Source organism: Polistes dominula, unplaced genomic scaffold, assembly GCF_049000335.1.
Source record: "Polistes dominula isolate Pdom_NZ unplaced genomic scaffold, Pdom_raw_medaka contig_20, whole genome shotgun sequence".
In the NCBI taxonomy this organism is placed as follows: domain Eukaryota; kingdom Metazoa; phylum Arthropoda; class Insecta; order Hymenoptera; family Vespidae; genus Polistes; species Polistes dominula.
Genome location: NW_028301147.1, coordinates 198,818 through 333,489, shown reverse-complemented (window position 1 = coordinate 333,489; position 134,672 = coordinate 198,818). Strand labels below are relative to the sequence as shown.

The 134,672-nt window shown below is 36.1% G+C and overlaps 24 protein-coding genes and 1 long non-coding RNA gene across 52 annotated transcripts in view; 11 read left to right on the top strand and 14 right to left on the bottom strand.

Annotated features, from left to right (window-relative positions):
- Positions 1-314: 314 nt before the first annotated feature.
- Gp150 (leucine-rich repeat domain-containing glycoprotein 150) lies at positions 315-9,799 on the bottom strand. 2 transcript variants are annotated; one of them, XM_089177216.1, is made up of 7 exons: positions 9,534-9,799; positions 3,696-4,244; positions 3,027-3,610; positions 2,227-2,935; positions 1,975-2,148; positions 1,673-1,886; positions 315-1,601 (listed from the first exon to the last, which is right to left on the bottom strand). In XM_089177216.1, the coding sequence occupies exons 2-7, from the start codon at positions 4,229-4,231 to the stop codon at positions 1,191-1,193; spliced, it is 2,628 nt and encodes an 875-aa protein (XP_089033342.1). In that variant the 5' UTR covers positions 4,232-4,244; positions 9,534-9,799; the 3' UTR covers positions 315-1,190. The 2 variants fall into 2 exon arrangements, with proteins under 2 accessions (XP_089033342.1, XP_089033341.1); XM_089177215.1 differs by lacking the exon at positions 9,534-9,799 and adding an exon at positions 9,208-9,515.
- A 415-nt stretch (positions 9,800-10,214) lies between these two features.
- Oli (basic helix-loop-helix family member olig) lies at positions 10,215-12,792 on the bottom strand. The gene is made up of 5 exons (XM_015323089.2): positions 12,275-12,792; positions 12,015-12,198; positions 11,653-11,933; positions 11,358-11,581; positions 10,215-11,274 (listed from the first exon to the last, which is right to left on the bottom strand). The coding sequence occupies exons 2-5, from the start codon at positions 12,153-12,155 to the stop codon at positions 11,045-11,047; spliced, it is 876 nt and encodes a 291-aa protein (XP_015178575.1). The 5' UTR covers positions 12,156-12,198; positions 12,275-12,792; the 3' UTR covers positions 10,215-11,044.
- A 6,686-nt stretch (positions 12,793-19,478) lies between these two features.
- On the top strand, positions 19,479-27,860 carry LOC149030874 (uncharacterized). 2 transcript variants are annotated; one of them, XR_016178189.1, is made up of 3 exons: positions 19,479-22,159; positions 23,620-26,591; positions 26,992-27,860. It is a non-coding gene; the product is annotated as an uncharacterized LOC149030874 (long non-coding RNA). The 2 variants fall into 2 exon arrangements; XR_016178188.1 differs by having other exon boundaries at positions 23,620-27,860.
- A 3,810-nt stretch (positions 27,861-31,670) lies between these two features.
- Positions 31,671-42,565, bottom strand: Dhc36C (Dynein heavy chain at 36C). The gene is made up of 25 exons (XM_089177224.1): positions 42,129-42,565; positions 41,925-42,040; positions 40,460-41,845; positions 40,196-40,393; positions 39,991-40,122; positions 38,861-39,916; positions 38,611-38,784; positions 38,374-38,543; positions 37,300-38,305; positions 37,034-37,222; positions 35,869-36,947; positions 35,537-35,728; positions 35,234-35,460; positions 34,787-35,157; positions 34,474-34,654; positions 34,113-34,411; positions 33,874-34,038; positions 33,548-33,788; positions 33,194-33,483; positions 33,082-33,099; positions 32,987-33,007; positions 32,676-32,913; positions 32,461-32,612; positions 32,103-32,384; positions 31,671-32,044 (listed from the first exon to the last, which is right to left on the bottom strand). Exons 1-25 carry the CDS (start codon positions 42,487-42,489, stop codon positions 31,838-31,840), a joined length of 8,751 nt encoding a protein of 2,916 aa, XP_089033350.1. The 5' UTR covers positions 42,490-42,565; the 3' UTR covers positions 31,671-31,837.
- On the top strand, positions 31,852-48,565 carry mEFTs (elongation factor Ts, mitochondrial). 3 transcript variants are annotated; one of them, XM_015323033.2, is made up of 5 exons: positions 31,852-31,993; positions 46,666-46,738; positions 47,171-47,326; positions 47,439-47,967; positions 48,057-48,565. In XM_015323033.2, exons 3-5 carry the CDS (start codon positions 47,171-47,173, stop codon positions 48,278-48,280), a joined length of 909 nt encoding a protein of 302 aa, XP_015178519.1. In that variant the 5' UTR covers positions 31,852-31,993; positions 46,666-46,738; the 3' UTR covers positions 48,281-48,565. The 3 variants fall into 3 exon arrangements, with proteins under 3 accessions (XP_015178519.1, XP_015178521.1, XP_015178520.1); XM_015323035.2 differs by lacking the exon at positions 46,666-46,738 and having other exon boundaries at positions 31,853-31,993; XM_015323034.2 differs by lacking the exons at positions 31,852-31,993; positions 46,666-46,738 and adding an exon at positions 46,877-47,016.
- Positions 42,896-44,360, bottom strand: LOC149030873 (dynein axonemal heavy chain 7). Its single transcript, XM_089177221.1, has one exon. It carries the CDS (start codon positions 44,350-44,352, stop codon positions 43,039-43,041), a length of 1,314 nt encoding a protein of 437 aa, XP_089033347.1. The 5' UTR covers positions 44,353-44,360; the 3' UTR covers positions 42,896-43,038.
- Positions 44,542-46,556, bottom strand: LOC149030872 (dynein axonemal heavy chain 7). The gene is given in 6 exon segments (XM_089177225.1): positions 44,542-45,102; positions 45,196-45,345; positions 45,446-45,802; positions 45,886-46,198; positions 46,305-46,462; positions 46,464-46,556. Coding segments are annotated over 6 exon segments (1,284 nt in total). The 5' UTR covers positions 46,548-46,556; the 3' UTR covers positions 44,542-44,880.
- On the bottom strand, positions 48,382-50,172 carry LOC107067383 (uncharacterized). 2 transcript variants are annotated; one of them, XM_089177223.1, is made up of 4 exons: positions 49,890-50,172; positions 49,238-49,807; positions 48,924-49,151; positions 48,382-48,846 (listed from the first exon to the last, which is right to left on the bottom strand). In XM_089177223.1, exons 2-4 carry the CDS (start codon positions 49,454-49,456, stop codon positions 48,691-48,693), a joined length of 603 nt encoding a protein of 200 aa, XP_089033349.1. In that variant the 5' UTR covers positions 49,457-49,807; positions 49,890-50,172; the 3' UTR covers positions 48,382-48,690. The 2 variants fall into 2 exon arrangements, with proteins under 2 accessions (XP_089033349.1, XP_089033348.1); XM_089177222.1 differs by having other exon boundaries at positions 49,238-50,172.
- Positions 50,173-50,748: 576 nt separating this feature from the next.
- qua (villin like protein quail) lies at positions 50,749-56,432 on the top strand. Of its 3 annotated transcripts, none has more exons than XM_089177226.1 (9): positions 50,749-51,045; positions 53,120-53,385; positions 53,477-53,596; positions 53,701-54,041; positions 54,128-54,893; positions 54,975-55,161; positions 55,232-55,480; positions 55,550-55,846; positions 55,921-56,432. In XM_089177226.1, the coding sequence occupies exons 2-9, from the start codon at positions 53,242-53,244 to the stop codon at positions 56,268-56,270; spliced, it is 2,454 nt and encodes an 817-aa protein (XP_089033352.1). In that variant the 5' UTR covers positions 50,749-51,045; positions 53,120-53,241; the 3' UTR covers positions 56,271-56,432. The 3 variants fall into 3 exon arrangements, with proteins under 3 accessions (XP_089033352.1, XP_015178542.2, XP_015178541.2); XM_015323056.2 differs by having other exon boundaries at positions 50,750-51,045; positions 53,293-53,385; XM_015323055.2 differs by lacking the exon at positions 50,749-51,045 and having other exon boundaries at positions 51,136-53,385.
- Positions 56,433-57,810, bottom strand: Prosbeta2 (Proteasome beta2 subunit). Its single transcript, XM_015323058.2, has 4 exons — positions 57,670-57,810; positions 57,270-57,449; positions 56,867-57,182; positions 56,433-56,782 (listed from the first exon to the last, which is right to left on the bottom strand). Exons 1-4 carry the CDS (start codon positions 57,729-57,731, stop codon positions 56,507-56,509), a joined length of 834 nt encoding a protein of 277 aa, XP_015178544.1. The 5' UTR covers positions 57,732-57,810; the 3' UTR covers positions 56,433-56,506.
- On the bottom strand, positions 57,670-61,174 carry LOC107067435 (Ubiquitin-fold modifier 1). Of its 3 annotated transcripts, none has more exons than XM_015322959.2 (5): positions 60,826-61,174; positions 60,531-60,678; positions 60,268-60,324; positions 58,868-58,998; positions 57,670-58,792 (listed from the first exon to the last, which is right to left on the bottom strand). In XM_015322959.2, the coding sequence occupies exons 2-5, from the start codon at positions 60,533-60,535 to the stop codon at positions 58,722-58,724; spliced, it is 264 nt and encodes an 87-aa protein (XP_015178445.1). In that variant the 5' UTR covers positions 60,536-60,678; positions 60,826-61,174; the 3' UTR covers positions 57,670-58,721. The 3 variants fall into 3 exon arrangements, with proteins under 3 accessions (XP_015178445.1, XP_015178444.1, XP_015178443.1); XM_015322958.2 differs by having other exon boundaries at positions 60,830-61,173; XM_015322957.2 differs by lacking the exons at positions 60,531-60,678; positions 60,826-61,174 and having other exon boundaries at positions 60,268-60,356.
- Positions 59,171-60,261, bottom strand: LOC149030871 (uncharacterized). The gene has a single exon (XM_089177234.1). It carries the CDS (start codon positions 60,187-60,189, stop codon positions 59,233-59,235), a length of 957 nt encoding a protein of 318 aa, XP_089033360.1. The 5' UTR covers positions 60,190-60,261; the 3' UTR covers positions 59,171-59,232.
- On the top strand, positions 60,746-63,309 carry Sergef (secretion regulating guanine nucleotide exchange factor). 4 transcript variants are annotated; one of them, XM_089177229.1, is made up of 6 exons: positions 60,746-60,886; positions 61,284-61,863; positions 61,948-62,172; positions 62,258-62,401; positions 62,461-62,651; positions 63,148-63,309. In XM_089177229.1, the coding sequence occupies exons 1-5, from the start codon at positions 60,860-60,862 to the stop codon at positions 62,628-62,630; spliced, it is 1,146 nt and encodes a 381-aa protein (XP_089033355.1). In that variant the 5' UTR covers positions 60,746-60,859; the 3' UTR covers positions 62,631-62,651; positions 63,148-63,309. The 4 variants fall into 4 exon arrangements, with proteins under 4 accessions (XP_089033355.1, XP_089033354.1, XP_089033353.1 ...); XM_089177228.1 differs by having other exon boundaries at positions 62,834-63,309; XM_089177227.1 differs by having other exon boundaries at positions 62,759-63,309.
- Fam92 (CBY1 interacting BAR domain containing protein Fam92) lies at positions 62,898-64,748 on the top strand. Its single transcript, XM_089177233.1, has 8 exons — positions 62,898-63,039; positions 63,148-63,249; positions 63,377-63,505; positions 63,586-63,766; positions 63,851-64,075; positions 64,155-64,187; positions 64,308-64,472; positions 64,540-64,748. The coding sequence occupies exons 1-8, from the start codon at positions 63,008-63,010 to the stop codon at positions 64,672-64,674; spliced, it is 1,002 nt and encodes a 333-aa protein (XP_089033359.1). The 5' UTR covers positions 62,898-63,007; the 3' UTR covers positions 64,675-64,748.
- A 308-nt stretch (positions 64,749-65,056) lies between these two features.
- On the bottom strand, positions 65,057-66,731 carry LOC107067436 (uncharacterized). 4 transcript variants are annotated; one of them, XM_089177237.1, is made up of 4 exons: positions 66,617-66,731; positions 65,641-65,931; positions 65,495-65,561; positions 65,057-65,246 (listed from the first exon to the last, which is right to left on the bottom strand). In XM_089177237.1, exons 2-4 carry the CDS (start codon positions 65,740-65,742, stop codon positions 65,158-65,160), a joined length of 258 nt encoding a protein of 85 aa, XP_089033363.1. In that variant the 5' UTR covers positions 65,743-65,931; positions 66,617-66,731; the 3' UTR covers positions 65,057-65,157. The 4 variants fall into 4 exon arrangements, with proteins under 4 accessions (XP_089033363.1, XP_089033362.1, XP_089033361.1 ...); XM_089177236.1 differs by lacking the exon at positions 66,617-66,731 and adding an exon at positions 66,368-66,507; XM_089177235.1 differs by lacking the exon at positions 66,617-66,731 and adding an exon at positions 66,061-66,201.
- Positions 66,710-69,150, top strand: LOC107067434 (lysosomal phospholipase A and acyltransferase). The gene is made up of 7 exons (XM_015322954.2): positions 66,710-66,851; positions 67,006-67,148; positions 67,218-67,452; positions 67,539-67,766; positions 67,840-68,011; positions 68,100-68,222; positions 68,313-69,150. Exons 1-7 carry the CDS (start codon positions 66,749-66,751, stop codon positions 68,530-68,532), a joined length of 1,224 nt encoding a protein of 407 aa, XP_015178440.1. The 5' UTR covers positions 66,710-66,748; the 3' UTR covers positions 68,533-69,150.
- On the bottom strand, positions 69,139-72,175 carry LOC107067433 (TBC1 domain family member 20). The gene is made up of 5 exons (XM_015322953.2): positions 71,566-72,175; positions 71,025-71,268; positions 70,702-70,905; positions 70,385-70,604; positions 69,139-70,276 (listed from the first exon to the last, which is right to left on the bottom strand). The coding sequence occupies exons 1-5, from the start codon at positions 71,942-71,944 to the stop codon at positions 69,971-69,973; spliced, it is 1,353 nt and encodes a 450-aa protein (XP_015178439.1). The 5' UTR covers positions 71,945-72,175; the 3' UTR covers positions 69,139-69,970.
- A 388-nt stretch (positions 72,176-72,563) lies between these two features.
- On the top strand, positions 72,564-81,079 carry Madm (MLF1-adaptor molecule). Its single transcript, XM_015322952.2, has 11 exons — positions 72,564-73,326; positions 74,365-74,451; positions 75,000-75,224; positions 75,316-75,446; positions 75,529-75,623; positions 77,732-77,815; positions 77,906-78,193; positions 78,343-78,502; positions 78,583-78,769; positions 78,849-78,968; positions 79,042-81,079. Exons 1-11 carry the CDS (start codon positions 73,198-73,200, stop codon positions 79,345-79,347), a joined length of 1,812 nt encoding a protein of 603 aa, XP_015178438.1. The 5' UTR covers positions 72,564-73,197; the 3' UTR covers positions 79,348-81,079.
- A 147-nt stretch (positions 81,080-81,226) lies between these two features.
- Positions 81,227-92,689, bottom strand: LOC107067443 (uncharacterized). Of its 2 annotated transcripts, none has more exons than XM_015322968.2 (21): positions 91,516-92,689; positions 91,333-91,443; positions 91,156-91,247; positions 90,998-91,090; positions 90,797-90,900; positions 86,433-86,497; positions 86,132-86,291; positions 85,917-86,059; positions 85,636-85,840; positions 85,372-85,533; positions 85,007-85,288; positions 84,688-84,936; positions 84,436-84,611; positions 84,218-84,367; positions 83,857-84,139; positions 83,563-83,772; positions 83,317-83,473; positions 82,993-83,215; positions 82,771-82,900; positions 82,565-82,685; positions 81,227-82,456 (listed from the first exon to the last, which is right to left on the bottom strand). In XM_015322968.2, the coding sequence occupies exons 1-21, from the start codon at positions 92,076-92,078 to the stop codon at positions 81,795-81,797; spliced, it is 4,341 nt and encodes a 1,446-aa protein (XP_015178454.1). In that variant the 5' UTR covers positions 92,079-92,689; the 3' UTR covers positions 81,227-81,794. The 2 variants fall into 2 exon arrangements, with proteins under 2 accessions (XP_015178454.1, XP_015178455.1); XM_015322969.2 differs by having other exon boundaries at positions 83,863-84,139.
- LOC107067446 (uncharacterized) lies at positions 86,597-87,741 on the bottom strand. Its single transcript, XM_015322976.2, has 2 exons — positions 87,435-87,741; positions 86,597-87,281 (listed from the first exon to the last, which is right to left on the bottom strand). The coding sequence occupies exons 1-2, from the start codon at positions 87,512-87,514 to the stop codon at positions 86,957-86,959; spliced, it is 405 nt and encodes a 134-aa protein (XP_015178462.1). The 5' UTR covers positions 87,515-87,741; the 3' UTR covers positions 86,597-86,956.
- LOC107067445 (electron transfer flavoprotein beta subunit lysine methyltransferase) lies at positions 87,777-90,928 on the top strand. Of its 4 annotated transcripts, none has more exons than XM_089177232.1 (3): positions 87,777-87,986; positions 89,317-89,419; positions 90,416-90,928. In XM_089177232.1, exons 2-3 carry the CDS (start codon positions 89,323-89,325, stop codon positions 90,751-90,753), a joined length of 435 nt encoding a protein of 144 aa, XP_089033358.1. In that variant the 5' UTR covers positions 87,777-87,986; positions 89,317-89,322; the 3' UTR covers positions 90,754-90,928. The 4 variants fall into 4 exon arrangements, with proteins under 4 accessions (XP_089033358.1, XP_089033357.1, XP_015178459.1 ...); XM_089177231.1 differs by having other exon boundaries at positions 89,154-89,419; XM_015322973.2 differs by having other exon boundaries at positions 88,917-89,419.
- A 130-nt stretch (positions 92,690-92,819) lies between the features above and the next one.
- On the bottom strand, positions 92,820-97,048 carry LOC107067444 (uncharacterized). Of its 2 annotated transcripts, none has more exons than XM_015322970.2 (5): positions 96,481-97,048; positions 95,425-95,755; positions 95,222-95,356; positions 94,891-95,142; positions 92,820-94,808 (listed from the first exon to the last, which is right to left on the bottom strand). In XM_015322970.2, exons 2-5 carry the CDS (start codon positions 95,729-95,731, stop codon positions 93,820-93,822), a joined length of 1,683 nt encoding a protein of 560 aa, XP_015178456.1. In that variant the 5' UTR covers positions 95,732-95,755; positions 96,481-97,048; the 3' UTR covers positions 92,820-93,819. The 2 variants fall into 2 exon arrangements, with proteins under 2 accessions (XP_015178456.1, XP_015178457.1); XM_015322971.2 differs by lacking the exon at positions 96,481-97,048 and adding an exon at positions 96,103-96,474.
- Positions 97,049-97,931: 883 nt separating this feature from the next.
- Positions 97,932-107,932, top strand: l(3)mbt (lethal (3) malignant brain tumor). 4 transcript variants are annotated; one of them, XM_015322994.2, is made up of 17 exons: positions 97,932-97,998; positions 101,101-101,308; positions 101,693-101,987; positions 102,130-102,369; positions 102,452-103,068; positions 103,179-103,341; positions 103,405-103,576; positions 103,699-103,870; positions 103,973-104,171; positions 104,254-104,471; positions 104,571-104,799; positions 104,885-105,074; positions 105,161-105,282; positions 105,371-105,866; positions 105,954-106,028; positions 106,128-106,440; positions 106,555-107,932. In XM_015322994.2, exons 1-17 carry the CDS (start codon positions 97,976-97,978, stop codon positions 106,678-106,680), a joined length of 3,858 nt encoding a protein of 1,285 aa, XP_015178480.2. In that variant the 5' UTR covers positions 97,932-97,975; the 3' UTR covers positions 106,681-107,932. The 4 variants fall into 4 exon arrangements, with proteins under 4 accessions (XP_015178480.2, XP_015178484.2, XP_015178486.2 ...); XM_015322998.2 differs by having other exon boundaries at positions 97,960-98,182; XM_015323000.2 differs by lacking the exon at positions 97,932-97,998 and adding an exon at positions 99,969-100,049.
- Positions 107,671-132,152, top strand: fng (Fringe glycosyltransferase). 2 transcript variants are annotated; one of them, XM_015323001.2, is made up of 9 exons: positions 107,671-108,541; positions 108,632-108,892; positions 110,759-110,807; positions 111,959-112,061; positions 121,709-121,868; positions 128,061-128,146; positions 130,278-130,443; positions 130,694-130,779; positions 131,120-132,152. In XM_015323001.2, exons 1-9 carry the CDS (start codon positions 108,113-108,115, stop codon positions 131,175-131,177), a joined length of 1,398 nt encoding a protein of 465 aa, XP_015178487.2. In that variant the 5' UTR covers positions 107,671-108,112; the 3' UTR covers positions 131,178-132,152. The 2 variants fall into 2 exon arrangements, 1 of the variants encoding a protein (XP_015178487.2); XR_001475863.2 differs by lacking the exons at positions 130,694-130,779; positions 131,120-132,152 and adding an exon at positions 128,446-128,635 and having other exon boundaries at positions 130,278-130,427.
- Positions 132,153-134,650: 2,498 nt separating this feature from the next.
- LOC107067424 (uncharacterized) overlaps positions 134,651-134,672 on the top strand; it is a 40,696-nt gene continuing 40,674 nt past the window's right edge. For 3 of the 4 annotated variants that reach the window (XM_015322935.2, XM_015322936.2, XM_015322934.2), the window contains exon 1: positions 134,651-134,672. This exon is cut by the window's right edge and continues 638 nt beyond it. The gene's annotated coding sequence lies outside the window, so the exon portion shown is untranslated. The other variant, XM_089177457.1, reaches the window with a different exon arrangement.

Sequence of the window (134,672 nt, the reverse complement as noted above, 5' to 3'; positions counted from 1 at the left end):
ATATGTCTTACGTAAGATTAGACCAGCGTTATTTTATTCATAACAGGGACGTATCAAGAACGAATATCTAGGCATTTTTTCATTAGGAATTTTAAAATGACGATAAAACGATAATACTTACCGATATTTTATTACATGTCAGTTTTTATTGCGTCAAACGTGACACGAAAATTATATAAACATCCTTGTTTGTTTATCTTTCAAGAAAATTCTTATTAAATATTGTTATTTTTCTTTAAGTATATATATCTTATAACAATTGACATTTAAATTAAAGAAAACCGCGAGGAGAAGAAAAATTATTTTTGGGGAAATATATTTTAATTTATTTCAATTTTTATTAAAACGTTATATATTATTTACAGAATATTGGTATAGCGCACGTTAAAGTGTACTACTCATTTGTTCTAATACATGTTAGTTTTAATATCGTTCTACGATAAGTAGCTGTTTTTCATTTGTGATTTGTATCAAATGATTTTTTTGTTAAGGTGAATTAACAAACTGCAAACTTTAAAAAATCTACTGTTACTGCGTTTTGTAATGTCGAGCTTGCATTAACTCGTTCTTTCTCTTTCTCTCTTTCTTTTTTTTCTTTTTATATATGATAAAGTGACTACGTTAAAAATAATTAGTATGCGCTAGTAATTAAATATACATACATATATAATAATTAATTAATCATAGACGACATCAAACGCTTCCTTCCCAAACATTAGTTGTACTTATTTTTTTTTTTCCATCAAACAATTCGATAACTATGATAGTTTATCGAAAGACAAAATATAGTCGATTTCTTTAAAAAAAATACGTCTGTTCGTTCAATAATCCTTCATTATTGGATTGATCGATTTCTCTTAATAATTATTGATTGTACATACTGGATAATAAAAAAATATTTCAAGCACAAATGCGCTTACAAAGGCACTGAGGAATTCGCGATAGTTCTTCGTTATATCACGATAATTATTTTCATCTTTATTTTTTCACCAATGAGACGACGGAATAATTCGATCGGTAGAATACTCTTATGATGCTTAATAAAAAAAAAAACAAACGCTAATAAAATTTATAAAAAAACATATCATCCCTATTTTCATTATTTTCGTTTTTATATTATTCCACCCCTTTTATTTTCAAAGATGAACTTTCAATATTAGTCCTTTTATTTGAATGAAACATTAATCAATTTAAACGCTCTCGGGTACGATCTTGTCGTAATGGAAAGTACTGCTCGAGTAAAAGCTACCCCTTTTAGGCATATGGGGAGTTGCTATTTCTTCTTGAAGAGGCTTGTAAACCAAACCACAATTTTTATTATCGACGAGACTTTGACGAAGAATCATTGGTGGTCTGATAACCGGTCCACGGCCACGACCACGGCGTTTCGCCACGGTGATAGCCACATGAGCGATCAACAATAGAACTATTAACGTCACCACAATGACAGTTAATATAGGCCAAAGTGCAGTACTGTACCATGGTCGATAACTCGATGACTCAACGATGTAATCTCCATATTCTGTGTATTGATTCTGTTCCCATGCTCTTTCAACGTCATTGTTTGATTCCGTAAAATGGTCGAATGGTTTTAAAATTTCCTAAATAACACAAAGAATATTTGTGACAAAAATCTAAATTTATGCACATTTTGTAAATTGTATCAACGTACCTCGATATCTTCGCGATCACCACTTATAAGAGAATTCGTGTTCTCTACATCATCGATTAATTCCTGTGAGTTGATCCTTGGTTTTATGGGATTAGGTATCATCCTAGATGGTGGTCCATCTTCTTCAGAATCGCAAATAATCTTTGCTAGATCTTTCCATTGCGTGATGCCATCATCATCAGAATAATCCATGTTATCGCCATAAGTACTGTACCTTGTTTTTCAAAGAATTAAACAAATGAAAATAGAAAGATAGAAAAAAAAAGAAAACAAATCGCGATAAAAATGAAATGCCATCTTACGTGCGTCTTTCCACGGGGGTAATGCCATGACTCGTCAACCATTGAATAGCTTTGTTAAAATCTTCGTCACATTTCAAAGGATTGTGTGACCAATCCAAGGCTGAAAGTTTCGGCGTTGCGTTGAGTTCTTCAAGAGTGATTCGTTGCAGTAAATTGGAACGAACCGACAGCAATCTAATAATTCATAATCAAAATTGAACATTTATATTTGTTAAATAAAATCTAAGTAAAATTTGTCGTTGGATTTATTACCTGAGGCTTTGCAAAGGAACTCTAGCTTCACTCCAAACTCTTTCCAATTCGCATTGGCTCACGTCGAGTTTCGCAAGCGAAGGTACTGACAAAAATGGAGTAACTTGCAAAGTCTTCAGAGGATTACCAGAAAGGTTGATTCTGTTCAAGGTAACAGCTCCGCGGAACATATTTTCCTCTAACTTATTTATCTTGTTATAAGAGATATCCAACTCCCGAAGAGAAGTGAGGAACTTGAAAAGACCGTTGGGTAAAGAGGAAATACGATTTGATGATAAATTCAATCTGTTTAAAGCTGGCATCTCGTCGAAAGTTTGAGGGTCCAATACTTCCAAACCGCAATTAGAGCATTCGAAACGATAAGTGCTGTATGTTTCATATTTAAGACCAGTAGTCTTGAAAACAGGCAAGATTTTTAGTTCCGGATTGTTGTTCATTAACAAAATCTGTAATTTCGGATTGTTTCTTAGATGATGTTCGGTCCAAGAAGTTAATCTGTTGTGGCTAACATCGAGATGAATCAATTGTTCAAGATGCAAGAACGCATGTTGATGTATTCTCTTCATTCCATTCGAATTAACAATTAATTGTTCCAACATTGGCACGCCCAATAAATCCTCTTTTCCTATGCTCCTAATCGAGTTTTGAGCAGCCTCTAACGTTCTCAATTCCGAACCCTTTATAGAAGCCAAAGTAAATAAATCATTTCCTGAAAAATGTTAGAAAATATATTACTGGAGGAATATATTCCATATCATGCGAAAATAACCTAAGGTAGCTTAGTAGATATAAAAAATTACCAGAGATACGAAGAACTTGCAAACTACTGTATCGGAAAAGTTCCAGCGGGATAATTGACAACGAGTTATAGGACAAATCCAAATCAACTAAAGAGCTCAACGTATCAAATAGAGACATCTCAATTTCCACTAATCTGTTTCCACTTAAATTGATATACTCCAAGTTCTGCATCTTATGAAATGCAGTACGTGGCAATCTCTCTAAACCGTTGTTAGAAAATACAAGCTCACTGACGGAAGGAGCTTCGAATAGATAATATCTATCCCCTTTGAAATATTGATCATATTTCAAGGGATTACCAGAGATGGTCAAGTGACTCAGCTGCGAATTATTTTTGAAGGTTTGTGGATGGATTTCTTCAAGTGCGTTCCTCGTTAAATTGATGGCGAAAAGTATGGGAGTACCGTCGAATGCCGTACGATCGAGATCGACGATACGAGTATCCGCGATCTTTAAATTCTCCAGCTGTTGCAATCCTCGGGATTTTAAGGCGTAAGGACCAAGACGAATTTCTTCGGCATTTTCGATTCGTAAACTGGCTGTACCAGGAGCAAAAACTTGTCCTTCCACGAGTTTTGTGCACCTGCATTAATACAACGAAACAACTTTTAACCTTTCTGATTACTTATCAATAGATAAATAAAAAATAAAAAAATAAAAAAACATACGTAGCGGTTGATGCAGCGACGTATTGTGCGACGCATTTGCAATAATCGGGACATTGAGTCATAACATTTTCATCATCGTCATCGTCGTCGTCGTCGATTTCGCCGAAGTCGTCGTTTTCGTCGTTTTTGTTAGCATCCTCGTCGTTGTCTTCGTCGTCTTCATCGTCATCGTCGTCATCGTCAATATCATCCTCAATATTATATTCGTCATAGTCAAATGCATTGTCAGCTTTATTATTATTCTCTCCCTTATTTTCGTCCTCGTTCAATGAGTGAATCTGCTGAAAAAGTATATCCTGCCAATTGGTATATTTGTTAGCGTATTTCGGTAATATGATTTTCTTGTCGATCACATTTGGAGCGATCGTTGTATTCTTATTCGACGATTCATTCGACGATTCACTCGACGTTGAATGATTCTCACGAAGAAGTTCATTAGGCAAGCTCGAGTTTGATTCCAAAGCTGCACCAGTCCTTGTCGCGAACAAGGATAAGCACAGGACAATGGTCAGCAGCAAAGCTGCTGGGATTTTCATCTTGATTCGTATCCTGCAAAAAAGAAAAAAAAAACAAAATACAATATACATATCAATGATTACGTTTGTACGTGAAACAACAATTGGAACTCGATTGTTCGGAGAAAAAGCCACCCACCGAGTTATCGCAAACCTACGATAAGAAATGTCGATAATAATAACTTCCTGGTAAATAGAAATATACAAAATCATGATTTTACGGTTCATGTTGCATACAATTCTATGAACTCATTCAAATGAAACGTTTTGATTTAAAAGACGATTTAAACAGGATAATCCCCCTCCCTATCTCATGGTTTGACCGAATGCAAGATGTTATGCAGGAAGTGTAGGATCTTGGATTTTTATTTGTTAGTAAGGAGAGAAAGGAGTAGAAAACTATGGGAAGAAGCATCAAGAAGGATAAAGCTTCGAATTACCACAAAGAAAGGCTATCCTTCTCCTCCTCTTCCTCTTTTTTTTCGTCCTTTTTAACGCACGATCGATTTCATATTAAAACTAACAACTCCGATCGGAGGAAGCTAAGTTCAGTAAACTTTTCATATTTCTCCTTTTATACTTTTACTCTTTTTCTCTTCTTTCTTTTTGTTTGTTTGTATTTTTGTCGCAATCTTAAACTGCTTTGAAGAGATAAGATAAAAGTAGATTTTTGTCTTGCGCGAAAAAGAAATTTAGAATTTTTCTTGAAAGAGTATCTCAACAAGGTAATTATTGACGTTCATTTTGAAAATATAAAAGAAAGTAAAAAAATCTAACAAAAAAGAAATTAATAATAATAAGAAGTATAACTGATAATATACGAAAGAAATCTTTGATAAGATGCTATCTTGACTGCATGCAATGATCGTTAAGCAATATGGCGTTCGTTTATTAATTTTGTTAGAATAAAAAAATAATCAGAAAAGAGAAGAAAAAAAATGTCAATTCTACAGCTGGTACGCATCGTACGTATCGTGGTATCGTATGAAATTTCATCCGTTTTTGCGGCAACTCTTTTCCCCTTTTTTTTTTTTTTTTCAACGATTTAAGAAATGTTCAACGAGGCGACATAATATCGAATCGACGAACACGATATCAATGGTCACGTACACACCTTATCAAATTGAATGGTTCGACTTTAGATTCACTCAGATCGAATTTCTTTTAATCGTTTAACTTTGAAATTATCAAAATAACGTAAATCGAGGTAAATAAGTTTAAAGATATTTTTGGAAACATTTCATAAAGTGTCTTCCTTTCAAAAAGCTCAATGGTACAACTAACGGATTTAAAAGTCGGTAAATAATATTAAGAGGTCACAAAAGAGAAGAAAGAAAGAAAAAAAACAGACCGGAAAAAGGAATGTAGAAGAAGAGATGGTATTTTAAAAGTTTAGGGTCTAATACGAAAGGAGAGAAGACCAGCTGGATATCCTTTGTTCGGATCTTTCGAAATCTCTCAAATGAAGTTGAAAATCCCTTCAAGCAGGTAAAGTTACTTCTCTCGTGTCGGCATGGTCCAAAAGTACAGATGGTCGTCTTCTACGAGAGTTCATCCTTTTTCCTTTTTTTGTTTTTTTTTTTACGATGAAAAGATATGTACATAAATCTTGGGTAGAGGAGTGCATACTTTTAAAATCATATTACTTTTGAATCTCTAAATAAAGTCGTCTTACTTGAAACTACATGATGCCGATATATCACCGTGGTTGAGACAAACTTGCGAAATCTAACTAACGTCTCGTATAACAAATCGTATTTGTTTCTTTTATAAGAACCGTCCGTGTCGATGATCCTTGCTATCCGTTTCTCAGTCATTCAAAGTTACCTAAGATCGAATGGAATTGGCAAGAGGTCAACAACTTTTTCAATAGGATTATTTTTAGCACCAAAAATCGATTTGAGGAAAGAAGAAGAAGAAGAAGAAGAAGAAGAAGAAGTCAAAACAACGAATGAAAAATAATCATTCTTATTATAGCCATTAAAAATCGATTATAAGAATTAATTATTCGTTACTACTACATCGTTGTTCTCGTTTCTTCTTATAAACATCATTTTTATCGTCTCCTCTGTTATTCCTTATCTGTGCATACATATTTACATCTCGTGTTCCACCTTCAAAGAAGAATATATTTGCTTTTGTCTCAGACGCCAACGCAACGCAGTTTAAAGAACAATTCGAGGGAAAAGAGAAAAGAGAGAATCATCGATGGACTTTGACACCCGGTAGATCGCTTTGCTAATTCCCTTATTCGTTTAAAGTGCTATCGCGTATAAAATTACGTCTGTTATTCGTTTAAAAACTGAGCGTAGTCAGACTACGCGTTCTTGACTATACGTGCTTATCATTTGCAGCCAGTTCGTAACAATTATTTTCTATTCCGGTAAATACAATTTGATATTTTATTTTTTGTTTTTACATTTCCAACGACATACTTACGATGACGAAGAAAATGCAATGATTGCAAATAAAATAAACGTTACGTAAAAAGTTTTACATGTTCGAGAACAAAGATGTAAAAGATTCTCTTAACGACAATCTACAATAACAATGTTGACGAATACGTGAATAAGATAGAACTAGGTGTATCCTATTGCAATTCTTATAAATAAATATTACGTAGAGCGTAATAAAGATGCGTCCAAGCATAGAATCTTAAGACAGGTCAACGTGTTGCACTCTCACATTAATTTCTAAGATACGTAAGTCTTTTCTAGTCTCGACAATGAACCCAACAATAGAACGATAGTAGCGGAATGCAAGATTCAATGTTCACCTCGAGAAGAAGAACCGGCTCTTCCACTCTGTATTCATTCCTTCGCAAACGTACCAGACTCGAAATGATCATCGGTAAGAAGCTTCAACTATGGCGAGAACAACATTTTCCAACACGAAAAATCTTAAATAGACAAATGAAAAAGTCAGATAACGTAAAACACTCAAAGTAGAAAAAGAATTCTACGATTGGCGCCATTCGTCTGACTGATTACCAATACACCACCACACCTGTGGTTGCACCGCATTATATACAATGACGTTAGAGTGACGTTTGATACGTTAGAAAAATAATAATCACAGGTAGCTCGATAGTTTTGGAATGCGGCCAACATTTGTATTTATCTCTAACAGATATTTTGTTTATTATGAATGCAACAAAGACTAACATATGGATTATCCTCAACTCAAATGAGATGGTTGATGATGATGGCGGATGCAACGGGAATGTTTACGTTGGCACCTTGGCCGTCATTTCTCGCGAGCTCCGAGCCGATTTCGCAATCTCGATAGCCCATCCATCGTCGGTTGCGTAGAGTCACAGGAGGAGCTTTCAATGCGCTTTCCACGCTTAAAAATAGATCACCGCGCTCTGGACACTGACCTTGCTATTGCGTAATCAACACGATACTGTCCATTTAAAGGCAAGGAATTTATCTTAAAACGTCTGTGCAATTAAATGACGTCAATGAAATATGGATTATTTAAGTACCCGATTAATAACTACCCATGAAAAAACATTCAGTTCTAAACCCACGTTGTAAATTGTTTTACCAACGAAGACAATGACGATGCGCATCGTGAACAAGAAGAAGAAAAGATAAATTTACTCCACGAGAGATATTAATATTTATGTTTGATAAATACATATTTATAATATACGAGTTTGTTATCGAAGAATCGGTTACTCCCTGTGCTCCTAAAAGCTAGAAATACATGAATTGTAAAGAACGTTAGATGAAATGGAAGATTCCAGGTAGATATCTCTCGTAATCTTTTACGTCTATCTTGTCTGCATGCGTATACGTTTAGTTTTTTTTTTCAAACGCTCATTTGCAATCATCTGCGATAGTTGTATATACTCTTCAGTATAGCAATGCACGAGTTATCGCGTGATCATTTATTTGTCAGACGTAATTGAAACTATAACAATCGACACTAGCAATTCGAGAAGTGTCCTGTTATTTCAAGGGAGTCAATAATGTGGCCTATATGTTGTATCTTCGGAAAGCTAACTTTTTTTTTCTTTTTTAAAAGAAACATCAAAAAATAACACAATAATCATTAATTTAATCACAACGAGAGAGGAAAATTAGTTCGAGGAAACTATTAAGAAAATATTTAAGGAAAGTTTCATAAAGTATTTCTTAGAATGCGTTAGAAAAACTGTGAAGTATTATTGCAACGCGATATTATTTCCATATTTTATCGCGATTGATTAAATAAATGTAGAAGGCAATTAAATATCATTTAGATAATAAAGATATTTCAAAATTCTTTGGGTCTAAGGAAAAAATAATAATGGCCCGTTGAAAAATCGTATACAAACACAAGAGATAAATTTAATCACGTTAGAAATTCCATCGTCGACGCAAATATATATTAATAGCTTGTTATCCGCGTAACGTTGAACTGGCCGCATTCATCGTCAATACGATTCGCGTTTTTGCCTAAAACCCAAACTCGATTCGATGTTTTTATTTTTTTTTATTTTGAAATAATGATCGATTTCTTCGTGTCGATTATAATCGTCGTAGTTCCAGGGAGGACAATCCAATAAGATGATATTATTCACGTTAAATGTCACGTGATACGACGTGACTTCGATAGGGTCGTTAATCTTGGTGGAAGTAAAAAAAAAAAAAAAAGAACAAAAGCTAAAGAGGACACCTTTGCTTTCAATATGATAAGAAATTGGAAAGACTGTTCGGGAAAGAAGGGCGTATGAGTAAAACCGATAAGATAAAAGATCGCGTCAGCGAATAGGTGCGTTGGTTATTTTAGAACCGAATAAATTATCCTTTCTTGGCGTCGCCAAGGAACGAACAGAGTCCTCGGGGTCGACCGAGGCCATTTCGGACAAACGACCTCTACCGATCTGACCAACCATGAATCGAGTAGCCAGCCAGAAGATTTCTCGATCAGACCTCGAACTCATATTAGCCTCGTCATTTTGTTCATCCATCTTACGTTAGCTACGTTTAACGTTCTATCAGACCCACCTTGTATCACTCGAAAGATTTCACGATGTTTCCTTGTTTTTCCAGGAGATTAACACTTTACCACACGTATTTAGAACGCGAGAGGAAGAATAATAGAAACGTGGGAACAACTCTATAATGGATGATCGTTTCGCGCTTGCGGTGCAGGAATTTCTGAACTACGTAGCTCTATACTCGGGGACTGGTATAGTAGGTCGAGGAGGGGGAAGGCAGCAGGACCCAGGGTCGTACGTCCGATTGGTCGAAGATGCAGGTAGAAATTCAGGTGACAGATAAGAACTGCAGTGTCCTCTAGTGGTAAAACATTTAAAACGTTCGAAACGCACCCGCAACAACAACCACTTGAGAAAATCTTCAGCGTGTGGAATATTTTCTTCTTAAGGAAAACTCAACGTGGGCGTGGATTACCGTTCAACGTATGTAACTTTCTTCTTCATTTATTTTTTTATTAATTCATCAATGTAAATCAACGATCAACTTCTACTCACAGTTCGAACTCAACTGTTTCTACTTGCGATTCGCGCCAATCTATTTAACTGTAACATTGCGAAAAGGTCACGTTTTGTCAGGTGCAACAACGATTACTCATCGCTCGAGAAGGACGCAATCATTTCCTAATTGCCATTACGCTCCTCGCGAGTCCATCATTGAACTACGTTAGGCTACTTTGTAACATGCCCATCGATAAGGTAGATATTTACTTTTCTAATTCTTTTTACCGATAGAGAGATTTTAGGCCCAGTGATATCTCTCTCTCTCTCTCTCTTTCACACACATGCTATATCAAAAAAAAAAAAAAAAAAACTATTTTTATTCGTTTCTTTATTATGTCATTTAATGAAGTTCTCTCTATAACAAATTCGCAGACAAGAATTCTTTTCGTTATTGCTCGGCTAATTTTAGGATATTAATAAAAAGATTCATCCTTTGGCACAATATATAATACATATGTAATAGACTCTTAGTAAATATATATTACGTATATAAATAAGCTGTAAACTGACTGCTCCTTTGAATTATTAAATATATTTACGCATTTTTATATTTTTATATTTATATGTATATAGATATATTTATATATATATATGTATGTATATGAATATTTAATATCTTTATATACTCTAGGACTGGAATACCTCGACATATATCACATCCTATATTGACTATCGTGTTGCAGGCTGGACTTGAAACGTTTTTTTTTTTATCGTCCTGCATGATTTTTCTTTTCTTCCTTGACAAAAAAAAAAACAAAGACAAAATCACGCACTTCATCTTATTGCTCGATTAGATTTTTTTTTTTGTTCATGGACTAGAAAATACTTCTTATTTTTAATTATTTAATATACTTTTTCGCTAACTTTCGTCTTAAGGCTATCAACGATAGTTTAACCCAACCCTCGATGTGCTCTCGATTAATCTTTAACAATTTTTTAACGAACATCGTTGAAAAATTATTCTCTCCCATTACCACGATGAAAATTCAAGAGAAATTGTAGATCTTCTTCTCCCATTCTCTTTCTCTTTCTTCTGTGAAATATTGACGTTAGAATAATTCGTCTAACGAATAAAACTTATCGACTAATACTTTCGTTCGCGTAATCTTATCATTAAATTTATATAATTGCTACTTTTTTTTTCAATGAATATATTCTAAAAGAGATCAACTTGTTCGCGCGAGTCAAAAGATCATTTCGAAATATCAAAATGAAACCTAATTTATAATATATATATATATAGAATTCTGTCTCGATTGATCAATGATCGCATGTATTTTATGTATATATGTAAGTATGTATATGTCCCTATGAAAGAGTCGAGGAAAGAGTTTAAAAAAATATTAATTCGATTCTCCGCTGGCAACGGTAGCGTCGGTGGGTGGGCCTCCTGCAGTTACAACTTGTGGATCACCCGCAGGAAGTCCTTGCATTTCCTGAACGCCTTGAAACAATTTCCCAGGGAATCCTTGAAGAAGATCGTAGGAGACAGGCGTTGGTGGTAAAGCCGTGGTGTGAGCGTGTGGCGATTGTAACACGGCTATAACTCTTCTCAATTCTTCTAGCGCGTTTCCTAAAATTTGCCATGTCGTTTGATGTTGCATCCAGAGATGTTACAATTAATTTTTAAATTCGTATTGATTGGAAAATTATTACCCTGCATTAAAATATAATTTTTCGCCAGGAGAAGGGTGGCAATTTTGGAAAGTTTCCTTACGGACGGACTATGAGCATAAGGAATGACCGAACGAAGCTCGTCCAGAGCGTCATTCAAATCGTGCATTCTTCTGCGTTCCCTAGCATTTATATTCAAACGAACACTTTTCCCTTGACGCGTGGTCTTTGATTTTGGCGGACAATTGAGCCTGGATGCTCCCGGTCTATGGGAGATAAATTAAATGATCATGGAATAAGCTTGTGTAAAAGAATATAGTCGGCTCTGTTAATTTACCTTTCGTGATCGGGTCTATTTTCATCTGAGAGAGCACTCGAGGAAGCATGCGGTTGTGGTTGCTGTTGAAAATAAAATCCACCGAGACCTACGGCTCCCAAAGGTGTTCGACGTCCTGGAACAGCCTGTGCAGCAGCTGCCGCTGCTGCTGCCGCTGCTGCTGATGCTGGGTGTTCGCTAGTTGAGTAACTCGTTGGTGGACCGGAAACACTAGGATGAGATACTCCTGGGTTCGAGTACATAGATTCGAGGGATGCTGCTGACGGTGGGGCCAATGGATGCTGTTCAACCGATCGAATAAAAATAATACCTACGAAAGTACATAAATGTATATATACATATATATATCGTTACGCACTTACAGCAGCACGATGCTCCCAAGCCCACGTAGGGTGAGACGCGGAACGTTGCCAGGATCCTTGCTGTAAATGCGCTTCGGATGGTATACTTTCCCTTCGGTCGTCGTCCTCCGTCGAACTACTCTCCCCGTCGTACGACCTCATCTCTCCAAAGAAAATTCAATCAATTGACAATGAATTATTTTATCTAGAAAATTGACAAGTGTGTATTATTGTCACGGGACATTAAAGTGGTGATCGATAAAATACCATTAAATGCTTACCAACTATTTTTATTGTCGACTCTCCGCGCAGGATCCTTGCACTTTTCTTATCCTAGAATAAAGTCGGCAAGATTTTTTTCCGTACGAGCGTGTAGTATGCCATTTTAGCGAGATATCAATTTTTCTTTTTCTTTCTTTTCTACAAAATAAAAGATAAGAAGAATGGTAGCTCTTATAATATATTTATATACTTTCAGAGTAAATCAACCCTTTTTTTAAGATAATGTCACTCATCTCTACTGTAATCAACGCCGCAAATCACTGCCATTTTATTTTCGTCAAAGGACACGCGTCAATTTCACTTAAATAAATATCCTCCCCCTTTCTATTTTGATTTCTATATTATTATCTAAGAGATCCGATTCGATTCGATTTAAGCATTATAATCATTCCGAAAGTATCCACAGGATACTTTTTAAGATCCTTTTCAACGGAATTATTTAACGAAAAGCATTTCGCTATACCGTTTTCGCGAACACGCACGCGTTTTATTGTTTGGAACGTCCTGCGCAGAGGTTGCGTCCAAAACTACCCCATTTTAGTTCCTCAATCTTCCTGAAGGGAGAATCAAAATCGAGGGATGCTGAGCTGTACCAATACCTGGCGAACTCTATCGTATGTTAGCGTAACTTTCAAGGTCGTCAAACATCTGTCGCCTTTACCCCTCGGATACATGGATGGACAAAAATTCGATCCATTTTTCCCGCCGTTTCAATTGCAAAAGAAACCGTACCCCTATCGATTTATCTTTTTTCCAACGAATTTTCTATCATATCTTACATTCAATGAAAAATATAACAAAACTTTGAGACAGGATGATGATATACGGCTAGCAATAAAATTAGATAAAAGTAAAATTGTTATTATTATTTAAAAAGGAAAACGTTAAACGATTTAATTAATTATATTTGGAAAGACATTTAATATTGGGGAAACAAGAGAAACAGGATATGGAAGTACTTGCAATAACATGACATATCAATCTGCGGGAACGATGTAGGACTAGAAGAGGAGACAGTTGTAACGAGGACGAGGAACAGATCGACAGCTGACGCATTCCGTTGTGCGTTATACTCGATCGCCTCGACGGAATAATAATGCTCGAATCAAAACCGACGACGGGTCTCGCGTTAAACCTAGCCATATTGTTCGTTGCATCTGTCGCGTACGAGACGATCGAGAGGGGTCGTCATCCGCAACGACTACCATTTATTTCCCATTTTCTATTTTTACATCTAATGTCAACCAAAGGATAGAAAATTAGTATTACAATTGGAATAATGAAAGAGAAACTATTCGTTATCGGTCATTTGAATTAGGAAGAAGCCAACCGAAGAAGAAGAAGAAGAAGAAGAAGAAGAAGAAGAGGACATAATTCGACGCAACAACGATCGTTTATAAGACTTTCGTCATTATATTGAAAAAGAAGAGGTTGGATGATAGTCGCGAGGAAGGCAGGAAAAGAAAAAAGGGCTGGATTAAGGGTAGAGAAGAGAGAGGTGCTCGAAGCCAATTGCGAGGTAACACACGGGATACGACGGTGGCGTGGTGGCCCATGTGGGAGGAGAAGAACCACGAGCAACCTCGCGTATCTAAGCGCGAAGGTGGAGACGACCAAGTAGGGGTTGGCTTATCGTGTTTTCTCTCTCTCTCTCTCTCTCTCTCTCTCTCTTCCTCTTTGTTCCTCTTGGAAATGAGATTATTTCCGTAAAAAGCAAAAGAAAGACTGCGTGACGAAGGATCCTGGAAGGAAGGAAGGAATGGGGGAGGAGGCAATTCTGGAAAAAGGATATAACAAGACTGGTCGTGTGTGATTTTTCTTCAACGGTGTGCGGCGTATCTTGTGCGTTCGTTTAACACCTCTGGATCGGTCTCTGCGTAGTAGGAGAGGAGTCGTTGATAAAGCGTTGAGAAAGATGGAAAGAAGAGAGAATAACGAAACGAGAGGTGGAGCGATAGCGAACGGTGGTACGGGGGTGGTTTTAGGAACGAAGGGTTGGTCCGACCGCTGGAAAGTCCTGAGGGATGAGGGACGGAGTTGCCAAGGCAACGCTCCACCAGCCTCGGCTTACTTTAGCTCCGTTCGTGCACTCGGATCAATACAGCATCACCGTGAGTTCCCGGACCAAACACACCCCCTCACCGGCCAACTCTCTCTCTCTCTCTCTCTCTCTCTCACTCTCTCACTCTCTCCCTTATTTCTCCACCAAGCCCAGCCACAGACCCCTCTATTTTTCTCTCTTCCTCACTTTTTCTAACTTTAGTACGAGTCTACGCGTGTATGCCCTTTTCCTTTCTCATTCTAGTTGCTTTCTCTCTCTCTCTCTCTCTTTCTCTCTCATTGGATCTTCTTGTTCTACCCCCTTCTACGTTCTACCCATGGAACGAACTCTGAGTACAGTGATCGCAAAAATTATTGCAAACATCCTCGATGGGTCACCGTTCGAATCATTGTAGATACGATTAATCAATGACCCAACGTTTTTTTAATATCAACTTTATTAATATTTCAAAATGTCTTGAATAAAATTGGAATTGTGATATTGAGAAATAGTTATTCTTAGCTTATATTAGTCGTCTCATTCGATAATCGTTGTGTCAATATTGCTACTTCCCAAATTTCTATATCGACGTTATAAATCGTCGTCGTATCCGATTAGTTATATCGAATTTCTCGATTTCTTCCGTATAATTTTATCCCTTGATTTAGACATTTCCGTTCTCAAAAAGGAAAAGAAGGTTAGAAACTTCATCTTATGTTGAAAGAAAATTGAAATGTGAAGTTTATATATAATAGTAAAACGCAACATAAAAAGTGCATGACAAGTTTAAAGTATGATCGATCTATTACACGGTCTTCTTAATTTAAAACCAGTCTCCTTGGGAGTAGGGCGCATCTTTCTTTAAAATAACTGATATACCGTTCCGATGGAAGACCGATAAGAAAAAAAAAAGGGGGAAACGAACCAAGAGCGATCGTCTAACTTTCCGAGAAAACGAGAGAGAGAGAGAGAGAGAGAGAGAGAAAGAAAGAGAGAGACGGGATCATTACGGATGTTGCAAAACTTTAATCTACGATTCTTACCCGGAAAACTCATCTTCTCTTTGTTCATTTAATTATGTGCTCTATTATTAACGTCATTTATCTTACGCTATTCGTAATCCAAATGATAATCATTTTCATGCCAAAGAATAGAAATAAATGTTCAAATTGGTTCTCCTTTAATCGTGTGTAACAACATCTTTATTTATAATATAATCGACATGGCGTATATCTCGATGGTACGAGTCCATAACTGATTCGACCTATAACATTAGAGAGATCGATCGTAGTTGTATGGAAAGGGAAAACACGACTTGGATATATTCGTGAAAATCGACAAAAAAAAACTGCTACGACGTTGAAAAAGACAAAATTACTAATTAACGTCAAATATATAGGTATATATATATTCTGTATATCTTTAGGTCGTTATAATCGCGCTCGTATTCTTGTTTTCCTTCTTTTGCTCGGTGTAACAGCAGAACGTGCATTCTTCTCGTGCGTAAAAGCGCCATGGAAAGGGACGAGAAACCGGGAGGCGGAGAAGCGAGAATACGAGAGCGAGTGAGCTAGGGCTGCTTATCGTGTAAAGGGAACAACAGAAGGACAGACAAAGATAGAGAGAGAGAGAGAGAGAGAGAGGGGTGGAACGAGAAGCTCAAAAGGACAAAGAGATGTGGGGGAAAGAAAAAGAAGAGTCGGTAGGTAGCACGATCGGGAGAGAGAGAGAGAGAGGAAAAGAAACGAAAGAGATGTAGCGGGCAGAAATGAAATTTAATAAAATTTCAAGCCCGTTGGTCGGTCCATAGAAAGGGGGAGAGAGAGAGAGAGAGAGAGAGAGAGAAAGAATAAGAGTGGGAGAAAGAGAGGGAGAGCGCGAAGGGGGGAGAGAGGAGAGCGGCCGGGTCCGTTGGCGGTCACCATGGAAACGCAGCTTCCCGCACCCTGTGACGTCACTGCTCCATCGATCTGCAAGCCCTGGTGTATGGTTATCGCTACCACCGTAGTCGACAGCCACCGCTATCCCCTCACTTTCCCTCTCCCAAGTCGGTGGTGTCTATGGAGGAAGCTTTTCGCGAGAGTCTCCTCTCGTTGGAACGCGAGGAAACTCTCCCTCCCTCTCATCCAGCATCTCTCTTTCTTACACGCCCTTACGCTTACGTTTAATATCTCTTTCTCTCGCGAGATAGGGGGTTGGAAGGAGAGGCAGGTCCGTAGATACACCTAAGAGGGATCCTCTCTCTCTCTCTCTCTCTTTCTCTCTTTCTCTGTCGAGTACTCACGCAGGAATCAGTAGTAGTACGCACGGGGAAAGTGAGTAACCTTGCTGCTGGTGCCGGCGCTGGATGGCCCGTTGCCGCATATACTCCACCTTCCTAGCTCGTACTATCCGACAGGTGAGGGTGGAGCCGAGAAAAACACAGAGAGAGAAAGAGAGAGAGAATTGCTGCCCCTCTCCCAGACTCCGGTTAGAGAAGCAGCCCTTATTTCTCCGATTCGTTCGGTGCACCCTTGCCGGATCGCATTATCGATCGATGGATGGGTGAGAAACTAACGAAAGGGCTCTACCACCCTCCGAACCATCTCTCTCTCTCTCTCCCTTTTTTCTTCTTCTCTCGCGTTCTCGTTATGAAGAGAGACTCGCATCTTCCATTTCTCGCATCTTCCTTTTCCTATTCTTTTGCCCATCTTCTTATTTTCTGATTTTCGTCGTTTAATTAAATCCTCGCGTTCTAAAACGAGACGACCGCTATTCCATTATAGACTGTACAGCGGTGTTGGTGAATTTCTTTTCGACACCAAGCAAGAGAAAAAGAAAAAGAAAGAGAGATAAAGAGAACGAGTAATGAGAAACTCGCAGAGATCGAGCGAGGATGTTTTTGAGAATCAAATTAAACTACGGAATAGCAGGGATTTTTTTTTTCTATGGAATGAAACCCGATAGCAAAGAACAACCATTCTCCTGTGATCTCGTCCTCTCGGAAGCTCATTATCGAGAATGTTTCTTATCGTTATTCCCTGTGTATATATAACTTGGCAAGGAAAGAAAGTAGATAACTTTTCATTGTTCCAAATAAAGCTCTCTCTCTCTCTCTCTCTCTCCCTTTTTTCTTTCAGTGCGACAATTAGAAAAGATGCAAATAACATCGAACAATGAAAAACGTGCTTTAATCTAAGAAAATTGTTAGTCTATCCCCAGTGTCGAGATAAGGATTGAATTAACTTTAGAGTAGTAATAGATAGCCTTTTATATATTCTTGAAAAAAATATCAGTTATCTAAAGCAGCAAAGAAAGTAACAGATGCGATCGCGAACGATCTAACGTAATCATTTAATCTTTGTGTTTTTCTTGAGCCAGCAGCGTGGCGAAACGATATAAGTAGGGATTCGATAAAGGGAACCTACAGCTGATCCAAAATTTGATCTTTCTTCCCCTCTGTTGCGAACGATCACGAGGTCGCCGTCCCGTGCTAGACGGTGTGACGCCAGAGAAGTCTCGACGGATTTTCACCCTCGTTTTCCCTTTTGCCAATGGTCGGTCCCTCGTCGTGCCAATGTACTTTGACCGAAACAAATCTCATTCCTACGATTAATACATAGATATATATATATATACGAGTATATGTGTTCTTTTTACAAATATTTTGTCCGGATCGGAAGGAGGAATAAAATGTAATTTTTAATCTGACATCCAACGGAAGCAAAAACATCATTGTGTCGATGCTTTGAAAAGTACAATGGACACGCAGGTTAGAATTTTATCGATTCGTCCGAATGTCGAGCTCCAAATGCAGCCTTGACAGTCGGTATCGTTCGCGGAATGGGTGGGGATAGGTGCATGGGAACCACCAAAATTGGAAAGGCAATAAGGGTGTACCTCTCCCGGCTCATGGGGGTTGCCTAGCGACCCCAGCATCCCATTCTCTTTCTCTCTTTCCTTCCTTTACAGCTTCTCTTTCTATTCTCATCCCTCTATTTACTAGCTCGTGCTCTTCGCTACCCCTCTACTCCAGTCTTCTCTTCTTCCTTCACCACCCCCGCGCGTACTCTCATTTTTTCTTTCTCTCCCTCATGATATCTTCCATCCTTTTACCACCTCCAGTTCTGATGCTCTCTTTTTTCCTTCTTAACTCCGTCACACTCACCGTCCTGCTATTCTTCTCTTCCCCCTATTTTATTGTTTCTCTCTTGGTTTTTCCCTCTGATCTCTTTTCTATCGGATGACTCGTATAGTTTTTATCTCCCTCTTGCTCGTAGCTCATAGCTCGTAACTCGTAGCTCGTAGCTCGTAGCTCGTAGCTCGTAGCGCCCACGGTTTCCTTCTACCCCCCGATACCATCTACTACTCTACCGCTACTCGCTATCATCGTCTTTCCTTACAGACTCCTCCTTGTTTCTTCCTCTACATCATTTTCGTAGCACGCAGCTACCTACCTCTCTCTCTACGAAAGACCAGTCCATTTCCGTCGCAGGGATCCAGGGCTTTCAAAGAGGCCATGGCCCGAATTCTATCGACCCGCACGATGTGTACTTTATGTACTTTCTATCAACAGTTTTTCTACTTCATTCGCGTCTTCAAAAAGATTCCTCGATTATCTTTCATACAAATTTACCTGCAATGAACAAGGAAAACATTCGTGGATTATTTCGTTACACTAAAATGTATTAGATAACGATCGGTCATTTGATAATAAAAAAAACACACACACACACACAAAACTCCGAAACAAAAGGAGAGTTTTGCAATTGGAGCCAATTCCCTTTTCGATATGGCAATCGTCACCTCTGCCAAGCCAACCACGACAGCGAGTCCTTGCTTCCGGCAATTTAATTTAAACATACAAAATAATCCCTTTGATGCTAGGCCCAGCTCGCTTGGATCGTTGCCAGCGGTCGCGAATTGGTGAGTCAGTCCATTTTTCGTTAAATCTTTCACGAAAAAAAATGTTATTTTTTCCACGCCATTTTCGATTTCATTATATTAGATGGGGACAACAACAACAACAACAAAATCATTGGAAATTTAAGATCATTTGCGTGAACTATGAAAGAGAATACTCGAGTGGCAGAGTGCAATTAATTTTCCGTTTGATGGCGCACACCAATAGCTTTAACTGTTACTACTAGTTCACATGCGAAGGATACGTTTGTTGTCTTACCATCAAAGTGTTTATCCCCAGGATACACGAATCCCGTTGGCTCTCTCTTTCCCTCTTCTCCACAGGGATTCCGGTCATCTAACAGCAGGTGGCTATTAGATGCTCACTCTGCTTACGTAGTTAATGCTTACTGATCTCCAACTCGCAATTTTATCCTACCCACCTGCTTCTTCTTACATTATTTATAGTATGTTTATTGTTCGATCCAAAGCAAATAATCAAATACATTAGCATGTTGTTTTTATCCTTTACGCAAGAAATTTTGTACGTAATCTTGATACGAATTGCTTTTTATATGAGAGACGAAACGAGACATTCTTCAATCCTCTAATACATATTTATAACATCGAGGAGACTCAACAAGCCAGAAGTTGTCCCATGGATCTCAAGTGCGGTGTTTTTGCTCCATCGTCATTTTTTACACTACCTACTCTACTTCCGTAAAGTTATAATCGAGCTTTACGCTTGGCGAACCGTAAACTAGCGTCAAGTTTACAAGGTATTTTTCAAACAAATCACCGATTGTTTAAGACATCTTTGGACAAAAATTCATTTTCAATGTTTATCGATTCGAACGAAAGTATTGGATATTCGAGAGCAACGTCGAAGAGACAAACTTTAGCGGTACTCCATGCACAACTATGCCAAAATTTGATTTCGCGTGAAAATTTATGTTCCTATATCCGATAAATATCCGCAAGAACACACTACAAAGTGTACCAACGTTGTTACCGGCAAACCACGTACAACAGATAGCCTATAGATATCAAATATGGATAATGGTCTCGTATACCGAAACTTATACGATCCGTTCTATAGATTCCAGTGATTCGATCTGGTATTATAACACCTTCCATCCCCTGTTACCCTAGGTGTTTTCAAAAACCTAAAATGTCAAGAATTCTCATCGTAATTGTATCGCACCGAATCGATAGTTTTCAACGAGCAAGAAGAAGAAGAAGTAGTTTTTTCTTTTCTATTGTTATTTCCATTAGTCGAGGAAGAAACATAAATTTAACGTCTCCGTTCTTCCATCGAAATACTCATCGTTGGAAAGCTTGTATCCAAGGAGCGTCGAGTACGCGGCTAGAATTCAAAGACGAACGAAGGATCGAACAGAATGGCGAGAGGAATCTCGTTTCTGGGCAACCCCGGGGATTGAAGCGAGATAGAAAGAAATAAAGAAGGGAGAAATATCTGCCGAAGCCTGACAACGGTTGAAGACAAATGAAAACAGAGATAGAGCAAAAGCAAATATTTATCCTACTGGACCAAAGTTCTTGAAGCAGAAGAAAAAGTAATCATCGACGATGCCTAGATAGAGATATAGAGAGATAGAGAAAGAGAGAGAGAGAGAGAGAGAGAGAGAGAGAGAGAGCAGTAATATTACTTTCACGATAATCAAAACATTTTGACTACCGTCTTTTTATCCCGGTCCTAGTTTTATAAATAATATAAATAATAGATAAATTTATGGGAGGAATCATTGGAAAGAGAGAGAGAAAGAGAGAGGGAGAGAGAAATTGGACGCCCTTGAACGAAGATAGGGAAATTTGTAGGTTCGCGTTCACCCGACGAAGACGAACGTACTATAAACAGAGGGAGACGAAGCGAAACAAAGAGAAAAGAAGAAGACGAAGAGGAGGAAAAAGAAGGGGAGGCATCCCCCTCGTATTCCGAAGTGGCTCGGGATACGAAGACTATTAGGGAGAGAGAAAACACATAGGTGGGGAGAGGGGGCTCGATTTTCTGGGTGACGCTTGCGCTTGTGGGGAAAGCAATCGCACACACAGCATCGCCATTTCCAAACTATCGCGGAAAATGCGCGCCAGGGGTGGTAGGAAGTTTGAGAGAGAAAGCGAGAGAAAGCGATTCCCCCACCAAGGAAGCGTTTTGGCCAGCATTCAGTTAGAGGGTGAAGCTCTTCGGTGGGGGTTGCGCGCACACTGCTAGGGTGGAGAGAGAGAAAGCGGCGCAGGCAGGCAGGCAGGCAGGCAGGCAAGCACAAGAGGAAGGGAGTCTCGGGGTTTGATATCGAGGGGCAGGGCTAGGTGGGCGAAGACGGAGAGGGCGCAGTGGTCCCGCGACCATCAAACCAACAACACCGTTCGCTACGCAAAACGGCGCATCCTGCTGCGCCCCCTTCTTCATCTTCTTCTTCTTCCACCTCGTCCTCGTTCTCGTCCCATCGTCGTCGTCGTCGTCGTCGTCGTCGCCGTCGTCGTCGTCGTCGCCGTCGTCGTCGTCGTCGTTGTCGTCGTCGTCGTCGAGTCTGGACCATCTTCTGCTTCCGTTGCTTCTCGTGCTCGCACCAAGTTCTTTTCATTCCTCTGCTCACCTTCTATCCCTCTTTCATAAACCGTTTATATTTATTTTATTTATTTATCTATCTATCACTCTATCTCTCTCCTCTCATTGTTTTGCTGCAACCGTGGGACCAAGGGACAAATACAAATTCCAAGAAGATCCATCGAACATTAAGATTCGCGAGACAATCAAATGGAAAAAAAACGTTTTAACTATTTAATTTATCCTCGTTATTTTTCTATCCTTCCTACCTACGAGTCTTTATTTACACCTTACTTGAGAAGAGGTGATCGAGAAAAAGAAGAGAATTCATCGGCCTAGAACAGAGATAAAGAAGATCATCGAAGGAATTCAGCAGAGGGAATCTTTTTTAAGGTAAATCCGTCCACCAAGATCGTTCGGTTTGCGTTGCAGAATCCGTTGAGATTTAGTTTTCCCTCGGGAACATAAGCGACGGTAGATCGGGAAACGAGAAAGCAATGGTATACCCACAAAAATAGTGTTATTTTTTTTGTCTATTAACATTATTAGTGTCTCGTGCGAATTGTTCTGTGTACGAAATGTAAATTTCCTTTCCCCTTAAATTTGAATGAATATTACTCCGAGTAACTAACTCGTAGGCGTTTTAATCGATCTTGCACCACCTTAATTTTATTCCACAAAACGCGTTATTATCATAGAAATTACGAATTCGTCGTTTTCCGTTGGAATCTAGGATAAGGTAACATATGGCCAGATACGAGATGCTAGCAAAACGATTTATGTCACATGAAACGACCATATGTCATCATCGAGTTGTCGGAACTTTAAATAAAAACTTTAATCACAAAATATTTTTTCTATTTATTTATATTTATTTATTGAAGTAATAAATATACCCGGTTGTACTAAAATCGCAACTCTCGTTCGCATCGAAGACACGGTTCGTTTCGTCAAGTAGTAAAGCTCAATGATTCGAAGGAAAGATCTCCGTTTGACGGCTCGCTTTGACCCTGTGTCTGTCCCACGTCACACGACGTGTCCCGATTTTCGTGACACCCGGTAAGCAACGTGTTTTCCCCCTATTCCTCGTAAGCACATTACGGTGTGTACTGTTGTTTTATCAGTAGTGCAGGATCGCCATGGCTACGAAGTATGAATAAGCCGCATAGTCTTCGCGTCGCCGTTACCTTCCTAATTACCATTTTCGTCATTTTCTGTCACGAAGCTACTCACTTCCGACCATAAACTTAACCAAATCTTCAATCTCTATGGTTGTTCTCCTTCGAGAAACAACGAAAAAGATACTTTAACGTTCTCTACTCTTCATTTCTTAATATTTTATTTAACAAATTTCAATACGCTTTAATAACGTCCTTTTACTCGTACGAATAACAGTTTCGACGATTGAACAAACGGTGCATTCGAGGTAACTTATCGAACTGTCAATATGTGATCAGCTGACGAGCTCGAACGAGGGTTTCTCGAGCGTGTCTCTATTTATAACCGGTGTGCTGAACGTTCAAACTTTACGCGGCAATATCCTAACGTTCTTAATTGAAAAAAAAACACCCCAAAAAATAGAATCGAATTAGAATAACTATCAAGGCAAACAATACCGAACGATTCAACAGTAAACACAATTGAACAATAATAATCATTTACTTAAAGTATTATTAATTATAAGATATTAACTTGGTAGAGGAAAAAAAAATGGAAATATCAGCTTTAAGTTAGTTTGAAAGTTCCGATAAAGGAAACAGCAGCAAGCAAACGCGAAGAGTGCTACTGTTGCCTGTTGTTGTTGGTGTTGCTGTTTAGCCTAGCTCTGAAGAAAAATCGTCCGTTTGTTCTAGATACCAGGTAGAACCATGCGGTTCGTCGCCCTGGTACCAGAGTTCTCATGAATGAAGGAGGGTTCAACAGGATCGATGGAGAGGGCGTGTCTTCCTCGAGTAAGGAGAGGAGAGAGGAGACCGAACAACGAGGGAAGGGGGTTCGTATCCGTGACGTTTTCGACCCCACCTGGGAAGGGTACATGACGGAGTACACGTGCTCGATTACGTCACGAGAATCTTCAAGCAGGACGAAGCGAAAGGGCTAATCCATTCAATTCGTTGTCTTGTAAGGATCGGTTACTACGACTTCTTCTACGACACCTTCTTGACTTTAAGTCAAACAACTGAGGTAATTTTTCCTTACTTTTCTCTCTCTCTCTCTCTCTCTCTCTCTTTCTCTCTTTCTCTCACTTTCTCTTAATTTCTTCAACAACACCTAGAATCTATTCTTTGATATCAATCATCTTTTTTTTTCATTTTCTTCAACATAAATTTTTGCTATCTTTGCTTACACGAAGCGTTCAGATTCCTAAATAAGTTTTTTGTAGATTATTCTCGGCGCGTTTCGAAATAATAGTAGATATAAAAATGTAATCTCTTTATTTCTTTGTTATTGTCATGTAAATAATCTAATATTACGTCCAGTTTTTTTTTTTTTTTTTCAACATATTTCTCTAATAAAAATATAAGAATAACGAATTTGCTCACCCTCGGAAATAAAATATACGTTGTAGAGTGTGAAATTTTGTGAAAGTTCGAGAGACGCTATTTTTGAGGGATATTTAAATAACTCAATATTAAAATTTGTCCTGTCTCCCGTTTGTTCGGTCAAAGTGGGGAAGGGGAAAGAGCGTGGAAGAGGAGAGGGAGTAAAAGAGGGGTCGGGGTCGGGGCTGGGGCTGAAGCTGAAGCTAGAGGTAGAGAGTAGTATGGGGTGAAGGGTAGAACAGACGAGAGTTTAAATCGATGGACGTAACGCCTCCTAGAAGTAACCGTGACCCACAGTTCTGGGCAGACGAAGTTCCGGCCCTTAGAGGGAATGTTCCTTTGTGCCGCGATACCCATCCACTCACTCTACTCATCCCTTCCAACATCATGAAGCCACCACCAACAACGTCCTTCTGATTCCCTCCTTCTCCTCCCACTCACTCTCCCTCTCTCTCTCTCTCTTTCTTTCCTCATTTCCACGAGGGATAGACGAATTAGCTTTTCGAATGGAACACTTTGTTTTGGAGCATCTCGTTTGTATAAGGGAAGAGATACTTCTTCGGTCGAAGAATCATTTTTATTTTATCATCTCACTTACGTTCATTAAGATTTTCTTTTTTTATCAACCATCTCTAATATTTGCTTTTGATTAAATTCCATTGAAAAGCTTTGACAAACGTACGTCAAATTGAAAGTCGATCATCCATCGGTCAAACGCATCGGTGATATTAGTTATGGGTATCCCATATGTTCCTTTTTTTAGATGCTCTGAAAACTGTTGGAGAGTGTGGGTTTCTTGATTATGCGAATATCTACAGACAATAGAACCCCAATGTCAGCTGCTCCCACCCTTCTCTCTCTCTCTCTCTCTCTCTCTCTCTCTCTGCTCCCTCCTACCCTTCCTCGAATCACCCCTAACCCCCGGACCAGGATAGCACGGGGTCGAACACCCTCCGCGAAATAAGCAATAAGTTATGGTGGGACCGACGACCCCCATCCCCTCCAATGTCATCGCTACACCCCTGATCATGGGTCCACAAGGGTGAGCGTGTACGATATCGTTGCATAGTATAGATCGACCGTTCATCAAGCTCAGTTCACATTGCGACGCTCATCGTAAAACGTTCCTTTCCCTCTTTCTCTCTCTCTCTCTCTCTCTCTCTCTCTCTTTCTCTCTTTCTTTTTCTCTTTTTTATCCTTTATCTTTCTTTTTTTCTTTTTTCTTTTTTTATCACTTTTCATATTTTTGTCTACTTTTCACCACGTTTCTCCCATCTCTTTTATTTGTATTCTATTATTACTCGGAGATCACACACGCGCGCGCATACACGCACGCACGCACGCACGCACGCATCGAACGTAAATTTGTCAATTCGCTTGTATCCGGAAAGAATCAATGTGTCGTGCGGTACTTTGATATAACGGTTCGGAGTGTCGAGAGTGGAGAGAGAACAAAAAAAAAGTGCGCGTTCGCTGTCACACTCTTTGTGAACATTGACGTGCCACGAGATTAAATTTCATTTAACTTGACGCGAACACATTCGATAAAATATCGTCTGTTGGGTTGATAATCTCGAATCGCGAGTCGTCCCTTTAAAATCGTTACTTTCGGCAATGTGAAAACAAGGAAGGTGTTAACTTTGAAAAATAATCCCATTGATATGAAACAAATATTACGATTAACTGCGCTACGTGATTCGTGTTGTTATTTAAAGATCACAATGATGCAATTGGAAAAGAAATATCTGTAAAATTATCTTCGATACTGTCAGCTATTTTTTAATCGGATTGATTTATTGTTTTTTTTTTTTGTCGAGTGTACTTTTTAGGAATACGTCTCTCTGTGCGATCCTTCGGACAAGTTTAAGACAAGAGTGCATCTTCGACGTCAGCATGATCGAAGGGCCGAGTGAACGAATAAACTTATAGAGAGAGAGGATTTGTGAGTCTGTGCTCCTTGCGTTCACTGCGGGCTTCCATGTGCCAACTTTTCAAAATTCATAAGGCACGCGGTGAATGCCAAGAGCGGACCAAATTCAGCAATGTCTCCGTTCCAGTTGGTGTGTAGCCTCGAGGAAGCCTTCCCGAATTCTCTTAGTGACTTCGAACAAAACTTCCAAGGTTCTCGTCGAAAATACAAGCCCTATTCATTGCCATGTCCTTTTCCTCCTTTTTCCTCGTTAAGCGAGGTCAGTTCTCCTCCCTATCCGTTCTTCGTTCTTCTCATTTCTTACCGATGTACAAATTATACAGGAAAAACATTAAAGACATTCCTTGGAAAGGTGAGTGAACACACTTTTTGTATATCTTCAATCGTTTCTTTTTCCTTCTTTTATGTAGTTCTTTATCTTTATTCTCTCAATTCTATTTTAAATTTACAATTTTACCTTCTGTATATAGCATTTATCGCAGGTAAGAACGTTCTGTCGCGGTTTAGCGTATTTTTAACGATCATATGAAAATGCATTAACTACTCGATTAACGATTGAGTTTACGTATCGCGAAGGAGAGAGAACAAAAAAATTGAAAAGAATATTATGTACTATCTGTTTTTCTTATGAAAGAAAAAATCGAGCTGACGGTGTAAGAGATTCAATCCTGTATCTCTTCTCTCTCTCTCTCTCTCTCTCTCTCCAAGAGAGAAAAAGAAAGTAACAGTCTCCCCTATTATTTTGTTTTAAGGATAATGCGTATCTCCTGGCACTTTGATAGTAACCGCTAGAACTACATCCATCGGTGGCTGAGTCATCGGTGATATTGGAGAACGACGAGAACTACCAGAAGGAAAAAGAAAAAAAAGAGAAACAGAAGATTAGGAAGAGGGGGGAGAGGGAGAGGAAGAAACTCGCAATCGTTTTAAGTGTCCCATCGGACGCGAGTGTAGGATGGAAGAGAGAAAAAGGGGATGGAGGTCGGACTTAAAGTACGAACCCCCGTAATGGAAATTGGGGAATTCCCGGGTGTACGACGAAAACGGCCGGTTGTATCGACCGAGTCGTCGAGCACGAAATGAGAGAAGTGGGGAGAGCTTAGGGTTGGACGGACGTTGCTTGGCAACCCACCCTTACTCGCAGCATCCATCCTGGACCAAGCATATTACTACTACTACTACTACTACTACTACTATTACTACAATGACTACTACAATTGCGATTACTATTACTACCACCACCACCACCACCACTTCCAGCTCTGTTGCTGCTATTACCAGTACCACCACCAGCAACATCACCACTACCAACATCAATTGATGTGTCGCATACATTCTCGGCCAGCCACAGCCCAACTCTACCAACTTTGTACGATCATGGTCGTCGACGTTTCTAGCCTCCACTTCCTCCTCCTCTTCTTCTTCTTCTTCTTCTTCGTCGTCGTCGTCGTCGTCGTCGTTAAATTTATCTCGCGCAGTTCCATCCATTATTCGCTGAAGATGCTCAAACCATTATTTTTTCCTTTATATTCTACTACACATTCGAGCTTTTCCACAATCGTTATCTCTAATGTACTTCCGTTGGTTGTTTTATCTCGTATCTGATTGTTACCATTTTGTTTTTTGTTTTTTTTTTGATACAAAAATCTTTAGAATTCTACTAGAAAAATATTGTTGTCCCTACGAATTAATAATGGATTTTTGTTCGATTAACTAACAATCGTATGTATAAATTGATATTATTGCGGCATATCAAAAAATACTTTTGCTTGAAATAAAATTAATTAATTAATGTATAAACAATCACGAAATTAATGTGATATTGTAAAGAAAAATCAACTTATTTTTAATAAACGATTAATAATATTGATAATTAACAATTACTCGAACGATCAATCATCCCTACCAAAATTAATCCATACAATAACGTTTATTATTAATGGTCCATCTCATTCAAATTTCATTACTATTTTTTTTTTCAATATTTTGAGAAAATAATGTTCATTCGACTAATTTTATTACGACAGTTCGAGTCCTAAATTTAGACTTTTTAATGAAATATTTTGTTTACTTTTACAAAAAGCAAGTACTCGTATAAAATAATAAATTGAATTGCGTAAGAAAGGGCAATACACCTATGTTTTTTGCGGTTATTTTTTTTTCCTTGATGCGAACCACAAAATTGCGGATCGTTTTATAATGAAAAGAAAAACATTGAAAAAATATAATGAACGTATAATATTAATTTCCTTGTTATCGCGAAAAGATCAACGTACATTCTATGGTTAGTTTAAAAAAAGTCATTTATTCATATCTACAATGAACAAAATTTAGTCTGACAAATGAAATCATCATAATAATCATCATCATCATCATCGAGGTAAAATAATTATGGTCCTAACAAGCCGGAAATCGAAAGAAAATGAAGCCTTTGATAAAATATACATCGTAGAAAGAGAAAGAAGTAGCGGAACGTTATCCTCCTGTCAGAAGCAAACAAACAATTTGGTCGAATGTAAGGCAGAAAAAGTAAAATCATACCAAGCTCGTTGTTTCTAATCCCTTCCCACTCATTTTCTCCCTTTTCTCCTCTCGTCCGTTGGCGATGGTTCAAAGGGGGTGAATGTAGGTGCGACAAAGAAATTCAGATGAAGGTCACTTTGCCAATAAGAAGAGCAAAGAAGAGAAAGAGGAACCGAGGTTGGTAGGTGCAGGTTGGAACGAGCTAGCTCGAAGAAGGGTGGAAAGAAGGGTGGAAAGAAGGGTGGAAAGAAGGGTGGAAAGAAGGGTGGAAAGAAGGTCTGGATGTGAGTTTTCGAGGCTCTATCTACCCTTGCTCCTTTAATTTCTTCTTTTCTCTCGTAGTCTCTCTCACCTTTTGCATCAGCAGATAGATCAGAAAGTAACTTTCATTTGAGCTATATATATTCGAGAAACTGACACGCCCCCGTTTACGATCCGTACTGATTGCAAATTATCTGCTCTTCTCGGCTTCCCAATATTGGAGAAACTTGATCGAGATGCGATATAGTCGATCGGTGAACAAGGAACCAACCCATCGTTTACATAAAAGACCGTCTTCCAATGGCAATTTCGCCAAGACACTCGATCTTAAATTTCACTCGCTTGTTTACTAATTATATCAATATGTGTTCTCATGGATGTATATATATATATATATGGACCAATTCTAATAGGGTATTAAAAATAAATGGAGATTGCTAAGAAGAAAATCTTGACGAATAAGGGTCTACAAAAGGTCTTCCTTCCTCTACTTTTTCATCACGTAGATATTTTTAGTTATCAAATTATCCCTCAAAATAAAGTAGACAGTCATTTGTACTCTCACGTTTTGTACTCGTACGCAATAATGAAGGAAAAAAAGGACCATTAATCGGTCAAATTTTGTTGTTTTTTTTTCTTCTACAAACTTATTGGAATGGACCGTTAACGCAACTACTCGTTTATCGTAATATTAATAGATAGCCGGGCACTTGAAAGCCCATGCGAAAATTCATCGAGAAGGAGAAAAGAAGGAAAGGAAAAAATCATGTGGAAGGGGGGGTTGTTGGGACGAAAGGAAAGAATGATGGAATATCGTTTTGTAGAAGGGACGTAGGAGAAAGGACGAAGATTAACGAGACGGGGACGAGAAAGAGGGAGGAAGCTGGAGTATGAGGGATAGGATGGAGAAAGGGGAAAATCCGAGATACGGGGAGAGATCAATACGGGGTCGCTAGGCAACGAGCCTCCGGCGATCTCGGTCCGGGTAGACAGGGTGCCGCCACCGAGGTAACGCACACACGTACACATCGCCACCCACTTTTCCTCCACCTCGATGCTACCACGACGCCCGCGGCTCTTCTATCTCTCTTTCTCTCACAAAAGCCGTACAAACGTATACACGTTGCCTCGCCTTCGAAATCTCTCCCGCACCTGCCTTCACCCTCCCTCTTGATATCCCCTTGCAATATTTACGATAACGATTTGCATAAGAATTCACATTTTACTTGAGAAAAAAAGAACCCAAGATGATCGTCGTTTCGATTAATCGAACGCGAAAGATCCTTACCGGAGGAGAGTCCTACGAATAATTCCTATCGATTCATTTCTCTTTGTTAAATACCATACTCTACTATTGCGTGTATCTATCCCAACGAAACGTGTAATTTGAGTTATTTTAAAGTAGTAGAGAATATCTGGCACAACTATGTTCACAATATAAGTTCATCGCGATCGATATCGAAAGTTCTCTCGAGTAAAGATAAACTCTCTCTTAGCAAAAGCCTTTTCTTCAAATTTTCTATCCTTTCGATGGTTCATGAGAGAAGAGAAGAGAAGACGAACGATCACGATAGAGATTTTTCAAGGTAAAAGTCTCGTGATCGCGTAGATCAATCGTCTTACAAAGATTGACGATAGGGGAGAATGAAAGAAGTATAGTCCTAAAGGTTGAAACTAATCGAATAGGAGGAACTAACGTCTGTGGATGAAATCGAATGGAGATTTTTCTTTTGATCAATCAATCAATCGTACGTCCATCGTTCTTCTTCGTTCAAGAATAAAGTTAGAATTGTGTGAATTGAAATGAGTGAAATATTTAGTCAATATCGATGCTAGGTTTTACCCTGGGTTATAAAAACGCGAATAAGTCGAACGCGCGATGATGTCGACTGATCGAACAAAAGCTCCGTTTTGTTTGAAACGTTAACTGTGTGGAGCGGAATACGATGAGTTCTAGCATATACATCGGGGATAAGTTAAGCTCGTATGCGCGAGTTTATTCGTCGAACGTGTACCGTTGGATTTAGTTGGATGCAGCTTGCATGAAAATGTTGAGTTTATACGATGGAAAGCCGTTCGATTCGCAAGCTCGATTCGCCTAGCCTTCTTCCAAAGATGGCTTTGATGTTGCAACGAGAGCTCGAATATCCTCTTTCGTATGTAAAGAAAAATAGAAAAAGAGAGGAAGAGAGAGAGAGAGAGAGAGAGAGAGACGCATTACCTTTTGCAATATTTTCATCGAAAGCTAGCCGCGCGTATCGAAAAATATGAATTTTCTCCGATATTTTCCAATAGTCCTATCCGATATTCTCGATAAATATTACGTGTACTTGCAATCATCCCCTAACGCAAACCCTTACGAAAATTTATATCATTTCTTCTGATAAATAAATGAACATATATACTCGTATTAAATGTTAAGTAATTGTTGAATGCAAGGAGAAAATAAAATGTCGATGTTTCGATCGAAGGACGTCAAGTGTGAAGCAGCAAAGGCTATTTTTAATTGCCGATAAAATCCATATCGTCGCTTCGGGTATGGGTTCTTACGCGTCAATTCTCATCGTTGTTAGATCCGGTCAACGTTACACGTCTACGTGATTGTGCATGAATGAAGTGTAAACAAAATTGAAGGCTTCTTTCAAGGCCTTCAATCCTTTTCCTTTTTTTTTCTTTTTCTTTTTCTTTTTCTCTTGGTCTATGATGGCAGTGCACGCGCGTATTGAAACAGAGAGAGAGAGAGAGAGAGAGAGAGAGAGAGAGGAAGAGACAAGGAAGATTATAGAAGCCTAGTGATCCCCTTTCTCGTTTCCGTTAATGCGACAATTGACACAACATGGCGACGCCTCTGAGAATCCAATGCTCGGATGGAAGTTCCGTCGGGAGCCATACCGCGATTACAAAGTTCGTCGAATGTCCGGTTGTTGAAAGTATACCCTTCCTTTCTGCCGTCTTGTAAACTGGACAAATGTAAGTATTTCTTTCCCTTATTTCTTCTTTCTTCTTTGGAATAAACCATATCTAAAATAGGAGATAAAACTTAATAAGATTGTTAGAGTATTAATGAGAGAACACTTACGTATGGTACCCTTTCGTATAAAATTTTTGGCAAGGATTCGTCTAATAGCATAGTCGACTTATTAAAACGGGCCCCGTCAAGAAATAAACCATAAACATACACTCCATCTTCGGGTGGTGAATAAAATGTTGTCTCTTGCAATGGTTCGAAATCGTATATTAACAAATCTATTGGTATCTGGTACTTTCTCGCATAATTTTGTCGTGCACCGGTTAGAAAAGCTTGGGTAAAATAAAATCCAGAGATCCAGAATGTTATTGGTACACCTTCGTCGTACCACGTCTGTTGATAGAATGAAAGAAACAATTTGTATCGTTGCAAGTTATGTGATATACACAAATTGAATTTAAATGATCACCTGGAGGAAAGCCAATCTTTTCAAGAAATCAAGGATATAACTGCCTAGCGGTTTCAAAGATGGATAGGAATTTCTCATCCATATTTGTGATATCTTTCCTATCATTATCGACGTATATACTTCTTCGAGATCCGGGTTCATGATCACCAAACCTAAGGTCAATTTTACAATGCTGTGAAAAGTCTTTGAAGCTTGAATACCGATTTATCGTTTACCTTTAATCGCTTTCTGTACGTTCACGAGACTGCGCCTAATCGTTTGCAGGAGCTTGTTGAATCTTCCCATTTCTTGCACCAATACTGTGTTCATACTTTCTTCATAAAGGGTAGGATATTTTTCTAATGCAACTGCGAGGTCAAAATTATTCGGTAACTTTGTCAAAATGTCTTCGGCAACACCATACACAATATCGTCTTGAGATTTTCCTGTATCCACTTCAGTTTCAGCTGTGTCCTACATAGAAAAAAAATGTATCGTAATAATATCAATTCGTCATTTTCCACATCGAACATTAATACTTGGTTACCTTACTCCTTAATTTTTTGATCTAATCCACGCAACGCAAAAAAAAATCTAATTAGTACATCTTATATCTCACTTTGTTTATAAAACGTAACTTACCTTTACCACTTGCAGTTCCTGTGCAATCGACATCAAAGAGAATAAAATTATAATGAATTGTAAATGAAGATTAAATTTGAATGAAATCATTTGCTGTGTTTTTGAAATATACCTGAGTAGTCAGGAGCGACGTGAACATTAAATGCGTTTCTTGTTGATCCTTTATAATGTCTGCATTCTCGTTCATGCCAAAAACGCTGGGAGCGGTTGTCATAGGAAACGATCTAACATATTCCAGAAATTCTTCGTGTTTATCTACTTGCGGCACATAATAAATACCACTTTTGTCAAAGGAATAATTTTCTATAGTTATGGATTCAACGCAATAGAATTTCTTCAAAATCGTTATTAACGTTCTTCGATCCCATTCGTCGGTTACGCGTCCACCGTAATTACATTCACCTGAAAATAATCATCTTTCGTTCGTATCTAAAAACAACTCGTCGGAATAATTATTGTTTCGTACCTGTCAAATATTTCAGTGCAGTGAACTGAACGTCGTCGTATTGATCCAAGAAAATTTTCAACTGCAAAGCACTGATTCTAAGATCGGTCTCGTTAAATTCATATTGATTGTTCCAACCGATCGGACCGAATTTTCTTCGTTCTTGCACAATCGCATGGAAAAAGCACAGACAAAATAAAAGTTTCTTCAAATTTTCTTTCTGCTTCGAAGATTCGAAAAATTCTTCGTCGGACATGGGATCCTACGTATCGTTGGAAAATACATTTTTATGTCTATACAATATTTATATATATATATATATATATATATATCATCGTCAGTATTACTTGTAAGTAAGATCTGGTGATATTAGCACGTAATCCCTTGGGAGGTTCATTGGTCATCTTAATTCCATCTTGAAGTATGCTAACTGGAAAGTGATCAACCGGATAACTAGTCAGCCATAATCGAAAATCTGGATGCACCGTTTCGCTGGTAAAACTCTCGCAAATCTGAAAAGATATTTTTTCATTTTATATTTGTCTTTTTATGAAGATAACATCAGACAACTGGTAGAATCTTTCACCTTTTCCAGATGTGGCATAAAACTTTTAGCAAGGTGACAATTTTGTAAAACGACCCAAGTACCATTTTTCGTACCCTCGTCGATGAGTTCTGCAGCGATAACACCTTGTCCCTGACCAAGGGACAAGGAAAAAAGTCTGTTGGTTCCAAAGCCTTGATCATCGGCAAATTTCAATAAAATTGCCATAGGATCGGCACCCGGTGTTAGAACAAATATAAGGGGTATACAAGAATGCGAATCCGCGTAAGAAGATATCAAATCGAATGGCGGTGGTTCGATGAATTCTCGTCCAATTGTTTCTACAAAAGAGAATGAAATATAAATATCCAATAAAGATTCAATTATATTTTGTATTATTTACCTTCGACAAAATGTTGTACAGCAGGCACAACTTTGTCAGGTCGTATACATCGCAAGACTAGCATTCTTTCAAACGTAGAAAGTTTATCAAAAGGTTCGGGAAAAGTTAATTTATCAGGTTCCTTGTCGTCAAATATAGATTTCCAAGCTTCAATGTTTTTTACAAAAACATCTTTGATTCCCTGTCAATGTAAAAACCATTGGATTAGAAGGAATATTGAAAATAAAAAGTTGAAGATAAGTTTCCATACTTTAGCCTTATTTTGATCGGAAAAGAAGTAAGAAAAAAAAAAAGTGAATTCTTGTTCTCTTACCAAAAAACCCGTAACTTCGTTCAAACGACACAGTTCATCCCAGGACTTTGTAGGAAGCCATTGGGTAGGATTTTCGAAAGGGTTCTCAAGACCGACACCGCCTGTTAGCAGAAACATCCATTGTGTCATCGATATCTCTCCTTTCTTGTTCAACAGATTTACCACCAAAAGTAGAGAAAAAAGAAGCTTATCTTTCTCAAACAACGACCGGCATATGTTCACATAAAGGGAACGAGTGAAAAACTTGGTAAGATCTTGCAATCGTTGTCCTATATCGTCGACTACTGGTGTATTATCGATGGTATTTTTAAAAAGATTGACGAACCAAACCAGAGAATATTGATACATCGGATCGATATTCGCCAAAATCGCTGGAAACGCAAATGTTTTGTGTGATATCGTTAGTTTGACGATATGTGAGAAATAGTTTGTTTGTAGAAATCTTACCAATTGTAAAGAAGAGAACGGTGCTATGAACGGCAATAGGATTGTATTGCGATCTTGCAGCATCGATAGACTTTTCGGTAACTTCGGCAGCTGCTTGTTTAACTTGAATTTCATCGGCAAGAATTTTCGACGAGCTGAGAATGTGAATCGCTGTTTCATCTTCGAGAATATTCTCCTCAGATCCGGATAACACTTCCAATATTTTGTCTTCTATTTCCTGCAGCATTCTACGCAAAATAATAATATCATATATTTTGTATAAAGGATTAATATAACAATTGCAGTATATTAAATTTCGCGTACTTTTTATTAGCGGCACCCTGAATGATTAATTGATTTTTTTCCGACTCCAAATCTGGTCTCTCTTTCGCAACGACAATACCCAAAAGTTGATCCTCCAATCCAATTGGGGTAATCATAAAATTCAACAATGTAACTTTGACGATTACTTCGGGTAAATAATGCGGATTGCGTAATTTCGTGGTGATGTAAAATCTGAAAAATATATGCCGAAATGATGTCGAAAGACTTGATAAATCTACGACGCGACGGAAGAACGCGAAATAGAAGAATCTAATCGAAAGTTTTATCGTTAAAGAAATATCGTAAATTTGGACGTAGATGCAGAAACGTACCGAAAGTTATCGGAATACTCGATAATGGAGTCCCCGACTTTAATGCAAATCGCACCGCCAGATTTAAAAGTCTGCTTCAATAAAAGAGGTTCCAGAGCGGCATCCAATTCCTCGCCAACGTTTTCGAGTAAGACAGGTTGACCAAACGTTATAGCATTCTCGAGAACTCTCATATAATCCAATTGGTCCAATCTAATAACGTTAATGTTAGAGGCCTTCTCCATATTCTTTACCCACTTGTTCGCTTGACTTTGAGGATCGATCATGAGCGGCCATCGTCGAGCATTCGTCACAATTATACCGTTATCGATCGAGAAGAGATCGCTCGGAAGACCAAAAATATTCCACGATCTGATCAAGACAGGATCACCAAGGACTTGAGTCAACTGATAATCTTGCGTGCAAATAACACGGAGATCCGTACAAATTTGTATCCAATTTTCAATTTGTTTCTGTCGATATTGCATCGTAAATACACCCAAATAGGCTACGATACCAGATCCAATAAGAACGTCACCGGTCAACGTATAATAACGTTCTCCCAAGGCTTCAGCGGTGTCAGACCATCTTGTATATTCTCCCCCTAAACCACCGATCAACTCTTTGGCTCTTCGGAGTTTTTCCTCGCAATCGTGAACTTCATCGGTCATAGCTTTGTATTCGGCCTCTCTCTGAGCCAAAAGCGTTTGCAAATTGTTCAATCTTTCTTGCACCTCTTGCAATTGGTTCCTCTTTAGATTCAATTGATCCATGGCTTCCGTATAGTCAGCTTCCGCTTGAGCCAATGCTTCCTTTTTAGGTGCAACGACTTTAGCGACCTTGTCGTATTCGGACAACGCGAAAACCCATCTGCATAGACCTTCGCAAGCCGTAGAAACGTGTCTAATTCTTTCAGGATCGAAATCCGGATTTGTCAATATAGTCGTACGTATCTTTGTCATTATTCTTTCCGGGATATTATCTTTGTCAAAAAGTAAAAGGGATTCTAGGAATTTCATATCGCCGAGAATTCGAAGAGAGGCCTTCCAATAATCGTCTACCATTCCTTCTGGCGTTTGAACTTTTTCAGGTTTCACGTCCTGTGAGATATATTCGCGTTTAATATCGCCTAATGAAGTATTATTGACGTAATTACGAAAATATCAAAGAAATTAGTTACACGTACCTTTAATATGCAAACAGCCGTCATGACTAATTTAACACCAGCTGGAGGACGCTTCATAGATTTAACGATCTGAATATCTTGGGGTGTCAGGGTGTTCAAGGCGGCATTTGCTTCATTTAATATCGGCATAACTTCTTGTAAATCGGCATCGCATTCCGCGCGTATAGCATCTGCCTCTCCCGCAACCACCTGCATTATTTGAAACAATATGTGTGAGCGGAAAACCACATTAACACGAATATTCGTATATATTATTAGGAATTTACCAAAGCAGCTTGTTCGTCTTCTTTGACAATTTTCTCCATCGCGCTAACTTCTTCGCTCTCATTTTGAACATCACGAAACATCGCTTCGACATCTTTGGCAGCGATTATCAATTTTGGTTGCAAGGCCACCAATATCTCTTGCATCTTTTCTACCTGTCTATGTGTACTATCCAACTTTTCAAGACCCGCTTCGTATCTTCTCTTACCTTCGATAACTTCCTTCCTTTTCTTTCCCAAAAGATCTTTGAACGTGTTAATTAATTCGAGATAAGAGGTGGGAGTGACGTAATTATGTCTCTTGGCCTTTTTTAAAAATTCCTTCGATAGATCCTGCGTTGACGTATGAAAGAATTGACACATTTCGATGCAAGCGTCGCGTTCTTCAATGGGCATTTCTATCTCGTTTAAAAATTGAGTAGCCACAGCTAGGAGTGCATCCTCCGGCCAAGGTTGCAACCAATCGATCGTACAACAGCTGACTAATGCAGGAAACTTACGAATTCTTATTCGAAAATTGTCACCGATTGGTGACATCGTCACGACCACGTGCAAATGTTCGCGAACGGTCTGTACGAAAAAGTTGAATAGAGCTACGGGACTTCCATCGGTTTGCATCGATTTGTCTCTCTGCCTATCGATTAGTCGCATTTTCTCGCATATCTCTGATTTCTCCTCGCTGGTAAAAAGATTCGGAACTTCGCCGGAATTTAACAAATTGCTCACATCTTCAAGAAAAGTTTCCTCCTTAATCTGAGTGTCCATAAAAAGAAATACGGTGTGCAAGTCGCTAGCAGCGCTTCTTCTCAAAATATTCTTCAAGTCTTCGTGCCACTCGTGTTGACCATATTGTTGAGACATCTCCACTTGGAAAAGATCGTAATCCGAGATGTGAGCAGCTAGCCTCGTTAACGATTGCCGACCGGATCCACCGACGCCAACTAGCAATGCATGACTCCGTGGCTGCATCATTACTCGGCAAATCTTTGAAAGATGTTCTATCGCGAATCTGATGAAAATATCTTACGTCAAAACCCCTAACGCATCTTACCTACATAGTATAAAAAGAGTTCAAACCTAAAGAGAACCAAATTCATGGGCGTTCTCGATAACTCGTTATATTCTGTTAAATAATCTTCCACTACGACAGTAAGTTCATCCAAGTCAACCTCTATGTATAATTTTTTATCAGCTAATGGATCATGAAAATCGCAATAAACTAAATTCCGTAGATGCAATTCCGTTATCTGATGAGATATACAAATAAATTAGAAACGTATATACGACTATAATTTCTTGCCAAACTTATCTTACCTCAGTTTCAGATTTTTCAAGTAGATCCTTGAAAAGATTTTCCATAGTATCTTTCATATGATCGCTCAATGTTTTCTTCAATTCTGTAACCAACCATCGAGTGTCAATATCATCCACGAGACGATCTCCGTAAACACGAAGAACTTCATGAACCCACAAACGTTTCATCGCAACCTAGAAAACATTGTCAAACATTTAATACACTAATGTAATAAGTGTAGAATAAATGATAGTATTCATTGTCGCTTACGGGACTAGTGATTGAATCGGGAGAGGAAAGTAAGACGCCTTGAATGACTCTTGAAAAATCACGCAGATTGAATAAATAATGAGATTTGGTAGGTGTAGGTAAAAGATGTAATTTTGTCTTCTTATAAATATCCAACGTAGCATTAACGATATAATCAATGCAACAATCGAAAAGAGGAGAAAAACCTTGATTTTCCAAATGCCAAGACATAATTTTACTGAATATCATAACCATGACATCATCGTCAAACTCGGAAACGGCTAAGGTAACAAAGTGCCTCTTGAATCTGGGCGTAACATCGAGACCGGTCGATGGTGGTCCCATTGCGCAAATTAATTGGACATCCATCAGCTTGATCGGTACGATTTCCTTGAAATCGTACCAAGTCCAATGATCCAATAATTGTCTGAGCAATTCGATGGGTGGCTGAGCACCAAATTCTTCTTTTTGCGGCATGGAAAGGTCATCGACGAAAACGACGCAATGAGAACCAGGTGTAGCACCGTATACCCCTTTCCTCCTTCTATCCAATTTACTCATAATAATATCCTGCGTCTGATTGGCCGTAGTTTGTGCCGAGAATATTACAAGTAGTGGCTTGAATATCTCCGAATTATTCCTCTTAAGAAGAAAATCCATAATGTATACCGACTTTCCTGTACCAGTCGGACCAACCAGAAGCACAGGCTTATGGTGACATATCAAACTTCGAAAAAGATAAAAATATCTTATTGTCTCGATGGTAGTAACAATTATTTGATTTACTGATATATCTTTTGGTATTGCTGGAGCATCTTGCAGATCGTCAGCCCACGGTTTCCACTTTCCTCTACCTTCTTTTACAAATTTATAATCGTAAACTAATCCAATGGTTGGTATAATGGTGACATAGGGCTTTTTTAAATCAGGAATTTCATCGGTTATGGAAAAACGTTCTCTCACATCATTTGGAAATTCTAAAGCTAATAAAGCTCGAAAAAGTATGTTGAACCATTCTCGATAATTTACCATCAACGTACCGCCCATCGCCCAAATACACGAAAATAAGAAGCAACCCTATTGTAACGTGAAATAATATTTTAATCATTTTCTTTTTAACACGCCACGCCACGTCACACGAAAAATATTACCTCGACTTGAGCTCTAACATCCAAATCCGATAATGATTGCATATAATTTTCATCGTAAAAATCGTCCATGAAACAATCAAAAAGATGCATAACGGATCTCGTCAAATTGGCATCCGGCATATTAATCATTTCCTTATTACGAAAAGGTAATCAAGTTATTGATCGATCGAAAATAGGAAGGAAAATATATAAAACTAATATCTACCTTAGCCCCGCAACGACGTATCAAGTGTAAGAGAGGTGGACAGAATCTCATATACATTTCTTTGAGATGATTTTTAAGATGTTCGTGGATCGCAGGAGGAAGGGTATTTAGCCAAGAGGTTAACAGCGGTTTCCAGCCAAGACTGATCGGTTCCATATAGATCATACCACATCTTGATACGGTAGCTGGAGAGGCAACCTAAACAAAAAAACATATAAATATTAAATTATTGTGGACATATTTGTGACGTATAATCTTAAATACCTCCAAATCCATGGGTTCGAAAATCAAATTTGTGGTGGGTGCCAACTGGATAATTTCCCCCGAGGTGAGACAGAGCTTTTTATTGTCATCCAATACGGTATTCATATTTTCTATCCAAAGTGCATCTACGGGACCGTCAAATACCAACCACTTTCTGTTCTCGTTAGTAGAAACCGCAAATGCCCTATAACTAACAGCGAGCACTCCATCGCTCCACTCGTGAGAGGCAGGATCGAACTGACCATAGAGTTGACCCATCGTGATAGCCTTGGGATTGATGACGGTAATCTCTACTCGATGTTCATCCATCAGTCCACGATCCTCGAGCAAAGCCAGACAATCGGCCAACATCCTGTAAGCGGAAGTCTTTCCACCAAAGGGTAAACCAACGATCATGAACCCGTGTCGAACGATCATCATCTCGTAGATTTGTTGTATTTTCTCGAGAAAGAAATCCGTACATTGAATATTTGCTGCGCGACAGGCATCTCTCGCGCACTTGTTGATGTGCGTGTAATCTGGAGCAGGTAGCACAATGCCAGGAAATAAATCTGAAGCGATTCCCTGAAATAGTGGAAGATCGTGGACAAGGAACTTTGGTAAATTAACGTCCAAGATACTCCTCAATACTAATACATCTTCCGATTCGTCGGGATATCGCAATTTCAAATTTCCAGCAGCAACTAGGACCGACTTGACAGCTCTCATACCGTAATCGTAATGATGCTGACTGCTAAGTTGCTCGGAGCATAGCTTGTAAGCAGTACTGATTTTAACTGCTAAAGGTCTTCCGTTATAAAAACCATAAGAATAAAGAGTATTTTCAGCTATGAGCGCGTAATCCGGTACCATCATAGCAACCGGTCGGAATAAAGCTTTCAAGTTATCCGGTAATTCCGATCTTCCGGCGTAGCCAGGATTCATCGTGATAAAAATAGCACAGGTAGGATCTAAAAAGATCTCCGTTCCCTCGAAGATCATCTTTTCAGCTTTGGCATGGATGGCTCGTTGTATCGTTAAGATTTGTTGCGCAACGACAGAAAGAACTTCGAGATCGATACGATTGAACTCGTCAAAGCAAGACCAAGCGCCGCAAGAAGCAATACCTTTGAAAAATTTACCAAGAGCTAAATAATCGAGACCCTCGGAACAATTGAAAACGACGCACTGTTTGGCCATTGCCTTGGCCAAATCCTTCGTAGTTTCAGTCTTTCCAGTTCCTGCCGGTCCTTCGGGTGCCCCACCCAAATGAAGATTCAAAGCTCCGAACAATGTTCGATAACAACGATCGGTCAACGGAGTGATCACTAATCTCGATGTATTTCCAAGATATTCGTAACCATATGGTAGATACGAATTTATCATATAAGCCCACATGTTCTCGGTCTAATCAAAGAGAATCGATACGATATACGTATGTCAATCTAAATGATTGTATTTAAATATTTATCCAAATTCTATTTACCAGCCAATAATAACGAAGATGACAAAGCCACCTGAAATCGGTGTTTTTCGTAACTTCTTCCTCGCAGAGATCTTCTAGCACGTCTTTTCCATGAACGTCCAATGTAACTAAAGCTTCTAATATTCAGGAAACATCCAAAATTGATCAAGTTTAACGAAGAAAAGGAGAAATATTACTAAAATAACGTTAAATACATTTGATTACCTAATGAAATACGATTCTGCTTGGATAACTTTCCTCTTACTAACACAATGATATTATTTAATTCTGTTTGACATTGATCAAAATACTCGCGTAGTCCGTCAACGCCTCGTAACATCGCTTCTTCGACTTGCTGAGTCCAATACATTTGTCCAACGCAAAGAAGCGTTTGTCCCGGCCAATCTAAAACCCATGCAGTTCTTTCCTTTATGAAATAAGCATCTATCGCATCTTTTACGACTTGGCGTATGCTTTCTCGCATTATCCTTTCCAGTTCGATCAACCATTTCTCAACTTGTCCTCTTGCTGCCATAGTCGATATTACATTTGTCAAAGGAACCTCTTCGTCTTCGGATGATCTCATTGCTAACACTTCGAGTTCTTCGTTGAACTTTAATTTGGCTATTCCTTCAAAACATTTCTTCAAATGTGGCTGAACTCTACATTTCATATGATCAATATGTTACAATGTTACATGACATGCACTGATCGTGTATTCAAATGTTTTTTTACCTTGTAGGATCTTTCGTCTCCGAAAGTATTTCTAATAATTCGTCATTCGACAAGAAGAAAAAGCGAGGAAAGAAAAGTCTTTTCTTTTCCAAATATTCATTAAGACCTTTCTGAATTAATTCGAGAAAAACAAAACTTTTCTTCAACCTTTCCAACATTTTATCTATTTCGATGACGGTCAATACGCGAGGATCGGCCTCGACAGTTTTCATAATATCACGCCACGTCTTGTCGACCGCTGAAAATCTTCGACCTTCATCTGGCATTTGTTGTTGAATATCAGGTGACGAAAAGATCGGTTCCAAATACATCCAAATCGATTGAACTTTCAACCAATGATCTAAAATATCTTCCAATAAATGTAACTTGTTTAACCATTTCCTATTAAGGATAAATCAAATTACAAAATTGTTATAGACAAATTGAAAAAACAGAGATAGATAAAAAAAAATCGAACGTACAGAATTCTTGATTCGAAGGGTTTAATGTAAGGCGAATTTCTAATAGTAATAGCTTTCATAATATGATCATCTAACAATAATTGTATCTCATCGACACTAGCAACCACATAAGTACCAGTGTCTTTATAAAGATTGATAGTAAAAACCAAATCTGACCATTCTTTTTCCATCTTATCCATAGCCCTCTCTAAAGTGTTCTCCTTGGTAGCAGCCTCGGATATACCTTCGAGCTGACCAATATATCTGTCCAGATGCATATTGAGTACTTTTCCAAGAGTTAGTTCGTCATCAAATTGAATAGAAATGTCGGTAATCGTCGATATTTGAGCCCAATGACGAGCTTTTATTCCTGGATTACCGAGTGTCAAAACAACAGGTATACGATCTTTAAAATCTTCTATTTTGTCGAGTACCGTAGCAGCCAAATTTCTAGAGTCAGGCTCTTGAAAACTTTTTTCCAGCTTATAAATCGCTCTGTAAGCTTGGCCTACTTCTTCTTCGATAGTTTCTGGATCGTAACTACCGATCCTAGAGTTTATCCATTGCTCGTATTTGCTCAAGTATTCGCAAGCAGTATCGAAGAGTTTCTTAAAAGGTGCCAATCGATCCGCGATTATTTTACGAAATGGATATTGAGTTATCTCCCAAACAAATGCTGTTTCTTCTTCGTTGAATTTGTCGATCTTCTCCATAGCGGCGATCAACTTATTCTCCAAGTTCTGTGCTTTCTTTTGATATCGGAACACCTCATCTATGTCTCCCCAATATTGAACCTCCTCCACCTGTTCGGCGTAAGAATCCAATTCTTCTTGGAATTTTTGATACCTAACTGATACCAACAGAAAATAACTGAAAATTATTATGTGAAAAAGATTTGTTGGATAATTAAAAGTGCTACCTTTAAGAGCGTCTTGAAATTCTTTCATCTTATCTTCTAACATCAATCGACTTTCATCTAGAATATCAGGAATCTTATGATACCATTGAAAGGCAGTGTTATTTCTAATTATTTCTTCATTGGTCAATAACCAATAGTCCGAAAGAAGGAGAATATAATTCATTATTATATGCAATTTATTCTCTACATTCGCTAACGTGACATCGTCGACTTTTCTTACATAAGCAATTAATTCCATTAAAATAGCTGTGTTTGGTGGTTCACTCAAAGCTCGATCCGCTATGCTTTTATATTCTTCTATAACGCTAGAAAGAATATTCAAACATTTCCAATTCACATTTTGTTTAATATACATTGTAAAGAAATAACTAATACGTATACATAAAACATAGAATAGAACGCCATCCATACCTTTCCACAATAGTCTGATACATGGTAATTAAACGATTAATTAATGTGTCTTTAAAGCCAACAACTTTATTAACTAAAAATTCGATTAATGTTTTGAGAGAAATTTCAAAAAATTCTTCAAATATTGTCTTCTCAATTTCTAATGGTATTTTTATTGCAAATTCGTGATAAAATTTAATTCTCTCTTTGTAATTTTTTAAGGTATTCGTTTGATCTTCCAAAAAAAGATGGACAACTTTTTCTTCTTGACCGTCGTACAGATGCACGTACCTACGATATCAAAAGATTAAAACATGAATTTTTTAGAGAGAGAAACGTTAATTACTTTTTCATTTTCATTAATTTTGTTTCTGGAGCAAGCCTCAACCGTTCAATCAAATCGTTAATTTGTCTTTTCAATTGTTCGATCATAGTCTCAGATATTTCCGGCTGAAAAGGAAAAATCACATCATCATTTTATAAATGTTAATGTTTAAATAATTCTCTCAATCTGTCCTTTGTATACTTTAAGAAATTCTAGTGGTCCTCCCCAGTCGAGATAAAGTTGAGTTTCGAGCCTTTCGAAATGTTTCACCGTTTCACAAATATTGTCTAATATATTGCAAAGTGTTTCCTTAAATAATTCAAAGTTCGGTTCGAATATCAAATCATTCGAATCGATTATTAAATTAATTTTAAAACCAGGATTGTAAGGCTGTTGAATAAAAGAAAATGTTAGGATAGTATTTAGTAATGAACGATAGTTGTTTGCATAAACGTTGTTGAAAGTTTAAAGGATGTACTTTACCGCGCGCGTAACGATGTATTTCATAAAATCCTGAAGAGTTTTTTCGCACACTTCCAACAGTTGAGACTCCATCAACGTTGCAGTGCAATTGAAAAATCTTTTAAAACGTTTACGTTGCAAAGGACTAGGCACTACATTTTTCCCATTATTCTAAAAAAAAAAAAAAACCAAAAAAAAGACATTTAGATTGGAATAAAAGAATCGTTATGTGTATATTTAATTGAAGAACGTTTATTTCGTTAATTCTTACCGTTAAATATATATCCTGTATACTACCGTACCAAGACTTGTACAAATTGCGCTTTGCCTTAGCAATTTGTCGAAAGATTAAATTTTGAAAATCTATTAAATCCCAACTCTCGTTGCGCGAGGCAATGGCTTTGAAGTCGATCAAACGAAATGTTCTAAAAAAAAAGAAATATAATATCTAGCAAAACATATTGGGAAAATAAGAGGGAAGCAAATCCGTAATTACGTACTCGTAATCGGCTATCCATTGTTCTAAAGTCATTCTCATGCATGGATTTATCAAATGTAAGCTCTTTTCCAGAATATACCTGTATCGTTCGATACATTGAGTATCGACTCGAACCACCGGAGTTTCATCCTACAATACAATCATCGTCAGCAATTTTCAACGTTAATGCTTCTCTCGCAACATCCCAGTATTCATGAAATTTATTCGAAAACCTTGTAATGCAAATCTTCTTCTTTATCGTAAGGATCTAACAATGCCGATTCTAATACAGCTCTCTTTATATTACGCGAAAAATCTTCTTCTATTTCCTTTAATAATTGATTCGTATAATCGATAAATTTATCTCGAAATTTGCGCGGTACCAAATTCAATATTTTCTTCAAAACATCCTCTTGAATTCGTGCGATACGAGTTGTATCGACACCGTGGTAAATGTAATAATAATATCTATTCGTATTATTGTCAATCTTCAAATCCTCTTTCGTTGCTGATAATTCTGGTTTCGTTATTAAGTCGACTATATATCTACGAATAAATAGGACAAACAATTTACAACGAAAAGAAAATGTCAATGGAACAAGGGTGTGTAAACGAGAACAATTGATACGACGAACAATTTTGATCAACGTACCTACGAAATTCTTCTTTTTCGGATCGACGCATCGTGTACGTTGATAACTTTCGTAAATGAATTTTTGTACTTTTTTTCTTTTTAAATTGTTTACAATCGATCAATTCTTTGGGTAAATGAAACAAAGGTTCTACTTTGCTATCCATCACTGTAGACGTTTGAAAAAAATTCGCTCGAAAGTCTTTTTCTCCTTTTCGCATCTCCAATTTCATCGGTTCTTTCAATAGAACACTTACAATCCATTTTCTTTTTTCATAATATATTTTAGAACAATAATAATCTCCAATAGTAAATGAAATTATATTTTCATTCGTTCGATGAATAACTTAATTTCAAATGTTCGTACGATTGATCATTTTAGTTGTAACTTTGAACACTCACTGTACGAGGGCGCTGAATACGCTTTCTAGTATTTTTATCACGGGAAAAACACGGTAAGTCTTATAATCTAAATAATATCAATTTATCATTGTAAAAAATGTACAATTTCAAGATAGGTTTTTGCAAATGTTGCATGATCATTTATCGAAAATTATGATAATTTCTTACTTTTATTAAAAATCTTTCTCTCTTTCTTAGAAACTCGATGTTGAACATAGGTAGAAGTAACGACTTTGATTGATTGATTTTAGTTTCCAAGCAACGAAAATCATTGATCCGTTATAAAGTAGTTGATTAATTTGTCTTTTAAGGAAATGATACTTTTATATTTGTATCCTTTAATTACTTCATTAAAGAAATATTTCATAAATTTGTAAATATCTTAGAAGATTTTGTAGGTTAAGTTACTCCATTATACCATCTACTATCTTATCTTACATCATTTTATATCATGCAAACGTTTTTTTTTAATCCTTCAATTTCAGATGATTTCTAGCCGCATCATTCGATTTTTTCACACAAACAATTTGCTATGGCAAAGCTCAAACAAATCTCTTCTGGCCAAATTAAGGAAAAAAACTGGATTTACCTTTGCAAATTGTAAAAAGGCATTAGAAGTCAATTCCAATGATATCCAAAAGGTATTTATACTCTATTAAAAAAAAAAAAAAAAAAAAAAAAAAATAGAAAATATTTTGATGCTCATCGAGCATGACTTTACAACAGAATTTTGTTAGATCTTCCTTACCATAGGCAGAAGCATGGCTGAAAGAGCAAGCTCAACAACATGGATGGGTTCAAGCGGCTAAACTACAGGGTAGAAGTACCACCCAAGGTTTGATTGCAGTCATCGTAGACAAGAATTATGGTGCCTTGGTAGAAATAAATTGTGAAACAGATTTTGTTGCGAGAAACAAAAAATTTCATGGATTGGCAGAAACTGTGCTAACCGCTACATTGAATCATGCTACGACATTGAATAGCAATGACGAAGTCGAGAGAACTCTATTGGATATGGAAACTTTGAAATCATTGCCTGCAAAAGATGGCAAATCATTAGCTGATCATTCTGCCTTAACTATAGGCTCAATCGGTGAAAATATAACTTTAAGACGAGCTCTATGTATGCGAGTTCAAGGTGATGCTGTAGTATTTGGAGGTACGCATCCAGCTCCCATGAATCCAATACCTATATCCTTTGGAAGATATGGTGCATTAGTAGCCGTTAAGGGAAAAGAAGATAAAATGATACTTGGAACTCAACTTTGTCAACACATCATTGGTTAGTACATCTGCTATAGATATTTTATTAAGTGAATCAAGTAAATACCATAATAAATACATGTATATATTATTTGTTATCTCTCACAGGTATGAATCCGTTAAAAGTAGGAGATAATACAGTGGACCAACCAATTCTGGATGTAGATAACGAAACTTGTTTAATATATCAAGAATTTTTATTGGATCCTAGTCTTTCCGTGCAACAAGTTTTAAAGGATGCTCAAGTAGAAGTCTTAGATTTTGCACGATTCGAACTAGGTGAAAAACTGAATGGTGATAAGCTTTTAGATTCCGTTGAAGTTTGTGGTTGAAATTGAATACTACTTTGTCAATATAAATTTGGTCATAATCTACAATATGTTGTTTGCGACGATCGTTACAATTGTTTCTTTTCTACCATTCATTATATTGCTTTTTACAAAATAATTCAAAATTAATTGAATATCTACATGTATATAGGAACCATCATATTATAAAAACTTTTACAAAATGCTTCATGTTTTTTTTTTTTTTTAAGTAGAACAAATGTATAAATGTTATAAAAGTATACTAAATATATACTACAATATATTAAATAAAGAAGATATTAAATTAAATCATCAAGTTCGTTATTTCTGAGAATATAAATGAATATCAAAATGTATATGTAAATATATATTATGCTTTTTATCAGATAATTCTTATAGAAAAGAAATAGTAAAAAAAAATGTAAATTGTTATTTCATTGAAATCTTTTGAAATTCTGCTCCGATCTACACAAGTACATAGAATATTCTGGCTGTTGTTGATTATTCTTATGATGTCCAGACTTCCAAAGCCACATTCGTGAATCTTTTTTCCAGTAACGTGCAATATCTTTTATTGTATGTTTCGTACCCTGTTATCAAATGATATCTTTATAAATTACTCATTGCAAATAAAATAAATAAGTTTAAATATGTATAACAATATTGCCTGAAACTTTAAAATTTCAGGACCCTGAATGACCAAACGAAAAGATGGTATTTCTCTAGTTTGAAAACTTGATATCATGTTTTCTGCTTCTTGATCATATGATGGAACAGTCTGTACGTCGCATGTTCTTTGAACTAATTCCGTACTATCTTTCGAATTAACATCCAAGTCCAGTTGTTCGAAAGCAGAAGTAAAGCTTCTGGATTCTTTACAATTAATAAAGCTTACCTATCATCGTAAAAAACAATTTGTCTAATTTATCTAAATCTATAATTAAAATATACAATAATAAAGATTTCCGAGATTGATCGAACCTGTACTTCTTTGGAAGAAACGCTACGACCAATATTACCGGCCAAACTCACTTCACTTTTTGTTCTGGATAAAAAATTACTCTCACTCCATGAAAAATTGTCTTCTATTCTCAAAGGACAAAATATTACTATGTTAAAAATTGTTCTTAAAGAAAGAAGAAACATTAACGTTATCGTAATACCATCGAAGTAATCGTTTTCTTCGTTTTGCGAGTCCATTGGACCCTACTTCAGATGCTGTTCGATTTTAATTAAATCAATCCGCAGATACATTTCTTTTTATTCAAATCTATCATCTTATATTTTTTTAATTAAACCTTTTTTTATCATCAGATTATTATTATTATTATATAAAATAATTCTACGGTTTCTTCTTTTTTTATATTTAATTTTCTATCGAATTTTTGTTCGATTAATCGAACCAACAAAATCGCTTAAAGATCTGTCCTTTGTTTTAAAAAAGTGAATGAAATAGAAGGAGGTTGAAAAGTGGTGAGGAGGAATTAGGGAAGATTTGGGTGAAGGAAAGGGGCAGGAAGATAATATTTGTACTTCGTTGTTAAAATATTGCTGTAATACAAGTAAAAAGCATTAGTACATTAAAATAATTGTTAATTAATCGAAAGGAATGTGTATTGTTGTTTAAAATCACCAAGTATATGATCGGATTACCGTCCTCTTCGAAATTCACCTTCAGACTGGTACGTTACCCTCTATCAAAATACTTTTATTCAATGTTGTTTATATGACATTTCGAAAGTCGCGCATGTGTATAACGGGTATACTATTTGTAACAAATACAAATTAAGATAAAAACGTTCTAATTTTAGCAATTGCACAGGAGTGATAAAATTCCGTCCCAATAAATGGCGCTTAGTTAACAGCAAATTTAAATTTTAACAGCAAGTTACATTTTTTTATTATTTATAAAAAATGTACGCCTTCAGGAATGCAACCCTCCAGACACACTTTGAAAATGTTGCTTGCGAGCGCCATCTGTTGGGACGGAATTTTTTTTCAGTCCAAACTGTTTATACACCCATGTATTACGGGTTGCCTATCTTTCGGGCAGACAAAATAATTCCGTCCCAACAGGTGGCGCTCGCAAGCAACATTTTCAAACTGTGTCTGGAGGGTTGCATCTCTACAGGCGCATATTTTTATAATTATTAAATAAATAATTATAATAATATTATATAATAAATTATTCTACTCCTGATATTATGCACTCTATCTTATTCTCTCAGAATTTGCTTTTTTGAAGTTTCCACCTCTTACTTGTAAGATTTGCACACACATGTTTTTTTTTTATAATTAATTAATATATTAAAAACAGAATTATACAAATGTTTTTATCATGTAAATAGAAATAAAGATAACATGTGCAGTAATTTGAATTGAAAGTTGAAAAAGATTTGAAAAAAGACTTTGAATGATATATGAGGCATGTAAAGTCGGACAGGTACGTTCAGGTGAGTTGAGATAGAATGAATGCACCGACGCCGTCTTTGGCTATGCCCGCATGGTTCTGCGTGTATTCACTAAGTTAGCAGTGTGTTACGGCTGGCCGATCAGAGTTCCGGACCCACTTCCGGACGAGTCCGTACCGGTATGGTTTCTTTTTTAGCCACGAATGTGCAGTATCGGTTGTTCTGCGTACAGTTAAGCGTCGTTTCGTGTTATTATCCTTCTTCGCGCCTTTTACCAATCATCCTTTGATTTTACTTATCTTTCAAACCAAAAATAATATTAAATGGCTTTGCCTTGAACATAAGAAGAAAAATATGGATTTCTCTAACAACAAATGGGTGAGTTGAAACAAATAGATCAATAATTTATTTACAAATCATTTGCATTTCTATTTATTTCCCTTGTCGATTGTATATTCATTCCTATATTAACATTTTTCAATTGAATAGTGTAATATATTGACCAACAAAATCTAAAATAAGGAACAGAAATGGCAACAGAAACCGAACATTTCCAGGATCACGTTATTTGTTAATCTCGACAATGATTTATCTCTCGGTTGGTTTGAAATATTTCTTGACGAAAATGCTTTTTTTTATATGTAAAAAAAAAAATAAAGAAAAGTATAAAATGATGTTTTGACTGAAGTAACTTTGTTGTTGGGAAAGAAAGGATGCGCGTTAACTTCGTCGAGCTTGAGAGAACACGAATTTCTATGTTTTCGCGAAACTCGATGCCAAAGAAGAACGAAGTAATATGCTAACGATGTAGTAGGCGTAGGTAGAGTAGGTACGTACAACATGGCCGTTATTTCCTGCCAGAAATGATTGTCGCGAATAATGCTTAAACAGCACTTATTTAAGTGCATAAGTGAATGCACTTATATATGCACCTACATATGCATGTATGCATATATAATAGTACATATTAGAAAATCTAACGTTACAAATGAATGTTAACGTTGAGCAGCTATTCGAGTCGCGTGTTAATTTAATTTATATCTCGAAACCATTCTGATTTTCTTTCGAACAATTGTGCTTGCAGGATGAAAAAAAAAAAAAAAGGTAAAAATATCGGTCGCACATAAAATGCAATAATAGTACTAAAAAGTTTACACAAGCGGATGTAAGGTACAATGCATGTGTGTCAAGCATTCGCAGCGGCACGCTCATCGAGCATCTGTCGTGTTAAACAAAGATCAGAATCGTACAAGACGTTAATTAAAGAATGACGACAAGATTTCGAAAGTTTCAACTAGCTACGTTCATTATTTAACGCTATGAATTAAAGCAAATAAATAGAAGTATCGGTAACAATCTTTAATATCTAAACTGATTTATTTGTTAAGTAAAATAACGATGCGACGCTAATTATATTCATTAGCAACAGTTGTATAAGGTGTGCACGTGTTCCCTCGCGGAAATACATGTCACACGTCGGGTATGAATGAAAACTTTGAATACGCAGGAAGGCAAAGGCGACGAACTAAGCTATGCGTGTGAGTGAGAGTACCAATTTGTGCTTGACTGGCGTCAACTGGAGAGAGAATGCGTTCGTTCGATGTCACTTACATTATGTAAATTGCACCGATATACGAAGGTGTTTCTACGAGATTTTACAATCTTATTAAACTTATCTAAATTCTATTGATAAATTGACATTAAATTTTCTATTTTCAATATAAAAATGTAAGAGTCTTGACACGTTCAAATGTATTATTTATTTTGTTCAAATGTTTTTCATTTGATTAAAGACTTTAGAAACGTCCTGTATATAGATACAGATTTCTATGAATAATAATGTTAGAAAAGGTAAGAAGAAATAAGCGACAGGACATATAATCACGTACAAACGCGATACGAATTACCTGAGAACGTACTCTTTGGATCATAGCTAGAGGATCTTACTCTCGTGAGTTCTCATACCCCAGTTTTCTGACAGCGATCGTACTATACGGATACCGGTCGGCGTTTCTCCGCGTTGTGAAACGCACGAATATTCAACGGGACTGAGTAAGAGTATTATCAGATCGTACGAAAAGATTCACACAAAAAAAGTTAATAATAAACAAAAAATATAATTCATTTTTGGTGTCATTTAAATCTCCAAGCGAATGTTGAATTTCAAAAAACAAATGTTTTCGATGAACAAAATTCGAAGATTTATTTAAAAAGAAAATGTTCGAGTCGTTAAACCAAAGTGATTTAAAAGATCTATGTGCGTAGATTAACAATATTTTAATAACAAATTAACTACGATCGACGGAATAGTTCGTTTATTCGAGATAAAGTCGATTTATTGCGATAGGAAAGGTCTTATTGCTGATAACGATAAGCACAATATGAAATGTTTGGTACCGACTGTTGACCAGTTAATAGCACGCTTTTCTAAACATACCGTTACTAATTATAGTCAGGGTGAACAATTCAACTTCCTGTACTTTGGTTCGCTTCGTTGTACCGCTTAAAAAATCACCTGTTTCCTCTTCATTCGACTCATTCCACGGAGAACTTTCACCGTAATCCTTGTTAAATATGTCGAATGTCGTTGTGGTTTATCCGGATCTATCAAATATGTCCGCGCAGGATGACAGAAGTTACCGTTTCGATGATTCGCCTGAAGATATCTTCAGGAACGTACCAAAGGACACCAGTACTTTTCGGGTTTGGAAAATTGAGGTATTTTTACTTATAGTATAAGTTATAGTTAGTTATTGAATAAATTTATAGAAAATATGAATTTGATAATGCAACATTATTTTACCTGCAGCAAGGTTTACGTACAACACCTGTTTCAACAAATAAAATAGGAATTTTCTTAACGGAATCGGCTTATATTATTTATGCGATATCTTCCAAAGATGGTCCCCTGCCGTATCCTGGAATGCCGGTAATTGTATCAATTAATTCTACAACTTATTATTAATAACTTATACGCGACCTGCAAAATGCATTTAAACAAAATATCGCATGGACTCTAATCGTTTCGAACAGATGAAAGAATTAAAAGGAGTACCTTCGATACGTGCCATCCATTTCTGGATTGGATCCAACTGCAATGCTACGGTTTCCGGTGTTGCAGCCTTACGTGCAAACGAATTAGATGCTCAGGTTTCAGCGACGATTCTATCAAGAGAAGCTCAAGAACGCGAGAGTCCTAGATTTCTTTCCTATTTTCGTCAAAGGATTGTCATTGAGTATTTTCGTTTCGAAACACCGCCCTGTACGATGCACAGAGTTTCAGGAATCACTATTCCGATGTTGATCGAACTCGATAAGGTTCGTTGGGAAAACTTTACGTCCAAGGATGTCATCCTAATTGATATTTATTCAAGGTATATTTATATTATATTGTACACTATTGCATACACTATTGCAATGTTTACATTATATAGAATAATACTTTTTTTTTACCGAACAGAGACACAGTATTCTTGTGGCTTGGATCATCCGCCGATCCTTTACACAAGAGACACGCGGCAGTGATTTTAGAAAAAAGGAAAGAGAATAACAACAATCTTCGAGTGATTATCGTCGAGGATGGCTACGAACAAACCCTTCCAAAAGGAGACAGCGAACTTTTCGCTACTGTGCTAGATCCTTCAAATAGAATAGTGGCATCAGATCGTCCTCATCGAATTAGCATACCTGCTCCTGTTAAACTCTATAAATGTTGCGAACAGTCTGGAAAATATAAGGTCTTAGAATTAAAATCTGGCCCGATTTTACGTAGCGATCTCACTTCTGGATCCGTGTATTTGATAGATCGTGGAGAGACAGGTGTTTGGGCCTGGGTTGGACGAGAAGTTGGCACTAAAGAAACACTAGAAGCTATCCGAAATGCTCGTGGTTTCGTAAAAAAGAAAAATTATAGCGCGACGATACCAGTTGCTAGAGCTATCCAAGGCCACGAGCCAATTGAAATGAAAGCTTTGTTGAGGGGATGGGAACCTTCGAAGATGAGACCGTTAACATTGCCACCTACTTTTGAACCTGATTACATGAACGAAAGACCTAGGATGGCAGCTGAATGTCAATTGATAGATGATGGTTCTGGTGAGAAAACTCTATGGAAAGTAAATCAAAAGGAAGGTATGATCGAAGTCGTTGACAAAGGAATTTACTATGCCGAGGCTTGTTACGTTATGAGATACAAATATGGACAGGGTCGTAGATGCAGAACGATAGTGCGTATCTCCCTTCATTTCCTTTCCAAATTTGTATGGAAGATCTTACTTCAAAAATATATAATATTATGTTTTCTAAAGGTATACTGTTGGGAAGGTGTTCATACTATAAAATTGGACAGAGAAGCTGCTTTGGATGCAGCTTGTCGTATAGCTGAAGAAGAATCTGGTCAACTGATAAAAGCTTCTCAGGGTAGGGAGCCATCACATATGTTACAAATATATAATGGCACATTGAAGATACTTGCAGGACGTCATCGTGATTTTCGTAAGCATTATTAGATTATTAACAACAGAGATAGTTCATCAATTTCACTATTTAGCTATTCTCGCTTCAGCACCAGAAAAATATCTTGTAAGGGTATTTGGATCAACACCGTACACTTCGAAAGCCGTTGAAAGACCCGCGAGATCCAGTAGTTTAGATTCCAGTGGAGTCTTTATATTATTCTCGTCAAGCCCAGTTGTCTGGTGTGGTATTAGAAGCACTGGTGATGCCAGACAAGCTTCTCGACGTCTTGCACCGAAAAATGCACCACTCGTTTTAGAGGGTAAAGAAGGCAACGACTTCTGGGCAGAGCTAGGAGGTAATAGTTTCAAATTAATCATTATTTTCATTATTTCTATTGATATTCTTACTTTTGATTTTTTACAAGGTCGTGGAACGTACAGCACAGAGGTTGCTGAAAGCGAAGAGGAACTGGAAAAACATCTCTTTCGATGTCAAACGGAAGGTAATATTTTTGTTGGTGCAGAAATTCTCGGATTTGGACAAAATTCACTTATTCCGGAGGCTACGTGGCTACTGGATGCTGGAAATATGATTTGGATCTGGTTAGGGAAACTATCAACTCCTAAATGTTTAAAACAGTGCGTAGAAGATGCAATGATATTCCTATACAGTCATCCGGCAGGCAGAGATCGTAATACAACTATTTCCATAATCAAACAAGGTATATTATATCTTTATTTCAATCTAATTTAATATTATATTGTTAATGATGGAATTTGCTTACATTTTTGGAAGGAATGGAGCCACCAACGTTCATAGGACTTTTCGAAAATTGGAATCATAATTTACTACGAGATTACAAATCTTTTGAAATGATATGCAGTTCTCTACAAGAGAAAGAATTGTCTATTAAAATACAAACAAGTGGAAAAGTTACAACAGATTTTGATAACTTTATTAAATATCCATTGTCAGTATTGAAAAGTGACGCTGAAAATTTACCAACTGGTGTCGATGTTGCACAAAAGGAAATGCATCTTACCTTTGACAATTTTATTGCGATATTTAAAATGGAGCCTGCTGAATTTGAGAAACTTCCTGCTTGGAAGAGGCAAAGGTTGAAACAATCAGCAGGACTCTTCTAACTACGAAAATTTCAATTTCCCCCGCATCGTGAATATTTTATTAAAAATCCATTTAAATAATTACGTTGATTTTAATTTACTATTTAGATTTTAAATATGTATTTTCAAATGTTTTCTAAAAATAAAATTTAAAAACCTAGAAAATTCCTCACCTATAACATATATTATGTGTAAGATTTTATTGAAAATTCACAAATTTCATCAACTTAATATTAAATTAAGAACAGGCTCTATCTTCAAGAAGAAGTGTCCATCGGTTCAGCTTCCACCACACGAACTATCTTTTCCTCTACGATTATAGGACGTACGGTTTTAGCAAGAACTGCAGTAGTTCCCTTTTTATATCTATAAGATGCTTGGCGTTCTCCTTTTACATTCGCAACATCGTAAGGTCGCAAATAATCGACAGATCCTTTACGTATAACACACAAATCTACATTTGATCCAGATGCTAAATCATTGAAAACACCTGCACGAATAGCATCCGCAACCAACTGCTTCGCTTCTTCCTCCTATTAAATTATATTAATATTTAGCGTACAAGCAGTTACCACATAAAAATGATCTTTCGAATGAAAACAACGAAAATTACATACTGTCATATCAGGTTTCCATCTACTTTCGAGTACTGCCATCGCAGCTAACGATCCAGACCCCATGCTTGTGAACATATATTTTTCACTAGATCCATGAGGATAGATAGCGTATAAATGTGGACCGTCTATATCAACACCGCCTAACACCAAAGCTACACCAATATGGCCTTGATGACGAAACAAAAATTGCTTGAACATTGAATTAGCGGTGCAAACAGGTACAGTACGGCCTGTGTTTAGACGATGTAATTCTAATTGACTAGCTATCATTTGACAAGTCATCTCATTGTCAGCCGCTGTTCCTGCTCCGCAACAGCTGTATAAATACAAAAATAACTGTATTATATCTTAATCTATTTAACAATTGATCATTTAAATATAATGATTATAAACATTTACTTACTACATGTTCTGAGCAAGAAAATGAATTTTTCTCGAATTTTTATCTGCTACAATAGAATCTTCGGTGGCACGTGTATCACCTCCAAGAACCACTCCATCCTTAAAAATTACTCCTGCAATAGTTGTACCTGTCTTAACAGCAGTCGGAGCTTTGAATCCTTTCTTCAATAAAAACTTGTTTCTGTAATAAAAATTTGTAGATGTTATTACACATTAAATTTATTTAATATAAAAATTATAATAAACAAATGCATATATAAAAGCATTCTTATGTATTAGAAAATGTAATAAGTTTAAAATGACACAGCAATATTATTCAAAGTGAGGTTAGGTAAACTACGGAATAAACATTTATAAGAAATTTGACCAACAATTTTTTAGTTAAAATATTATTTTCTTACCGTTGACAGAGATCAAAAGAAAATCCTGGAGCAGGAATTTCTGGTGCAAGAACAGTTGACATGATTTTTTACTACTTTAAAACGAGCTTGACGTAAATTCACTTTTATTAGACAGTAACTATCAAGCGAATTCCGGAATATCGACTTTATATCGATAGGTTCGCTAGTATCGATATCATAATTTTGACGAAATAATAAATGTTTTTATCGATTATTTTAAATCGATTAATGAGATCGAATAAAAAGAAATTACATGAAAATGAAATGTATGATAAATAAATTTAAATACAATTTAATAATTATTATTATTCTTTTGACGTGAGTAATAACCAATGGAAAATACATAGATGTGGCGGGAACTTTAAATCCGTATATTGTATTTATGCATTCTAAAAAACATACAGAAATTTACTTTAATTAATTATTGAATTCTAATATATATTTGAAAGAGAGAACAATGACCCTTCTTATCTAAATATATAAATAGAAACACATTCGTAGTTGATTTTAAAAGATAACAAATCATTCCTTTTTCATATTTCAATCTGTAAACATATCAACTCTCTCCGATTTGTTACTCTTAAACTTAAATAATTAATACTTTCAATTATTTTACATTTATTTATAATGTGTATTTATTACTGTGATATAATTAACTAATATTTAAACAATGTTGACCTATCTGCACTTTAATTAAACAATGTGTTTATATATTTACATTATTATAATTAAAATCTCATAGAATTTGTAACAACTGTTAATTACATTTGAAATAATGATCAGCATTTCATTTCATTTATATTTTCGGTCTTATAATATAACATTGTGTGTAATTCTTTATATGTAGGGATTGACTTATATTCTTAAAAACAAATGGTACGATGGAATGTTTTCATAATTGCATATCTATGCTTAAATACGTGTAAAACTTATTGTTATCAACAGTGCATATACTTTCATTTAAATATCATATATTAAACTGAATTTCAATTTGTTATTATTTAAATTTTTTATATAAAGAATTAAGTGCAATTACAATTCGATGTTATAAATCATCTAGTTTCGCCAACTCGGTCTCTAGGAATCAATCTTAGTTCAGATCCATGTTTAAGAAACACGTTACCTATAATTACAAATTTATAATCAGAAAGCGCATAATCCCACTAAAAAATTGCTATTGTTCTTTTTAAATACTTGCCTGCAGTTTGTTGCGGATTAATACCAATTCCGTCATCAGTTATAATAGCTGATGTAGCTGCTGTTACTTTAAACTCCTCAGCAGCATATTTCAATACAGCAGTAAATGGTGCAGTTTCTGGTACACTCAGTCTGGAAGTGTAAATATAGCTCTATATTATAAAGTAATTGTAAGATGTTGGTTAGATCGAATATTTCCAATGTACAAATTAAATACACACTTTTATTTTGTACATTTTATTAATAACATATAATTCAAAGCAAATATAAATGTAAGAGAGTATATTAATAAAATCCAGAGATATTTCTTGCTAATTAATATTTACTATTATATATAAATAATACATATTACTTATATACACATCATTATTGTGAGATATCTTTTTCAATGCTATACCATATTGTATTATTTGCTTGCATCTTAGCCAACTGTAGTCTATTATATACCATCTCTTGAACAGCATCAGGACCATTTAATAATTGATATATAATTTTAAGTAAATTATTATAATTAAATGTTGAATTTAATATCCATTCATTATTTATTAGTGACATATTTCGTCCAAAATAAAATACTGCGTCAACAAGATTGATACAAAATTCATGACTTTCATTTAAAAGTCGTAGAAAAAATTTCTCTTCGATATCTAATAATGCCAAACAAAACGTTACATCATTTTCAATGGCTTTACGTACTAAACATTTTATAAATAACATTTTTACTTTGCTTTCGTTATGTAAATTTATAATAAGGGAGAAAATTCTTGAAAGATGACCATCTTCCAATATTTTACTTATTTTCTCAGAAACCTTAATCTGCTGACCATTCTCAAGATCGTTTTCCCATGACATAATCAAAGCTTCATCTTCTACTTTAGACATGGGCAAATCTAAATCTTCTAAAGATTCTAATATAATATTCGTGCACATAGAACTCCTGAGCGTAGACAGTAAAAACGTATTAAATCTATCTATCCCAAAAGATTGAATGTACAATTTCAAAAAGTCATCGACAATTGCAGTAGGAATCGAAATGTCTTTCATGTATATTTCTAATAATTTATCGCAAGCACATTTCAGGTCACTGCACTTATATATTTTAGTTCTTTTTTCTTTAAGCCAATGTTGGTGAAGATACTTTTCCAATACATCTTCTTTTTTTTCATTATACGCTTTAGTTACTGTTGCTTCAACAAATGCAGCACATTCAAAAGTTTTAATTACGGTTTCTTTTGTGACTTGTGTACTTATAAGTGGATTTACCAATAACTCAATAAATATGTCAAATACATGCAATATTTGAGAAAAATAGGATTCTGACATATCGGTAGCAATTGTAAATTTGTCTCCTCGTTACCACTCTTCTGAATATAAACAATTACAATATGTAACATTACTTACACTTTAAATGGTAGTTTGGGATCCGAAGTTAGGGTTATTTTAAAAGTAACTTTGGATCTGCAAAAAAAATGCATTTTATTAATAACATATTTTATACACTTTGAACAATATAAATAAAAATCAATAGTCTGACATGCTGAACATATGTTATAAGATAAGTGTATTATGATCATATATATATTATAGCATAATATTTTACAATATATAAAAATAAAAATAAATTTGCAAAAGATTATAAGAATATAATAAATAATAGTACTTACGTCATAGTGCGTTAGTAAAGAATTCTTTTAATATTGCAGTAGATGACGATCTTTTCACGTCAGTCAACGTAACCTCAAAAGACAAGAACTTTTTTACTTTCACCCTGGACTCTCTCGTAACGGAATTTAAAAGTTCCACAGAGCCGATCTACAAGTATACAAGATCTATGGTTGTGCCAAATACGATTAATCGGTTTCACGTGTTTCAAATGAATGAAATAATTAGTCATATGTTCTTTCATATATGATTTAAGAATAATTCAAACATTAGATTTGAAGATAATGAAAAACCAACCTACAATTATATCTTAGCAAACACTCCTCCAATAATGGCAACGTATCATCTACTGTCGTGGGTAAATAAAATACTTATTTTTAAATTAAATATCAATTTATATTTGTTTCAAGAAGGACAGAGCAAATATGATGCATCTATGTATGTATGTATGTATGTATGTATATGGCATGCGGATGTACATTAAAACAAAGGTTGATTCTGATACCACTGAATAAAATAAAAAAAGAGCTTCACTGAATATGTTGAGTGGTATTTATAAATATTCTTAAATATTATTAAGATCTCATATAGTATCAACCGACATATTTAATTATATTTTTCCAAATCAATTTTTCTTTATACACATGTTGCGCGCGCACTCTATGCGCGGTAAATTTGAATGTTGAATGTTAAGAAAATGTAACGAAAACTCCAAAAAGCATTTTTACATTGTAATTAATTTTGTTCTCTTTTAGGGTGCTAATTCTCACGGACAATTAGGACATGGTATGAAATCGGAACAATGTATCCTTCCACAAGAAATCGATTTATCATCGTATTCTTTTAAACCAGAGGATATTCAAAAGATCGTTGGCGGTGCTGGACATTCGTTGATTTTAAATAAAAATGGACACGTTTATTCCTGCGGATGGAATAATAAAGGACAATTAGGTCAGCCTGAAAAAGAAGATAAATTAAATTTTGAGAGAATACGTGGAATATTAGAAAATGAAATCATTGTTGATATCGCTTGTGGATGGGACTCTTCCGCAGCATTAACAAACCAAGGCAAATTATATATGTGGGGTTCAAATAATTTTGGACAATTAGGAATCGATCCTTCTACCCTCCGTCATTCTTATGAACCTATTGAAACGATGCCTTGCGAAAAAATTAAGCGAGTTGCAATGGGTTTAAGACACACTGCTGTAATAACCCAAGATCATCGAATCTTTGTATGCGGTGCTGCTGGCAAAGGACAATTAGGTCTTAAAGATAATTCGAATGATAGCATAGACAGAAGAAACCAACATAATTTTTATCCTTTTACACTTAGTAAGATAAACTTTTAACTTTAATATCAATGATAATGTTCGTAAAACAGTAAAACAGAGTAATACAATGGAATCATATTAAAAGTTTCAGAATTGAAAAATGTAGCGGATGTTTCATGTGGACAACATCATACTGTGGTAGCCACAGATAAAGCAGAAATATATGTCTTTGGTGCGAATAATTACGGACAATTGGGCATTGATAATGAACTTTTTTCAACTATATCTTCACCAACAAAATTAACTACTGTACATTTTAATTTGGCAATTGAAACGTATACAGGATGGACGCATACAATTATCTTGACTGGTAACAATTATTTAGTAACCAAACAAGATTGATTAAGCATAAAAATTGCATTGGCATTTAGTCTTTATTCTTCGTATTATTGCAGATAATAAGCTCTTTGCTTGGGGTAGAAATACCTATGGTCAATTAGGGGAAAAAAGGACGAACCCTTGGAAGGCAGACCTAATAAAAAATATACCTAAAATACATCAACTTTCAGTTGGTTCACAGCATAATATAGCTCTTACCGGTAATTAAAAATATATACTATTTTATTTAATATCAAATTAATTTCGATATATTATACAGATGAAAAAACTGTATTGTGCTGGGGTTGGAATGAGCATGGAAATTGTGGAACCGGGGACATTAACGATGTTCTATTACCAAGACAAGTTTCATTACCATCAAATTCAGAAGGAATCTTAGTTGGAACTGGCGCAGGACATTCATTCGCTGTAATAAGAAAAAAAAGTTGATATTCATGCTATTATGGCGATGTACGTATATATATATATATATGTACACGCAACGCGTGTTTATGTATATTATTATTTTAAAAACAATGCTCGTTAAAAAATAAATTTTATTAATGTATATTTAATAGAAAGTATAATTATAAAAACATATAACAGTAAAAGAAGAAATAGAACAAAGTATATAAATATTTTCATGGAGTTAGATCGAAGGTAGCGTAGAAGAGTGGCGCGAACACAGCTGCTAGAATGTATCACCTGTCAGTAAACAACTGTCACTAACTGCATACGGACGAATGAAATAAGTATTTTACATAGCGTCGAAGAATTACTTAAAAACAAGACGTTTCGAAGGTAGTTCAAAGTGCATTTGAAGAAAAATGTTGCGCGCAAGATCTCAAAGTAACATTTGGTACAATTTTCTTATTAATTTTGTATTTTTTTTTTGTCAACGTTTTTATTCGCACATGTCTGTTGATTTTAACAACATATCGTATAATTATTTTCTATAATTCGATAGCGAACAGGAAGCAAAATTTGTGAACGATCGAATAGCAAGCGTTGAAAAACATTTTTCCGAATTATGTGCAATATTTGCGGCGTTCATCAGAAAAGCAGCAAGGTAGGTTTCGTATATACATACTCGTGTAAAAGCATTAAAAGATATCGATTATTTTACTCATGTCTTGTGTCACGCCACTTTATTATTTTTACCCGTATATACTATATATATATCAACTTCATTTTAGATTACGAGACAAAAACGACGAAGTTGCAAAAACGATCCATACTTATGCCGAATCAGAATTAATAAACCGATCGTTAAAACACGGCCTTCTAAATTTTTCCGCAACATTATCCGCTATAGGTGATTACAGGTATATTATTTTGTACTATCTAATCTTATATTACTAATGTTTCAAAACTCGAAATAATAAAAGAAGTTAATTCTTCATAGGGACGCTCAAGTTCAAAGACTAGATGCAAAAGTAACAGCACCATTATCTCAGTATGCAACGATTTGCAAACACGCGCGCGATGACGTTAAGAATACTTTTGCAGCACGCGATAAGGAACTTACAAAGAGAAAACAACTGGATAGAATTAGAGAAAAAAATCCAAGAAATCGACAGATGATCGTATCCTTTTTCTAACCCATGCCATTTCCTTTTAAAATGTATCGATCAATAATCCATTGTTAAAGTCCTTAGAAACGTTATTAGTCACAAGCGGAATCGGAATTGATGAAAGCAGCCGTCGAGGTTTCCAGGGTGATTAAAGGTTTGGAAGAACAAATCGATTCTTTCGAACGACGAAAATTACACGATCTTAAGAGCATACTCTTGGATTTTGTTACGATCGAAATGAGTTTTCATACGAAAGCTATTGAACTTCTTACTAAGGCGTATCAGGATATTGCTGACATAAACGAAACTAAAGATCTTGAAGTAAGATTAACGAATATTTGTTGATTTAATTACTCTCGAAAATATACTAGCGATATTGTTTTACATTTCTCCTGCACAGGACTTTCAAAATGCTCGAGGAGATATGAATGGGGTAACATTGTTAGCAATTATCACTTGTATATGTAATATTTTAACGAACTCTTTTTTTCTCTACGTGAAAAAAAAAATCTTTCTTTTCATATATATAAAAAAATGAAATACAATATTTCAGGAATTTCGAGAAACTATGCGCGTGCCCGATTCTATTACAAGATTGGATACTGTTCGAAGAATGTCTTTTCGACAAGCTTATTCTCTTTCAAACTTGGCAAGTCGATTTACATCCTCTCCTAAGATTCCGCAAAAGTCTCCTCACGATCGAACGACAGAACTAGCTGTACGTAAATAAAAATACCTCGAGGTTATACATTAATCCTTGTAAATAATTAATTTCATTTTTGAAGGATTCTCTGAAAACCGGTTTTACTAATTCTTCCGAATCCATACAAGTGGAAGAATATGGAAACAGCTCGGAAGAAACGGATTCTGAATCGTTTCAAGAAAAACCACCAGTGAGAACTAGGCACAAATCTATGTAAGCTTTCACTCATCTTTCTAATTGTTTTTACGTACTTTTTTTTTAGATACAAATATTAAAGAATTCAAAAAATAAGATACGAAAAAAAATTATACTCAAGACAGTACCCCCCTTTCCTGCATATCAAAAATCCTTGACATCTCCATTAAAGTATTTACTATCTTCAAGCATTATCAAGAAGCATTAACTTTTGCTTAATTAATATTTTATGTTTCTTTTGCTATGTGGTAACCGTATAGATGTTCATAGTGGCGAATAACATTCTAATAAACTTAGATTTAATGTTTATTATATTAAGTTTTAAAAGGAAAACGTATGAAAGAATTTGCATTCATAGCAGTACAAAGAAGGTGCAAGTTTGTTCGTATTGAAATAACTGAATATAAATAAATATATATATAATTTAATAATCATATAAATGATATATATATATTATTTTATGACGAAAAATGTCTCTTCATTTTTTGTATAAATGCATAACATATTATTTTTCACCTCCTTCAACTCCAGCTTGCGTCATGAGATCTGCTATATTTTTCTCCAAATCGTCTATTCTATTTCCCATTTCATCTAGTAAGTTTTATTAAGGATATTTTATAAATAAATGTAAAAGATTAGATTACATACGTTGAAAATAAACAAATAACATATCGTGATAAATATTTTTCACTCGTTAATACTGTGACGCATGTTTTAAAGTGTTTCGAAATTTGAATATGGCGCGTTGACCTGCGATGCGTGCGCACTTTTTGTTAAAAATTAGTGAGGTTAAATAATAAAAAAGGAAAATAAATATACAAAGACAACTTATAAAAGGATATTTCTTCCGGTAATTTGATCAGATATCGATTGAAATTTGTCTTGCATATTTTGCAGCAAAGTCTGGACCTAAAAAGAATAATGTGTACATTTTTTCTGATCATCGTTTAGTCATTGTAAAGTTCAAGGATTTAAAAGATAAACTTACGTATTGCGTTAATTCTTGCATATTTTTTGGATCGGCACTATTGCCCATGCCATAAGCGTCAACGTCATCGGTTTTATTATGTTCTTGCTTGACGTCTGCCATTCTTGGTTAACTATGAAATGTAAATATCACTGAAGCGATACGGCGATGCCTGATGCAATCCAACTGAATTTTCTTGACAGTTCCGCACAAAGATTTAGTTCGATCTTTTCACGCGTAACTAACAAGCGACGCTTTACTATTGTTTTGGAGAAATACCACGACGACCGCTATGTAATCTCATTGATCAAACTACAATATAAATGTTTATTTTAGTACTATCTAGGAGACAAAGTCGAACAATAGTCTAACATCTACTTGTTAGACCTAGGTGGAACCTAACACATACATACATAAATATATATATATAAATATACATACATACATATATGTTACACAAGCGTTTTATCTTGTAAATATTTTGAAGTATTTATTACACACAATTGCCTTATTTTTCTTTTATGTTTTTAAGTGTTTTCGATAACAGTAAACAAGTATTTCTAATATCGAAACTTATTTTTGACTGAAATAAACAGTATTGTTGATGACATAGCATAATAGTATCATATTTTGTGGTAATAAATTAAACAATTATTTCTTTCGTTGATTATTATCTGTTATTTAAAGCATGGTGAAATGAATGGTTTTAACAACAACAATAACAAAAAATAATTAGCCTTTTAGTAACCTTGTTGTTTTTGCTTACCGCCATGATGCATTTTCTTGGAACTATTAATACAATTAATCAGATTGTTATGTGCTATCAGCTGATAATAACCACGCAACGGATGAAATTATTGGTGGTCGTCATGTCTCCTCATATCTTATACAAAGTTAACAAATTTAGACAAATATGAAATGTGACTATGTAAGGCTAACAAAAAACATTGTTCGAAACGATCTACAAAAGAACGATATTTGTATAACGCTCACTCACTTTTAGTCGCGCTGTTAGCTACAAGTCAGTGTGTGAATATCTCTCGTCTGAGTAGTTTACGTCAATGTGATAGCAAAAGTGGTGTGAAATTTATCAATAAATTGAATTTTAATCAGCTACATTTATCAAATAATGCGATCGAGTCTTGTCTTTCTGTTTGGTGTTTTTTTTTCATTTCTACAACTCGTCGAACTTTGGAATTTTATAGAACGAGGCAAATCCCCTGTTGTCTTAAGTAAATATTTTTATTTCTTTGTTTGTTTTTTTTTGTTTTTTTTTTTTTTTTTTTTATCAAAGATTAATATCATTTACCTTTCTTGTACACACCTCATTTGAAATCTTTTGAAACGTAATAAAGAATAATTATCATTATTTATTATTTTACTTAGTACCTGGAGATGGAGGTAGTCAAGTGGAAGCTAAACTTAATAAAACATTTGCTGTGCATTATCTTTGCGAAAAAGTTTCTAAAGATTATTTTAATATCTGGTTAAATTTGGAATTACTCGTACCAGTAATCATAGATTGTTGGGTACGTATAAGATATTACTGTGCTCTATTGAAATTAAAAACAAATTATTTGATACAATTTATTATGTAGATCGACAATATGAGATTGATATATGACAATGAAACAAGAACTACAAGAAGTCCAGATGGAGTGGATATTCGTATACCGGGCTGGGGAGATCCCTTTGTTGTCGAATATTTAGATCCAAGTAAAGCTTCTCCTGGATCATATTTTAAAGATATTGGGAATATGCTAGTTAATGATTTAGGATATATTAGAAATATTTCTTTACGTGGAGCTCCGTATGACTTTAGAAAAGGACCCAGTAAGTGATGTACATTTTTTTCACATTTCCATTCTTTTTTTTGTTTTTTTTGCTTATTCTATTAAAACGAAGATTTCTGTTTCCAGATGAAAATGAAGAATATTTTGTTAAATTAAAATCATTAATAGAAGAAACGTATTATATGAATAAGAATTTACCAGTAACGTTAATAGCTCATAGTATGGGTGCACCCATGGCGCTAATATTTTTACAAAAACAAACTCAAGCATGGAAAAATAAATATATCAATTCTTTAATCACTTTAGCAGGCGTATGGGGAGGATCGGTTAAAGCGATCAAAGTATTTGCTATAGGTAGTAGAATATTTATGCATAAAAACATGTTCCAAGCATAAATTCAATACGGTCGTAATAAATATTTTTTTAGGTGACGATTTGGGTGCATATTTACTCCGGGAAAATGTACTCAAAGATGAACAAATTACAAGTCCAAGTTTAGGTTGGCTTTTACCTTCTAAATTATTTTGGAAAGAAAACGAAGTTTTGGTAGAAACGGAAAATAAAAATTATACGCTCGCTAATCTTCAAGATTTTCTCATGTAAAATGTGTTCATTGTTATAATGTATTTAGGACAATTTCAGTGAAAATAATATTCCTTGATAAGATATTATCAATATATTTTCTAGAGATATAAATGTTCCTAATGGATGGGAATTTCGCAAGGATAATGAAAAGTATCAATTAAACTTTACTCCACCAGGCGTCGAAGTCCACTGTTTATATGGAAAACAAATAGACACTTTGGAGAGGTATTCATATTAGTTATGCAATTTATAACTAAAGTATATCTGTCAACAAATATTGATAATATTAAAATTTAAATATTTTTATATTTACAGATTATATTATAAGCCAGGTATGTCGATTGATGGACATCCTCAATTTATTTCTGGAGATGGTGATGGTACAGTTAATTTACGAAGTTTGGAAGGTTGCCTTCATTGGCAAATGAAACAAAAAGAAAAGGTTTATTATCAAGCCTTTCCTGGAATAAATCATATGACTATTCTTAAACACCCAGATATTTTGGAATATATTAAGGTAGTTTTAGCGATTTAACAAAGTGGAAATAACAACTTTATTAACATTTATGAATTGAATGTGAAAAAGTTATAAATAAAAATCACATCACATTTGCTAATAGCTGCCAAAAGATATTCGAATAATTAGCAATAATCGAATAATTCGATTGAATAATTGTTTATGTCCAATTAATGTAATATATTTTCATACAAAAAAAGAAGTTAATTCTTTAAACACATTCTTCATAGAATATTTATGGCTCGTGTATCTTTGGCAACTATATTTTTAAATATAACAAATAGTATTAAAGAAATATATATATATATATATATATTTATATATATATATGAAGAATTAATAGAAAAATTTACTCTTAAGAATTTATCTCAGGTATTAGTTCTACTCTCTAGAAGTATCCATTTATTAGGATTATTTAATAACGATAATTATTAAACAGTAAACATCCGCTAAATCTTGCTGTATACATAAGCTACTATTTATTCATTTACAGAAGTAATCTATTTATATTTATTTTGTAAGTTTCATTATTTTTTATATGTTTTAATTGTAATATTGAATAAGTTTATAAAAAATAACTATTAGTTGACTATTAAACGGCAGGAAAGATCAATTTTCAATACGTACACAAAGAAATATTTTTATTAATTATTATAGTATAATTTCGAGATTAAAAGTGATCAAAACAATAGGTCATAGAAACATATTCCCTTTATCGATACATTATATACATCACAGATTTCAATTTACACTCGATCTCTTTTACAATACATCCAAAGCAATTATTCATGTGATTTTTTTTATCAATTGATGAAATCGATTGATGATTATTACAAATTATGAAAATGATAGAAAATTAAATATGAAAAGTATATAATGAATAATAACATTAGAAAAATAAAAATGTTTATTAATGTTTGGTATATTTATATTATACTAATGTTTTTATATATGGTTTCACATATAGTATTTTCTTTTATATTTTGGATGTATGTGTATGTTATATATACAATTCTTATACAACAAGCAAACAATTTATATGACAAATAAATACACGCAATACGCATATATACATTCACCAACTCAATCTCATTTAACTTCTATACATATTTCATTGCACGCTTGCTTGTATTTTCATTAATTCTTAACAATTAATTCTTGTTTGTTTTAAAAAGAATTTTGTTGCCATTTTCTAAAGGCACCTATCTACAAATGACTTTTATGGTATGTGCATAGAAAGTTCTGGTCAGCGCCTTCAAAGAACACAGCATAAAGGCAGCTTAGGAATGCTTTCAACTTGAATCCATTTCTGTTTTTCTTTTACGAGACATTTTTGCTCAAGCTTTACCAATATTCAATATTTCACACCAATTATCATCTACTATGGAATTAGTAATTTTCATTTATAAATCATGTATATAAATTTAAATTTTGAGCAGGAAAGATACATTTAATGTCAGTTAAGACCTGACGTAGATTTCAAAAATGCATACAATCCGAGGGCTAAAATTGTTACAACGGTTATAGTTTTGTAACTTCTAATTCGATAAGGTATTCTTGGAGTAGCTTTAACAATTTTAAGTCGACGTTGTCTTTCTCTTTCCTGACGACTTGCTTCTGCTTTTGATTTCCATTCTTGTTCCTTGCAACGTCTTTTCGAATCATAATCTTTGACATCTTTATTTATTGATTCAGGGGGATATTGATGATATAAATTCTTTGCATCAATAAGAAGTGTTTCAAAAGGCAAATCATTAGGCAGCTAAAATCACGTAATTGCTATTACTATTGCGCCAACAAAATGGCCCATTATTCTCTCTTCTTTCAAAAGATTATTATTTATACTTGAACAGATAACATTCGTACTTACCGTACATAAAACTTTATGAGTATGTCCCATATCAGGTGTAGTATTAAATATTTCTGTAGCTCGATGCGCCACAATAACGGAACTTAGATAGAGGGGCATTAAAGGTGGACTGCTAAGAAAATAATCATACAATCGATGTAACAATTTCCTGTTTTCTGCATATTTGTGCGCATACCATGTTGTGTATTCAGCTAGTGCAAAATGAGGAAACAATTCTACACTGAAATCAAGTTTACAAGATTAATTTTACTTAAAAATATACATAGGCAAAATAGGTTTTTTTTTTTTTTGTATATTTAAAAATCTATGCAACTAACTTTTCTAAATGTTCAAGAAGAGTGGGATGAACGCGTTCTAGTAATGCGAATATGTAAAACAGTTCTTGATTGACTTTTTCCATTGTTTTTTCCATAAATCTTTCAAGGAACTCCACGGAAATACTTTCAAGTACATATAAACCTTCTTGTAGACCCATAACAAGTAAAATAGTTGCAGCTACGTCATTATAGCCTTGGTAGTAACTAAGTATGCATTATTTTATTTTATTATACTTTGATTAATATTTGATTAGAAAATGTCACACAGTCATATATGATTGCATCTTGTTGTTTCTTTAAATCTTCCAAATATTAATACTAACTTTAATTCGGGATGTTTGTGAAGAACCCAACAAATAATCTGCGTTAATTGATTCTGGAAATGTTCAGTTTCTTCTTCCGTTGCAGTTGGAGAAATATGGCTTCCACTTCGTGCTACATCTTTTAGTATTTGCTGATAAACTTCATTAGGAATTTTAGTATGTATTGTTTCTAGTTCATCTACTGGTACTATTTTTTCCTTGGATAATCTTAAGATTTTTGGCCATAGCACCCTTCGTATACCATCTACAGATCATCTTTATAATTTCGCAACTTAATTATAAGATATAGGATTATTTTCAAGAAGGAACCAATATTTTACATATACAGACATGGTTTCTAAAATTCGAATATATCAAATAATGATTATTTTATTGCATTGACTAATTATATTGTTTTCTTTCTTGCACCATTAATGCATAAAAGTGTAATCAAAATATTAGAAGATAAATAAGATAATGTGTCAAGTATATGCTTTCTCCTATTAAGAGTGAAATAAGGGTTCCTTATTGACAATAATAGAGGATTATTAAGAACGAGTACCAGTGATAAATCCTCCGTTACTGGATCCAAGTAGTTTAAAGTCTCCCAATGATAAATCCGGCTTCGTGATGGTACCTCGTATAACACTTATTTTCTTACGCTCTTCAACACTATCACAAGAATTATCCATAATGGAATCACTGTCTTGACCGAGCACTCCGTTCTGTTTACCGGACGTTGTTAAATCTGTTAGATCAGGTAGTCTTGGTATACCATCGTACCAAGCTTCGGTCGAATCTGACAATAACACGAGTGGAATACGTTCGTTCGCGAAATTTATATCTTTGTCATGATCTTTAGAAAGATTGACTGTATCGTTGACGTTTCTTCGTCTTACTTTTAGGTTATGTTTTTCAATAGCACCCGACATCTTTGACATTACTGGAATTCCCTGTAATATTGTTAACTCATCCTCATTGGTTTTTATTTCACATAATGAAAATATTATAGCTCCATATTAAAAATTTGAAAGGATATATTATATCCTCGACGAAATTTCGGTCGGAATTGACAATCATTTGCCACCTAACGGCTTCGAATTAACCATATTTCTACAACACAATACAGTTACGGACACCGTTTACAATATAGTAATAAAGACCGTCCTAAAGCTATTCTACTTTGATTGGCTAAATAGGGATATAAATCATTTTATATTAATGGTCAAGATATTTTAGTTCCCGTATTTGGCACATGAACAATAAAAATGTTTACTTTTTATTCTATGGTTGCAACGTCACAAAGATATAATGTTTTTATACATTTTTATTAATATTTAGTATATAATATAATATATAAAGTAAGTATATACATGTATTGTGATTAAAACCTAAATAAGGAAAAAAGGAAAACGTAAAAAAAATGGGGAAAATGTAAGGAAAGTTGACAAATTGATGGTAAACATTTGAAATTATGCACAATTTTCCCGCTTTAAAATGGAAATTTAAAGATTGTAAATGTCGATAGGTGGCAGCACAGTCGTGGTGAAAGGGGTGCGGCGCACGATACTGCGATCGCCATACTGGGCGAACGTGACCGAAGACAGAACGAAAATGAGTACTCAAGTGTGTGTCATGTCGCAGTTATTTCGTTCATAACAGAGGTTTTATTTTGACAGTGAGATTCGTTAGCAACTGGCGCGATGTACAGCGGACCGTTGAAGAACTGAGGGATACTGAAAAGCATTAATCCGCTGAGGGAACAGCGTAAGATCAGAAATATCGGAACTCGACTTCTTAAACGACTAGCTGTTTCTGCATGTGTCACAACGAGTGCTACTTCTGTGCGTGCGCGCCTATTTCCTGACTCTTATTTTTCTTAATATTTTTGACGATTAATATTTACCAACGGTTACAAAAACGACAAAACCGCTTAGGATAACGACGACGACAACGACGACGACGACGACGACGACAAAGAAGACGGAGACGAAGACGACAACGACGGCGACGGCGACGACGACGACGACGACGACGACAAAGACGAAAACGAAGAGACAAGGGTAAGGACGAGACCGACGACGACGACGACTAGGCCTACAAATCTTAAAGACTGAAGATTCCTCAAACTACCAATGAGTTTGGCCGTGTTACGTTGTGTTCGGTCCTACTCCTTTTACTAATTACGTGTGTGATGCCCGGGAGTCGCTCCAGCACGGACCCAGATCATAAGTCACCGCGAGAAAGTGGTGAGGATTCCGAGGATGAAAGCGAGATCCTGGAAGAGAGCCCCTGTGGGCGGTGGCTCAAACGCCGGGAGGAGGTATGTTTGGAATAATATTTCTCTTCGATACTCATAATAGAGGAATTAAGTGCACTTCTTTAGGATGCCGCATGCTACACGTCTTTCTTGTTACTTATTTCATTTGCCCGAGTCATTGTGCATTTACAAGGAAAGAATATAACGCTGTGGTTTTGATAATTCCTAACGAGGTAAAGGAATAGGCAAGCACGTCATGCGATACGATGTCTCTCTATCCTACTGTTTTGCTGACAGTAGGATATTCATGGTACATATTTCAATTTATTTAATTTAAAGCGTAACTTATCTTTAATATAACATAGAAAGATATATAAAGAGAGCGTATAAAAATTGCATTCTTTTTATTCTTTTGTATCCAACATTTGCATCACCCAGAAATTGATGTTTTATTTATCTGTATATAATCAGAACTCATTTCCCATAATATCGTTGTCACTTATCAAATACTATCATTACTAGGATGCAACTTATTTTAAGATTAGTTAGATTTTGAAATATACATCAAGACAGAGATGTCTAATGGTATTGAAATGATTGAGTTTGTTTGAGAACATATTTTTATGCGTACAGATTAATAATAGATTATTTCCTAATTACAGATATCTTTAGGAATTTATTTGTACGGTATTCTAAATTCAGATTCAATCTGATATCAAATTTTGGCACATACGCTTACACATGTATATATCTTTTACCAACAGTTAGTTGTTTTTTTACTAAAAATACATTTACTTGGTTTGGCTAATAGATTCCTATTCAATAATTTTGATCTTCGTAATTCTTATTTTCAAATGTCTGCTTTAAAATAAATATGAATATCAAAATTGTTATATATGAAGAAAAGATATATAATTAGTTATAAGAATCAACAATAATCTTAATTTTGATTACTTTCATAAGCAATTATAAGAATATTAGTTTGATATTAAAGTATAATCAAGTATATATTATTAAATCTTAACTCTGAATAAAGTAAGTACTTTATTATACATACGAATAATTATATATTAAGTAAATAAATATAGATTTTTATTGTAGGTATATGTAGGTTCTAAACCATCATCAACTGAAGGAACCAGTTTTGGTACAAGCAGAGGTAGCGAAAACGAAACAACTGAAATGGAGGTAAAATAAATATCATTAATATTAATAAGTTTAATATTCGCATTTGTTTGTCTTTTATTCTATATTATTTGCATTATTATTTTGAGCAGTTTTATTTTTTCTCTGGCCTTGACAAAGTCATATCTATATAATGGCACATTGTCATGAAATTGTCCCAGTAGTAGTAGTAGCAGTAGTATTAGTACTTCAAGTGAGCTTTAAATGGATGATTACAATAATGTGTTATAGCACATGTCTAAATTTAGTCCCCTGTTAAAGAACATAACATCTACCTGCCATGATAATATAATGTATTTTTATTAATATACTTTATTGATATGTTTTATGTCTATGTTTAATAATAATAATAATAATAATAATAATAAAAGTAAATTAAATTCACTTTCCTTTTATAATAAACACAAGACGAGTAAAATAATATAGATATACAAGATGGATTACATAATATTTGTACTTAAATTATTTGACTTGTTTTTTCTTTTTTTATGAAAGTCAAGAAAAGTTTGTAATGCAACATTGTCTTAAATAATTGGATTATGTCTGTGTAGGTAGAGCAACAAGATGTTCCAGGAATTGACTGTGCTTATTTAGCAATGGATACAGAAGAAGGTGTAGAAGTGGTATGGAATGAAGTACAATTTTCAGAAAGAAAAAATTTCAAAGCACAAGAAGAAAAGATACAACTTGTCTTTGAGAATCTCACGCAATTGGAGCACCCTAATATTGTCAAATTCCATAGGTACTGGACGGATACCCATAATGACAAACCACGAGTAAGTTATGAAATACGTCAAGTAAATATATGTTTTATTATTTTGCATTTGTTTACACGTATATATATAATATTATTTATCTATTTTACAGGTTATATTTATAACAGAATATATGTCATCTGGATCCTTGAAACAGTTCCTAAAAAGAACCAAACGTAATGTAAAAAAATTGCCTCTTCAAGCATGGAAACGATGGTGTACGCAAATACTTTCAGCATTAAGGTAAATAACAAATCTACAAATATTTATTTATATATACATTTTTTTTTTTAAAGAAATATATTTACCATATAAAATGTTTTAGCTATCTGCATTCCTGTTCTCCTCCTATTATTCATGGGAATCTTACGTGCGATACGATATTTATCCAACATAATGGACTTGTAAAAATTGGTTCAGGTAGGTACTATAGAGAAATATACAATGATTCTAATTCAGGTATTACAGAATATATCTAGATATATTTTAATACATTATATCTTCATAATAATAATGTTCCGAAGCAAAGATTGGTGTGAAGCATTTGTATATTATAAGCATCAAGTCATTTGTATCTATTGAAATATTTCATAAGTACACCATTATTATACACTTAGTACTTATGTGCGTAACAGAGGAACACAATACAAGAAGAATTAATTTTTCTTTTTTATTTTATATAGCATGTAAATTTACAGCATTTATCATGGATTAAATTTATAATCATCTCATCGCAATGCAATGAAACAGTAATTGAAATTTTATTTGTGTATAGTGCGTATAAATTTGTGTAGGAATATATATTCATTTTACTATTTCTTTTTTTTTTTAATATTTTTATACGATAATTGATGACTTGATTTTCTAAGATTAGTAATCTCTTTCTTTCTTTCTCTTTTTCTCTCTCTATCTCTCTTTTTCTTTCTCTCTCTTTCTCCCCTTCTTTTTTACATTTTCTTACATTAGCAAAATGTTATATGCATAATTTAGTATGTATGTAGAAAAAAAAGAAAATCATAATATTAATATGATTAAATGCAGATTAAGAAATAAGATACAAAAAAAAATAATTGAATAACATTTTTTTTGTTAAACAATATTTGCCATGCAATATTTTGAGAAAAGATGACTGAAACACACATTTATGTATTATAATTATATTGTACATAAATACCATGTATATTATTGTAATAATTGGGATATCAAATAGAAATATTAATTGTGACTATATGGGGTTAAACTTGGTCAAAAAAATAGTATTGTTATTACATATACAATACATGCAGTATATATACTCTGAAAAATATTTTGGTTGTACCGTGTTTAGATCCGAGTAGTCACATAACGGATATGAATGGTTTGGTAATCTGTACATCTTTGATAATTGTATATTATTGTAGTAAGATGAGTCCATTAGAAAGATTGTGTTTAAAGTTCTTTTCATATTAGGAGTAACTTGAGTCCTCATTTTTAATTGTAGCAAATAGGCTAATCTAGATAATGAAAAAAACACAGCAAAGCCTTCGAGAAAGAGGGGAGGAGGTACAATTGTACTTTTATCCACCCAGAGGATTATATGCATCGGAATCCACATTCTTCAATCAGTGTATGTTATCATGATGGACAATTTGAAGATTAAACAATATGCAGATTATCAACGACTATTGCCAGCTAAGTAATGTAGGCATGGAGAGGTAAACTTTATTATTTCTATGTTATTAATATAAGTAGTTTCACTCTAAATGTGCAATGTTTCATTTATTATGTTAATGCCACTTTATTGCACTATTTTATTCATTATTTCAGTTATTAAGCACATATAACAGAAGAGGATAAAATTCCTATTTGTTCCCATGCGATTATGAGACACACATATTTCCTCTCTCTCTCTCTCTCTTGTTGTATTTTTATATTTCCTTATTTTGTAATTCCCTTGACCTTCTTTTTTTCCAATTCAATTTAATCTTGTTCAATGAAAGTGGCTCTTTGAATATATATAAGCGGTCTAAAATGTATTATGAAAACATATAACATGTTATTCATTGTTAAAAGTTTTCATACTTTTTCAATCTTTTAAAATATTAAAAAATTGCTCCTCTCTTGTAGAAGCACCTTTATGTATTGTATATATATATATATATGTATATATATGCGAAAAATAATGAATTATATGAGGGCTCAAGTTACTCTTAGGGCAGTTTTCTATTATATACACACAATTTTTCTAAAGGTAATTTCAATCGAGCGTTTTTTTTTTTTTTTTTTTTTTTTTTTATTAAATGGGCAGCAAGCAAACAGAACAGAACAGAAAATAAAATAGGCAAGTGAATCGTCGTTTTTGCTTGTTATATTATGGCGATAAAAAAGGTAATTATGTAATTATAAATGTAATAACTGGTTCTGTTTAATAGCTGCCTTATTATTTGAACTCATTTACTCATTGATAATGTTAACATTATTCTATTTTCTTTATATTTATTTTACAGAGACATTTTAAAAAAATGAAAATGATGTTTGTATAATTTCAGTTGCACCTGATGCAATTCATCATCATGTCAAGACTTGTAGAGCAAACATGAAGAATATGCATTTTGTTGCCCCAGAATATGGAAGTAAGTTTATTGTTCAAATATTTTATATGTTATAAATAACAAAGTTTATCGTCTATGTATTATGAGATATTCATTTTTTATTTTTTCTAGATTCTGTGACACCCGCTATTGATATTTATTCTTTTGGAATGTGCGCATTAGAAATGGCTGCACTTGAAATTCAAGGGAATGGTGATAGCGGAACAATTGTAACAGATGAAAACATCAGGAAAACAATCGAATCTTTAGATGATAGTCAACAAAAAGATTTTATACGCAAGTGTCTCGAAGTGGATCCTCTGTGTAGGCCAAGCGCAAGAGAACTGTTATTCCATCCGGTTTTGTTTGAAGTACATTCTCTAAAGCTCCTAGCAGCGCATGCCTTGGTCAACTCGGCCAGTAAGCTTAACAGTCTCCTTCTTTATTTGATCGTATAGGTAAACGTACATGTTGGATGCACTGTATCCTTCAAGTTCGTTTTTTCTGATATTTAAACTTGTGCATTCAATGTAAAACTCTTTTATTTATAGTAACTTTTTTGCTTACAGCAAATATTTCAGAAACGATAACGGATGAAGTTTTGCAAAGGTTGTATGGTCCAGATACAGTAGTCGCAGAAATAAAATACCAGGGTCGATCGGTACAACAAATTCGCTTAAGTGACATACCTGTTACTGAAAAGCTAGAGAAATTTGTTGAAGATGTAAAGTAAGATTTTGTCATTACATTTATACAAATGTAATGTAATATGCTTGTTATTTCCCTTTTAAAATTATCTATATTATCAGATATGGAATATATCCTTTAACTGCATTTATGGCAAAGTTGCCTCCACCTGCTCGACCAAGAGCTATATCTCCAGAAGTAACAGAATCTGTTAAATCTGTAACACCGGAACCAGTAGATGTGGAATCACGAAGAGTAGTTAATATGATGTGTAATGTTAAACCTAGAGAAGAAAGTTGTGAATTACTTGTAAGTAATCAAAAAAAAAAAAATATGTCTTCTTTTATTTACGCGCATACGTTAATAAATATTTCTTTATACTTTATAGATGACAATATTGTTACGAATGGATGATAAGATGAATAGGCAATTGACGTGCCCTGTGACTCAATCAGATACTTCATTAATCCTTGCACAGGAACTTGTACACTTTGGATTTATTAACGAGGTATGTATTTATCTATGAAGTTTTTATAAAAGAATAAAATGAACCGATTGAAAAAGAATGAACAATGTTACAGAATGATCGCGACAAAATAGCCAATTTAATTGAAGAAGCATTGAGGAGTTGTTTTAATAAGCAAATGATGATGCCAGGAATGGTATCGTTAACCAATCTTCCTACACAGACTACTTTGTTGCTGCCTGGTCCAGAATTTTCCTGTTTACAACACTTTGATAATGCTATGTGCAATGCTACCACATCCAACAGTGATAATGCAAATAATTTGCTGCCAAAAATCTCAGGTCTTTCTGTGTCAAGTAATAAAACAAATAAGAGTCACGATGAAGTAGAACCACCAACGATTACCGAAAGTGGTAGTTAACCATCCAGGACGTTTGGTAAATCAGTTCACTGTGCCACTTTGCACGCTCTATGTATAGACTGGCTATGTATTTTTATATTTAAGTAAAGAGAAGAAGAGATTGAAAGTATAGGAGAAGAGGCGCCGTGGCTGGCTGAATCATTAAGCTAATCTAAGCAGCTCTAGTACGAACGAATAGTACGCTTGTGCAAAGCATTTCATGACAGTCAAATACTAACGATCCTCCAAACTTTTAACAACATTTTTCAAAGTTTTTACGCCTTCTTTCGAATTTATTTGGAAATTAAGGGTCACCGCAAGTATATTTCCTTTTAAATGAGATGCTTTTTTTTTTTTTTTTTTTTTATCGAGACAAATATGTTTGTCGAAACATGTCTTTCTCATATTCCGGTATTCTTGTATTCGTTGAAGTAGAAGCTCGATCTGTGTTACTACTTTATGCACAACTGCGTGAATAATTTCATAAAGTAGCAACGATCTTTGTTACGAACGATATGGACAGATATATAGTTGGAATTATATTATTTTTACTTACATATTTTAAATTAACGAATATAAATTGAAATTTTGTGATATAATCATAAAGGAAATGGCCATTACATTTCAAATGTACACGAATAATGCTTTATTGTATAATACATGTACGAATAAGCGTTGTGCCATCAAATATCTTCTTTAGTAAGACAAAACTGCTCTTTATGAATCAGCACTATTTACTTATATGCGTTTATATTTAAACATTTCGTAACTGTTCAAGAATGAATAATGCTCAATATGGTGCTAATAAAAAGCTAATGGCATTTAATATACATACATACATATATATTATATATATATAATATATATATATCAAAAAAATAAAAGTAAAAAAATTACTTAATCTAAACATTCCGGATCGATAAATGACGCAACGCGAATTTTTGTAAATTTTGCAATTGTTCGAAAATTCTAATAATGAATATTTAATTTTTTATGAAAGTTTAGTGGGAATGGGACGGGACGGGACGGGACGAGATGGGACGAGATGGGACGAGATGGGACGAGATAGGGTGGGTCGGGATGGGATAGGATGATACGATATGATACGATACGATACGATACAATATAATAAGTTAGGATGTAGATATTATGGTGTGGCGCGTGGCGTCTACCGTGCGCGCGTGCGTGTTCCTCTTTTTATTGTATTCAATTTTGTCGAGTGGATATGCCTATGATTGATTTTCTTAAGAAACTAAAGGATGCCACGGCCCTGTTATACTTAGGTATTATTGATGTGATTAAATCAACATTATTAAATCTTGGTAAAATTAGCTGAAATCCTTGTAAATAATTTATATTTTTAAGAAAATCTGTTGGAAAAAAACAGAAAACTAGTCATATAGGTATATTTGAGTGCTAACAAACTAACACCGAACCTTGTTATGTCTTTTGCATTTGTAACACAAATATGTGCTTGGCAAAAACATATTGCTGCAATTTCATACCTCATTAAAAAATCGATTTCAGTGACACATCTCACTTTGCAATTGACTAACCATTAGTGGTAATCTTACCAACAACATAAACTTTGACTTTAAATATGTAAGTAGATTATCGAAATTAAAATCAATGTATAGCTTTGTAATTCGAATTATACAAAAAAAAAAAAATGAAAAAAGTGCGATGACTGAAGCGTGGATATTATGATCGGACTGTACGATGACAATGGTGAAATAAATAATGTAATTCCGAATTCTTTCCTTTCGAACTATATTAACAACTTCTATTTTTTACGATTTTTCTTTTTTTTCTTTTTCTTTAAAATACATCTCATATATTTCGTATTGTTTCATAATATCATGATGGATGGGCGATTAGAGCAATTATTTCGAGCGAACAATTGTGCTATAAAGTTTTATTCTTAGATCTTTACAGTTAAAGAGAATTATTGAATTATTTATAGAAAACTGGTGTATGGATGGAGTATCACGATAGAAGGCTACTACTCAGATCTCAAATATGACCTTAAGCACGCCTTTATTATTTTTTATTTATATTTTTCTCTTTTTTTTTTTTTTTTTTTTTATAATACAAATTTCACGATGTCTTTTCTTATAGAAATAAAATCACAGAACGCATATAATATTACGCAACATGATACATTGTATAACAATGTTGTATGGAGTTTCCTCTAGGACTTATGCTTTTGCAGAAATCAAACGAATAATTTGGAATCTAATAACTATGCCATAAAAATATTAAATAAATGAAATTTAAGCGGCAAGCATTACTGTCTTATCGTTCAATAAATCGTTGCAATTGGCAGAAGAATTTTCGAAAAATAAATACGCTCGATTCGAAATATACATATAATGAATTTCTAATAAGATGGAAGTGGCGCGCCGTTAAAACGCAAGACGAAAGGAAAATTCATGAAAATGTTTATTACAAATAAATCATGAAAAAGTCTATACTTCTTCTTTGGTGTGCGTGCGATTTAAAAGATAATCGAGATCATGCGAGATACGATCCAACATGCCAGAAGTGGTAGTCTCGCAACTTGTTATCCGAATTTCTGGCATTTTTTCCTCGCCATCGGGTTGTTTGCGTTCCGTTGTATTAGCAATGTCGGGAATAACGTTCACATGTTCTCTCGCTTTTAATTCGACGTTCGTTAAATGTTCTACGTCCGTTTTGATTGCCAACGTTACGTCTGGCATTGCACCCAAACGTGATTCTATGTCAGCGCTACAAAGAAGTTTAGCTGAACATTCCGATGGAATGTTTTGATGAATTGCAAGATCTCGAAAAGCATTACGATCTGTAACACTAACACCATAAGACTCGGCGAGACATTGAGAAGTTCGCTTAGCAAAAGCACTATCGAATGCTTCTTGATACTTTCGCGGGCTAGTACTATAGTTTTCAAGATTGATGTCGTCTGGTCGATCAATTCGAATTTCAGGCAAGTACCTGCCAGCAACGGAAGACGAAGTTTCAGTAGTAAATTCTCTCGTATCTATGCTACCAGCCGCTACTCCTCGGATTTCTATGTAGGGTTCGGCCAATATAGATGACGGAGGTGGTGGTATCGCGTCGTTTTGCATTTCTGCCTCAATTTTTGAACATACTGCATACCAACAAAATTACATATTATTTATTTATTATTTATATCATCCGCTCGCTCACTCATTCATTCATTCATTTATTAGATGCATTAACATAAAACATTCGATACCTTTGATCGGCACTGAAATTCGTTCGTTGCTCGTTTCCAATTTCCATTTAAGTTTTGGTAGTATTGGTCTAAGTAAATTAATGTCACTGCTAGAAACGTATGCTATTGATATGATGAAACCCTGTATATAAATTCGGTATGGTATTTTATTCATTTTCATTTTTTTTAATCAACAAATAAACGATATAGAAAATTCAGATACTTACTAAAATGGTAGATAACGATGCAAAGATATATTGATAAATTATAGAAGTCGAATTTATGTAGAAGATTGAAGACGTTTCCGTGGCAATAATGCCACATATAACTACAGCTGCACGATGCAATAACCGCGTCCTGTAGATAAAGAAAATCTCTTTATTTCTGTTATAGTCAAATAATTGTAGATATAATTTAATCAATCAATATTACTTGTCCACCATTCTTACCTCGATTTTATGGTTTCTTTCTTCATCAAATTTTTCTCTACGAGAGCACGAGCCTCATGAATGACACCCAAATAGAGTATCGCAAAGACGCAAGACATCATGGTTGTACATGTTACGAATATATTATATACTCCACTTCCATGAATCAGCCACCAAGATTCGTGTCGCCAGCCAGTACTTTTGCGAGTAAGTTCGGTGGCAAGTACAGCCAAAATTGGTACCCCTAGACAAAGTTATCGTTTCAAAACATACAAATAATTTATTGAAGTATTTTATTATAAATGCTGGTTGCCTCTTTGAATTCATTTGCAATACATCGTATACCTGTAATAACAGCGATTACTGTGATCTTCATGTGAAGATGCTGATTCGGTCGTATATGAACAAACTGAGAATATATTATGAGAGCCTCGGATATAGGAGTCGACATGCCAACTAAAAGAAATGCTTCTAATCCTATTGCAATGAGATAGTAGTTACTCTGTAAGACAAATGTAATGTAAAGTTGTCAGATAAGCAATGTGATAAACGCATAATGAACAAATATAAGATACATTGATATTTTCGTACATCAGAAAAGTTACCACATATCGCATAAATGAACAAAGCCATTGCGCCGATCAGAGCACCGCAACATTGGACTTTCAAAAAATTTAACCAACTCCGATTTTTCCACCAATGTACGCTAAGAAAGAATAATGTTAAGGAGCATTGAACCAGACAGCTTGCACAACCGAGTATCACGATAGAAGTTGTTTGTTCCTTCTTTGGTAATACCATCTGTAAAAGAACAATTCTTTTTGTGCAAACGAAAATGTGAATATATCTATCTAAAGGTTTCTCAAACTTTCCAAAAATAATTACCCTTACAATCCTAGCAGTTAAAAAAAGAGCAACGGTGCCGGTATTAGGACACAAGCAATGGGTCGTAAGATCGTCTGGAATTGTACTTGATATACAATCATTTAAATTCCAAGAACCTGAATGATCCATAAGACCACATGAAACATTCCAAGGGCCAGAATGATTTTCTAATTGTTTCATTTCTAGATCCAACCAAATTTTACTATTTTTGTCAGATTTGAAGGAAGCCACGGTTACCGTGATAGCGTGAGAATTAATTCGATATTCTAGTTCTGTACCGTTGCTAAAATTTAAAACAAACTGCATTAAATAACGTTCGTGTATTCTAGTATTTTCGTCTAAGTATTCACGTGGTGCTTACTCAAACTCTTTGATGTATACTTTTGGAAGAAAGTTAGAAACAGTCTTATAGACAATGACGATTCCTTTGTACGTAGTATTGCTTCTGCCATCTCTAAATCTCTTTTTCCATAAACGTATACCGATTGTGTCTTTATACCAATCAGGATATCTGTCAAACAAATATATTTTTCAATATTTCCAGTATTTGTTAAGGATATGCGTTGCATAAATGCATACGTGTCATCGTTTGTTGGAATTTCAAGAGAGTGCGTGAAGCCTTCATTGCTATGAAATTGCAAGGGTTGAATATCGACGACCATCGATGACAGGGACAAGTGAAAGCAGCCTTGATTTAACTTTTTCGACCAATGTATCAGGTTTCGTTCAACCATTTGCAGTAATACCCATACTCTCTAAAAAATGATTTTTACAGTCAGGGCAATAATAATAATAACAAATAATAATAACAGTAATTGTCAAAGTCTTTACCTGTGGATTTAAAATGGAATTTTCGTCGTTTAATATGTGATTGACGATATGCGTCAGAGCTTCGGCAGACCGATGCAAATCGGATGGATCGATTCTACGTTGGTAATGTTCGATTTCTATGAGTATGCTTAAAATACCATCAGCTTCGTTCGGATAGAGGGATATTTCGCGCGATCTTAGTACTTCCCAAAGGGCTAGAATCGTTTCCGAGCCTGTTGTATTTTGATAGCCTAGAGTCAAGCTACGAAACTACGAACAGCGAAAGGAACAAAATAAAGTCTCAAGAATTCGATGATTAATATTAGCAGGAGAGACTAACTTTATTGTAAGGACGAATGAAGGGCTCGTAAAGACAATTGGAAAAATCTGGCATCAACCATTCGGGAGTTGTTGCATCTCTCATCGAGCACAGTCTCGATACTTTAGGTCCGACAAAATGTCGTGGACAATCGATCAAAGCTTCCGAACCAGGAGCTGTGTCAGGCCATTTTTCAGCCCAAGATATTTCCTTTGGACAAATTCGTACCAAAGTTCGATTCGTCAATTCTACTCGTACGGACATCGATCGATGTGCCACGTTGCACGTGTATATCGCCGATTTCTACAATTATTTTCATTTCAATAATAAATCAAATTGAATATTTCTTGTCGATGACAATATTCCATTTCAAATGACATTTCTACCTGAACGTTTGTAATTTTTAAAATGCTACCGTCTGGATAAAGGTCTTCCCAAATTTCACTACCTGGTTCCAATTTAAGTAACGCACGATTTTTCGTCCAACCAAATCCTATACCTGTGCTGTGCATATTTGGTGTTGTGCACGTCAGTTGTATATTACTACCCTGGAATTTTTTGTATATTTTCTTTCTATCTTACTTTCATTTGACATATACGAGTTTGAGTATTGAGTCTTCTTTTCAAATCAATTGGAAAAAGATTTGTACCTTTTCTACAGTAATACTCATTGGCGTGACCTTTACATCCGGATCATTTTTCACTTGTACGTAAAGACTTTTACATTGTTGTACGTTCCGATCAATAGCTTGGCACGTGTATTGACCACCGTCCAATGTGGTCGCCTTATCGATTCTTAATATTGACGCATACATATCCAATCCATCGTTAGGAAGATCCTCGTATCGAATTCCTCTGGATGAACATGAATAAACGGTACCCTCGTTAAAGAGTAAAACCAAATGATATTATAATCTTATTACGTAGTTACCTGTTTGCTTTTTTCACGTTTATCAACATATTGTCTTTGTACCAGATAAAATGAATACCATTACTTCCCTGGGCAACGCAATGGAGATTGATTTCATCGCCTAGATGAACCTCGTGTTCATTCGAACGATCCAAACGTAAATTCTAAGCAAAATCAATAACGTCAAATTCGTTACGTCCAATTACATTACATCGAATTTGGAAAATTCTTCATACCTGCAATCTAAACGCGGGTTTTTGTTGAAAAGTAAAGTGCGTAGATTCAAGAGCTAAATCCCCGAGACGACGTCGTTGAACTAAACGATTTAACGATTCTCGAATTTTATCCCCATCATCCGAATTGGCAAAAAATTCAAAAGTTATCTCCGACGAAGGCCTGCATTAAGGTAAATTATTGACTGAACGAATGTTCAATTGAAACGAGGAATCTAATTACGTTAATTGTGATATAATTTGTTGCTTAAGACATTGCAGCTGCAATGCTTTAAGATTTGTTTGCTTTAATATACCTACTCACGTCATGCTCAGGATCTCGAGGTCCTCCATGGAAGATATATTAGAACTCTTCAAATGTTTGATCAGCTGCGAAGGAATGAATGAAATTCATATGAATAAAATTCATTAAGCAAGATTAGAAGAAGGTAAGGAGGAAAGTAGGAATAAAAAATACACTAGTCCATGTCAACTCCTAATTATAACATTGTTATCTTTTAATTCCTTTACAACGATCGATCGTACAAATTTATACAAATTGTATCACATAATAGAAGAAAAAAATAATTACATTGCTAATGTATAAACATTTGTTAAATCGTAGATCAAAGTCACGTAAGTAGATGACGCGAACGTGAGCGATTCGCCAAAACAATGTAGGTCATGTGTCTTCTGAGTAGAAGTATTGACCAATCCGAAGGCGCCGACCCATCGCAAAGAACATCGTCGATGGATGGGGGTTCATTGAACCTTGTTGGTTCAAACACGCGTAAGTAATATCGTACCTGAAAAGAGAAAGTCGACTCTTGTTGTTGTTCTTCTTTTTGCTCATTCAGGTGGATCCGTAAAATAAGGATCGTCGATAAGAACGCAGGAGAGATCCGAATGTCCTGGACCAAGTAAATCTTGCAGCGTATTTAACGGTACTCTCGATACTCTTATTCCAATTTCACGACAGTAAGCCTCGAGCAAGATCATTTGAAGATGAATGGCAGCATCCATTTCAACGTCGAGTGGTACCAAACAGACGCTGCCTTGGTCGTTGCATTCTCGAGATGCCAGGGCACGAAGAGTCGGCAATATACCACAAGTTATATTGTTTTTGCGAGAACACTTACTATCTCGAGAATTCATGTTCCACGTTGGCTTTGCGCTGAAACACGAGTTTTTGTTCTCCATACTAACAATTTTGATTTTCCTTCGAAATAAGTAATCGAACAAACTACAGAGATTTGTACATGAAATTCATTTGAACTAAGACTCTAAGCAAACATTTCCTCGAACCTATGCGAATTTGCATAATTACCTTTCCGCCATCGTGCTCATAGGAAAAGATTGTAATCCTTGATAGCAGCTCATATCGGTAAGCGTTTCCACGTCGATCATAGCCGATTGTATCCTTCACTGGGAGCTTCGAATGTGCTTTATTTTCAACGTCGATTTGTCACGGACACAGCCCACTTTTCCCTTTCTTTCCTCTGCTCGTCCAAGTATTTCAATGTCCACTTATAGTTTGGATTACAGTAAACGCAACGTTGTGCAATCCTTTGCTCTTCTATCACACTCGCGCACAATGATGGGAGTTGAAAATGGAGGGGAGGATTAATCTCACGAACGTATGTTATACCACTGTATATGTTCCTCTCGTGATTCGTTCTTCCTAAAGAATGATAACGGTGCACCGAGTGTCGCGCTTTTATAAACCCATCTTCTCTCCCACTTTTCTCTTTCCTTCCCGTACGGTGGAGAACCGCCAAATGTTTCCATGGATATACCAGATAAGCCGTGCCCCTTTGTATACACAGAACAACACACGACGGTTTATCGATAAATCCCAACGAAGAGAGAAACACTCAAGGTATATGTATATCTCGTATTTTTAATTAATATTTTTCCTCATACCCAACTAAACAAAAAGAAACATCGCAAAATTGCTCTTTCCTTGAAAACTTTTTAACTTATTATATTTAATCGTTGTTTGCTTCATGACACGCAACTTTGATCAACAAGGAAAGACGAATTTATCTCGTCTTTTTACACACTATATAGCACACACTCTCTTTCTCTCCGGAAATCTTTAAAAACGAATTTGCATCGTAGAAGAAAAGTTTCATCATATAGGAAAATACGACACGCGTTAGACGACCACGATACACGAGAGACGATCATCGATTGCGTCTAGTCAATATATTAATTGTGTACATATACTAGGCTACACATGTTACAACATTTCGTTGAAGTATGCGTGTAATCGATAACAGCACACCCATTATCATCGACGTCTATCGCGAATAGCATATGTGTGCAAAGATAAATATCAAGAAAGATGATAAAAGCTCTCTCGTTTCGTCATATTTTTTTGTTCCTTGTCTCGTCTCTTCTCTTTCCAAAAGCTTAGAGTATTATCGATAATTAGGAGAGTATGTATGCAGTATGTTCTGTGCGTTAGATAAACTCCGATATAGATAGATTGTCGATAAAATTTGTGAGTCTACGACATACTTTTGTTCATTTCCTATCGTACTTCGTAAAAACGTGCCACGAGAATTTATACGTTCTCGTGCTGCTTATGATGCATCCATACATATACAAAGCTTATTTATGCGCGAACATTTTTAGAACTGGCGGGATTCCCAACGTGTTTAAAGAACATCAACCGTGTGTTTACCAGACGGGATGACGAAGCGTAAAAAAAGGCGGTCAATGGCATTCCGTTTCGTTACGTTCGATTACAAAACCAGGGATTTTTTAAACAATTATTCTTACTAAAAAGAAATGCATTTTTCAGAATTCGAGATATGAAAGGAGGTGTTAAGACTTTGCACGCTTTGCGCGCTTTGATTAAACGACCAATATCGACAAATGTACCAGGAAATCTTATCGAAACAATTAGAAATAGAAATTGGCAAATTGTTGATCGAGATATCATTGAACGAGCCAAAATTGTAGACACCATTTTAAAGTATACGGAGATCACTAACGATCACATGACCCCTGATTTAAAGCTTTTTCTTTTAACACCTAGATGTTCTTTATATTATGATTCGTTTGATAAAATTAAACAAAAACTCGACCAAGTGGAAATACAAACTTTGACCAATCCATTTTGGTCCATATACTGGCCGGGTGGTCAAGGCCTAGTTAAGTTCATATTCGAGAAACAAACAAATATATTTATGCATTCTAAGAAGGATATGAACGTATTGGATCTCGGAACTGGTTGCGGGGCTACAGCTATAGCAGCTAAACTACTTGGAATTCGTAATGTTATGGCAAATGACATCGATAAAGGTTCGTCAAATGATGTTTTTAATATGTTTAGAGAAAAATTGGGAAAACTTTGAGGAATTATCCGAGAAATGTTCTCAATTAATTTGAGACTATTTTTGCGTAGCATATTTATAATTAAATATAAAATATTTTAATTATGAGCAGTTTCTAGGTAGTTCTTTGATGGAAATACCTGTTAAATATCTGATCAACGTCAGCGAAAGAAAGTTTCTTTGGTAAATGCATTAGGTTGTATATCTATTGCATGTTTTTGATAATCGTATATACGTAGAAAGATGAATGATTCTATTTATTGTCAAGTTGACGTTTCCGGTCAAGCATAAACACAGATAAAAATGAATTCCTCAAAGAATGATTCACTATCAATGCAGTTATATATATATATATATATATGTATATGTATCTTCTTTACAAACGATAAGAGTCTTGTATTTTCTTCGTAACCATGTCTATAAAAAGATGGAATGAAATCTAGCACAAGTTGTATTTAACCGAGTTACGTATTGCGCAATTTTTTGGAATTTCATTAACTTTTTTTCTCCTTTTCTTTCTAAATTTTTTTTTTTTAAATAGAAATCCTGTTACATAAGAATGATTTTTGTAGATTGAACCTACATTGAAAAGATTCTCTTAGATCGAACGGTTGCGCAGCTCAATATTGTTGGGCTTCCCCCAGCTATATATATATATATATATGACTGTATACACGTGAAGCTAGAAGACAAAGTCTCGTGCGTCAGTGAAAGTCAGGTGGTCCATTCTCGGTACTACCTTCTTGCATACCAAACTTGAAATAACAACATTTTTTCTCTCTTATAGTCTCGATTTTATTTACGTAGTAAGTAACGTAAATTGCGTCAATTTATATATAATATATATATATATAGAGAGAGAGAGAAAGAGTATTGTAAAAGCAATAAACGAGAGATGAATAAAACAAAAAATATGTTGCACGTGAATGAATGCACCAATTGATTTTTCTTTGATTTTTTGTAGTTGCCTGCATAGCCACGCTCATGAATGCTACATTAAATGGCGTGGACGTTCAAGTATCGTGGGATAATTTATTGGATAGACCACTCGAAAAATGCTACGATGTTATTTTTATCGGAGATTTACTTTACGAAGAAGAATTAACCGAGATTTTAATACCTTGGCTACTTGATGCAGCCAAGAAAGGAACACGAATATTTCTTGGTGATCCTGGGAGGCATGGACTTACAGATAAATTGAAGAAATATCTTAAACTATTACGTCAATATGAATTGCCGGAAAATACGCGGAAGGAAAATAATGGATATAGCGATGTTTGCGTATGGCAATTCATTAACTAGTTCGCTTGTAAATGTGTAAAAGTATGCTCAATTACAAACTTACCGGTTTTGTAAGATAAGACTCTAAATTTCCCTGCTGAGCTATCGATGTTGAACGAAGTGGAGTAGTTTTTGATAATTTTATTCTGCACTCGTATCTCGACCGATCTGAAAATATATGTAACAAGAGAACGTGTACAGTTATTTTTAATATTTCTGTCATATCTTACTGAAAAAAAAAAAAAATGAATTTATCGATATTTACTGTTATATATCCTTTTGCCATTTGTACAAGCACACGGTCGTTGCTCCTCCTTGTAATAAGGGCATTGCAATATGCAACTTTCTCCTCCGCATTCTATAAATAAATCATTGTACCAAATTTAGATGTATCCATTGGAAACATATTTAAAATTATCTTACCAGTATTCATAGTTTCCAATAGTTGAATTTCACAATTTTGTCCAACGTAGCCAGGAAGGCAATCACAGTGTACTGCTTTTGCTCCGAGATGTCTAAAAGGTATGTAAAAGTCCTTTGATATATGCAAAGTTATATTTTCATTTTCATATATAAATATACAGATATTTTTGTTCATACTTGCAGGTGCCACCATTTAGACAAATAGAGTTTTGTTGATCGTCAAAACAAAGTGGTCCTTCGTTACATTTATCTCCGTAAAAACGAGGAAAACACTCGCAGGAAAAAGTCCTGTATTTAAAGAATCAATAACAATGAAAATGTTTAAAGGAAAAATGTTCATTAGAGGATAAATGAACATACGTATAATCTGCAGATAAAAGACAATTTCCTGTAAAAGAACATTCGCTAACGGAACAAGCATTTGAATTTGGTTCTTCTTCTGTCATTTGATATGTGACGTTAAAACCATATACGTCCAAAAGATCGTCCAAGACACGTACATGATTTCCTTCAAGTCGATCAAGTTCAAATTCTAAGACGAGAAATGGGCGAAAAGTTCTGAACCAGCGATATTCGAAAACGTTACCCTCCGTTATTTCTTTGATCAAACTCGCGCCATAATTTGTCGTCTCTGACTCGTAATACGCGTACTCGGTCAATTTGAGACCTTTGTAAACGTAAAGCTGCGTCATATAGACGACTATCGAACTATTCGTCGAAGGTATGTCAGAAACATCGATCACCCATCTACACATTATGGGTACTGGAAAAGCTTTAGGAAAGTTTGGTGTTTTGATAACACCTTTTGGAGCGGTCAGATGATAATTGCAATCCGCGTTTTCGGTTGACACTTCGATTATAGTCAATAAACAGAGATGAAAGAAAAGGATGAGATGGTACTTCATTTTTTTGATCAACCTCATTGTTGATATTTTTTTTCAATCAAATTTTGCTTGGCTCTTTTGAAATACCAGACAAGATATTTCAAAATTATAATCTAAATATTGCTTGATGCACTTTATTAGTCGTAAATCATTTTTTCGAGTCTACACTTTCAAATCCGAATGTAGTTCGTAATTTGTCGTTATTTCATTATCCACTTCGTTGTGCACTTAAACGAAAGATGCGAGCTAAGGACAATAATTTTTGATTTTGTCCTCTTTCAGAAAATCCCACGTAAATGAACATGAAAGAAGCGTAGGAATATAATTGGTTTCGTAGGTAAGGTAAATGAACGTTATCTTTATGGTGTATCGAAAAATTCAGTGATAATGATCAAGCTTAAAATGGATTTAGAGGTCGGGGGTGCGTTTGATGCGAGCCACGAACAAGAAGACACAATTTACCGGGTAGCTGGGCGTTAGTCCCTTCCGTATCTCTGAGCTTTCCGTGCGCCTGCTCTCTCCTTCGATCTCCCGACCAAGCATCCCCCTTTCTACCCTCGCCACTCGCATATATTTCGACGCGAGCATTCCGATTCGAGTCATATTATCAATCTACAGATATCTATGCTACTTGACATTTTCCAAACGTATCATTCGATCTAAATTATATCTTTTTTTTAATTAACTAATTGCTAATATCAAAAATAATACCACAAATAGACAATCATCAATCTTTAAAATCTAATAGGTAAATAGTAGAGGTAAATAAAAGAAAACGAGTTATTACTAAATAGTATTTATTTTTTTTTAATTAGAAACTCTATGATAGTCTTCAAACTAAAAACCTAATTATCTTGATCATCGATCGTAAACGTTTTATTATCATATGAAATTGCGTAAATTAATTAATGGATACTATTTCAATTTCAATACTCATTGTCAGCTAAACTTTATCATCGGGAAGTTCGATAAATATGTATATGCAAATTATTCGCCCGTTATATTTTTTGCATTTTGTACATTTCCGTGTATTTTTTTTTTTTTTTATCCTAAGTAGCGTGTGTTTTTCGATATTACTCGTTTAATCTGCGTCAATAAAAAAAGTCCTTATATATGCATTTTTCGATTCAACGTTTGTCACAACCCTTTGAAAATTTATATACGACTTATCTTTTTTTTTTTTTCTTTTTTTGTTGTTGTTGTTAAAGAATCTCGCAGAGAGACCAAGTTTAGTAATTTGATACAGATATGTACATACAGATAAATAGACGCATACACGCTCATACGATAAGGCAGTCATTTTTGCCACTTGAAATATGTATATTCGGTCAATAAGACAGTATCAACGACAGTGCAATTTCTCATTATTCGCTGTTTTCTCACCTTTTTCATTTCTATGATATTAATCATGAAAAATATAGAGTATCGTTGACACAATTCACAATGATATAGAAATCTAAAGAGTAATTTACCTTACAAGATTTATATCTAACAACTTGTTCTCTTCTTTCGTTTAAAACAAAAAAGAATTTAATAAAATAATTTTTCAAATGAAATGATTTACATGAAAGAACATTTTGGCCGCCAAATATCACTTGTAACACTTCGTAGGCCTATCTTTTTCAAAATTAATGTAGTAACGTACGAAGGTCAACTGTAGCTGGAGAGCAGCTATAAATGACAATGAAGTACTGTATAATATAAGAAGAGAATTATGTATTTATTAGAATATTTAAATTAAAGAATAATGATTAAGTCTAATTGCTACTCTATGTGTACATTATAGATGCCGATTATAATTTATGTACAATTTTAATGAGAAAGGCAATGGTAACTGATGTATCTTTTCTTTCATATATGTCGAAAAAGCATTGCCATCAACGTAATGTCCAAATGTTACATTCTCGTTTGGAATGCTTTCCGCAGGATCGGGATAAGATTTATACATATTCTTTGCAGACTTATTGACCGTGATATCGGACAAATCAACTTCCATGGAATTGAAATCGTCGGTATTCTTCGAATCTGTTTGACTTGTATTTGAACTAGAACTACCATCGTCAGTAGTTAGATTAGCATCTTCTATTATACCGCTATCGGATTTTTCACGTTTCGCTATTTTTTTACGCTGAGTAAAAGATGTCTCTTGTTCGGCTTCGCTGTCGCTGTCGCTATCACTTTCGCTCATATTTATATACGCCTCTGATAAAGATGAGTGCTGTTCTAGAATTTGACTGGATTGCTTTTGCATTTGATCTTGAGATTGGTCGTAACTTGAATTGACATTATTCTCGCTAGTATTGGCTCTTCCAGCTTCGTCGAGTAACGCTTCGCTTTCGGTCTCTTTTCTTTCTTCGTTATTATCGTGATGCAAATCAACGGACGCGACGATATATTGTCCGTCACTATCTTCGTCATTCGATTCCTGCCAATGATTCTGTTGTCTATTTTCACCTAGGTGCGGTTGTATGACAGCTCTTAATAACTGTAAGGTCGTTGTAATGGCTTCTCCAGGATGAGTATCTACGTTGAGCAATAAACGAGCTCTCCCTGCAAATTCTGCATCTTCATCGAAAACCGCTTCATCTGATTCTTCAAAAATAGGTATTACAAAACGTTTCGAGGCACGGGCAGGTAAACTGGATCTTTGTCTTAGCAGTATAGGTTTTCTGGTTTCCAATTCTGTATGTTGTTGCCAGACATTTTCTCTCAATCTATGTCTAATTCTATTACGACATAATTCTTGTAAAGATAATGGATAACATTCCGCTATAAAATATTAATTTTATATATTATTCATTTTTTATATCAATCTATTAGAGACACAAACGTTTAACTTTTGTTTACTTACGCAAATGAAATAAATTTTGTTCCTCGGACGTAGGAATGATCAATGGCGCAAAAGATACAGGAAGCATCGTATGATGTGTCCAAGCATTTTCGTCGACTCTTTGAATTCTAAGTAAATGCTCTTTGAAAGGCATCACTAAAATTCCTCCAATTTTAACATACTGTTTGATAAGTGCCTCATGACTTTCTGGACAAGCTGCACCGCAATACACTCTATCGTATTGTCTGCCAGGTACAATGCTTAAACAGTTTCCTATTAAATCAAAAATAGTCTTAGACAATAGATTTCATTGACGTTATTCTAATCATTATATACTATTATATTATACTACCTTGTACAAATGATGGCTCGCAGAAATCAAACTCATCTAAAGCTAAAGATTTTTGTTTAAATTCTTCTAAACGTTCATACGCATATTTTAGACAATCCTCGTGTAATTCTATACCATGATTTGTCCCATGTTGACCTAAGAAAGATAAAACAATGTAACAAGTTCAATGACAATTAGTCGATGTGATATCATTATTTTCTTACTTAGTATTAGTCCTGCCATTGTACTAAGATATCCAGTTCCTGATCCAAGATTCAGAAAACTCAATCCGGGCTCTAATGAAAGACCTTCTATTACCAAACTGTAGACGCATGGTGCTGACAAATGGATGTTGCCATGCTTCCAAGCAAGATCCTTGTACGCACTTTCTCGATACAAAGATAGGAAGTAATCAGCACGATCAACAGCTCTGAATACCTGCTCAACTTTCTTTGTTCTTATATAACCAGATGTCATTAAATTATCTACCAATTCATCATTGTTTTGTCCACTACTAACGGCACTTCCCATCTTGATAAGACAAGATTTGTTCTTCTGTTTAACAAAGATTATGTTAACAATTAATCATCAAATTATTATGTTATATACCCTGTAACAAGTTATAATATATATATATTTTCACATAAAGCGATAAATGTAATCAAATTTAAAATAGAAAACTGCTCTCAAGTTATGATCGTTTACTGACTTAATCAAATGATATAAAATAATGTACAACTGTAGCAATAATCAAAATACGACTTTCCAAAGTACAAGAAAATAATATAAACGTCCATATATTATCTATTACATATATTTATTCTATATGTAGCATGATACCACATATGTATGCGTTAAGAAGTTATCTTTAAAAATAACCTTACAAATGAAATATACTATACCGATAAATATGAAGCGTTGTCTGTAAGCGTTGCTTAGTAAAAAATATTAAATGTAATATCAAATGCCACAACAATGTGGTTCGCAGTTAATAGAGCTCAAAAAAAAAACTAATAGAATTCTAAATTTATTCTCTTTTTATCGATCGACGTAATGATAATTATACGATAACAGGAATATGTATCTTGGACTTGTTTGTTGTGTTGTGTTCGACATATACATATACTTTTATGATTTAACGAAAAAGAAAACAAAAATAGATGTATCTATTTTTTAAATGGAAAGTTAAAAATACTGCTTTTGAAAGGAATATCATGAAAAAAAGGAATCTACGATGTTAATAATTAACGTACATCTAACGTTATTTCGTTGAAGCTTACCTCTGCCAAAGTGAGAATACAATCCAATGACGAGAGAATAATGGAGTCGAAGCTGTCACTTAGGAAAAAATCAAAACTTAGACTGTCGTGTAAATCTAAACGTTAACATATTATAACGAATATACTTCGTGCTGTATTATACAACAAGACGCGCTATACTGATGCATTGGTGTATACTAACGCACACTTTTATGCTGTTTTGACAAGCGGAAAAGGTGCATGAGTGCGAACAACGTGAATCAGCTGATGGAATAAAATAAATACTAGTTACGCCAATGCGCGCTCTCTATCTTCCCAGTGAGAGAGAGGGAGAAAACCGAGGTAGAGAGAGAGAGAGAGAGAGAGAGAAATCAAATGACGATCCGTCAAATATTCTTCCCTCAAATTAATGTCTTTTTTTCTTTTTAATAATTTCTCACCTTTACATTAAAAAACAATGCAAGACAATCCAAAAAAGATACTTTTCAATTTTGATATTCGTTTTGGACAATTTGCATTTCTAGTTAATTGTTCAAAAATCTCTTATAATTTAATAATTGCATTTATGTTAATCGGCCTATTATAAGCATGTAATATTGTTAAGCGCAGGCGTCAACCATACTAGATGACACTATAAAGAGAGAAAGTTATTAGTAACGTTGAAAGAACAATAAACGAATCAATTTGAATATATATGAATGCATATACTAATTGAATATTATTTCAACTTTTCAACGCTATTATAATTTATTTACTTTTTTTCTCCTGCATAAGTAGTATCTTTGAAATTAGTTGATTTTTTCTATGCTTTAATTTGGTTATATATAGTGCATAAATGATGCGTTGGTGGCGCTCGATAAATTTGAAAAGCGCACGCATTTGAAGGTCGATATTTATATACTTGCACATATATAGATATATATATATATATATATAGAGAGAGAGAGAGAAATATATCTATCTAATAATGCGTATGTATGTGTATTGGGTATTTTTGTTAAATAAGATACTATTAGTCTTTATTTTAATTAGCTGTGTACACGATTTTAATTGAAATCTTATTGATATAGATAAATATCGATCAAAATTTCTATTTACTTTTCTTAACTCATGCACATATTAGAATAAGAAAAAAGAAAAATCGATATAATATCTTAGTAAATATTCATTGCAAATAATACATTTGACTTTGTTCCTAATTTCAGTTTTGTTATTTGCTTTTTCTTATTTTTCTGAATGATGTATATGAATTCATGATCTTGGATAGCAATCGATAATGTTATAAAAAGTGGACAAAGGATGAAAGTACCTAGAACGAAAAGCATCTAGATCAGCATATTTTACTGGAGTAACATTTAATATTTGAGAAATATTTGAAGAAAAGTAAAATACAGCTTGTGGTCTTATTGTTTTACATCTCTGTGGATGGTAACTCGCACAAATGTGAACGAACCTTCGTAGAGCAACATGGGTTGGCGCGCATGCGCATTGTAACTAATATCGTTCCTCCTCACAGATGATGGCGACAGACTTTAAAACGTGAGTTTATAATCATACATTTTCTTCAGTCATTAATGCGTCGTTATAGTGTAAAATATTGCTCTACTATTATGAGATATTGAGTATTTCATAGAGTTTATTGAAATTGAGCGAAACGTGAGCATTGGTAAATACAACGTTAAATTTTCGACTGGATTCGTTAGGTCAACATTCGTTTACTCTCGTAAGTATATGTGTATAGTACATGCGTATATGAAGCTTAGTGTAACTTTGCAGATTGAGCTTTGAAAAGTAAAAATATTCATTAAAATATCGCATAACGAGAGAAAAGAGAAAGCTTGCATGTTTGTTTTAATCACTCTTTCTTTTTTTACCTCCTACTGCATCTTTAACGATAGTACTTTGTGTTTGCATCTATTTTTTGTTTTTAACAGCGTTCATGCATGTACGATCGTAACCATGAGTTTACAACATTGCAATTATTACGATCGATTATTCCTTTATGACTACTCCAACATTTCATTTTAATTTATTTACAACTTGTTTATATATTTTATATGTATATAAATTTATCAAAAGAAAGAGAAAAAGACAAAAAAACATAGCCTTAAAGAAATTTTCTTTCGAGAAAAAAGTCGGGTGAAAATATGAATGTCTTTTGTTTTCATGAATCGTAACATTTTTAACGATATAACTTGATTATAGAATTCATTTTTTTATATATATATATATATATATATATATATATATACCTATGTATATATATAACTTGCATACTTGCATGGTCCCGTGTTAAAATGCATATGCAATTTGTGAACACATGTATGTGTGTGCGTATACCTGTATATATTCTATATATATATTATATAGAATTGTAACATTCCATAATTTAGTTTTGATACTTTTCTTACTACTTTATTTAACATGTTAGTTGAATTTTTTTCCTTTTCAAAAGTCACTAGATCGTCGTATGCCATCTAATGCATAATATTTTTTATGAGAAATCATTAAAATGGGATAATATTATAGTCACGTGTATGCGATATTTCCAACTATCGATACAGGTTACAGCGGTACCTAGTAATCGATAGATGCATTTTTATTACTAATGGCGAACGCACACTTTAGAGGTTATTAAAGCAAAGTTTGTCGCGCGTAAAATAAGTTGACATTTATACTTATAAATTATTTTAACAAGTTAGATTTCGTTTATCTATATACAATAGAATTTATTTGTAGAGTGATTATATCTTTCCAAGTATAATATTGATCTTTAGAATTTACTGTACATTGACGGAAAAGCTTCTTAAAAGTACGACTACTTGAATAAAGTCAAATTTATTTTGATAAACGTAGACCTATGGTCAACCAATTAAACCGCGATAAGAAATCTTACATTTACAATAAGTCGGACTTTACATAGCTTAATCATATATTAATCTTATTTATTATTCCATTTATTATCTTGAATAAAGTCTAATGAACAATTGATTAGATTAAAGTCAATACTTTGCATTTGATTTTCATTAGATGTATTGTCTTTTAATTATTGTTTATTAATATATAGTTATTGATATTAGGATAAATAAAAGAATAAAAGTATAATAACGAATAATAATGTATCGAAAGAGAGCGAATAGGATTGATGATAGATTTACGAATGCGAATAAAGGAACAAGTTGAATTAATGGAATGAGACATAGGTACATATATATTTGAAAAAGTCCTATTTTTTAATCGGTTTTATTATGGAAAGTCTAAGATAATTGTTAAATAACTAACATAGATATATATTGTATCGAAAGATACAATTCGTTGTCGATCGTCGATCATCGATAATCAAATGATTTAGAACTTGGCTTGAAATTGTCCTTTTGCTTGCAATAAATATGTGTGAAGTTAGTTAGGAGGAGAAGGAGTTGACCAAAGTTCTTTGATTGGCTGTTACTCTTGGAACATCACGTGGTATTTGGCGTTCGTAAGGTTAGGTACCGTTAGACTGCAGCGCCATTGATAGTGTCGTTCGAACCTATGGGAAAGTAGCAGTAGTTTAGAGAGACCGAAGCTTGAATGGTATAAAACCTTTGAAGGTAGTACGGATTTTAGTTTAAAATAATGGTGTACGCGATAAGTTTGTTGCTAGTTATCTACAAATGCAATACTTTTGGAAAGATCAGGCTTTAGTGAGAAAGAGATATATATCTTTTGTTAGCTAGTGTTCCTCTTTTGCAGGAATGAAAATTGTGCGTTGTGTTTAGGACGATATAGAATCCGTGCGAATTGAATTGTTAAATTGCTCTTCAAGCGTGTCCAAAGATTTCATTGAGTATTTAAATGAAGAGATACACTTGACACAATAATTATGATAGTACATTAATCACGATTTATAAGTATCACCAGAAACTAATAGATTTCTATTATATTTCCGATATTTCAAAGTGTAAAAGAAACGTAACTATACTCTCCTCGTCATTAATAATTGGGCGCGTATTTCAAATTCTTTTACCGATAGATCCGACGCCCAGTCCATACATATTGTTGAATAGAAAATTTTGTGAATGAAGTGTACGGAGCTGTTACAACGGTACTTACTTCTTCACAACATCAAACTTACTACATATGCAATTTTATCACAATTAATTGGAATTATGTAACTGAAAAAAAATCGAATTTTCTTATAGGAACAATAATTATAATTAGGTATGTCACATTGTGATACATCACTATCATACGTTTGTTAATTAACTCATATTTTCATTGTTATTTTATTTTTTAATCAATTAATATCATTTCTACAGTTATTTTCCTGTTTTCATTTAACTCTTTCGTGCTTGAAAAAGTTGTCTTGAAGTAATTACTGGACGAATAAAACCGATTACAGATATGTTGTACAGATTGATAAATCAGTGGGTGTTATTAACTGTAAACTTTTATTGACAATTCAGTTCCTCGTTTGAATATCATTTGCTCATTATCAAAAATGGTTAAAAGTCAAATCGAATATTTAAGGTGATTAATACAATTTACATGTTATAACAGATTGTACAATTTTAATATACATCAACAAAAATCACAATTTTTTTTTTTATCTGACAAACATTTATCTGTTTATAACATTTTGTTAATTTTCCATTATTATAGAATGGAAGAAGAAATAGTAGTTGACGACTGTGATGATAATAGTATAACTGAGTCCCAACAATTGGACGATTCTTCCACATCAGTTATGCCAGTATTATATATTCAACAGGGCAAAATGCGTTCTGGTCAGACTGCAGCTGCAAATCAAACGCTTGTTTCTTCTACTGCTACTCAGCTGGCTGCCATCATTAATCCCGTTAATAATCAGGTAATTTATTACGTATTATTATAGATGCATCGTTTGCTTTCAATATTCAAAATTATTCATTATTTTTGTAATTGATATATTATATAAGTAGATTTATGCATTAAGCGTTCTACATTTCATTTCTTTACACATACAATTACTTATATATTTATATACACATTTTGATTATATCATGTTTTTTTTTTGTAATAAATCAAATAATTACAAGAAATACATATTGAAAATATTAATAAGCAAGATTGCATATATACGGAGTTATAATTTTCATAAGACATAATTAATACCGTAATTACATAATTTCTATCATTTTGTGTAAATCTGTGTTTATATTCCAATAATTCTAGGTGAACGTATTTTTAACATACAGTTTTAAATATATTTCAGATTGTTAGTGGACAAAATAAAGTATTTATACAGAGTCCAGGTCAAGTTACTACTTCGCAAAACAAGCAACATATTGTAATTCATCGTCCTGTTAATACAGTCAATACTACAAACACTGCACAAGGACAAAAACATATATTGCTTAGAAAATCTAATACATCTACTGCGCAGATCGTACCCCTAAATACTTCTCAGGGAAATCAGACGAATTCGCAGTCAGGAAAACATACATTTGCATATCTTGGGACTCTTATCAAACCAAATAAATCACGCGAATCTGTCGTGATCCCAGCAGGTGATTATTTATTTAATATAGTTTTAAGTTTTATATTATACTTATTTATTTGAATGCTTGTGCGTGTGCGTGTGCGTGTGCGTGCGCGTGTGCGTGGGTGTAAGAACTGATTTTATGTAATTTGAACTTTCTTAAAATATAGGAGCTTTAACGACTACTCAAATAACTAAACCTAAGTTAGTTATTGCCCCAGTTATATCACAATTGGCGCAGACATCAACAAGCACGACTGCTTGTTCGCAAAGCCAACCATCTAAACATATGACAAATCTGCTATTACCAGTAAGCATTCCCCAACAAAGTGGTTCTGCCAAATCCAGTATGTTTAATTTGAAGATCAATAATGGTCAAATCAGTACCGATAGCAAGGGAACGATTACAGGTAACATTATATTTTGATCCTATATTTAATATGATATTTAGAAAAATATTATACATGATTTCAATTTCATTTAATATTTTAGTATTACGAGAATCAAAAACTACCAATTCTGCAACGCATCCACCACCGTTACATCCAATTGCAAAAATGAGCTTATTAAACGCGAATAAAGGAAATAACAATTCTACAGATAGTATCAAAATTACAGAAAATCCAGATTCAGCAGTTATTACGCCTATTCCTAAAAAGGACGATACTATTATTCCAGAAAAAAAGAGAAAGACTATAAGTAATATTTTAAGAGCTTCTAATGAAAAGCGATTGAAAAAATATAAATCGTCGCAAGAAACCATGGCTGATGTGACTTATGCGCTTAGTAGTCCTGAATCAGAACAAGATAAAGATAAAAAAGTACAGAACGATGATGATATTACTTTGATTAAAGTCATTCCTAGCGAAGAAAAATCAATGAAATTAAATACGACGAGTATAGACGACGATATCAAAATAGAAATAATTAAAACTCCTACAAGTTGTACAGTCGAACCCGTGTTGGAAAATAAAAATGAAATGAAAATGAATCATGATGATATGAAAGAGCTGTTTAATGTCTCTCAGCAAAACGATTCCAATTTCGACGCTACTAAAGTATTAGATTGGAAAGATGGTGTAGGAACTTTGCCAGGAAGTACATTGAAGGTAATTTTTATAAATACAATATTTCTATTCTATACAGTCATTTCTTATATAACTCAATTGTCATCATTTTTTCAATATTATGTTATTAATTGTATTCATTGTTTCCTCAGTTTTGTATGAATGAATTGGGGATAATTGAAGTTGTCGAAGATGGTGAAACAATTAAGCAGACTAAAGATGGCAATATTGGTGATAAGGAAAATGTATGTTTAATGCAAAATTCTTCAAAATCCAGTCCTGTTATAACCAATAATGCCATTAGTGAGAAAAAAGGTAAGTCAAAGTAATTTTATTACTCGAAGATATAGTTTACTAATCGAAAAAATTGTTGAACAGCGGAAGATCGGAAAACTAGGACTTTATCTGCTGATACAGTCTATCATTGCGAGGGTTGTGGTTGTTATGGCCTAGCTGCAGAATTTGAGAGTCCAATATCTTGCAGTCCAACATGTACAGATCTAATAGAATCTAAGAAACAACCTTCAATGCGAAAAGAAAAAGACCTTAAGTATGTATTACAATTTATATTGGTAATTTTATCATTTGAACGATTTATTAAATCACATTGTTATTAATTCTTTGTCTTTTCATTTGTTTTTTTTTTTTTTTTTTTTTTTTTTTTTTTTACAGAGATTTGCGTGTAAAACGTAAACGAAAAAGATTGTTACAAGAACAACAGCAAGCTAAAGAAATGGAAGAAAAATTGCAGGAGAAGATTAAATCTGAAACAGACGAAGATACAAAAGATACCATTGGCGCGATGGATGACGAATGCCAAGGAGATTTTTCAGAATCATCTAAGGTACAAAATAAAACTTAAAATTCATTTCTTTTTTTTTTTTTAACTTTGAAATCATTTCTTTGCTAAGCATCAATTGAAACGATTTTATTATTGTTCATACAGTATCCATGGCAAACTGGGAAACTTGGTTTTTCTTGGCCTAAGTATCTTGAGCATTATAAAGCCAAATCTGCGCCAGTGAAATTATTTAAAGATGCATTTCCATATGGAAAAAATAACTTCAAACCCGGAATGAAATTAGAGGGAATAGATCCTGAACGTCCATCTCGTTATTGCGTTCTTACAGTAGTCGAAGTAGTAGGTAAGTAATTAAGACAATTATAATTGAATTAATAAATAATAGTATCGCGAGTAGTTCAACCTATTTTCAATGATTTTTTCAGGATATAGAATACGTTTACATTTTGATGGTTACCCAGAAAATTATGATTTTTGGGCTAACGCGGATAGCATGGATATTTTTCCAATTGGTTGGTCAGAAAAAAATGGACATCGTCTTGATCCACCAAAAGGCTATGTATCTTCTAATTTCAACTGGAATGCCTATCTGAAAATTTGTAAAGCTACTGCAGCTCCAAAAAATATATTTTCCAATAAAAATGTAAGTATACGTACTTATGTATGCACGTTTGTTGTTTCATCAATTTTATTATTAATGTGGAATAAATTAAATAATATTTCTTTATATTAACTATTTTAGTCCGTTTTTCCAACTGGATTTCGTTTGGGTATGAAACTGGAAGCAGTCGATCGTAAACACTCATCTTTAGTTTGTGTAGCAAGTATAGCAGGTTTAATGGATTCTCGGATATTAGTTCACTTTGATTCTTGGGACGAGGTATATGATTATTGGGCAGATGCAAGTTCACCTTACATTCATCCCGTGGGATGGTGTCATCATAATGGACACAGTCTTACTCCTCCCAACAGTAAATATCTATACCAAATAATACTTATTTTTATATCACGCTTGTCTGCATCAATGTATAGTAATAAACAATTGATATTTTGTAGATTATAAAGAACCCAAGAACTTTACATGGGACACTTATCTAAAAGAAACTCGTTCTATGGCAGCACCGGCGAGAGCTTTCAAACAACGACCACCTTGTGGATTTAAACGTGGTATGAAATTAGAAGCAGTTGATATAAGAGTTCCACAACTTATTAGAGTAGCCACTGTCGAAGATGTGAAAGATCATATGTTAGTATTCCATGTCTGTTTTATTATAATGAAATAATTAAACATTTGAGATAGCGTTTAATTAAATCTTTAACTTATCTTCCTAGGTTGAAAATACGTTTTGATGGTTGGCCAGAGAATCATGCTTATTGGGTCGACGATGATTCCCCAGACATACATCCGATGGGATGGTGTTTAAAAACTGGACATCCATTGGAAGCACCATTAAGTAAGATCTATATATATGATTTTTATGTTTACTATAAACATTGTAGCACAACGTAAAGATTATATACTAATTTTGTTTTGTTCAATAGCACCAGATAATCCGAATGATAAATCAGAATGTGGTACGTATGGATGTCGTGGTATAGGACACGTAAAGGGTCCTAAATTTGCTACACATAATTCACCATCTGGCTGTCCTTATTCACCTCAAAATTTAAACAAAAATAAGACCTTATCAGATAGATTAATCACAAAAAATGAAATCAGTTGCGACGTCGATGAAGAGTCGCCGCAGGAAAGAGTAGCAAGAGTCGATAAAATTGAAAAAGTGAAAATAGAAAAGCCTGAGAAGATTGAAAAGCTTGAAAAGCTTGAAAAGTTGGAAAAAACTGAAAAGTTGGAAAAATTGGAAAAGCTCGAAAAGCTCGAGAAGCCTGAGAAAATAGAAAAAATAGACAAAATAGACAAAATGGAGAAACTTTCTTTCTCTGAAGAACGACTCTTAAAGACTGAAAAAGATGTGAAACAAGAGGATGGAGATTCCGATAAAAATGACAAGTCTGAAAATTCGGAAAAATCTGAAAGGTAAATATTTCGTTTGTTTATATGAATATTTAATTTTTACTTTAATTTTCAAATTTTTTACTTATACTTTTCTTTTTTTTTTTTTAGATCAAGCAAGTCGAAAACTCTTCACAGCGATGGACAATCCGACGATGAGGAAGTTTCGAGGAAACGTAAAAAAAGGTTCGTCGTTATATTTTCTTCTTCAAAATCCATTAAAGTCTAAGTTAATGTATAATCGTTTAATGCAAATTATTAATAATCTTATTCTATCTTTTGTAGACGACAAATTTCTGATGATTCTATATATACTCTTTCAAATTCTACATACGGTGATACGGTATTAAATACCACACAATTTGGTGCTGTTATGCCAGATAAACAATTACGTACAGAATTATACCAATCGGTCTACGATCCTGGTTATCATCCTCTACCAGACGCACCGCACATATGGGCAAAACATAGTACCGTCTTAAACAGAGTAGTTTCTCAACAGAATACAAATCCTCGACGCTGGTCGAATGAAGAAGTTATTAAGTTTATTCAAAGTGTCCCAAATTGTAAAGAAATTGCTAATATTTTTAGAAAACATGTAAGTATATTTTATACATTTTCTAAAGTATCTTACAAATGACACTTCAAATTCGTTTAATTGTTATTTATTATTGTTATACGTATTAATTGTTGTTCTTTTTTCTTTTTTTAGAATATCGATGGAGAAGCATTTTTAATGCTGACGCAAGAAGATTTGGTATCGTTGTTAGGTTTACTCTTAGGACCGGCAATAAAGCTATATAACAGTATAGTATTGCTACGTCGGAGAGCCACGTGAATATTTTGTCGAAAGAAGAATCAATGAAGTGGCAAAGAAAATATTTCTTATTAAAGAAAAGAGTGAGATAGGGAAAACTGATGTTTAAATGAAATTAATTATTCATTGATCAAGTTTTCCCAACTTTTTAAGCAAATCTTTTCCATTTCATTTTGTAATTGACAGATATTTATTTGTGACATAGTTTATTTAATTTTTTTTTACAAACAATTCGAAATTGAAATATTTAACTGTGACTAGCAAGAAAAGAAACCGAATGAATCTTATTCTTGCAATTTGGATCGATTATGGGGTATCAAGTATATTCATACTCAATTTGAATATCTATTCATGACTAGTACTTATAATTGTCCAATATAATTTTTTTTATATTACCAACCGAATTCGATCATGTACAAATGTAAATATAACTATCTTAATAATTAATTATTATAATAAGAATAAGACTAAATTATTCATCTTAATTTTGTTATTTCGACCTTAATGTTTTCATTATTTTCACTGTATTTTAAATCCGTCAAAGTTACCGATAACAGACCACGACATTACCGACAACTTTGTCGAAGTTATCGCGATTACCAAACTATTGCGATTTTGTTCAAAACTTGACAGGGTGATGGCAGCACTGTTGACTATAGTATTCTATATATTGCGTATATGTGTAATAAGTAAAATGTTATATTAATTAATCAATTGTAATCGAAATCCTTGAACAAATGTTCTAATGATGGAAATGAAACAATGTAAAAAAAAATAGTAAAAAAATGATATTTTGAAACTTGTTAAAATCGATATATTGTAAAGACAGATATTTGTAATCATCGTAAAATAGCGCGCGCTCGGCCCCTCCTACCAATGTAGGAAAGTTTCCCCCCTCTTCGGCGGTGACGGTGGTAGCGGCGACGGCGGCAAGGGGATGTTTACGGTTTAGCCATGGGGACGACCGTCATGTGTTTCAGTCAGTCGGGGACTTTTAGTCCGCGTGCATCTTTCCGTCATTTGTTTTTGCTTTGTGACATTTTACCGTGTCTCTCAAATTTCATTATTTCTGATAAAATAAGAAATAAAATAAGAAATAAAATAAGAGATAAAAAAAAGTCGCGAGCGTTTTTAATAGCTTTCTATAATAAACTTATAATGTGTTGATCGTGATGAAATATTAACGGAGAAAAAAATAAGACAGAAGAAGACCATGTGCTTATGTACCATATATTTACTAGTTGTTATATGAATCGAAAAGTGTGAATTTGAATTGCGGCGTAAACATAAATAAATCTAAGTTATTAGTGGTGCGTTGGAAACAGCGAAGGAGGAGATGGCGGCAACAAGATAAGATAATGGGACTTTTCACGACTAATTGCAAGACCACGAGGAAAACGAAGACGAAGACGAAGTCGGGGAGAAGGAGAGGTGATTTTTTTCAAAGTGTGTTATGTCCTGCGTGCTTTCGTCGACGGGACGAAAGGAGGAGCGCGATGCAGGCTGGTGTTTGTCGTTGAGAAACGACCGAACCAGCAGACAACGAAGGAGTAGCATCGTCGAGGTGTTGGTGGTGGAGAAGAAGGAGGGGACGGAGGGGGGCGAGGGCAAGGGTGGTAAAAAGGAGGAGGAGGAGGAGGAAGAGGAGGAAAAGGAGGGTGACGAGGGTGGCGAGGGCGCCGCCGATGTTGTCGGTGGTTCCTCGCAAGGTGTTTGTTGTTATTCACCCTCGTACGAAATGCAGAAAAGCCCGTGTATAAATAATATCGTTGATGCAACGAGGATTGCTCGTTCCGTTCCAACGAGACGAACCCTGCAAGCTTTGATTTTCATCCTTGCTACCGTCTATGTCACCATTCTCCTCTTTCAGAGGAAAACTCAGGTTGGGACCATTTTCAATTGTTTTCTTTACCTACTCCGAAAGATCGAATGCTTTCTGATAACTTGCCAATTGATCATTTTCTCTTTACAGCTGGTCGAAGTGTTAAACACCGAGATTAATGGTAAAAACGAAGCGGTGATCGAAGTATCGAGGAGAATCGTTATCGAGGAAGGAGGAGGAGGAGGAGGAGGAGGAGGATCGACTATGACCCTACCAGTCGCTACGGCTACGATCGTACCCTTCTCTACAAATCTGGATGACGTGTTTTTCAGTGTCAAAACTACCAAGCACTATCATCGTTCCCGTTTGCCGGCAATCATCGACACATGGTTTCAATTTGCCAAGGATCAGGTAGGTTTGTTGTTTTTTTGTTTTTGTTTTTGTTTTTGTTTTTCGTAGCAAGGAGTTGTTGCTGGGAAAAGGGAAATTTGTCTGTTCTCGCAAATATTATATATTTGGCAGAGGACGAGGGCAGGGAAATAGACGGTACTTTGTGCGTTTACTCGAGCGTACTCGAGCGTATTCGCGGACAAGAGAGGAGTTGTCGCTCGTCTCGTTATAAACATTTCATTTTCCCACGACTACCGTTTTCTTTTGCCTCCTCTTCTTGCCTCGTACATATTTTCAATGCTCCCTCGTCGCTTTCGCGATAGATCGCCTATTTATTTGTATTACTTGTCGTTAATAATAGACTGAAAGGTAAACGGGAAAGGATAAAGAAGATCGCGCAAACGCGAGCCATTAGTAGTTCAACGCAACAAACTTTTTACTTGCCGAGTTATTATCTTGGAACGGCTAATTACGCGTATTGTAAACGCTTCTCTTTGCTTTCCACCGCTACACACGCTGTTTCCTAGAACAGTCTTAACCCTAGAGAGACGAGCCCTGAGACGAGCCCTCAGACGAGCCCTTCTTGTATCCAACATCGAGAGATTTACGGTCGAAAAACATAAGTGCAGTAGGTAGTACTCAAAGGTAGCTTGTCTGGAGGTGTATCTCTTGTAGAGGTAGCAGGTTGACCACAAAGAAAAGAGGAATAAATTCGCTTTTTCGACCTCTTTCTTTTCTTTGCACCTGCAAAGGTGCGTAGAAATATATTAGAGATCTATTGTATTTTTCTTACCTTTTGTATTTTAAATCTTATTCTTTGTCCATCATCAAATTTTTCGAATATTTCGAATTATTCGCATTTTTCTTCGAAAATAATATTCAACGAGAGTAAGTTTTACGTTGAAAGACCTACTAATTCTAATTAGTTCAACTTATAGCACAGAAAAGAAGTTTAATTTAGTTAAATGGTTACCAAGGACGCGTTTAATTGTCTTTCATGCTCTTAATGAGACGAACTTTGAGAGTAGTTTGGTTACTTCGAATCGTTCTTTGCTAGCCTTCGTTTAGCGCGTAACGCGAGAACGTAATACGAGATTCGTTGTCGTCTCTTCAACGAGAAAAGTGCCTCTCATTACGTCTGATAACGCGATAAATTTTCCCTATCGTAGTCTCTTTCGAGTGTAACTAGAACATAACGTAACGATTTTTCAAATCAAACATTTGCACAATTGTAAGATGAACAAAATCATCATTTTGTTGATATTCAATTTATGCTGTAAGAGTAAGAAAAGGTATAGAAAAAAAGCGATCATGCATAAATATGGTCTAGAGTAGAGTCGTACGTAGAGTCAGGAGTTGGATGGAAATACGAGGAGCTTGAGTGAAATTCGAGGTAACACCGTTGACTTAAGGCTCTCTGCTACTTGAACCTGACAAAGAAGGGCGATGATCGACAACGAGTACTTTTTCTCGATTCTTTACTTTTTCAGTAGCTCGGTGGGTATACTTTTGGGCGAATTAGTTAGACACGATTGGCGCCAAGAAGGAAAGTCCTCGAGAAAATGTTAAATGTCTGCTCGACGTGACCCGTTTTCCTCTTTCTTTTTCTTCAACAACGTTAATGGTCGGATGTCCTAGACCTCTAGAGAGAGACTCTTCCGTCTTTTACTGTCTGTGTTTGTCAGCGTCTGCTTCTCTTTCCCTTTCTTTGCCCCTCCACCAGAACTTGAACTAAAAATAGGCGTCCATTTTAACACGTGTACACACCACTCATCTTACGTTTCTCTCGTAGTAATCGTAAGAATGCAAACTCGAACAAGAAAAAGAATAAACAAGATTAAAGGGAAGAGTAATAACCAGAGTAACACCTTCCTTCTTTTGTTGCAGACCTGGTTTTTCACCGATCGAGAAGATCCATACTTTCAGAATCAAACGAGTGAGTATTATTTTGATTTTCCACGTAGTCTTTATCGTAGTCATTATCGTAGTCATTATCGTAAGATCGGTCGGCGGGATACACGCTCTACATAGCCGTTTGGTAATTTGTACGTGCAAATTCGTCGGTATGCGAGGGAGCAGGCTCGAAAGTGCGAATAAGAATGCAGGCTCCATGCTAAGGTTTTCTACCCTCCTCCTTCCACCGGAGGGTAGAACAAGAAGAGGGGGAAAAAGAAAAGAAATGTTGCTAAAGCGATATGGACGAGCAAGCGGCAGCATGTGTGTTGCGACGTGTTCCGGCATTGCGTGCATTCTGTAAGTGCAGCCTCTGGCCAGATACGCGACTATAGATGACGAGGAAGAAAACCACAAGAGATGAAAGATATAGGAAGAGAAAAGAGAGCCGCGGGCTTCTTCCACACGAAAACATAGACAATTTTTGGAACACAATCGCGATTTTAGATTTTTACATTAACTTTGATTTGCATATTTTTCTAAATTTATATGAAAACTTTGTTCGGGTTGTTATTGCTATTGTCGTCTACTCGACAAAATCGATCGTTCATTTGATTATAATGATGTGCTAGAATCGAAGGTAGGTCGTGATTGGATCGAAGATGATCGGAGAGGAATGAAGAAGCACGCGAGCCCTCGGGGATCGTTCGACATTTGACCTCGGCACGCGCATCGTCTTTCTTCAAACCGTTTACCTCATTACTTTTTTCGATTTCCTTCTTATCTGTCTGTTATTAACATTATATAAGTATAAATATATAATACATATATTAATAATATTCCATCTGTCGCATTTTAAAGTATTACTTTTGGATATTGTATATATATATAATAATTATATAATATTATTTTTCTATATAATGATTAATATAATATAATGCAAAAAATACTAAAATTAGAACGTTTTTATCTTAATTTGTATTTGTTACAAATAGTATACCCGTTATTAACAATTCTTTTAATAATCTAATGCATTCTTCTTGTATATAAGGTCGTTTAAAATGTAATACATTTTTTTGTAACTTTCTTGATCAGTAATGACTTTAAGTTGAAAATATATATAAATTAATTGATTATTTTGCACGCGATAAAACGAGTTTCACTTTAATCATACATTATAATGTTTGATTTCAGACGGCCACATGATCGATACAAAGTGTTCATCTTCTCACAACAGACGAGCCCTTTGCTGCAAGATGTCCGTAGAGTTTGATAGATTTCTCGAAGCCGGTCGAAAGTAAGTAAATCCTTTGAATTAATGTGAATTATTTGTTCGAAAGTTTGTTTAGTTTAATAATCAGCTTAGGCATAAATGTGTGATCAATTAATTGGATTACCTACCAACGCGCGCTTATCGTCGTCGTCGTCGTCGTCGTCGTCGTCGTCGTCTTGCGTAGGAAGATTAACTGGATGTCGTAGAAGCTAATCGTTATTTCCTGTTCGTTCGGTCGGTTAAACAAGCTAACACGTTTTATCGATTCGACCAGATATTAGTTGTATCAGTATGTACGAGTCAATGAATATGAGATATACCTAATATGTCGTCGACACCTAATACGCTGCTAACATACGCGTGCCAAGGTGGAAAATATTCGACGGTCTTCCGACAACTAGAAATGATTAACCGTAAAGCATTAAGCTTGTAATCGAGCTAACTCTCGATCGTATTCGTATATTATTCGCGTATTATTCGCGTCATGGGATTGCCCATCGGAGCACGTGCACGGATATATAGTAGTATAGCCTAATAGATTGATACGAATTAATTATTCGATTTATCCTTCTAGAGATAAATTTCAATCAATCTGCCATGAAATAATACATACGCTGACTCATAAACTTGTTCGTAAACTCCGTGAATCTTTTTTTGTTCGTTCCTTTTGTTTTTTGTTTTTGTTTTTTTTTTTTTTTTTTTTTTTCTATCGTTAAAGTACTTTCAAGTGCACTTCCCCATTCTTTCCTCGTTTCTACGAGTTTCTCTCGGTCGATCGAACCTTAGCCGCAGGGGAATAACTTGCGAGATTTATCCGTTCGTAAAGTAGGGAGAAAGAGAAAACATTGGCCAAGTCTTATCGTCTCTCCAAGAAAAAGGATCGTATCTTTTGATATCGATACTGGCTATTATCGATACACTCTCTCTCTCTCTCTCTTTGTTTAATCTTTGAGATCCTGTTTGGTCCATTATCCCATAGTAGTTGCGATATGATCCAAACTCGCGACATGCCACCTAACTCTATCTGCTTTTTTTCTTTTTATCATCTTTTTATCAACGGGTAATCTAATATAATAGCAGACTTCTCCATCATTCATTTCTACCATATAGCTCACTACTCATTATATGAACATTTTTCTATCCTTTTTTTATTGTAAGGATATGTGTTTTTGATTGAACGTAAATTCTATTCGTTTCTATTATATTTTCTTTCTTTCTTTCTCTCTCGAGTGCCTCTTTGTAGATCAACAGAGAGAAGAGAAAGCGAAACGATGACAATTCCAAGGAGGATGAGTAGAAACGAGCTCGCGCGCTAAACGAAGAGAGAGAGAGAGAGATGCAACTGCCAGATTACGCGGACAGGTAGATAGATGGGTCCCATTATCGGCGTAGCCGCATTAAACGCTTCTTTATATAGCCGTACATCTATAGGATTTACGAAGCACGTGAGATCTCGTGGGTCGACAGGAAGATACTTATCTCGACGCTCGACCGTGAGGCTCCGCCTAATTGTTTGCTCTTTCTTACGTTGATCGGTATAGTCTCTTTTGCTCGCCGCCACCTTCGATTATCCAACAACCAGAATCATCCTAATAATATTAACCTCTTGGTCACTCGACTTGGCTATCGATTTTCCGCATATTTGTAGGCTCTCTCTCTTCTACGAAGAAATTCGTAAAGTCTCTCCTATAAGATCCGAGAGAACGGAAAAAGAATATTATCCGATGCAACGAAGCGTCTCGGCGGATGTTCCGAGCGCATTAGCTACGCCGAGTTTCGCGGTATGCAGCGTGCAAACGGAATCCCGATAGCATCGTTATAATTTCTCTTCCCTCTCTCTTTCTCTCTCTCTCTTATCTCCCCAGTCGTCTCGAGCACTTATTCTTTGTTATTCTTTCTTGCTTTTTAAAAAAAAACAACTCTTAACCGATGGCCTCTCGATACCGTCCTCGTGCAGGTGTTCACCGGGAAACCAACTCTTGGATAATAAATCGACAAAATACGAATGGGATTCCAAATAGATTTCAACTTAATGTCCCAAGTCAAACAGTAACAGTATTATAAAGTCTTTACAATATTTAACGAGCGGAGCATCGCATCGAGTCATATTCTACCAGATATATCGGACACTTTGTATTTGCTCGTTCCTATTTCTACCAAGAAAAGGAGTCCTCCGTTTTTTACTTTTCTTTACAAGCCGAACGTTATCTTTGAGATTCGTGTTTAGATAGGGGAGAGCAGGAGGGAGGGAGGGAGAACTCATCGAGCAGGTCAAATGTAGCCCTTCAAAATATTATCTCGCTGTCTTTTATTTTTTTACTCCTCTCTTGAAAAAATGAATGTTGGAAAAACACATTTAATGGCCCCATCGTCAACGCGAAGCAATTATTATGGGTCCTCGAGGAGGCCGAGGCTTCTCCTGGTTTTTTCAACTTACGCGCCGCTTCTTCCAATTTATTTTTCTTTTAACGCAGTTACTCACCTCGAACGTTTCTATCATTTTCTTTTTAAACATACTATTTCATTATTTGTCACATTAATCATCGACTATTAAATATTTCTATTTCAAGGCATATTCGGTAAGAAACTTGGTGAATGCGTAAGTCGATAGCACCTTAGAAAAGAAAAAGAAGAAGATACTCTCTCGTATATCGGATGCGGGTCCTTCTTCTTTGTCTTCCTCTTTTCGATGTGTCGTATTATTATCATTCGCATTGTTCTCTTTATTATCTTAAAAGCTCGTTTATTCGATCGGAATTTGTTGGTTTTTTTTTTGTTTTTTTTTTTTTTTCATTTGCAACGGCGGCATCACTTTGAAGAAGCTAATTTCTAATCCGCGAGAGTAATTTTCTTGATCGGTGAATTAACCGTGGTTCGTGGCCGACGATATCGAGCATCGTTTTTCGTTGGAGCGCGAAATTCCTGCGGTATTGCAGAGGCAAAAGTCCGTTCAAATAATCCCCAACGATTTCACACCTCGCTTCGTCCAATTATACGATCGTTTTACGGGCGGACGCACGGATCCTCCGCTACCGATAACGAATGGAGCAAAGATTTATGGAATTCCACCAGCTAATCTTCCTCCAACCATACCTTCCCTCTTCATATTTTTATTATTATTGTTCTAACCAACCTAATGATTCGGTCTAATTAAGTTTGTTCCTAAGTTTGCTCCTACGACTCGTTTTTTCATGAAATATTCTAACGTGAGATATCCAAAAGGTACGAACATGTTCCAGCCTGTTATTTATTCAAAAATTTCATATCACGCGTCGTCGACTCTTATCTCGGCGCGTTTCCTGGCCGCTCGATTTGTCCGCTTGCGTATTTCTTTATCGCGCCGTTCAAACAAAACCAACGGTAAAATATTCGTCCTTATGTTAGATATTTTATCGCTCGTCGTATACATATAGACTATAGGCAAACAAATGTGAGTTAAATACTTCGATATAAAGTCGTCATATTTGGTTGAAATTACCCGCGTAGAAAAGCCTTCCTTCCTTCCTTCCTTCCTTTCTTCCTTCCTTCCTTCCTTTCGGCGAAAAAAGTTTCATTTTGTTTTACTCATTTTGTTCTCCATCCTTCCCCGATAATCAAGGACAACGGATGGTCCTCAGGTGCGGCAATTACGACACCGCACGATAGAGATCGGCCAGGAAAAGGGGGAACACGTGCAAAAAACTTGCTCCGGTCTCTCTCTCTGTCTCTCTCTCTCTCTCTCTCTCTCGGTACACGGAGAGTATGCGAAGCTCCTCGCAACGGTTAACGCTCGCGTGACTGCGTATTATATGTGCATGTACGAGGCTACCAGTAATGCCGCATAATAAGCGTTTAGGGACGACGATAGGACCCTCCTTCGTTACTTACTCCATCCCCTTTTTCTTAGACCCTGCGGTCTTCGTAAGACCTCTTCGTGCGATGTCCAAGATGAAAGACGTGCCACGTGAAAGATCGCCGCTGATATTCAAGAGAAAACAATTCGGTTCAAATACCTAAATATTTATTTATTTCTAATGTGATAGCAAAATAGTTGCATGGAATAGTAGGAGTAGTAAAGAGGGCACATCGTTTGAGACAGGTCGTGTGCACGCGCGCACTCACGCTTCAGGCTCGTTCACCTCGATCTTTGGAACAACAAGAGGAAGGGAAGAACAGGGGGTACTTTAATCTCGGTATGCCCACTCGAAACGAAAAATCTTCTGTAATCCCGTCTCGGACGTTCTGGCAGATGTATCGTACCTTTCTCTCTGCGTGATTCGAATTTGTTGCTTCAATCCAATGTCCTTTTTTTCCTCATTTTTTTCCTCATTTTTCTACTTATTTTTCTTAGCACGGAACGAGATACGATCTCTCGTCGTATATCGTGGGCTTTCTTTCTTCTTTAGTAGCTCAGTTTTCTTCATATACTTGTAGTTTAAATAGATCAAGACAAAGTGGATCGTCTTGCATCTCGTTCAAATGTAGCAAAATAGTCAAGATAGAATTAGACTACGCTGTGTGTACCCTATAAGAGAGATCGAGTCACGCGATTGGCCGAGGTCATATCGAAATTAATCGAGCTCGTTCAGCGTTGCGACGCGTTGTCACGTAGAGCTCTCTCTCTCTCTCTCTCTCTCTCCTTGTTTTCGTTCAACATCAATCGTAGCTTCGTTGTTTGTCCCCCGAATTGGAAGTTATAAAGGGCTTGTAGTAGAGAGAACACGACGACGACGACGACGACGACGACGACGACGACGAAGACGACGACAAAGACCAACGGATTATTGGTGAATTTTTGAGAGAGGAGGAAAGGTAAAGTCGCGCAATTGAGAAATCAAGACACGTTTCGAGGAAGGCGAACATGCACGAGTTGCTTTCGTGGAAGAATGTGCCTTTACGTGGACACACCAATGCTCGAGCCTTTTTCTCTTGTTCGAGAGATGTTTCTTATTTCAAAGCGACCGGGACTAATTGCGATCTCGTCTCAATCACGATCTCTCTCGATCGATCGATCCTTTGATAGATTTATTTAGGTCGCGGTGCGTAGACGAAAACTTCTTTTCCTATCTTTGAACACAGAGTGCGTGTCGCCATTTGCAGAATCTCAACAGACCTACCGAGTTGCTGCTGTTGCTGCTGCCGATGCCAAAGTTTGCTGTACGTTTCTACTGCTCTCTTATATGTATATCGAAACTGGTTTGCACCTGATACCAGCTTCGTGATCGAATGACGCGTTTCAATGCACGCTCTCTCTTTCTCCCTTCGACTAGCTCGGCCTTTCTCTTCTCTTCTCTTCTCTTCTTTTCGCGGTTCACGAACGTCGGGCACACGCAAACCCTTCTCCTTTTGCTCCCCCTCTCTATCCCTTGGACCCTTGGACCCTTTGATTTGTTTCACGAGACCTGCACCGATGCGCGCCGTTCAACCGAGATACGATGATCCAGAAAGCCTCGAGCCATGCTTTCTGAATAGGATAATTCCATAGGTACTTGGGATTTTTGTTCTCGAGGCATAGTCCCATCCATGATGGCTTGCCAACGAATCACGAGATTTCTTCTTGTCTTTTTTTGTTTTTTTGTTTTTTGTTTTTTGTTTTTTGTTTTTATTCCTTTCGTAATGTTAGGTATCGACGACACGGGAGAGAAGTTTGTTAATAAAGTACGTTTAATAGGTTTGTCAAGACATTTCCATCTCTCGCGCCATCTCGGCGGTGTGTGTTTCTTCGATGAGTCGAGCATGTGTTGCCCCTCGAGTGGATCGACCGAATAAAAAGCAGACAAATGATTTTCTAAGAATTTATGTCGCTGATGTTCGAACGTTGGCGTCGACGTTCCTCCTTGGTTCTCGGCTCGATCAACGTTGCACGACTTTTGATTCTTCTTAATCAACTCGATTCTATGACGACAATCGTTCCTTTCATCTCTTATATAAAGTAAACAACAATCATTAGAAATACCTTGAAATACAGTTTCGTCCTATAGGTATTATTGTATCGCAATAGTTTTGTTAAAGAACCTAAGAGAGACGAATAAGAAGAATAAGAATAAGAAGAATAAGAATAAGAGACTCGGCAACGTCTTGGCTTCGCCATCGCGAACACTTGGAAGGCAATTTTTGTTATCAATGTAATATTCTGCAGCAGGAGGCCCCGGAAATGGCTCGTTGGCTCTCGCTGCGCTCGTTCATTGCTACATCCGGCGAGACGTTCACCGGTATATCTACAATACGTACGTTTTAAGAGTCGATAACACTCGAAAATATGGCTCAATTCTTCGTATTTTTTTCTCACTTAGTCGATCGGATAAAGGACAAAAATGAAATTTTCGTAATACGACCACTATCGTATTCGTAAGCGTAATCAAATCTTCTCGAGATCGAAGCAAGAAAGAAAGACAGAAAAAAAGAAAGAAAATGTTGCGGTTGATGCGCAACATCGCAACAACCTTTCTTTTTCTTCTTATTATCATCGTGGTAACGTGTGTATCGAGTGTCCAGAAGTTCGACGTCTAGCGACATTCGATATTTTTCCAAGGCCTCTTTCTTTTCCCCCTTCCTATCGTCGTTAGCTACATCAGCTGGGATCGAACATGAAAATATATTACGACCTACCACGATTCTCCGATATCTTTTCTTCCTAAAGAATCCTTTAATCGCAATGATTAGATTCACGCAATGACGTAGATTATTCTAATCGGTCCGAGTGCTCTTTCGCGCGGCCACAGTTTTATCTTTGACGTCGTATCAAGACGTATCAAGACGTATCAAGGCGTATCAAGACGATTACTGTGTTTGCTCTTTCAATACCGTTCGACGACAACGTCGGTATTGAAATAAAGTACGACGACTACGACTACGACTACGACTACGACTACGACGACGACGACGACGACGACGACGACGACGATAAGCGTTAGATAGAAATAAAACAAATTCCAAGATATCCTAAGGAGCATAACTCGCAATACCGCTAATCTTGAAAGCAAATCCGTTCGACCAATTTACTATTCCTCTTAATCGAGTTGAAATATCATTATCCGATATCCAATCGCATCTTTACGCACTTACTTCTTACCTGGCAAAGGAAATATGTAGGTTTTTATTTTGTTTGAATATAAGCAGCAAACGCATACCGATCGCGTTTGCTAGCAGGCGTTTGATTCGCGATATGGTCGAGCACATGCTCTAACGAGCATTATTTTATTTGAAAAATAAATCGGAATACCTAATGAAAACTGGTTATAAACTAGCTTGGACGACGGTAGGAAGTAAGGTGTTCGAACACCTGTCCAGTCCTTTAATTTACTTCCCATTCGTTTAATCTATTTTTCTCTTAAAAAGGAAAGATGCGAAGGAAGAGGAAGCAAGCAAAGAGAGAAAGAGAAAACGTGCGGCTCGCGCGGAAAAGGTCAGGGTTGTTGGCGTGTGCCGCCTAGTGCCGTGGTTAATAAAAACGGGCGTGGTAAGCTCGCGCCATACAAGTTGCTCGTTAACTCTTCGTAGTATTGTACATTGACTCGGTTTTCAAACGATCTTGGCCTTTACGATTGTCCATGATTGTCCATGCATCAAAACGTTGACTAGTAGAAATCGCTAGAAACGCTATCGAGGCCAACCTTTCGATCCTCTACACGTTGTCGAACACGACCAACGTCTTTCTTCTTCACTTGATCACTTACGTGACAACGAGGGGAAAAGATCGACGATCGCCAATTTTCTCGACGTGTAATTTCACCTGTTGCACATCCGGCGCGTATTCGACTTGTAAAGGTAACGAGCCGTGATTATCGACGCTCTCGTGTCTTTTCTTTTTCTTTCCACGACCGTACTAAATATATACATATATACTTCTTTACGTGTATCGAACATCATTTAAAACGCTCAACTATTGTGTTAACCCTTTGTTAGGATAATAGAATGACCAGCCAGTTTATCGAGGAAAAATCAAATTCCTCTTCTAACTATGAAAATAATACTCCTATTGTTACCACGAGTATCGAGTTCGACGTGCATTAACGGTGCATGTAAATGACGTTATTTAAGATTGTTGTTTTGCACGCTTAAATAAACATCATTATTGCTCCACTGTAAATGGTTAATATCAATTTTGGATTTATTTAACTTTGTCATTTTTTTTACTAGCTTTCTAAATAAAGAAGACAAGTAGCCGGATCTGGAAATGATTTGACGACAAGAATATTCTGTAATATGTAAATATCGTGTTTATTTATATTTTATCGCAGCAACGCCGATCTCCCGGAATAATATCGTGTCAAGATTTAATTCTGGTACGACCCTTTGGATGGGAATCGAGTTAGGAAGGTTTCCCACAATCGGTCGACGAGTACGACAGCCACCCTCCTCCTGACCCTTTTTCACATCGCACCGAAACGTTTCTCCCCCCTGATAATTGATTTTAACCATTGCGTTAATGCAACTTACGGGAAAGTGCGTTTACAAAAAGTTTCAAAAAGATCTCCATTTGGGTGTTTTTTATTGAATTAAAATGCACTCTGTTCGATCGAACGTCGAAAGTGAAATGTAAACAAAAGACATTAGCCTCTTGCGATGCATACGCGTGTCGCTCGCGTGTGCACCGAGTGCCACGTGTTTCAGAGCGTGCTCGAAGGGTGGTTAAAAGGGTGGTTAAAAGGGTGGTTAAAAGGGTGGTAGAAGAGTGGTAGCGAGGGTTCCCACGGTAGGAGGCTATGATGCATCATTAATTTGGTCAACGTGGGGTACTCGTGTAAAATGCTTGTTTTGCACCCTCTTGGTCAAGTTTTCGAGTACATTTTCTTCCTCTGTGTATAATACGTCCTTCTATAGGTAAAAATATTCTAGTCAAGCGATAACGAGCGGATACACCTGCGAGTAGATGCCACAAAGAATCCATGTGGCTGCACGTAGCCGCGTGTAGACGACGTTTTTACGAGGCGGACGCTTCTTTAATAATCCACGCACGATCGGATTGCGTGGTTGAGAGGTGCGATTTACTCGACGAGATGTCTACGGAGGGCTTCGCGACGACTATACATTCCTTACGAGAACGTTCACTACGATATTTATATTTTCGTATAAATGAGTAGTGTTTTAGGCGTTGGAAAAAAAAAAAAACAAGAAGAGTGAAAGAGTTAAAAGGAGGAATAACTCGGTGGTAACTCGAATTTGTGCATCCGGCTTTCATCCGCGAGCTAAATGCTCGTTTACGCGGATAATTAACGACACACCACACCCACGACTCCTCGTTCGGTTTGACCCGGCAATTTGTCGGCTCGTTACTCCATCGCCGGAACGAGTTTCTTTCGGACGAGCTTAACGACAGCTCCGAACAATTCCTTTCTCTTTCTCCTTTTTTTTCTTCTTCTTCTTCTTCTTCTTCTTCTTTTTCTTCTTTTTCTTCTTTTTCTCTCGCTTATTTACTTCCTTTGATTTCAATCGAAATTCAATGTTGATTTATTTAAGCATTTATTTAGACGCGATCACGACCAACCGTCTGCTTGAAATTTCATTTATGTTCTATGCACGCGCGCACGCCTGCCGCATTGCCGCTGCCGCTTGCGTAATTTACCAAACAATTGAAGGAGTTTAATGACTCACAACCTTAATATCTTTATTATACCTTCGCAATGGCGAATATAAAAATTGGTGTTTTCGACTGGAACTTAACTCAGTTCTCTTTTGGTTGTGCGTTCCAGGTGGTTCTGCCACTTCGATGACGATAATTACGTGAACGTACCACGCCTTCTGAAGCTCCTGGACAATTACAACCCACGGGAGGATTGGTATCTTGGCAAGCCTTCGATACCAGCCCCTCTGGAAATCATGAGGCCGGGACCAGAGCCATCGAAACGACCGGTAACTTTGAAATATTTAACCACAGCCTTCTTACACTTTCGATAACGACACCGATTTCGTTTCTTATGTATCGAATCACCGTCGTTCACCGGTGATTACTCCATCGCTACTTTATCATTAGAAATGATTATACGCCAAGACGACTTACGAAACGCTACTCGACATTAATTGTTTAACGACGAGTGTGTCTCTCTCGTACGAATCGAGCTGGAAATATGCAAATAAATTCTACTTTGTAACGTCGTGTATTTTAAGCGATAGGGAGACAGACGGGGGTTGGAGTTGGGGGGGGGGAGGAGGGAGAAATGTTTCCTCTTAAAAAATTGTCTCGGTACGGCCTTGTTTCCTCTCTTCATTGAACCTTGTTGCGATACCGGTCTGTCCAGTATCGTTGCTTGAAATCGCTCGAAAGTCGATCGGCGCGCATACATACACACTGTGTTCGTGCCTACGAACCATGACTATCGATGACGCGTATGGTAACCCACTTGGCGCGAGGCATAATCTTGCGCAAAAAACTCGATTCTACCTTGTTATTATTCGTATCCGTTGTACTCTCGAAAGAGCATATTTGAAAGATAGTCGATGATTTTTGACAAGCGATATTTATCGCGGCACTTTGCCGGTTCCTTGCTGGAATCCGGTAACAACGTGTATTGTGGGATGTGGAAGCAGCCGGTCGAGCATCTCCCGCGACCCCCCATGGGTGTGGTACCATCTTCCAAGCGGACCAAGATTATGGTCTTCCTTCGTCGAGGACGGGCTACTCCCCGCGGGCTTCGCGTACTCGTATATTATATTTGCTCGAGAAATCTCCACAAGATATAGAGAAGGAGGCGGTATATAACAGGGTACGTACGTGCCCACGAGTTGCACACGAGTTGCACACGAGTTGCACACGAGTTGCACACGAGTTGCACACGAGTTTGCCTCGCGAGTCGCTAAACTTTTCGCCATTTTTTCTTCTAATCTATCCTTCGACATCTCGATGATCCTTGATGAATTTACAACCTAGGGACAATTAAGTCCGTTGAAAGCGTTTGTACGTCGTAACGTAACGTCGTTAGTTTGCATTCTTCGGGAAGGTGGTGCAACCGCAATTGCCGTCACTGCGGGTGAAAGGTATATTTGCTCGTTCCCGCTTGCAGGAGAAACGCGAAGCAAACATTTTTCTGTTCAAACGGAAACGGTAGCGTCTTTTATTATCCACGAAACCCTCTTTGTATTTTGTTTTGTTTTTTCGTATATTATCGATCGTTCCAATAAACCGGACCTCCTGATCCTTGATATGTTTTACCTTGGACAACGGGGTCGGCACCACGCCCCGGGTGAAAGGGTGATCTCCGGGTGAACAAAAACTCGAACAACCGGTAGTTGGTCTTTGACGAAAAAAGTCTTTGCTCATTTTAGTTTAGAAATAACCTGGCAATGAACCGTAAAACATAAACTTACGACTAGCGATAATATATAAACGGAGAAATGTATCTACCTACGCTTATAGGACGAAACGAATGTTAGGCGTTTCTAACGTCCGATACGGCTCGATGCTCGTTGCCAACGCGTGTCCCTTTTAGCATTACCCTCCAAGTCCTGTCTTTTCCTTGCATATATATGTAACTGCAAGTACACGTACGTTTATGGCCGTTAAGCGATATGTACCGGAGCTCTTGGAGTAATAATGGTTCGCTCGACGTTTCGCTTGGTTTAGAAAGCAAATTGGCTCCGGAGAATCGACATAGTCTTGGCTTGCTTCTTCCTCGTTTCTTCTCTATCTCTCTCTCTGTGCGTTCTATCATCGATATATAGTCATCGTTCGTTATCGATGACTATTTCATGACGATTATTCTATAGAATCGTTCGAGTTTGTACTTTCTTTTTCCAGGCTGGTTTCAACTTTATAATAGAGTTTGTTTCAATTTATTAGAAGGGAATGAAAAGTTTGAGGAGCATTTTGATCGATCGATAGAACACACCAGGTTGCATCTTGGTTGTAAAAGTTGCTCCATACTCGTGGTAGAGTTTGCGTTTGCGTTTTCTTGGGCGTGTCCTCGACTAGTCGCGAGCGCGTTGCATCTTCCGTGCTTGCTTGGGTCTGTTCATCTCGAGAGGTCGCGAAAAGGAAGAAAAAGACAGTTACAGAGGAGCGAGCTGAAAGAGGAGCGAGACGCCAAAGATACGGAGCTCCGACGTGAAAGGATATGAAAGAGAAAAAGGGAGAGAAAAAGGGAGAGAGAAGGAGAGAGGAAAAAGGAAAGGAGGAACGGTAGGTGGCCACAGCAGGAAGGCGGTAAGGTAAGCCCGCGGTAAGGTAGTGGTCGCATTAATCATTTGAGAACGTAGAAGAAGAAGGTCTGACAATCTTTTGAAATACGACGCGTTTTATTAAAGTCATTTATCGAATCCGCGGCCTGGATCGCTGCCGATAATTATCGGCTACCATTCGTCTAATGGACAGGCAGACGAATAGGCAGAGAGAAAGAGAAAAGTTTGCTTTCGATTTGAAAATTAAAATAATGATAGTTTGATAAAAGTTATAGCAAGTAATAAGGTCGTTTCGTCTGGTCGGTCTTGTAATCGAGAAAATGTTTCGATAAAAGAAGATAATAGTAGGATGTGGAGGACGTTGTTCCACTTATGGAACAACCTTCCGCTTGGACTAATGGAAAACCGCAGAGAGTAGGCGGTCACGCGGAACGACGACGATATTCGTTGGACATCGTAAGAGGCTTAAATGAGGAAGAGTTGGAACATTACGTTCGGACTTTATTTAGTAGTTACATTTGTTTTGTAAAATGGTTCGGAGTGTGCGACACCTCTCACGATGCGGTCAGAAAATCGCACCCTGTATCCGCGTAACTCCAAGGCACTCGTGCGTACACGCGGATGTGTGACACATGGCGTGCATTCCGTCTCATATTTTTCTTTTATTATGTCCCTTTTCTCATGTCACAAAGTCATTCCGCTGACGTGAAAGTAGAATTATTATTATTCCATGAGACTCGCGTTTCTGTGGCTTTCTTCAAAGAAAAACAAGGATAGTCTCGTTCCTCCCTTTGGCCCTTACGATCGTTGCGGTTTCCGAACGAACACTGCAGATCGATGGAGAACACTTGAATGAAGAATAGAAGCAAGTAGTTGCAGGTAGAGCTTTAATGGTAATCATCCGACGATCCATTCTCAAAGATGATAGCGACACGTATCGCGCTTTTACGTCGATTCAACGGCTATAATAATGGCCAAAGTTTGTCTTTCTTTCCTTCTTTCTTTCTTTCTTTCCAAGTGAAAATTGCAGATAGGTTTTCGTTTGCGGTTGCGGCCTTCGATCGGCGGTCTTCGATCGGCGGCCTTCGATCGGCGCCCTATCGACGACCAGCAAACACGCCACCGCTACCACCAATGTTAATAATAAAGCGAGGAGAAATTAACGGGGAATGCACCGAGTACACGGAGATTTCCTTTTATGCGGCTAATTGCGTTAAGATAATTAAATCGAGCTCGCCGTGCGATTCCGTGTAATTACGAGGCGTTTCGCGGAATGCATTTCTACTCCACCACACCACCATCACCACCCCCCCCCCTTTACGGCCTCACACAGCTTCGCAGATTTTTCTAATGGATCGATTGTTCATTGAGAAAAAAAAAGAGGAATACCGTGCGACTCGTCTCCTTTGCGTCTAGTTGTTCCTGCTTTGCAAGAAAGAAAAGGCAGAACGCGTTACGAACGTGGGAATTGTTCGCGGGGTGCAGACGTCCGTGAAGTAAGTCGGATTCCTTCCCTCCTTTGCTTGCTCGTTGCATTTTCGTGTTTACTCTTCCGGAAAATTCAGTATTCGTTGTCTTTACCGTTATTATTTTTTTCGTGGCGACGCATAAAATCCAAGGATTGTTCATTTCCTATTAGGTTTTCACTTTGCATAGGCACGAGGGGAACCGGACGTTTTAATAAAGACCAACCAACTAACATAAGACGATTTTAACGTTAACGAAGTCTTTCGTAATTGCGCTCACCGCTGCCATTGTTCGTAGAAACGAGCGGAATTACAATGGGTGTGCTCGCGTGACCCGTGACGACGACCATAAGTGCGAGCGGAACAACGACAAAATAAGAATCTCGTTGCTGACGATGGCTTTGCGATGGCTTTGCGATGGCTTTGCGATTTTCCTTCCCTCTTTAGGGTCGTTGCACGATAAGAAAAAAGTAGTCTCGCGCTATACTTTATTAGCATCATATGTGGTAGGAAGGAGCGAGGGGGAAGACTAGCTCGTGACCCGTGACGGCCTCCGCGAGTATGTGCCGAGTGTGTGCCGAGTGTGTGCCGAGTGTGTACCGACACCACACACTAGATGCGTATCCCTTCTCGCCTTTGGCCAAGGTGGAGAGAAACGGATGCTACGATTCCTACTTGCCCACGTACGCTACCTCTCCATTTACTTCCATATTATTATAGTTGTTTGCTTCTCTCTCTCTCTCTCTCTCTCTCTTTCGCTATCTCTTGGCACCATCTTTGCTCTTCGAAGTAAGCTTTTGTATTTTCTCCGTGTGTTTTTATCAATAGATAATTGAATAGGTAGAAACGCTACTACTACTATTTAAGTATTAGAACGGAGGTGGAATCGTTTTCTCAATTATTCTCAAGACTTTCCATCGAATCGTCTATATTTTCCTTTTACAGAAGTAAAGGGGGCTTATTGACGACCCACGCCACATCAAATTATCGGATCGTTCCCATCTCTCTCTATTCTCCCAGAGACTAAATCGAGCGAAATTTTCTGTTGCTTTTTCTTTTCCCATGTTCGCTCCTTTTGTTCATGGCAAAACACATTTACGCTTGCTTGTATAAGCAAGCTGCGCCTATGTCCGAGCACGCGCGAACGAGCGAACCCGCCTCTCACCACCCGTAATTATTATACGTTAATAACGAGCGCCTTTAACTCCCGCTTTATTATTACTCGTTCCTTCGAATCTCTCCAATCCGTGTACCACTTTGCTCGTTTTCCTCTAATAACCGTGATTATATATCGATAGGACGTAATAAACAATGAGGATCGTTAGAGATTGGCGATGATCCCTCTTTTAGAAATTTTCGAACAAACCGTGTATAGATTAAAAAGTAAATCCGTACATAAGGATAAAGAAGAGTGTGTGTGCTTGCGCGCGACCTTGCGTTATTCAAATGCACCGGAGCAACCGAGGAGAGAAAACAAAGAACCGACTCGCGCCCCCTTGTAAAAGCGGCCCGATTCTATCTACCCTTCCTATCATTCTTGTATATCTAATGCGTCCGTGAGGTCCCGTCCGTTTGTTCTTTGGGAATGCGATACAACACAACTACCGTATATATTCGTCTTATTCACTTGACTAAAATCCCTGATTATCGAATAAAAAGAACACGAAAAAGAAGAAGAAGAAGAAGAAGAAGAAGAAATAATAAAAGAAGGATTGTAACGGTAACGGTCCACGATTGACCTTACGATCATACACGTATAAGCCGAAGATATAGGAAGGGACGGAAAGTTGCTAGCGGGCACGCTACGTATCGTCGTACCACACCCAACCTAGGAAAGTGTATGGTGTACCAGAGAGCAAAAGAGATGGTATCGCTTGTACGAGTCCAGCCGTAATGGCCGGCCAACCAAGCAAGCAACCAACCAACCGACCGACCGACCGACCGAGCGAGCGACCGAGCGAGCGACCGGCAAGCAACGATGGCGATCCTTCGGAAATCGGCTCAACACTCGTAACTCTTTCGAAACGATTCGTGCGGCTCGTGCGGATCGAGAGCGAGAGAACACCGAACACATCGAACACACCGAACAAACCGTACTTCGAGTTTCCAGGTCAACGGGAACAAGTCGATCGGAAGCGAGTCTTGCTCTTTTTTTCTTCCTTTCTTTTTTTTCTTTTTTCTTTTTTTTCCGCCTCGACCTTGCGCGCCGCTATCTTTCGCGATCGGTGAAAAGTACCGTTACAGTTGCTTCTTCGAAACATGGAAATTGGATTAATCGATAGGAAATGTGGAAAAAGATGATCGAGTGATTTGTCCGAAGGGAGCGTTCGACGTGATGCGATTATGGTCGGATCGATCGGAGCACCGATATTTCCGGATCGCTGCTTGGATCGAGCTTGATCGTTATTGACGTTCTCAATAGAGAGATCCGATCGAACTCACTTTATTTCTCTGTGTGTTGCAGCAAAAGGTCAGATTCTGGTTTGCTACGGGTGGTGCCGGCTTTTGCATCAGCAGGGCTCTAGCGTTGAAAATGACGCCGCTCGCTGGGTGAGTCCATTTATATTTTCTATCCTTAAATAGATTTGCGTTCGATTTATATCAACTAGATCATTATTTACGACTGAAAGTTCTCTCTTGGTTGGATCTATCATCATTTCTAAGTTTCTAGATATAACGAACGAACGCGAGAGGGACAAAAAAGTTGGAGACGATCTCGCGCGAGTGCGTGAGACACGCGATCCTCTTGGAGCGAGTCCTTGTCTTTTATTTCATTCTTTTCTTCTTTTCTTCTTTTCTTATTTTATTTTTCTCTATTCTATTTCCTTTGGCTTCTTTCTCCTGTCCAGGTTGTTCCTTCGTCTCTCGTCCTTCCGAGTCCGTAATAGCTGGCGATTACGCTCGCGGAAATGCTTCGTCACGGAGCTGCCTACGAATCTTTTCGAGTTACGATCTTTTGCGCGTCCGACCACCCTTTGAGAAATTCCACGGAGAAGGCGAGGAGGAGACGAGTTTCCGGAGCTAAGAAGCCACTTGCACGTAATATCAATTATTTCTATAAACGCATAAATTGTCGTCCGACATTGAACTTTTTTTGCAAATCGGGCGTCAATCGGCAAACACAAAGAATAAACGACACGGGATATAAGGAATAATGGAGGACGGTTGTTCTCGTGATCGGGAACTCTGTGGGCACGCTTAATTAGGAACGAGCGGACTCTTAGTTTCGATATCGTCGTCGTCGTCGTCGTCGTCGTCGTCGTCGTCGTCGTGACGAGCGACGACGTACGATTGCCACCCACGAGTTTACGATTGCGCGCTCGCTCGCTGGTTCAAACTAATACGTTTATACGCCGTGTTTCTATATGCGTGAGAGTAAAAGAAGAAACAAACTGGCCCCAGTGAGTTCTGTTCGATTCCATTATTGCTCGCTTAATTGGATTCCTTTCCGGCGATCGGCAGTGATTCCTGCTCTTGGCATCCCCACTGGACCTCGTCAAAGCAATTTGGGCATTCCTCTATACCTCTACGGTCTCCCTCTTCGATCTATACCAAATGCGATCCAAGCAATTTTTCACGATTCATCCCGGTGTATCATTAAAGTCGTCCAATCCAACGCCAAATAATATAATAATATTATGTGTATAGTCAAGGTTTATCTTGACGGGTGGTGGTGGTGGTGGTGGTGGTGGTTCGTATCGCCGTTCGTTCGTTCGTTCGTTCGTTCGTTCGATCGTACGCCCTTCTCCGAGCAAATGTCTTACGGTCCCAAACAGAGAGATCTTTCAGGAATCCTTTTCGGTGGAGCTTATTAAGGAAGAATTTGGAGGGAATCCGTCTAAGTGAAATATTTGCTTCGTTAGTTAACGCCGAAGCAATACGAAAAGCGGCCCTCCCCCAAGGACGCGCAAAGTCCATCGGTGAGAAGTCTCCTTTCTTTCTTTCTTTCTTTCTTTCCGGTTCTCTTAACCTCGAAAATTTCCTTTTCGTCGAGCCAGGTATTTTAACGAGGACGATATTCCGTGTCGGCGGGTATAGAAAGGACCAAGTCGTTTCGGGTGGGAGGTAGAGTGAGATAAAAGGGTGGAGAAAAGGGTACGCGATTTCGGGACTAATCTGGCCAATTAAAAAGAACCGGGGCCGCCTGGTCAGAACGGAATGGAGAATCCACCGATGGTATTCGCTAATGAGTACCCTCTACCATAGTCTCTTTTCCTTGGCGTTCTCAGTGGCACTCGTCCGTCCTCGCATCTTTCTCCTCTCTCTCCCCCCACCTTTCCTCGCTCCGTCGCCGTTATCTTGTTTTACCTACTCGACTGCACCTGCGCCAACCCGACTCTCCTCCGTTGCTTTATAACCGGTCAAGGAACTTGCTTCCTCCCTCCCTCCCTCCCTAACCACCCTCTGTAGACCGTCCTTCGCGGTCAAACAACGATTTTTCCGCTCTACCAAACGATTCAATTTCCTTTCTTTATTTTCCAACTGTTCTCTTCATTCGCTTCTTCTTCATTCGCAGTAGATGCACCCTAACCAGTTTCTCTGGTTAGGAAGCCAAGATAAACAGCAGGTGCGTCGCCAACCTTAATCTGCATGCTCTTGGAATCTTGCCTAATTAACATTGACGAATCGGAAAATTTCATATTTACAATTTATTTATTTATTATTCATTTATCTGTTGCAGGGGTGGAAAGTTTATCACCGTAGGCGATAGGATCAGGCTTCCGGATGACGTAACCATGGGATATATCATCGAGTACCTTTTGAAGAAGCAGCTGACGGTGATAGAGCAATTTCATTCGCATTTAGAACCGATGAAGTTCCTTAACAAGGACACCTTTCACGAGCAGGTAATTTTTTCTTATCGAAACGGTTTATCCAACTACCAAGGAAAACTTCCTTCCGAGATTTCTTTAGACGTCCTATCTAAGTAGTTTCATGACTTATTACTATTGTATTTTTCTCGTTTCGGTCAATCGTGAAAACGCAAGTCACACGTTTACGCTTCATTCGTTTCGGTGACAAATATTTGACGTTTTCCAACGTGCACTTTTATTTATTGCCTGGATTAAGAAAGGATGTTTCTCTTTTGGTTCACAGGTATCTTTCAGTTATTCGAAAGGTGCACGAGACGAGTGGAATATTCTGAAAATCGATGGATTCGATATAAAGGAGGATCCGAAAAGGTAGATACATTCTTTTATTTCGATTAGTTACTCGCGTAATAGGCGACAAATGCGACGTTTCTCGGTTAAAGGCTTCAATTATTTGTGTAATTGACCAAGTGCCACTGTTGGTGGCGAATATGCTGGAAATATGTAAGACAAAGTGAGAGATGGGTAGAAATGTAGGAAAGGTAACGGCATCGAGATGAGATCGCGTACGTTGCATCTTATATACGACTTTTAATTAACTTTACAATAATTACGCTATTGTAAACATTGATGCCGTTATTTCCTTGCACGATATTGCACATTTTGTTTAATCAACTATTATTCTTTTTTCTTTTTTTTTTGTTTGTTACAGATTCAAATCCATTCACTGTCACCTCTTCCCATATCTACAGAATTGTCCGCACAGGTGATGACATTAACGGACCAAATAGAGAGTAGTTAATAAACGAAAGAAGAAACGTCGAATGAGAAGATTCGTCAATGGAAATGAATGTACATTTTCTTAATCAAAACGATCTCGAGTCGGTCAGATTTGCGTTGATCGGTAAACGAGTCGATAATTATTCTAATTCTAAGAAAGTATATCCTTCCTTCCTTGTATTATTTGCCGCACGTAATAATTCGTAATAATTAATAGGCCGTACGTATTACTGCGAAAATATGTACGCGCACAATTTGTACGCGTTAGTTTCGTTAACTCGTTTACCCTTTTTTTTTTTAAACTTCAACGTCTACTCGCTTTAAGTATCTAATTAGGCAGTTTTAGAAAAATGTCGATGATATCGACGTTTTGTAAGATAAGTATGAAACAAATTGTGTATTATAATATATAAGGGACTTATATGCAAAATGTAGGAATCGAGATTAAATGAAATTACACTTTGTACATAATCATAAGATGATAGGTGGCAATCGACGGCAAGTTTCTCTCGAGCGAGAAATGAAATTATTATTAAGCTAGTCCATTCGCGAAAATATATATTGCAAAAGTGATACATAATTTATATAGAATTTTATGAAATTTTTTTGGCTAATATTATTAGTGTGCAATATATGCGCAATTTGTAGAATATTTGCGAAAACGATGTCAATTTATATTTGTTGTAATAAATGATTTAGTCGGGACCAAAAGTCGAATGATGTTTTTACGTATCGTTTAATATATATTTCTTGCACCACCGATATTTCTTCTTTCCAATATTTTATTATTTATTTGCATTCTAACGTAAGCCGATTTTGAAATATTAAACGTGTAAGATGTATATCAAAGAAATCAGATCGGCCTCGTATATGTAGTAGAAAATTGATGATGGTTTGGAAATACGAGATGTAAGATACGACTACGTTGCGCAATGATGTTTTATATAACATGTATATAAATCGAATGTGTTTTTTGTTTCGTAGATGACCTTCGTAGATTTTCCTCTTCCGGTTTATAATCTGTCAATCTCATAATCCAAGTTAAATTTAACGTGAACAAACAAGTTTTGAAATGAGACGAATCTATAGTATCTGGAGTAGGATAATTTATTATATAATATTATTATTATAATTATTTATTTAATAATTATATAAAAATGTGCGCCTGTGGGGATGCAATCCTCCAGACACACTTTGAAAATGCTGCTTGCGAGCGCCATCTACTGGGACGGAATTTTTTTGCAGTCAAAACTGTTTATACACGCATGTGTTACGGGTTGCCTATCTTTCGGGCAGAAAAAAATTCCGTCCCAACAGGTGGCGCTCGCAAGCAACATTTTCAAAGTGTGTCTAAAGGGTTGCAGTCATCCAGGCGCGAATTTTTTTATAATAAATAATAACAATTGAACTTTAATTTCGTAGAATGGAGAACGATTAATGATTTAAAATGAAGAACAGATTCGTAGGTAATTACCTATAGACGATAACACCCATTTGGTATATTTATCTTTTCGTGCACCGATTAAAGATAAAATCATTTATCAACGGCAGATAATGTAATGCATTTGGAAAATGCATTTCCTATCGGTAAAACGTCGTATTCTATTAAGGTCGTTTTGAAATCGTTTAGCGGTGACAGCGACGAATGAAATGGATGGAAAGGGAGAAAAAGGGAGAGAAAGTCCCTTATCGGAATTGGATATTCGTATACTGGAAGTAGAAAATATTTGACATCCCGCGACGCATATAAAGATTTCCAATTGGCAATCGAGCGGAACCGTACTCAAAATGCTAGCTTAAACATATCTCGCATCTCTTAGATCTTTTTGCCTGTTCCGCCGTTGCTCCTTGGAAAAAGGTGGGAGGAAAGTTTCGCGAGGTAAGATGTTTACGGTACTTTTCGCCAAACGACTTTCACCCGTTGCACTCGAAGAGCAATATCCATTCGTTATTCCTTCGATCGAGCTCGATAGAAAACTTTTCTCCGAGTATTTGACGCGCAAAGATCTTTATTAAAGACAGACATCTCTTTCCTCGTAAAAACTTGTTTTTACCACGTTTCCAAGAATTAATTTGTTTGTTGAACACTTTTAGTGACAAAAAGGAGGGCATCGTTCTTGCCAATGAAATATCGATGAAAAAATAAATTCGCGGTTCGTATTCGACGCGTAGAAAGAGTCCTGGCAGCGACCTGTAACATTGAAATTTAATAACCGGCATTCGTTGTTCGTTCGTTCGTTCGTTCGTTCGTTCATTCGTTCGCTCGTTCCATTTGACGTTTTCTCAATATCGACGGGCGAGATTCGCGCCGTTCGAAATTACGAGCTGGACCGCGAATACCGCCGTTCGCGATTATTCCAGCGAGAAGAAAAAGAAAAAACGAGCTTGCTTCGTCAAATGGAAATTCAGGTTCGTTACTATTTTTGGATCGTCCAATTATTCGCGAAAGTATGGAATTTGGAGAAATGATCTCTCTTAGATTGCTAGGAGATTTTCTTCCCGAAGATTCCATTGAGTAAAAGTCGCGAGATACGGATTGCTTCGTTGAATGACGTAAGAAAGGGGTAGAAGAGGATGGCGTAGAACGTCGTGACGTAAGAGCAACATCGTGTCGCAAAAGGCGAGTACCCCGAATCGAAGACGATGCCATTATTCTTTTTAATGACATATTCGAAAAATGTCGACGTAACCTTTCGTTGGATAATTAGAAAAAAAAAAAAAAAAAAGGTTGGAGCGCTCGACGATCCTCGATGAAAATAATAAAAGAAAGTCAAAAAAGAATTGGGTTGGTTTTATCTGTCGATGCCTATAGGATCTTCAATTGGAGGACGTTGGTTGTTGGTCCGGCACTGTTTGGGAGAGAATCGTATGTAGGTCGGATTGACGCTCGCAAGACCCGGTTTCGTTCCGAGGCTGCTTCGGCCCCAAAACCGAGCCTCCCTCTTTCTCCCAATGCGATATCTTCTCCTTGTCCACGTCATAATGCTGGATATTCGCACTCTAACGAGTTCGTCCTACCATTATCTATTTTCAGTATCGTATTAGCATATTGTGTAACTGGAGAAGTTGCCCAACCCCGTTCGTCGGCCAAGATAATAAAACGCGTTACAACTAATGACAAAATGAACAAAGTCCCTTTTATTTGATCGCCTTGTAGAATTTCCAAAGGATTAGAAGTAAGAGAGATGTTGGAAACCTCAGAAGGAAGACGAACGAGTTAAATTCCCGTTGAATATTCAACGGCACGGCAAACGTTTTCATTAGGTACTCGCGGAATTCACACGTTGTAAGAACTTTTCAAATTCCGCGCGCAACCCCTACTACTAGGGGATGCACCGTTGCGCCGCTGCTTTTAATCGTTTAATAAACGTGACCGTACCGCCGACAGCTGCTGCGCTTTCGGTAATTAAAACGAGGATAAAGCCTTTCGAGAATCAAAGTGTTTATCCGTTGTTAAACGCATGCGCTTATCTTTCTCTTTGTCT

Bases quoted from the DNA above. Each gene is read 5' to 3' on its own strand.
- Gp150 (XM_089177216.1), bottom strand. From the start codon at position 4,231: ATGAAAATCCCAGCAGCTTTGCTGCTGACCATTGTCCTGTGCTTATCC. The intron at 2,936-3,026 runs GTAATTTTTTAT...AACATTTTTCAG, and splicing joins GCAAGTTCTTCGTATCTCTG to GAAATGATTTATTTACTTTG. The intron at 1,602-1,672 runs GTACGTTGATAC...TGTGTTATTTAG, and splicing joins GTGATCGCGAAGATATCGAG to GAAATTTTAAAACCATTCGA.
- Oli (XM_015323089.2), bottom strand. From the start codon at position 12,155: ATGAGGTCGTACGACGGGGAGAGTAGTTCGACGGAGGACGACGACCGA. The intron at 11,934-12,014 runs GTAAGTGCGTAA...TCGGTTGAACAG, and splicing joins CTTGGGAGCATCGTGCTGCT to CATCCATTGGCCCCACCGTC. The intron at 11,582-11,652 runs GTAAATTAACAG...TATCTCCCATAG, and splicing joins AATAGACCCGATCACGAAAG to ACCGGGAGCATCCAGGCTCA.
- Dhc36C (XM_089177224.1), bottom strand. From the start codon at position 42,489: ATGAGATCATCCGAAGACGAAGAGGTTCCTTTGACAAATGTAATATCG. The intron at 33,484-33,547 runs GTACGAAACAAT...GATTATTTTCAG, and splicing joins TGCACTGAAATATTTGACAG to GTGAATGTAATTACGGTGGA. The intron at 32,914-32,986 runs GTAACCAAGTAT...TTTTCTATGTAG, and splicing joins TCAAAAAATTAAGGAGTAAG to GACACAGCTGAAACTGAAGT.
- LOC149030873 (XM_089177221.1), bottom strand. From the start codon at position 44,352: ATGTATATTAAACAAAATGTGAATTGGAAATGTTTGAATATTCTTTCT.
- mEFTs (XM_015323033.2), top strand. From the start codon at position 47,171: ATGATTTCTAGCCGCATCATTCGATTTTTTCACACAAACAATTTGCTA. The intron at 47,327-47,438 runs GTATTTATACTC...TCCTTACCATAG, and splicing joins ATTCCAATGATATCCAAAAG to GCAGAAGCATGGCTGAAAGA. The intron at 47,968-48,056 runs GTTAGTACATCT...TATCTCTCACAG, and splicing joins ACTTTGTCAACACATCATTG to GTATGAATCCGTTAAAAGTA.
- LOC107067383 (XM_089177222.1), bottom strand. From the start codon at position 49,456: ATGGACTCGCAAAACGAAGAAAACGATTACTTCGATGGTATTACGATA. The intron at 49,152-49,237 runs GTTCGATCAATC...TTACGATGATAG, and splicing joins TTTCTTCCAAAGAAGTACAG to GTAAGCTTTATTAATTGTAA. The intron at 48,847-48,923 runs GCAATATTGTTA...ATTTGATAACAG, and splicing joins CTGAAATTTTAAAGTTTCAG to GGTACGAAACATACAATAAA.
- qua (XM_089177226.1), top strand. From the start codon at position 53,242: ATGTCGAATGTCGTTGTGGTTTATCCGGATCTATCAAATATGTCCGCG. The intron at 53,597-53,700 runs GTAATTGTATCA...CGTTTCGAACAG, and splicing joins TGCCGTATCCTGGAATGCCG to ATGAAAGAATTAAAAGGAGT. The intron at 55,481-55,549 runs GTAATAGTTTCA...ATTTTTTACAAG, and splicing joins CTTCTGGGCAGAGCTAGGAG to GTCGTGGAACGTACAGCACA.
- Prosbeta2 (XM_015323058.2), bottom strand. From the start codon at position 57,731: ATGTCAACTGTTCTTGCACCAGAAATTCCTGCTCCAGGATTTTCTTTT. The intron at 57,450-57,669 runs GTAAGAAAATAA...TTTTTATTACAG, and splicing joins TCTTTTGATCTCTGTCAACG to AAACAAGTTTTTATTGAAGA. The intron at 57,183-57,269 runs GTAAGTAAATGT...GTATTTATACAG, and splicing joins TTTCTTGCTCAGAACATGTA to CTGTTGCGGAGCAGGAACAG.
- LOC149030871 (XM_089177234.1), bottom strand. From the start codon at position 60,189: ATGTCAGAATCCTATTTTTCTCAAATATTGCATGTATTTGACATATTT.
- LOC107067435 (XM_015322957.2), bottom strand. From the start codon at position 60,341: ATGCATTTTTTTTGCAGATCCAAAGTTACTTTTAAAATAACCCTAACT. The intron at 58,999-60,267 runs GTAAGTAATGTT...TTACACTTCCAG, and splicing joins CCCAAACTACCATTTAAAGT to ACTGAGTGTACCAGAAACTG. The intron at 58,793-58,867 runs GCAAGTATTTAA...TTGTAATTATAG, and splicing joins TAATCCGCAACAAACTGCAG to GTAACGTGTTTCTTAAACAT.
- Sergef (XM_089177229.1), top strand. From the start codon at position 60,860: ATGGCAACGTATCATCTACTGTCGTGG. The intron at 61,864-61,947 runs GTAAGATAAACT...TCATATTAAAAG, and splicing joins TTTTTATCCTTTTACACTTA to TTTCAGAATTGAAAAATGTA. The intron at 62,173-62,257 runs GTAACAATTATT...GTATTATTGCAG, and splicing joins GCATACAATTATCTTGACTG to ATAATAAGCTCTTTGCTTGG.
- Fam92 (XM_089177233.1), top strand. From the start codon at position 63,008: ATGTTGCGCGCAAGATCTCAAAGTAACATTTG. The intron at 64,076-64,154 runs GTAAGATTAACG...TCTCCTGCACAG, and splicing joins ACGAAACTAAAGATCTTGAA to GACTTTCAAAATGCTCGAGG. The intron at 64,188-64,307 runs GTAACATTGTTA...ACAATATTTCAG, and splicing joins CTCGAGGAGATATGAATGGG to GAATTTCGAGAAACTATGCG.
- LOC107067436 (XM_089177237.1), bottom strand. From the start codon at position 65,742: ATGGCAGACGTCAAGCAAGAACATAATAAAACCGATGACGTTGACGCT. The intron at 65,562-65,640 runs GTAAGTTTATCT...TATTCTTTTTAG, and splicing joins TGCAAGAATTAACGCAATAC to GTCCAGACTTTGCTGCAAAA. The intron at 65,247-65,494 runs ATATCCTTTTAT...AATAAAACTTAC, and splicing joins TGATCAAATTACCGGAAGAA to TAGATGAAATGGGAAATAGA.
- LOC107067434 (XM_015322954.2), top strand. From the start codon at position 66,749: ATGCGATCGAGTCTTGTCTTTCTGTTTGGTGTTTTTTTTTCATTTCTA. The intron at 66,852-67,005 runs GTAAATATTTTT...TATTTTACTTAG, and splicing joins CAAATCCCCTGTTGTCTTAA to TACCTGGAGATGGAGGTAGT. The intron at 68,223-68,312 runs GTATTCATATTA...TTATATTTACAG, and splicing joins CAAATAGACACTTTGGAGAG to ATTATATTATAAGCCAGGTA.
- LOC107067433 (XM_015322953.2), bottom strand. From the start codon at position 71,944: ATGTCAAAGATGTCGGGTGCTATTGAAAAACATAACCTAAAAGTAAGA. The intron at 70,605-70,701 runs GTTAGTTGCATA...ACTTGATTTCAG, and splicing joins CTTCTTGAACATTTAGAAAA to TGTAGAATTGTTTCCTCATT. The intron at 70,277-70,384 runs GTAAGTACGAAT...ACGTGATTTTAG, and splicing joins CTCATAAAGTTTTATGTACG to CTGCCTAATGATTTGCCTTT.
- Madm (XM_015322952.2), top strand. From the start codon at position 73,198: ATGCCCGGGAGTCGCTCCAGCACGGACCCAGATCATAAGTCACCGCGA. The intron at 75,624-77,731 runs GTAGGTACTATA...GTATAATTTCAG, and splicing joins ACTTGTAAAAATTGGTTCAG to TTGCACCTGATGCAATTCAT. The intron at 78,503-78,582 runs GTAAGATTTTGT...CTATATTATCAG, and splicing joins AAATTTGTTGAAGATGTAAA to ATATGGAATATATCCTTTAA.
- LOC107067446 (XM_015322976.2), bottom strand. From the start codon at position 87,514: ATGATCGACGTGGAAACGCTTACCGATATGAGCTGCTATCAAGGATTA. The intron at 87,282-87,434 runs GTAATTATGCAA...CTCGTGTTTCAG, and splicing joins ATGAGCACGATGGCGGAAAG to CGCAAAGCCAACGTGGAACA.
- LOC107067445 (XM_015322973.2), top strand. From the start codon at position 87,796: ATGATAACGGTGCACCGAGTGTCGCGCTTTTATAAACCCATCTTCTCT. The intron at 87,987-88,916 runs GTATATGTATAT...TGCATTTTTCAG, and splicing joins CGAAGAGAGAAACACTCAAG to AATTCGAGATATGAAAGGAG. The intron at 89,420-90,415 runs GTTCGTCAAATG...GATTTTTTGTAG, and splicing joins GGCAAATGACATCGATAAAG to TTGCCTGCATAGCCACGCTC.
- LOC107067443 (XM_015322968.2), bottom strand. From the start codon at position 92,078: ATGAGGTTGATCAAAAAAATGAAGTACCATCTCATCCTTTTCTTTCAT. The intron at 91,248-91,332 runs GTATGAACAAAA...CATACCTTTTAG, and splicing joins CTAAATGGTGGCACCTGCAA to ACATCTCGGAGCAAAAGCAG. The intron at 85,289-85,371 runs GTAGAAATGTCA...AAATAATTGTAG, and splicing joins TAAAAATTACAAACGTTCAG to AAATCGGCGATATACACGTG.
- LOC107067444 (XM_015322970.2), bottom strand. From the start codon at position 95,731: ATGGGAAGTGCCGTTAGTAGTGGACAAAACAATGATGAATTGGTAGAT. The intron at 95,143-95,221 runs GTAGTATAATAT...TTGATTTAATAG, and splicing joins CGAGCCATCATTTGTACAAG to GAAACTGTTTAAGCATTGTA. The intron at 94,809-94,890 runs GTAAGTAAACAA...AATATTTTATAG, and splicing joins ACAAAATTTATTTCATTTGC to CGGAATGTTATCCATTATCT.
- fng (XM_015323001.2), top strand. From the start codon at position 108,113: ATGTCCTGCGTGCTTTCGTCGACGGGACGAAAGGAGGAGCGCGATGCA. The intron at 121,869-128,060 runs GTAACTTTGAAA...TGTGTGTTGCAG, and splicing joins CAGAGCCATCGAAACGACCG to CAAAAGGTCAGATTCTGGTT. The intron at 130,780-131,119 runs GTAGATACATTC...TGTTTGTTACAG, and splicing joins ATAAAGGAGGATCCGAAAAG to ATTCAAATCCATTCACTGTC.